General features: G+C 31.3%; 12 protein-coding genes and 1 long non-coding RNA gene across 22 annotated transcripts; 6 read left to right on the forward strand and 7 right to left on the reverse strand.

The window, feature by feature from the left end:
* Nucleotides 1-18026: 18026 nt before the first annotated feature.
* Nucleotides 18027-20551, forward strand: LOC112284896 (putative tocopherol cyclase, chloroplastic). The gene is made up of 5 exons (XM_024525245.3): nucleotides 18027-18497; nucleotides 18621-18957; nucleotides 19082-19158; nucleotides 19278-19447; nucleotides 19695-20551. The coding sequence occupies exons 1-5, from the start codon at nucleotides 18262-18264 to the stop codon at nucleotides 20330-20332; spliced, it is 1458 nt and encodes a 485-aa protein (XP_024381013.1). The 5' UTR covers nucleotides 18027-18261; the 3' UTR covers nucleotides 20333-20551.
* On the reverse strand, nucleotides 20492-23362 carry LOC112284897 (uncharacterized). 2 transcript variants are annotated; one of them, XM_024525247.3, is made up of 7 exons: nucleotides 22936-23184; nucleotides 22752-22807; nucleotides 22456-22653; nucleotides 22117-22327; nucleotides 21792-21971; nucleotides 21166-21666; nucleotides 20492-21033 (listed from the first exon to the last, which is right to left on the reverse strand). In XM_024525247.3, exons 3-7 carry the CDS (start codon nucleotides 22641-22643, stop codon nucleotides 20782-20784), a joined length of 1332 nt encoding a protein of 443 aa, XP_024381015.1. In that variant the 5' UTR covers nucleotides 22644-22653; nucleotides 22752-22807; nucleotides 22936-23184; the 3' UTR covers nucleotides 20492-20781. The 2 variants fall into 2 exon arrangements, with proteins under 2 accessions (XP_024381015.1, XP_024381014.1); XM_024525246.3 differs by lacking the exon at nucleotides 22752-22807 and having other exon boundaries at nucleotides 22936-23362.
* A 26845-nt stretch (nucleotides 23363-50207) lies between these two features.
* Nucleotides 50208-52626, reverse strand: LOC112284293 (proteasome subunit beta type-3). Its single transcript, XM_024523984.3, has 8 exons — nucleotides 52542-52626; nucleotides 52183-52277; nucleotides 51863-52044; nucleotides 51674-51781; nucleotides 51466-51555; nucleotides 51061-51145; nucleotides 50620-50714; nucleotides 50208-50495 (listed from the first exon to the last, which is right to left on the reverse strand). Exons 2-8 carry the CDS (start codon nucleotides 52186-52188, stop codon nucleotides 50447-50449), a joined length of 615 nt encoding a protein of 204 aa, XP_024379752.1. The 5' UTR covers nucleotides 52189-52277; nucleotides 52542-52626; the 3' UTR covers nucleotides 50208-50446.
* A 7692-nt stretch (nucleotides 52627-60318) lies between these two features.
* On the forward strand, nucleotides 60319-63220 carry LOC112284998 (T-complex protein 1 subunit zeta 1). 3 transcript variants are annotated; one of them, XM_024525426.2, is made up of 2 exons: nucleotides 60319-60456; nucleotides 60995-63220. In XM_024525426.2, the coding sequence occupies exon 2, from the start codon at nucleotides 61084-61086 to the stop codon at nucleotides 62686-62688; it is 1605 nt and encodes a 534-aa protein (XP_024381194.1). In that variant the 5' UTR covers nucleotides 60319-60456; nucleotides 60995-61083; the 3' UTR covers nucleotides 62689-63220. The 3 variants fall into 3 exon arrangements, with proteins under 3 accessions (XP_024381194.1, XP_024381196.1, XP_024381195.1); XM_024525428.3 differs by having other exon boundaries at nucleotides 60456-60636; XM_024525427.3 differs by lacking the exon at nucleotides 60319-60456 and adding an exon at nucleotides 60538-60759.
* LOC112284997 (uncharacterized) lies at nucleotides 63082-68250 on the reverse strand. Its single transcript, XM_024525423.2, has 14 exons — nucleotides 67624-68250; nucleotides 66952-67424; nucleotides 66780-66846; nucleotides 66546-66645; nucleotides 66184-66325; nucleotides 65872-65988; nucleotides 65676-65741; nucleotides 65386-65528; nucleotides 64969-65245; nucleotides 64396-64752; nucleotides 64131-64239; nucleotides 63899-63954; nucleotides 63603-63758; nucleotides 63082-63473 (listed from the first exon to the last, which is right to left on the reverse strand). Exons 1-14 carry the CDS (start codon nucleotides 68096-68098, stop codon nucleotides 63228-63230), a joined length of 2784 nt encoding a protein of 927 aa, XP_024381191.1. The 5' UTR covers nucleotides 68099-68250; the 3' UTR covers nucleotides 63082-63227.
* A 21729-nt stretch (nucleotides 68251-89979) lies between these two features.
* LOC112284371 (uncharacterized) lies at nucleotides 89980-92863 on the forward strand. Of its 2 annotated transcripts, none has more exons than XM_024524116.3 (4): nucleotides 89980-90224; nucleotides 90936-91382; nucleotides 91558-91841; nucleotides 92041-92863. In XM_024524116.3, the coding sequence occupies exons 2-4, from the start codon at nucleotides 91074-91076 to the stop codon at nucleotides 92666-92668; spliced, it is 1221 nt and encodes a 406-aa protein (XP_024379884.1). In that variant the 5' UTR covers nucleotides 89980-90224; nucleotides 90936-91073; the 3' UTR covers nucleotides 92669-92863. The 2 variants fall into 2 exon arrangements, with proteins under 2 accessions (XP_024379884.1, XP_024379886.1); XM_024524118.3 differs by having other exon boundaries at nucleotides 90936-91279.
* Nucleotides 92825-97289, reverse strand: LOC112284370 (uncharacterized). Of its 2 annotated transcripts, none has more exons than XM_024524114.3 (9): nucleotides 96637-97289; nucleotides 96390-96509; nucleotides 96068-96176; nucleotides 95338-95583; nucleotides 94965-95080; nucleotides 94744-94808; nucleotides 94184-94470; nucleotides 93483-93803; nucleotides 92825-93289 (listed from the first exon to the last, which is right to left on the reverse strand). In XM_024524114.3, the coding sequence occupies exons 1-9, from the start codon at nucleotides 96841-96843 to the stop codon at nucleotides 93141-93143; spliced, it is 1620 nt and encodes a 539-aa protein (XP_024379882.1). In that variant the 5' UTR covers nucleotides 96844-97289; the 3' UTR covers nucleotides 92825-93140. The 2 variants fall into 2 exon arrangements, with proteins under 2 accessions (XP_024379882.1, XP_024379883.1); XM_024524115.3 differs by having other exon boundaries at nucleotides 96068-96112; nucleotides 96637-96981.
* A 175-nt stretch (nucleotides 97290-97464) lies between these two features.
* Nucleotides 97465-100156, forward strand: LOC112284373 (uncharacterized). Of its 2 annotated transcripts, XR_016504008.1 has the most exons (7): nucleotides 97465-97676; nucleotides 97878-98080; nucleotides 98181-98275; nucleotides 98432-98588; nucleotides 98792-98928; nucleotides 99143-99232; nucleotides 99806-100156. It is a non-coding gene; the product is annotated as an uncharacterized LOC112284373 (long non-coding RNA). The 2 variants fall into 2 exon arrangements; XR_002970379.3 differs by lacking the exons at nucleotides 97465-97676; nucleotides 99806-100156 and having other exon boundaries at nucleotides 97944-98080; nucleotides 99143-99573.
* On the reverse strand, nucleotides 99845-102901 carry LOC112284372 (uncharacterized). Of its 2 annotated transcripts, none has more exons than XM_073535046.2 (2): nucleotides 102328-102901; nucleotides 99845-100839 (listed from the first exon to the last, which is right to left on the reverse strand). In XM_073535046.2, exon 2 carries the CDS (start codon nucleotides 100808-100810, stop codon nucleotides 100106-100108), a length of 705 nt encoding a protein of 234 aa, XP_073391147.1. In that variant the 5' UTR covers nucleotides 100811-100839; nucleotides 102328-102901; the 3' UTR covers nucleotides 99845-100105. The 2 variants fall into 2 exon arrangements, with proteins under 2 accessions (XP_073391147.1, XP_024379887.1); XM_024524119.3 differs by lacking the exon at nucleotides 102328-102901 and adding an exon at nucleotides 101208-101498.
* A 5164-nt stretch (nucleotides 102902-108065) lies between these two features.
* On the reverse strand, nucleotides 108066-110592 carry LOC112284920 (uncharacterized). The gene is made up of 6 exons (XM_024525302.3): nucleotides 109739-110592; nucleotides 109432-109568; nucleotides 109068-109292; nucleotides 108767-108928; nucleotides 108551-108652; nucleotides 108066-108437 (listed from the first exon to the last, which is right to left on the reverse strand). Exons 1-6 carry the CDS (start codon nucleotides 110089-110091, stop codon nucleotides 108226-108228), a joined length of 1191 nt encoding a protein of 396 aa, XP_024381070.1. The 5' UTR covers nucleotides 110092-110592; the 3' UTR covers nucleotides 108066-108225.
* On the forward strand, nucleotides 110591-112357 carry LOC112284921 (uncharacterized). Of its 2 annotated transcripts, none has more exons than XM_024525303.3 (2): nucleotides 110591-110722; nucleotides 111090-112357. In XM_024525303.3, exon 2 carries the CDS (start codon nucleotides 111099-111101, stop codon nucleotides 112095-112097), a length of 999 nt encoding a protein of 332 aa, XP_024381071.1. In that variant the 5' UTR covers nucleotides 110591-110722; nucleotides 111090-111098; the 3' UTR covers nucleotides 112098-112357. The 2 variants fall into 2 exon arrangements, with proteins under 2 accessions (XP_024381071.1, XP_024381072.1); XM_024525304.2 differs by having other exon boundaries at nucleotides 110721-110843.
* A 12873-nt stretch (nucleotides 112358-125230) lies between these two features.
* On the reverse strand, nucleotides 125231-128459 carry LOC112284728 (delta(24)-sterol reductase). Its single transcript, XM_024524858.3, has 6 exons — nucleotides 128393-128459; nucleotides 127776-128147; nucleotides 126762-127331; nucleotides 126372-126593; nucleotides 126121-126228; nucleotides 125231-125981 (listed from the first exon to the last, which is right to left on the reverse strand). The coding sequence occupies exons 2-6, from the start codon at nucleotides 128121-128123 to the stop codon at nucleotides 125529-125531; spliced, it is 1701 nt and encodes a 566-aa protein (XP_024380626.1). The 5' UTR covers nucleotides 128124-128147; nucleotides 128393-128459; the 3' UTR covers nucleotides 125231-125528.
* A 5787-nt stretch (nucleotides 128460-134246) lies between these two features.
* On the forward strand, nucleotides 134247-136439 carry LOC112284386 (uncharacterized). 2 transcript variants are annotated; one of them, XM_024524136.3, is made up of 5 exons: nucleotides 134247-134580; nucleotides 134733-134830; nucleotides 134946-135143; nucleotides 135369-135451; nucleotides 135694-136439. In XM_024524136.3, the coding sequence occupies exons 1-5, from the start codon at nucleotides 134492-134494 to the stop codon at nucleotides 135781-135783; spliced, it is 558 nt and encodes a 185-aa protein (XP_024379904.1). In that variant the 5' UTR covers nucleotides 134247-134491; the 3' UTR covers nucleotides 135784-136439. The 2 variants fall into 2 exon arrangements, with proteins under 2 accessions (XP_024379904.1, XP_024379906.1); XM_024524138.3 differs by having other exon boundaries at nucleotides 134264-134580; nucleotides 135704-136439.
* The last annotated feature ends 7740 nt before the right edge of the window (nucleotides 136440-144179 follow it).

Raw genomic sequence — 144179 nt, forward strand, 5'->3', positions numbered from 1 at the left:
ATAAAAAATTATAATAAGCTAAATATCACATAATTATATTTTATTTTTTGGAATATATAAGCATTTCTTAAAATAAAATAAATTATTCTTAAATTCAAATCTTAATAAAGACATGTTCCAACGGGCTTGGCAACAATTTAGAATACATGTTAATCTGAAATACTTGAAATTCTTGTAATTCATATACACAATGATTAGACTAAAAGTGCCTTCTTGGTAACTACATCATTCTTCAAATGAATCCATAATTACAAAAAGATCTTTTTTGTGGATCTTGTAGTTGATCTTGGCTACTAAAACTTTTCTCAAAAAAAAAGATTATTAGATGAAGTTTGTCATTTGCTTCTATTTATAATAATATTACATTTAAAAAAAGTTTGTAATGTATGTTTTTATAAAAAATATCTTGAAGAAGACAATATAATATAAAATTAGTAAAAAAAATAAAATTTATATATAAATTTTTAAATAATGCTTTAGCTTCTTTGTTCCATTCAAGTTTGTCTTTGTAGGTCAAATGTATAAGTGGATCTAAAACTTAAAAATAAATCTTAATAAAACTTAATAATGAATAGCAAATCTCAAAAATCATTAGGTATCTCTTATTATCCTTAAAATATTTTAAAGATCTATTATAAGACCACTATTTAAAATGATGTATCCTAAGAAGTAATCTTGAGTTAAGTAAAATATAGACTTTTCTATCATATCATATAGTCCTATATTTCTAAGTTTTTTTAACACATAATAAATACGAATTTCATACTCTTTTATGTTCTTAGAATAAATTAAGATGTTGTCTAAATAATAAATAATAAAATTATTTAAAAAATCTCAAAAAAAAAATAATATATTTGTAAGTTCAAAAAGTATGGTATTATATTTAAAATAACTATATTTGATTTAAAATATAATATTTTATTCATTTTTTTGGTATGTAATAATTATGTGATTTTTATAGATCTATTTTGATATAAATCTTTTTTTGATTCAATTGATCAAATAGTCTTAAAATTAAAAATAGATGATATCTATTTTTGATATGATCTTGTTGAATTTTTGATAATCCACACATATCTATAGTAATTTATCTATTTTCTTTACAAATAAGATAAGAAATCATGTTAGAGATTTAAAATGGCTTATGAAGTTCTTAGCCAAGTTCTTATCAATGTATTTTTTAAGTGCAATCAATTTTTTTTTTGTGATAAACTATAGATTTGTACAAATTATTGTTGAATTTTTTCTTGAAGATTAATTGAATAATTATATGGATAATAATCTAAAAAAACAATTACATTCTTTTTTAAAAAAATATCTTGATAATCTTAGTATTAACTTAGAATATTATTTAAAGACTTTTTATTTTTAAAAATAAATATAGAATAAATAAAAAAAGATGATTTTTTTTATATCATACATAAAAGATTTTATACCTAAAATAAGAATTTGGTTATACTAGACTTATGATTTTTTATTTTAATAACAAAATTCTAAATTATTCTTTTGAAAAAATCAAAGTTATAAGAAATCTAATCTATTTAAAGATTATACTTTTTTAGTTATAATACACCTAAAATAACTAAATTAAAAGGAGATTTAATAAAATTCAATATTATTAAGTTATTATGACTATTAATTGCTATATTTAAAGAAATAGTTTTACGAATAATATCTCTAGAAGACAATAAATAACTATCAATGATTTCTACATATATAAGCTTAGTTTTCTTAACTAATGATATTTTTTATTTTTTTTTATTAAAATATTTAACTATAAAACAAATTAAGGCTTTTAAATGTAACAAGAAAAATAATTTGTAATTTTTTGTCCTTAAAAAAATATCTATTGTAAAGTAAGGTAAAGGATTTGAAGAGAGAATAAAATCTTCATTAGATGTTACACAAGATTTCAATTGCATAGTCTCTATTATAGCTAGATAAACTTATTTCTTGACACATTCTCTTTTTTTATAACCATACCCTTTATTTTATTATTTTATTGCTTCTTTAAATAATATTGAATAGTATATTTAAACTCTCTATAATATAATCACAATTCTTTTTTTCAACATCAAGTCTATTTTTGCTTAGTGAAAGATTTGAAATTTATTATACTAATTTACATTACTTCCATTGTTGATGAATAAATTTTTAAAAACTTAGGAATTATTACCATGACTTGATTTATATTTTTTTAATAAAATATTTATTTTTGGCATTTTTTAAAAAATCAATTATTACATGTAATGGCTTAAACAATAAATTATTTCAATAAGTTTTTTTTTAAGTATTATCAATAATAAATCTTTGATATTATTTTTTAATCCATATAAAAATTAATTTATAAAGAATTTATTAATTTAACCCAAATTGTAAGTAAGGTTTGAAAATTTAGCAGTATATATGGCAGCTAAATATGATTGTTATCATAAAGATAAGAATTTGATCTTTAGTACACTTTTTGAATCACTTTTTTTTAAATATGGCTATAAACACTTTTAAGAATGAATTCATATCCTAGAAGAGTCATAAACCCTTTGCCATTAAAGTTGTAAAATAAAAGAAAGTACTTCTAAATAAAAATGCACTTATGAATGTAACTTGAATAAATCCATCAAGATACTATAGACATACATATTTATTTGAATGATTATCTATATGATTAAATAGAAGTATGTAAAAATAGATTAATTTTATAATATCTTTTAAAGAAGCTATCTTGAAGCTTTATAAACATGATTTTGATTTTATATATATTTGTAGTTGATTGATAGATAAGAAGCTTAGTCAAAAAATTAACCATGTGTCATACATGCTAATACCTTATGGAATACGTTAACTATGTGATGCACATATAAAAAACTTACCTTGCAAGCTAAGATATGTGTCTTACAAAGTCAACACGTATTAGAGATCATATAGAATATTGCTACGTAGCTCATAGTTAGACAATATACATGGAGGTAAGAATAAAATCTTTTTTATTCTTATCTATGCCTTTCTAGTCTTTAATCTTGTTTCAAGACTTTTTAGTCTTCTTGTCTTTGGCAATAGCCATTCTAATTTAATATTACATCATCTTTGAGTGATTATCTAGTCTTTTTGAGTGACTCAAGAGTGTCTTGATCTTTAAGTTCTTCAAATTTCATATCCTTGATAATTCGACAAGAGTGCTAATTTATTGTTCTTATCTTATTTTAGAAGTGAATAGATTATCCTACTTTTGTTGTTATTTTTGAAGGTTGCAGAATATCTACCTTTAAACAAATAATTTACTTTTTTAATTTTGATTTTTTTCTTAAAAAGAGTGGATTATCTTTCTTTATAGAAATTTTTATTTGATATTAGAGGTTGTAGATTATCATCTTTTAATTTAATTTTTTGAATTTTTTTTGAATTATTAATGGAAGAAAAGATTATGGATGCTACTGTTAATGAAAGTAAAAATAGATATGCAACTATTGGAGATCTTCACGAATGAGTCAATTCTCTAAAGATTAAAAATCTCACGTATTTTTAATATAAACTATGGAGATACTATTCCTATGGTTTTAGAAGAAGTCGACAATCAAGTCTAAAATCTATGCGAAGAAGTTGTACAATTAAGAGAAATAAGAAGATTAAGTTTACAATTAAATTTAAAAAGTCTTGCTATTACAAGTATAAAAGAGACAAGGATAAATATGCTCCAAAATTTTGATGGAACAAGATCAAAGTTTCAAGGATTTCTACAAAAAATAAAGTTCTCTCTAAGGTTGTATCTTTCTCAATACCTTGATAGATTTACTCAAGTTGAATTCATCAGAGCACTTTTCTCTGGAAGTGTTCTTTCTTGATTTATATCTTTGATAAAAAAAAATCACAACTACTTTGTGATTTGAATTCATTTTTAGAAGTATTTATAGCTATATTTAAAAAAAGTGATTAAAAATAGGTAGCATAAACCAAGCTTATTTTTTTACAACAAAGATCACGTTCAACTACTATATATGCTATTGAATTTTAAAATCTTACTTGCGATGTTAATTAAAATTATAAAGCCTTTATCAATCAATTTCAATATGAATTGAAAGATAATTTTAAAGATTTATTGATAACAATGCTAAGAGCAAATTAATCTAAGTAATTTATTTCTCAAGCCATTACATACCACAATTGACTCTTTAAAAGACTTTAAAAATAAAGATTTGATTGAAGAGGTACAAGTCAAGCAATGGCAACATCTTTTAAGTTTTTGAAAGCTTACTTGTTGAGGCCAAAGCCAATGCAAATTAATATGGTATATTTTAAATTTCTTATTGAGCAAAAAAAGACTTATTATTGTTAAGATGGTTTATGCCTATATTGGAGAGAACCCAAAAATACTGCTTAACATTGTCCAAAAAAATAATAAAATTACAAAATGATGTGCATGGTTGCTAAAGTGGACAATATGTCAAAAAATGAGTTTTTTCAGCTATTATAGAAACCATGCAATTAAAACCTTATGTAACATCTAATAAAGGTCTTATTCTTTCTTCAAATCCTTCATCTTATTTTATAATAGAAGTTTGTTTAAGACTAAAAAATTACAAAGTTTTAGCCTTGTTCAATTCTAGACTCTTAGCCTGTTTTATAGACAAAAAAATTCTCAAAAAACAAGAAATATCCTCAATTAAAAAACCAAATTTGTATATGTAGAAGTGATAGATGGTTGTTTGTTGTCTTTTGAAGATGTTACAGATGAAAAAATTATCCTTTTGATGTAGCATCTAATACTCATAATAGTTTAATAATATTTAATATCATTAGATCTCCTTTTAATTTAATTATTTTAAGATTAACATGGCTAAAAAAATATAATCTTCAAATAGACCAGATTTCTTATAATCTTGATTTTTTTTCATAGTTTAGCCTAAGATTTTGTTAAGCTAGTAAAAATCCATAACATCAATATATCCAAATCATTATTGATAGATGCAAGAGTTTTCATGCATACTACAAAAGAAGGGTCAATTTTTGTTATATAGGCCATATCTATTAAGAAAAAGAATTTGAAGAAGAATTCTAAGCCAATATCAAGATTATTAAGATATTTTTGAAAAAAAAAATATAAATATTCTTCTAAAGTATTATTCTTATAATTATTTTATTAATCTTTAAGAAAGAGTTCAACTACTATTTGGACTAATATATAGCCTATTATATAATGAGTTGGCTGCATTCAAAGAATACATTGATGAAAATTTGGCTAAGAATTTCATATGCTATTTTAAATCTCTAGCCGAGGCTCTTATCTTATTTGTGAAGAAAAAAGATGGATCATTGCAAATGTATATAGACTATCAAGGACTCAACAAGATCACCATCAAGAATGGATATTTCCTACTTTTGATTTCAAGACTTCTAGATCAACTCAATTAAGCAAAGATCTATTCAAAAATAGATCTACTAAGAGCATACAACCTGGTCTACATTAAAAAAGGAGATGAATAGAAAAACATTTTTTGAACTAGATATGAAATTTCAAATGTTACAAAAAATCAAGTCTATTTGAATCAAGGTTATTAAAAATCTTATGCCTTCTGGACTCACAAACTCATCAACTTTTTTTTAACATCTAATGAATGATGTCTTTTATATATTTCTTCATAATTTTATTATCTATTTTTTTTTTAAATCTATTATAAAAATATAAAAGAGAATAAACTTCATATTTTTCATGTATTATAAAAATTTAAAGATCCAAGATTATATGCTAAGATGGAAAAATTTGTATATCATATTACTCAACTTGACTTCTTAGGTTATATTATCTCAAAAGATGGTCTTATGATGGATTCTAAAAAGGTCCAAACTATCATAAATTGAAAGATCTCAAAGATAGACAAAGATGTACAATTTTTTTTGAGATTTGCCAATTATTACTAAATCTTCATCAAGATTTTTTTTCAAATTGCGATTCTTTTTACATGCTTGATATGTGAAAACAAACTTAAGTGAAGCAAAAAAATTGAAGCATCTTTTGAAGCTTTAAAGACATCATTTATTTTTCCACCAATCTTACATTACATCAATTTTTTCAAGGCATTTTTCATGTAAATAGATGCATTCAACTTTTCTATGTTTCATAATAAAATATTTTATAGTAAATTTTGTAATAATAATAATATGGTTGTTGTTCTTTTATAAATGGGAGCAGATGACAAGCTCCACCTAGTAGCTTTTCATTCTAGAAAATTTTTAGTAGCAAGAGATTAATTATGAGATCTATGATAAAAAAACTTCTTGTAATTGTGGATTCATTTTAAGAATAGCATCATTATATAGAAGGCACCTTGAGTCCAATCATTATATATACAAATCACAAGAATCTCAAGTACTTTATATCAGTACATGTTTTGAATCATTGTGAAATCCATTGGAGTATGTCCTTATCAAAATTTGATTTCAAAATCACTTATTAATCCAAAATAAAACATGGTTTGTTAGATGCTCTTTTTAGATATTCTTGTCTTCCATCAAAATAAAGAGTTGTAGCTCTTAATTAACAAAAAATGATTCTTTTGAAATCAAAGCATTTTTATTTTTGAGCAATGAAATCAATATTAACTGTTGATTCAATCTTTATCAATAAAATTCAATCAAATATGTCATCTGATTTTCTTTTTCATAATATCAAGAGTACTTCTTTTAAATCTCATGATACTTCTAAGTTCAAGTTCAAGAAAAACTTACTTTATTTTGAAGGTTCTTTATATGTTTCAAAAGAAGAAGCACATTCACGTGTTTTTCAAGCATGTCACAACTTTCTAGTGGTAGGAGAATTTGGATACAATAAGACTTTGGAATTAATATTCAAAGATTTTTGATGGCTGCAAATATAAAAAATTGTGAAAGATTTTATATAATCATATGATGTTTGTTCAAGATAAAAAATTCCTTGTCATCAATCCTATAGACTTTTTCAACCATTGCTTATATCAAAACAACTATGGTCTTTTATTTATATGGATATTATTGTGGATCTTTTAAGTTCCAATTCATATGACTCTACATTCATGATTATAGATTGCTTCATCAATATAACATATTTTGTATTATGTACAAAATCTATTTTAGGTGAAGAAATAGCTAAACTTTTCTTTGATAATATCTATCACTATTATGGATTAGCAAAGGATATTATATTAGATAGACAAATATTATTTGTATCAAAATTTTACAGAGTCATTTTTAAGATAGTAAAGGTGGATATAAAATATTCTTTGGCTTTTCAACTTTAAATTAATCGACAAACGAAATGGATAAATTAAGTTTTGGAGCAATGTTTGAGATATACCATCAACTATTATTTAGATAATGTCACGGATATACATAGGTATTCTAGTAAATACCTATATGATTATAAAAAAATAAGTAAAAGTAGATAAAAGTAGATTAATTCCATAATACTTTCTAGATAAGCTTCCGAGAAGCTTGATAGATGCTGATTTATCTTTACATCTATTTGTAGTTAATTAGTAGGTTAAAAACTTGGTCAACAAGTTAACCACGTGTTGGTCACTTGTAAAATAAGCTAAATATGTGGTATATATATAGAAAACTTACCTTGCAAGTTAAGATATCTGTCTTCTAAAGTCAATAAATTTTAGAGGTCTTATAAGATATTGCCACATAGCTCCTAGTTAAGAGTATATATGAAGATAAGAATGAAGCCTTCTTTACTCTTGTCAATATTTTTTTAGTCCTTAGACTTGTTTCAAGACTTTCAAATCTTCTTGTTTGTTTTTGGCAATAGCTATTGTAGTTCAATATTATATTATCTTTGAGTGACATTCTCGTTCTTATTAGTGATAGAAGAGTATATTAAGGATTTTTTTGTTTTTTTTGAAATTTATATCCTTGATAATTTGACAAGAGTACTAACTTATTATTTCTATATTATTTTAAAAGTGAGTGGATTACTCCACTTCTATTATTGTGTTTTGAAGGTTGCAGACTATCCACTTTTAAACAAAAAATCTTATTTTTTAATACTGATCTTTTTCTTGAAGAGAAAGGAGTATCCGTCTTAGTGGAAATTTTCATTTGGTATTAGAGGTTGTAGATTATTCTCCTCTATTTTTATTTTTTTTAAAATTTTTTTGAATTATCTATGAAAAGAAAGACTATGGATGCTATTCTCAGCGGAAGTAAGAATAAATTTGCAACTATTATAGATCTTCATGAGCTTGTCAACACTCTAAGAGTGGAAATCTCACATATTTTCAATGTAAATTATGGAGGTACTATGCCTATACCTATGAAAGAAGTTCAGAGTTTGTGGCAAGAATTTATCCAGTTGAAAGAAGTAAGTAGATCAACCTCACAACCAAATCCAAGGAGTTTTACTTTTATAAGTATGATGGGGACCAAGATTAATATGCTTCAGAAGTTTGATGGATGTGAGCTAAAAATCTTGCCTACTTTACTTTAAGAGGAAAAAATAACTACACAAGAAGTTCAAAAGGTAGTAGGGATAAATTATGTGATTATTTTAATGATTGATTATCTAATCAATTGATTTGTAACTATTTAGATAATACCTTTCAAGCAATGGTTATCAATTGATTTAATATAGAAGAAGTGATAAATAAAAAAATAAAAAAAAGAGAAGAATTAGATAGAACTAGCAAATGGAAGTAGTCGGATGAGAAAAAAATAGATAAAACAAGCAATCAGATTAAAACAAGTGCTGCTAGATAGAAATAGTGTTGTTAGATGAAAACAACATAATCAGATGAAAATAGACTCTATTGGATGGAAACAATATAATTGGATGAAGATAAGTTTAGTTGGACAAAAATGGCGTAATTAGATGAAGACAACACTATTGGATGAAAATCATATAATTAGATGAAAATATATGAAATTGGATGAAAATAATGTAGGAATAGAGCACCAGCAACAGCCACTACTAGGGCAGAGCAGCAACAACCTCAACAAAAACCTCCCAACTTCAAACCCTCATAACTTTTTTTATTTCAACTCCAAATTTGATGATTCTTTCACCTAATCTTACTAACTCTCTTTCCTCTATACAATAGATATGTCCAAATAAGAAAATAATTCTACTAACAGTGAGCTCTAAGAAGACAAGCAAGGATATGAAACAAATAACTTATAAAATAAGTTTATAACAAACAAGAATATTACAATTCTTTGGTGCTTCAATGGACCATTCTTACCTAGGGCTCAATCCAAAGATGAGAGAGAGAGAGAGAGAGAGAGAACAAGGCTTTCAAAGGACCTTGTATATCCAAGCTCTCAAGCTATTTATCGACAATTACCATTGTTGATAACTTATAAGTAAAAATTAATTTAAGAGCCTTCTTACAATCTAATCCATGCAAGTAGTACAACTTCTCATTAAGAAACCAACCTACATCCTTCATGATCTCCAACCAATACCTTTTATGGAAAGGACCAATAGTTGGCATCTATTTTTCACAAGGTGATGAAAAATCATCATGGATATCAATCAATGCATAGATTTTTAATTCCTAATAACTTAATTAGCCAAAACTTATGTAAAAAAATTTACTAACTTAGAAATATTAACTTTTGAAAGAAATACTCTAGGAAATAATTTGATTTGTTGTCATGGAAGTAATGGTTGAAGACTATAATAGCTCTCCATCTTTTTTCTTCACTATCATGTGTGGCTTCAAGAGCAAAGTAACTCTCTATCTTCTTCCTTCACCATTACTTGTGGCTTCAAAAGTAGAGTAATTCTTCATCTTCTTCCTTCACCATCACTTGTAGCTTCAAGAGTAGATTAATTCTTCATCTTCTTCCTTCACCATTACTTGTGGCTTCAAGAGCAAAGTAACTTTCTATCTTCTTCTACTATACTTCGACTACAACTAACTTCATTTTTCCTAAAAATCTCTATTTTTTCACAATTAATAAATAAATAATATTTTATCTTATTAAAACATCAAAAATCAACTAAATAAAATTTTGGTGCATAATTTATAGCTCACAATGGAACAAGATCAAAATTTCAATGATTTTTACAATAAGTATTGCTCTGTCAAAGGTTACATTCCTTCCAATATCCCAATAGATTTATTCAAGTTGAATTCATATGTATACTTCTATTAGATAGTATTATTTCTTGATTTGGATCTTAAATGGAAAAAGATTTGTAATTCTTTTATGATTTGAATTCATTCCTAAAAGTGTTTACGGCCACATTTGGATAAAGTAATTGAAAAAGAGTAGCAAAGACAAAGCTCTTATCTTTATGGTAAGAATCACAAAGTTGTATTGTGGTTTAGCTATCATGTAAAAATATTTTGTTTATATGTTTGATATAAAATTTACTAAGTAATATAGTAAGAGGTATGTTAGTAGATTTTAATTGATTATAGAATATAATTAGATTACTATTTTAAAAAAAGATTATTTAAAAGAATTACTATTAGAATTTACATAATTTTTTTTCTTTTGAAAGTGACTTTTAAGTTTAATTTTAATTGATAGTAAATTTTATCTATTTAAAGTCATCTTTGCTAGACATTGGTGATCCTTGAAATCCTATTTTTTTTTTCTTTTAGGAATGAATTCAAATCATATTAACCAAAAAACATATCCAATGGCCTTCAAGGAGGCTACATGAGGCCTTATTAGGAATTAGGATTACTCTTTTGAGGTCATTTCAACTTTGAAGGCTAGAATAAAAAATTTTAGATTTTTGGCTATGGTTTTGGTACAAATTTTATATATTTTTGGATTTATATGAAAGAGATATGAATGCTTAAAGTTAAGGTGATTATTTTGCACCTACTATCATACTTTTGAACAATATGCATACATACAAAAATTAATGAAAGATTGGAAATTAAAGTTGAAGAGAGCACTTTTTTGGCTATACTTTTTGTATATTGCTTAATAAATTCAAAGTTGAAATGAAGGAGTTATTTGAAGATGAAGTCAATTCTTGCAATCTAAGTGTAGTAAGTGACCCAGTTTATTAATGGTTGTATTTTGAATTATATCTTGAGCAATTTTACAAGATTTTGGCCAAATTTTTTTAAGAATATATATATTCATATTTTTAAACTTTTTTTTTTATAAATTTTGTGGCATTTGAATTTTGGATTTTTGAGATATAAAGAAATCAATGCTTAGGTACTTGAAAGTTAGGGTTTAGATCATCTGCTAGGGTTTCTAAGATGTTAGAAGATCGGTAGCAAATTTATAGTTCATTTTTTTTATAGTAAAGCTTAAGGATAATAGCTATGATATATAAAAATTTGAAAAAAATTGAAAGATTGGATCAAGAGATATGAATTTTTGAAGTGCAGAAAGAAAAAATCTTTTTGCTGGAAAAATATGTTTTGAGGAATTTTTCTAAAATTTGGGCATTTTATATAAAGTGAAGAGGTTTTGAGAGCCAAGACTTTGTATATAAGTTAGAGGTGGAATAAATCACTTATTGGAGCTTAGTTAGTAAGTTAAAACTAAATTTTCTACAGCTAGATATCCCATGTATTCTTAGAATACAAATCATGCCACATGACAATGATTAGCCACTATGCATGCTATTGAATTCCACAACCTTGCTTGTGACGTGGAATAAAATGACAAAGTCCTTATCAATCAATTTTGATATGGATTGAAGGATAATGTCAAGGATTTATTACTATCAATGCCAAAAGTAAATCTTTGAAAAATTTTATTGCTCAAGCCATTGTATGCAATAATCAATTATTTGAAAGACTTCAAGAACAAAGATTTCGTTGAAGACGAACAAATCAAATAATGATGATAGCTCCCAAGTTTTTTGAAACTTATTCATCAAGGCCAAAATCAATGTAAATTGATATATTATGTTTTAAATTCATCAAAGAGCAAGAAAAGACTTGACCACGTCAAGATGGCTTATGCTTATATTATGGAAAAGCTAAACATGGTTCTCAACATTGTTCAAAGAAACAATGCAATTATAAAATAAGATGCATGATTGCCAAAGAATACGAGGTATTAAAAAAACAAGTTTCTTCAATTACAGTAGAGACAATGTGGCTGGAATCTTGCATAATTCCTAGTAAAGGTCTTAATCTCTCCTTAGATCTCTCACCTTTTTTTTATAATAGAAGTCTATTTAGGACCAAAAAATTACAAAAACTTAGCTTTGTTAGATTCAAGAGCCTCAACCTATTTTATAGATAAATAATTTGTCAAAAAAAAGAAATATCATTAGTCAAAAAAACTAAACATGTACATGTAGAAGTCATAGATGGTTATTTGTTATCTTCTAGAGATGTTATCTATGAGATTTTTCTTTTAGATGTAGGAATTAAAGATCATAATAGCATAGTAATATTTAATGTAAAAAAATCTCTATCCAATCTGATTATTTTAGGATTATTTTGGTTAAAAAAGTATAATCTTTAAATACATCAAATTTCTTATAATCTTATTTTTTTTGATAATTTAATCTAAAATCTTGTTATTTAAGTAAAAATATATAAATCTAATACATCCAAATCCTTACTGGTGGATGTCACAGCTTTTATGCATGCCACAAAAGAAGGGTTATCTTTTGCTTTATATGCCATGTCCACTTCTGATGGTGAAAAGATGTCAAGTAGTATTCTTGGCCAATATCAAGAATTTCAAAATATTTTTGAAAAAAAAATAAAAATATTCTTCCAAAGCATCGCCCTTATGATTGTTCCATTGATCTTCACGAAGGAGCTCAACCACCATTTGGACCAATGTATAGCCTATCACAAAACAAGTTTGCTACACTCAAGGACTATATTGATGAGAACTTGGCTAAGAATTTCATACTTCATTCTAAATCTCTAATTGAGGCTCTTATCGTATTAGTGAAGATGAAAGATGTAACTTTGCAGATGTCTATTGACTATTGAGGTCTTAACAAGATTACTATCACGTATAGGTATCTTTTACCTTTAATTTTAGGACTTTTTCATCAATTGAATCAAGCAAAGATCTATACAATAAAAGATCTATAAAGAGCATATAATATGGTATGCATTAAAAAAACAAGATGAATAAAAAATTATGTTTCATATCAAATATAGGCATTTAGACTATGATGTCATGCCTTTTGGACTCACAAATGTATCAACTGCTTTTCAACATCTAATGAATGATATCTTTTGAGAGTTTCTTAATGATTTTACTATTTGTTATTTAGTCAAGATCTTAATCTATTCTAAAAATATATAACAATATAAAATTCATATTTGTTATGTATTACAAAAACTTAGAGATGGAGGATTATATGCCAAGTTAGAAAAATGTATATTCCATATTACTCAAGTTGACTTCTAATGATATATCATTTCTAACAAGGGCTTTATGATTGATCTGAAGAAGGTCTAGACTATCATGGATTGAAAGATTTTAGAAATAATAAGAAATATGAAATACTTTTTGGACTTTGTCAATTACTATCAGATCTTCATGAAAAAATTTTCTCAAGTTATACCTCTACTTACACGTTTGATTTGTAAAGTCAAACTTGAATTGAGTAAATAAGTCAAAGTATTTTTTGATGATTTAAAAAAAAGAGTTTACTTTTGCACCAATCTTATATTGTGTTGACTTCTTCAAGGCATTTTTTATGGAAAAAAATGCATCAAACTTTGCTTTGTATGTAGTATCATCACAAACAAGAATAGATAACAAACTCTATTTAATAGTTTTTCATTCTAAAAAAATTTCAGCAATTGAGATTGATTATGAAATCTATGACAAAGAATTCGTAGCAATTGTGGATCCATCTTAAGAATAGCATCATTATTTAAATGGCACCTTAAATCTAGTTATACTGTATATAGATTACAAGAACTTCAAGTATTTCATGTCAATACGTGTTTTGAATTGTTACCAAGCTCGTTAGAGTATGTCTTTATCAAGATCACTTATCGACCTACAATATAATAAGGTATGTCGGATGCCCTTTTTAGATATTTTTATCTTAAACCAAAAGAAGAAGATGTATCTTTTGATCAATAAAGAACAATTTTTTTGAAGCCAAAATATTTTTATCTTTGAGCAATAAAATCAACATTGACTAGTGATTCAATCTTTGTCAAACAAATTCAATCAAATATTTATTGTGATCTTCTTATCCATAATATCAAGAATAATTCATCTAAGTCTTATGATACTTCCAAGTTTGAGTTCAAAAACAACCTATTCTATTTCAAGGGATGTTTATACATTCCAGAAGATGAGGCACAATTGTGTGTTCTTCAAACTTGTCATGACTTTTCAATAACTGGATATTTTGGAAACAATAAGATTTTGGAGCTAATATCTAAAGATTTTTAGTAGTCTCAAATGTAAAAGGCAGTCAAAGACTTTGTATAATCATATAATATTTGTTCAAGATCCAAAACTCTTTGCCATCAAACTTATGGATTTTTTGAGCTGTTATCTATTTTAGAACAATCATGGTCTTCTGTTTCTATGGATTTTATCATGGATCTTCTAATCTCAAGTTCATATGATTCTATATTTGTAGTAGTGGATTATTTTATTAAAATGGCACATTTTATACAATGTACAAAATTTATCACATGTGAAGATACAGCTAAGTTTTTTTTTAAGAACATCTATTGCTATCGCAGATTGCCTAAAGATATTATATTAGATAAGGAGACTCAATTTATATCAAGATTTTGAAGAATCTTTTTCAAGATTTTAAAGGTGGATATAAAGATCTCTTTGACTTTTCATCTTCAAACTGATGGACAAATAGAACATGTAAATTAAGTTTTTGGAGTAGTAGGTGAGGTGTACTATCAATTATTATGAAGATAATTGAATAACTTTTTTACCATTGGCAGAGTTTGCATACAATAATTTGATACATTCTTTCAATGAAAAAATACCTTTCTTTATCAACTATGGTTATTATCCATGACTTGATACTTTTGACTTTTCAAAAGTTGATAATCTTGCAGTAGAAGATTTGGCAAATTATTTGTTAAAGCTACATGCAATAATGAAGGCTCAATTAAAGGAAACTCAAGAATGACAAAAAATTAATGTAAATGCCTATTATAAAGAATAATTATAATTCAATATAGATGATAAGATATGATTAATTTGTTACAATATTAAGACTATTTATCCTTGTGATAAGTTGGATTACCGTAGGCTTGAATCTTTTATTATTAATGAATAAGTCAATCTTATTGCTTATCAATTATATCTACTAAGGTCTATGAAGATCCACATTGTATTTTATGTGTTCTTTCTTAAGCCATATAAGATAGTGAATATTTCGAGAAGAAGACAAATGCGACCTCCTCTTATAGAAGTGGATAATAATCAAGAATTCAAGGTAGAAGAAGTTTTAGATTCAAGGCAGTGCCAAAATAGGTTGGAATATCTTATTCATTGGCGTGGATATGATATTAATAAATGTTTATAGGAGCCAACTAAAAATCTTACAAATGTAGTAAAGAGAATTGAAGCTTTTTATCAATGATATCTATTAAAATCAAGATGAAGAATAGCAAAACTTTGCTATAAAAGTAACAAGATTAAAGGAAGATAGTACTCTATCTTTTCACCTTTGTTTGTAGCTTTTGTGTATTTGTGACGCTAAAGAGATGAAAAACCAACAACTAGCAAATTCAATTCAAGAGATTTCATTTGTGGACTTATCAAACAAAACATTGCAATTGTCACAACCTTCAAAACGAAAAAATTAAGATGAAGATCTTAAAGAACAACAAGTTCTTTCTCTAATAGATGGCAAGATACAATGTGTTTGATATCACAACCTTCAAAGAGACTTACAATGTTTGGTGATTTTATTAGAGGTAGGAATAAGTCTTCATAGTGTTCCAAATGTTTTATTTGAAGGAAGTTATAAAGGCCACAACAATGATTAAATAATAGGATAGTCTTCTTGCCTTAGTATGAGATACTTTTGATGGGTGAGAGGACCTATTAAGCATCTTCAAAGAAAACAAAGATCAAAGTATGTGGCAAATACAATTTACAGCATCTTGGATTTTTTCAACATATGAAGATTGCTCCTTACAAAATTCTTTCTCAAAAAGAGGGATAATGTTATGGATATACATAGATATTCTCATAAATACCTATATGATTAGTTAGAAATAAATAAAAGTAGATAAAAATAGATTAATTTTATAATATCTTCTAAATAAGCTTCTTAGAAGCTTTATAGATATTGATTTGACTTTACATGTATTTATAGTTGATTGATATGTTAAAAACTTGGTCAACAAGTTAAGCACATGTTAATAGCTTGCTAAACAAGCTAACTATGTGGTATATATATAGAAAAATTATCTTATAAGTTAAAATATGTATCTTTGAAAGTCAACATGTTTTAGAGATCTTATAGGACATCGCCATACAACTTTTAATTAAAAGTATATATGAAGACAAAAGTAAAGCCTTCTTCACTCTTATCAATGTCTTTTTAGTCCTTAGTCTTGTTTCAAGACTTTCAAGTCTTCTTATTTTTGGCAATAGCCATTATAGTTCAATATTATATCAACTTTGAGTGACTTTCTAGTTCTTATTAGTTATAGAAGAGAGTATTAAGGATTTTCTTTCTTTTAGATTCATGTCCTTGAGAAATGATTAGACAATTCTTTTGCCATTGGCAATGTTTCCGTACAATAATTCAATACATTCTTCTATTCAACAAACATCTTTTTTTGCCAATTATGGTTATCATCCATGATTTGATACTTTTGACTTTTAAAAAGTTGATAATTCTTTAGAAAAAGATTTGGCAAATTATTTGTAAGTGCTACATGTAACAATGAAGGCGCAATTAAAAGAAGATAAAAAAATAGTGATTTTGTTTAATATTTTCTTTGTATTGATAAAAAAATAAAAATATATTTAGTTAATAAAGATAAAATCTATTTTATATTTATAATTGAATCATTATATGAAAATTGATATGCAAATTTATTAAAATATTTATGAAAATATTGCTAATTATATAACAAAATTAATAATATATTATAAATTATATAATTTTATCTATCAATAATATATACATCAATAAGTTGAATTTTCATATCTTGCAAAGACTAGTTTTTTGTTGATGATGAAAAAATTAAAAAAATTATCTAATTGAGTTTTTTAATATTATTTTTAGAAATAGATAGCCATATTTTTAAGAAATATATATTTCTTAAAACTAAAGGTTGAAACTTCTATGATGATGTTATAAAAAATGACATATGGTTTATGTAACAAAATGCACCTTATTATAAAATCATGTACAATATATCTTATTAGAGCTAAAATCATAATCAAAGTCCAAATTTTTAACCTTGGTAAACTTTAAGATGTGAATTATAAATCAACATGCAAAAGAAAAATTATTGGTTTAAAAAGAGATGAATATTGAAATAAATTATTTTTTCAATAGTTCCAATAAAAATTATTCTCTTAAGAAAAATAAATCATGTCTGTAACTTACAGACATGATTTATTATTTAATAAAAAATATATATGATAATTATTCTTTAAAAAATATCATAAATAAAATGTAATATACATACATGCATACATAATCACATAGTTTAGCCTTTATTCTAAAAGAATTTAAAAAAGATCTTGAGTCTATCTACCCAAGATGTCAATGTGAGTGTATTCACAAATTTACTATATAAAAGTAGCATGAAATAGCATGAGGAATGGTCGACTGGCTAGTAACTGGCCACGCACTACATTCATCCACACAGAAGCGATCATATATTTCTTCCCACGGAGTCGTAGTCAAATTTGGCACCGGGTGCTGCCCAGCCACAGATCAAGGGACGGGCAGGGTACGTCCAACAAGTCGCCGGGCAGAGGACGCGGCCAGACGCGGGAGGGCGGTAGAGGCAGCAGCAGCGCGGGAGGGGGGGGAGGGGTTGTGTGTGTTGTAGAAGAGCGCAAGATGGAAAGGAATGGGTTGGCGTATGGGTAGAGCCTCGTCGTGGGCCAACTGACCCATTTGGGCTCCTCGCCGCGCCGTGCTTTGTTTGCAATGGTTACCACCGTGAATCCTCCTCCCCACCTCGTCTCCCTGCTCTTTCTGCTGTAATCCTTCCTCGCTTCCTCCATTCTTACATCCTCTTTGAATCCGTCCCTCACCGCTTCTTCTGAGATGTATATGAGCGAGAGGGCGGCTGAGTTGCTGGGTGTCTGCATTAGAGGTTGATCTCGTATTTTAAGAGCGGAGTAGGAATTGAGGCTGAGATGGCGATGTCGATGACGATAGCGTGCACAGGCGTGTTGGGGAGGGTAGCAGTGTATGCACCGAGCCGCAGAGGGTGTGTGGTGAAAGCCGAGTCATCCGCCGAGAATAACCCTGTCACGGGAACCTCTACACCCGAGGGCAATGCTCTCAAGGACCGTGTCAAGAGCAAACAAACCGCTGCGGCAGTGTATACCCCCACGTTGGCTGACCGGGATACTCGTACTCCTCACAGTGGGTGAGTGCATTGATAACCCAATGTCCACGCCTGAATTTGTAATGAATCCCTGAAATTTGGTTTTCTGGTAGAGGCGTATTTGGATTCATGTCAATTGTAAATTTAGTTATCCTGATTGTGTAGGTATCATTTCGATGGCACGAGCCGCCGATTCTTCGAAGGCTGGTATTTTAAGGTGTCTATACCAGAGGTGAAGCAGAGCTTTGCATGGATGTACTCTGTGGAAGATCCAAGCGTAGGCTCCAACTCGAGCGCCTCGTCCCTCCCATTTGGTGAGCTCTTCCAGGGCATGTCCTTTCCAGGTGTGGGTGCTCAGATCATGGGTGCGGACGACAAGTATTTGTTGCAGTTTGACGAGAATGTGACGAAATTCTGGGGCAGCAGACACGAGCTCGCGCTCGGGTACACGTTCACGCCCAAGGGCCGAGTGTCGCCGCCCATGGGTGAGGTTAATCCTCAGGTAATTATGATGAGAATTGCAACCAAAGCTTTACAATTGTGATAAGGCTCTTCAATCTCCCCCACCCATTGCACTTTGGGATTGAATTGCTGAGAGAACATGGTTGGGGTATGATTTAGAGCAGGAGTTTGTGAATCGTGTGGAGGAAGGATTTCAAGTCACTCCAACATGGCACCAAGGCTGCCTTCGCGACAACGGCAAGTAAGGAGCATTACCGCTCTTGTCACCTTCTTGGTATTTCCATAATCCCCAGCATTTTGAAGTGTTTTGGCTGAACGGATTGATCCTTTGCAAGTTTCGTAACTTTGTATTGAATTTAGGACGGATTACGCGGAGACGGTACCAATAGCACGGTGGGAATACAGCACTCGCCCCATATATGGATGGGGAGATAGCGGGGCTGAGCAGAAGTCTACTGCGGGATGGTTAGCTGCTCTTCCTGTCTTTGAACCCCACTGGCAGGTTTGCATGGCGGGTGGTCTCTCCACGGGTACGATACCTTCTCTCTCTATTCCCCCCTCTTTCTCGCTAGGCAACACTTACTTCAAATTCACCCGGGTCTTCAAAGCCATCTGCATCTGTCGAAGTTCAATAATTTCCCTGTAATGCACGAGTAGTTGCCCGAATTAACAAGTTATGGAATCAAATGCTTAGGCTGGATAGAGCGAAGTTCAATAATTCTCCTACTATGCACGAGTAGTTGTTCGACCTAACAAGTTGTGGAATCGAATGCCCAGGCTGGATTGAGTGGGATGGGCAGCGATACGAGTTTGAAGACGCGCCCTCATACTCGGAGAAGAACTGGGGTGGCTCATTTCCTTTGAAATGGTTCTGGATTCAATGCAATGTATTTGAAGGAGTGTCTGGTGAGGTAGCCCTGACAGCTGGCGGGGGTCGGAGAGGGCTGCCCTTGGTACCAGGCGCATACGAGGAGGTTGCCATGGTGGGAATACACTACGACGGCAAGTTCTACGAGTTCGTCCCGTGGGAAGGGAGCGTTGAGTGGGACATTTCCACCTGGGGGTCCTGGAAAATGTCAGCCAAGCGAGATGATTATGAAGTGAATCTGGAAGCAACGTGCGATTCGCCTGGCTGCACATTGCGAGCCCCCACTGCGGATCTTGGATTGGCACCGATGTGCAGAGATTCCTTCTTTGGGAAGCTGAAATTGACAATCAGGAATCGGTCGTCTGGGAAAATGATCCTGGACACCACGAGTGATATGTGTGCCTTGGAGGTTGGAGGAGGTCCGTGGTACAACAGTTGGAAGACCTCAGCCCGCGTGCAGGAGCCTCTCAAGTCGCTGCTGCGTTACTCCATCGATGTGGAACGCGTCTTTAGCCCTGTGCCGCAGTTGAAGCCTCCAGGCCTCTGAATCTGTTTTCAGACCTTTCCTCCTGCTCCTGCTTCAGATTGTATACTTGTATAGTATCGATAATTCTTGCAGTTGTAGAATCGAACCTGGGCCTAGTAGTTTGGAAATTGCAAGCGTGTGCATACAAACGAGTTGCGTAAGAAATTACTTCTAAATCTCTCAACAACTCGCTATTTTCAGCGAGATGAATCAAAAGACACGAATTGAGAATTACTCGGATATTCAATTGTGACAAAATGTTGAAGTCTGACAATCAATCAACTGCATCGTCTTACTGGGAAAGTAATAATTTATATGAAGTTGATTTGGTCTACTACAGTACGTCGCGAACAGTCGATTTGCTGCGAGTGGCAGGTTCTAATGGAAGAATTGAATCAGTCAGCAATCTTGAATTTGGCAATTAAATTAGGATGAAAATGTTGTGTGGATGTCCTAAGTGCGAGCGGTTGTCACAATTTAGCTTTCTCCGACTGGAGCTTGGCTATGGTGGCGACTGTGGTTTTGCAGGAAGGAGTTCTGCCCAGTTGGTCGCAAATAAATTCACCGATTGCAATCACCTTGTCCAGGTCGACGTCGTGTTGAATGCGGAGGCCGTTCAACAAGTACACCACATCCTCCGTGGCCACGTTTCCTGTGGCTCCTTTAGCATAAGGGCAACCACCCAGACCCGCCACTGATGAATCCACCACATTGATGCCCATCTGTAGTACCAATCATTTACCACACAGTTCATCCAGCCTCATTTTTAGTATCGAAATTGGTATCCATGTCCATAACACTTGAATTCAGTTTCTATAGTGTATCTATGCGGCATTTCCGGGCACGTTTCATACCTGTAGTGCGATGAGGATGTTCACCAGTGCCTGACCATAGGTGTCGTGGAAATGCACTGCAAGGCACTCAGTTGGCACCGCAGCCATTACAGCTTCGAGCATCGGCGCAACTGTCCCTGGCGTGCCAACGCCAATGGTGTCACCGAGGGAGATCTCGTGGCATCCCATGTCGTAGAGTTCTCTCGCCACATAAGCAACTTTCGCTGCCGGCACTGGCCCTTCGATGGGGCATGCGATTGCACAGGAAACATACCCACGAACAGGAATGTTTCGCCCCTGAGCTGCCTTGCAGATCTGACGGCCACGGACCAAGCTCTCTTCAAGGCTACAGTTGATGTTGGTCCTGACGAATGACTCCGAGGCTGCAGTGAAAAATGCCACCTCTTTCGCTCCAGCTTCTATCGCTGCCTCTAAACCCTTGAGATTGGGGGTCAACACTGGAAATTGGCACCTGCTCTTGCAATTCCGGACGTCAGCCATGACATCTTTTGCATCTGCAAGCTACCCACGCAACAATGATTCAGCGAAAACTTCCAAAGAGTAGCAAATAATCTATTTCTACATGCTTCAAGAAGTGTAAGAAAATTCATTGTGTTCTTAAGAAGTGTGTGTAACTCTATAGATACCTGCGGCACCCATTTAGGAGAGACAAAGCTCGTCGCTTCTACGACCGGTAAGCCAGCCCCAGCAAGCCGGCGGATAAGCTCCACCTTAACGGAGGTGGGGATAGTCGTCTTCTCATTCTGCAAGCCATCTCGTGGCCCTACTTCTACAATCTTCACGTAGCTGGGCAACCCCTTCAGTAGCTGTAAAAATGCATATCATCGTCGTCAGCAACTAGCACCAATAAAATACAGTTTCAGCGAGCGCAGCTTCGAATGTCATGAGTTCGACGGTATCGTCATCAAAAATTACTCAGGGAAATCTCAGCACAATTTGGTGGACATTTACTTTGGGTCGGAAGCGCTTCATCCCATCCACGTTTGCGTTTTCAGAGTCGCCACCTTCTTTCAACGACATCAAAAGGCTCCGATCGCCACTGGCCACATTATGGTGGCGTTTCCCACCTTTTCGTGGAGCTCGAATGCGCGACACATCAGGCGTGGCTGACTTGCCGCCGACGTAATTGCGTAGAATCGCCAATCTTTCCGCCCTCCCGTCACTGTATAGCAAGCATCACGCAATTCCGCGAGTTCGATCTCCATTAATCATTCCTGTATAGCATTTGATTTCATAAACAGCTACGATGTCTAAAAACCACTTCAATTATAGTGAGCAAAGAGGGCGAACCTGTGATTGTCAAATGCCCGCGACTTGCATCCTCCTTCAGGTTCCCTGTCATCCATAGAGTAGGCGACATTACTCAACGAAGAAATTCCACAATTGATAGGAGTCCGGGTCCACAAAATTCCCAGTCCCGAAGATTCACTCTGTGATGGTTGAATATCCCGCTCGTACAGCTCTCCAACGCTAGCCATCCTCGACAACCTGCGCCAAGAATTGTACCACATGAGAAGAATTGCAATCAGCATCTGGCTCTTCGGTAGGTTTCCAGCTACAGTTGAAAGTTCAAGAGACTCTACAACCTTACACAGTGGCGAATCTTTGGTGAAACCCCAACAATTTGAAGCTGGTGAAATACCTGCTCCAAGCCCAAAATAAACAACCAGGAGACGATCTTAAGTCTAAAGTTGGTTTCAAAACAAATTTACAGGATTGATCCAATTCACGCTTTATTTGTTACAGGGCAACCGTAGAGGCTTCTGTTACCTAGAGAAGCTGATGGCAGGCAAAATTCAAGTTGCCAAGGAGACCTAAGTTCCTCGTACCCAATTCCTTGCAACCAACTCTCAGACAGAGAGAGAAGTTTTGAAGAGCTGTTGTTGAAAAACAGAAGGAAAAAAGAAAAAGAAAATCTGCCGTCGTCGGCTGTTATGAAGGTCACTCTTCTATCAATCAATTGCACCCACAAGTTCAAAGGCAGGGCACGATTGGTGTTCTGTGCCGCTAGGAACCTGCTAGATACATGGGCACTAAGGCAATCTGACGCCAAATTATTTCTGCAATCAGTGGCGCGTGGTTTGCACATCAATTCTTTGCATATGATTGGTGAGAAAAAGCAGAGTTCCTCATTCACTGTGAACCTACGACACGAATTGGTGGGGCGCCGTCCGACCTGCAGGTCAACAAAGGTGCTGATGGCCAGAATGGGTTAAATGCGTTAAGGGTGCGTGATAGAATGTGGTTGGTGTGGGGCCATGAAAACGAACAACGCTCTATCCTGTGACGTAATACATACTACGCTCAAACGATGATAAGCAGTTTCTGGGGAGCAATCTGAGAAGCACTGGCTAAAATTCAGTATTCCTTTTTATCATCAATCCATACCTCACAAGTTGTGTTTCTGGGTTAGTAATTCTGATTTCAATTTAATGCTCTGTGGGAACCAAACTCAGTTCATCTCTGTGTCGAGGCCAGTTTCTCTCTACCGACTGTAATTTCTGGTAGTCACAAGCAGCGGCCAGGAAGGAACGAAAGGGTGCGGCCTCGAAGACTGCAGAAAGGCTCAGATGCGATGTACGACGTCGACTGGGGAAATCCCTCGAAACAATGTTAACCCCTAGACTCGATGTGTGCCTAATTTTCTGGATCGTCAACTTGATTCCCAATGATTTTGAAGGATATCTGAGATAAGGTTTCCAGGTTTTGTAGCGGGTGAGTAGGTGAAGAACCTTCGTCGTGTCTGTGATCCTTAGATATATATTTTCTATTTTTGGGTCATCGCGAATGTCAACATGTTGAATGTAACGAGAATGCATCTCCGGCATCCCAACCTTCCGGCAAGGCCTTGTGAGCTGTACACCTAGTGCTTCGCTTCAAGACTTGTTTAAAGAAGCATGTCTTGTATGAAACTTAAACGCTCACGACCTGCTGTTTTTGAAGCTGTGCGAGCCCATGTGCACTCGCGCCGGTACACGTTGGAGTGTCCTGCAATTGCGTTTAAAACCGACTTGAGGGGGCAACTGATGTTCTGAGCTTCGAGTTCGTAATGTTGACACGAGTGTCACTACCTTTTTCCGTTGTCGTTGTTACCCATTTTTCCAGTTTAGAGCCATCTCTTTCCGATGCGCAGACAGTACTCGCGTGCGAAAATATGTGGTGGAGCAAACCTTATATAACGGCAGCTCTAGAGTATTAACTTCACAGACCTGTGCACCCAACATCTTGCAAAAGATGAAGTGGTTATTTTCACTATTTAGTTGCATTTGAGGCTCGGAAAGTCTTGTGAGGTTCTTTTCATTCATGTTATTGTGTTCTTGTTTTATTTTATTCTTTTGTTCCTTTTCTGTGGTTTTTGGATGTAGGTGCTTGGGAGTCATGACACAGAATGCCCCAGATCTAGCTTGGTGGATACACCAAAATGCTAATATGGAGGGTATGATGAGAATGTCACGGAATAAATACAATAACATTGCTAACACACAGCATCATTGAAATCTTCAGATAGTATCCACAATTGAATTCGGACTTTGCAATGGAATAAACCTAGTTAATTTCTTCATTGTGTAATAGAATATTTTGATTTTAATAAGAATGGCCAGCTGATAACATCTACAAAACATGTTTTAAGTGGAATTGTGTGTACAAGAAGTATCAATATTATATACATGTTATATATATGTATATGTATTTGTATATATATATATATATATATATACACACACATAGAACTATATATTTTTGTTATTCATGTATACATTAGAGTAGTTTTGAAACATCTAATTGCTATTATTAATATATATACACACACACACACACTGATATGTAATTCAGTTATAAGAATTAACTTGCACTTACAATTCAAAAAATTGTAAAGCAAATTTATGAATGAATCTTCATTGATATCATTAAAATGCATCAATGTTATGTAGATTGAATTTTTTCAATAAAAAAATTTGATCTTATTTGAAATTAAAAGATCTTACTAATTATTTTTGAAAATTCGAAATTGTGACATAGTAATTCTTGTTTTCTAAAAAATATAGTTAAATGTTTTAGTTACTAAATTATTTAAAAGATGAGTAAGTTTGATTTGTGTAATTTCAACTTTCTACAATATTTTCTGTTTATTTTTTAAAATTCCTATAGCTTTAATAGGCATATTTTATGTTTTGTAATACTTTATATTTGGCATTGATTTACCTTTTAGAAATTCATCAAGTATAATTTTTTTCAACATCTTGGCACTACATATAGATTTGACTGTGTGTTTTTTTTATTTTTATAATGATTATGATATATAATTAATTAAATAATTCTTTTAGACAACATATACAAAACATATATATATATATATATATATATAATTAATTTTTATAATAGATAACAACAAAGATAATTTAAAATATTTTATTAAAGATAATGAAGCTTTAATTTTTTGTTTGATTTGTGTGTGTGTAAATAGATATATGTATATATATATATATATATATATATATATATATAATTACACACGAATATTCAAGTTTTTATATATATATATATATATATATTTGAAACTATCATTTTTTTAATACAAAGAAGAACAAATAGAAAATCTTTAATTTTAGATATAATAGATTTCTATAATTTTAACCTATTCTTAGATTTAATTTTACATTCAATATGTGTATTTTGAAAAATTCAGCTAATTAAATTAAAAATAAAACTGAAAGTTAGGAATTATGTTTATAAAAATTAAATATAATTTTTTTTTATATATATATATATATATATATATATATATGATATTATTTGAAATAAATATTTGATTAACTTTGTTAATTTATCTTGTCTTTTAAAAAATTATAAAAAAACATCTCAATTAAGATGAATTACACACCTATTAAGTGATTGTGTTGTAAACATTGTTTATTGTATGTAGATGATCATTGTCTATTATAATTAAAAGTATACCAAATTGAAAATGTAGAGTGATACAAAATATTAGAATATGCTTTGTAATAAAGATAGAAGTTATAACTATGTGTGATTTATTTTTATTTGTTGTTCTTGTTATTCTTAAATTTTTTTTCTTGCAAAAATATAAATGATTATATTTTTGAAATCAGATTATTATTTATTCTATGTGTTAAAAAAATAGTCAAGAAGTATTGTTCTGAAAGCATTTTAGACAGGTAAAAAACTAGGATATGCCTCAACAGTGGCATCTATTTACTTTTTGAGCTAGCATAGAAAATATTCTAATTATATATGATCCACAAACTATTTTTGACATCTTTATATTTTAAAGTAATTTATAATTTTTCTGATAAATTTTCTATTTATCAATATTTATATTGATGTTAATATGCTATTATTAAAGAACTATTGTTTTATCAGTTTTTTAAAGTGATAATATCACAATTTAAAAAATATGAAAAGGTAAAATAATAAATATAATATAATTTTAATATGAGTTTGGAGGACTAAATGCTATTAGTTAAGGACTTATATTAGCTTAGGAGGTTGCCAATTTCTTTATTGAGTAGGATTAGACTGCCACAATGGTATTATAACAATTGTTTAGAAAAATACTTGACAAGTTTGTTAATAAGTAGCATTTATACACATTAATATTGCTCATTAAATTTAGTATTATATAAAAAATTTGTGCAAGAGTAGAACAAGATTCTTATAGTATTATAGCAACTAAACAACTTGTTAATTTTTTCGTTTGATGCTTTATTACAAATGGCTATTTTCTTGCAATAAATTTGTCATAGTATATTAGATGTAGTATTAGAAGAAATTCATATAATTAGACTCTAGAAGATTAGAAATTTAATGTCAATGGTTATGCCTTTGATTTAAAGTTAGTATTTAACTAAGCATAAGAATGACTTTACAAATTATTTAAAAAAAAAAAAAGACATTAGGTTTTTCTCAGATATTTTTTTTGATTTTGTAAATATTGAGTTGAAATTATTTAAAATTTGATTTTCAAAGGTAACTTTCTAACAAACTAAAAATCATTAAATTTGGAGTTGGAACAAACTTTTGGTAATTATTTAAGAAAAGAGTTGTCTTCTTCCTTGACACTTTGAACCACCCAGTTTCATAAAATTTGTGGACGTTGGAGCCACACTCAACATCATAGCAAGTTGGTTGCTCGATAAAATACAACAAATGGATGTGAGGGCCACCAGAATCTTGCTTAAAATACCACCAAATAACGTGAAAGCGATCGGCATGTTATTGCAAGTACCAATCACGATGAACGTTGTCACCATCAAAGCAGACTTCTACGTTTCGAGCGAGATGGAGGCAAAGGTGAACTATCCTATCTTCCCAAGGCGCTTGTGGCTTCGGGCACTAAGAGCAGTGCAACACTGGAAAAAGAAAACCTATGGATTGGTTCAATATCCAACCGAGTAAGCGTGCGAGTAACACCCAATGCAGAGCACGAGCCCAGTGCGTACAATCCCCTAGAAAGCTCTTCCGATCAGTAGCATAGTTCCTCCAAGACCTCAGAGGAATCATTATCAACAAATTAGAAGAGTTGCACCACCTCAATCTATTACCCCGAGTTCTCACAAAGTCCATTGCATGCCTGGATGACATATAGATGTAGCAGCGGCATACATTCAAGAGATACGGCTCCGATGTTAAGCAAGCAATAGAAACTATAGTACAAAGAACTTGTTCTTGGTTTTTGGAAACCCAAATATCACGGATCATTCAAAATATCACCTCTTCAAATATCACTATTCAAACTTTATTATCTACTTCAAGTTTTTGAAGTATTACTTGTTATTTTGGTGACTTAAAAAAATATGCATAAATTATTATCAAAAATAATAATACTTTGATGTTTTTATATTCAAGTAATACTTCAAATAAAATACTTGATATTTTTTATAAAAATATGCATAAATTATTATGCCCACTATCATATTACTAAAATAAATAAACAACAACTATTATATATAAATAGATTATTAGACAACATAATTGTTTATAAGATTTTATTTATTTATTTATTTATTTATTTTTGTTTTTAGATGGATATACTAGATACTAGCAAATTATGGTATATGAGGCAAATGTGCTTAAGATAATGTTTACTACACCATGGAATTCATATGTTTTGAAGGAACTATCTTAAAAACTCTGCAACATCAGAGGAACTTTTTAATAAGTCCAACTCAAGGTATTTTTACTCTATATCTACAAATGCACTTAAATATTCTTTAGCAATTTTGCAATTTGTGGAGATTACAAAACTACACCTATCTATGTATAATTAGCTATATAAGGACTATGCAAACATGAATGCTCCAAGAAATGCTCATGAAGTTTTTGGTAAGGTGAACTTTTAGATTGATTAGTATTGCAACTTGGCATTCAAATGGACCTAGAAAAATCACAATAAAAATTGAAATTAAGAAAATCTTTGAATGCGTAGGAGGTAGCCACACTCTATAATAAAATTTATACCTAAATTAGTATTAAAGGCCCAACTCATCATATTATTAATAAGATAATTTGAGGCCTTTGCATTAATCACAAAATATAGAGAAGTATTAGAATACATTTTAAAAAAGCTAAGTCAAAGTCTAATAATGAGACACTTGATTAGATATGTTCATTTGTCTTTAACTTCTCAACATTAACTCTCTTGGTTGTTGTACTAATTGAAAGGGACATGAAAAAAAGAGCCCATATAATATACTACATAAGTGGATTTTTTACTTCTAAATCTAGATACATCAAACTTAAAAAACTAACTCTTTTATGTGGTGTTTGCATACACAAAATTCAATGACTACCTACTTTCTAGCAATTTCTCAATAGCAATGCAATGTTAAGAGTCGTTAAATCAAATTCTACAATAAACAAATCCCACATGGAGAGGAGGTTCATTCCCAAGTTACAACAATCTGATTTAATAAAAAAGAATGTCAAAGATACAAATGCAATTGTATTTTTAGATGTAAGATTGGCATTAAAAATAAGCAAGATAATTCTTTGAAGTGAAGCTGAGTGCTTTTCTTTCACATAGATCCAATAAAAATAAATCCAAATTTGACTATACTTTCATTACAAACTATTCCAATGACCTTCAATTGATGTCTAAGTCAATATTTAATTGATAAAAGACAACATATGCATTAAGAATAAATCCTTTGTCTTATTTGTTAAAATGCTATATTACACAAGAATGAGTAGAATCTTAATAAGAGCAATCAATAAAACCAATCCTAAGAAATGGTCTTTCACTTATTGCTATAAGAGAGATTCTAGTGGACATTGTGCTAAAAATACTAATATAAGGAGAATAATTATGGAAAGATGTTTCTAGCCTTTTTTGTTTAAAAACTATAATCACTTTTGCAAGACATGCATTTCTCTTCAAGTCCATGGTTACCTTGTTACAACTATATTTGATAATTTTTATAGAAGTCTTTACAAAATATAAAATTAATTTTATATGATAACTTCCAATGAACATCAAACATATTAGACTTCTAAAATATTCTTACAATTGACAACTTAATATTGTCGAAAAAAATCTTCTTAGTTAAAAGATTTAAAAAAGAAATTTTTTTTAGTTTTATCTTTAGCCAAGTAGTATATTGTTATAATTTTTTCTTTGAAATTTTTATAAATTATAGACAATACTTTGTCATTACATTTTAAATCAATAAACTTTAGAAAAATTTAATTAAGTATAGAGAAGTAAGTCCCTACAATTTGATAGCTATCAAATTGATAAGACAAATGGGACTTTGATAAATACAAATAAAAAAATTTATGAAAGAAATACAAAGCTTTTGATAAACATGTTTGTTATATTTTGTGGGCCTACAGAATTGTTTAGAAGCTAAAAAAATAAATATATATATTTTTAATTTATTTATACTTATAAAGCTATCTTTTTAGATAAATATATATTTTTAACAATAATAGTTGAATATTATTAATAAAAACTTGAATTCAACTAAGTATCATGGATATATATAGATATTCTAGTAAATACCTATATGATTATATAAAAGTAGGTAAAAGTAGATAAAAGTAAGTTTATTTCATAATATCTTTTAGAATAGCTTTTTAGAAGCTCTATAGATGCTGCTTTGACTTTATATGTATTTATAGCTAATTGGTAGGTTAGAAATTTGGTCAAAAATTTAACCACATATTGGTAGGTTGTAGAACAAGTTAATTATGTGGTGTACATATAAAAAACTTGTCTTTCAAGTTAAAATACGTGTCTTACAAAATCGATACGTTTTAGAGGTTGTATAGGACATTGCCACATAGCTCTTAGTTAAGAGTATTTATAGAGGTAAGAATGAAGCCTTCTTCACTCTTATCAATTCCTTTCTAGTCTTTAGTCTTATTTTTAGACTTTCTAATCTTCTTATATTTAGCAATAGCTATTTTAATTCAATATTATATCATCTTTCAATGACTTTCTAGTTCCTTTCAATGATACAAGAGTGTATTGAGGATTTTCTTTCTTCAAGATTCATGTCCTTGAAGTACTAGCTTACTATTCTTATTTATTTTTTTAAATTGAATGAATTATTCTACTTCTATTGTTGTATTTTGAACGTTGTAAACTATCCACTTTTAAATAAAAAATATTAATTTCTAATATTGATCTTTTTTTTAAAGAGAGTAGATTATCCCGTATTGTAGAAATTTTTATTTGATATTAGAGGTTACAGATTACCTTCTTCTAATTTGACTTTTTGAATTTCTTAGAATTGTCTATAGAAAGAAAGATTATGGATGCCACTCTCACGAGAAGTAAGAATAGATTAATAACTATTGCAGATCTTTATGATCTTATAAATAGTCTAAGAGTAGAAATCTCATGTATTTCCAATGCAAATCATGGAGGCACTATGCGTATGCATATTGAAAAAATTCAAAGTCTGCGGCAAAAAATTGCGGAGTTGAAGGAACCAAATAAATTGATCTTGCAACTAAATTCAAGGAATTATGCTTCTACAAGTATGAAAAGAACAACGATTAGTATACTTGAGAAGTTTGATGGAACAAGATTAAAATTTCAAGGATTTCTGCAATAAATCAAGTTTTATATAAAGTTGCATTCTTTCTAATATTTCCATGGATTTACTCAAGTTGGATTCATAGGTGCAATTTTATAACAAAGTACTCTCTCTTGATTTGCACCTATAATGAAAAAAGATTTGCAACTTCTTTATAATTTGAATTCATTCCTAAAAATATTTACAGCCACATTTAGAAAAAGTGATCAAGAAAGAGTATCAAAGACCAAACTCTTATTTTTATGCCAAGGATCATGGACAAACATGATATATGTTGTTAAATTCTAAAACCTTCTTTGCAACATGAATTAGAATGACAAAGCCCTTATCAATCAATTTTGATATGGGTTGAAAGATAATGTCAAAGATTTGTTATTCATAATACCAAAGGTAGAATCTTTAGAAAAATTTATTATTCAAGCAATTGCATGTGACAATTAATTATTTGAAAGACATCAAGAACAAAGATTTGGTTGAAAAAGAACAAATCAAATAATGACAGTAGTTCCCAAGTTTTAAAAAACAAATAAAAATTGTTATAATATGTTTTAAATCCATCATAGAAGAGGAAAAGATTTGACAATGTCAAGAAGGCTTATACTTATATTTTGGAGAAGATAAACTTAGTGCTCAATATTGTCCAAAGAAACAATGCAACCTTAAAATAAAAAGCATGGTTACCAAAGAAGAAAAGCTATCAAAAAATAAGTTTTTCCAACTACAATAGGAATTATATGGCTAGAATCTTGTATAATTATAAATAAAGGTTTTCTTTCTTTTTAGATCCCTTATCTTGTTTTATAATAGAATTTTATTTAGGATCAAAAATCACGTCTTAGCTTTATTAGATTCAAGAGCCTTAGCTTATTTTATAGACAAATATTTTGTTAGAAAAGAAGAGATAACATTAGTTAAAAAATTAAACATCTACATGTATAGGTCATAGATGGTTGTTTGCTATCTTCTAGAGATATTACGCATGAGATTGTTCTTTTAGATGTAGAAATTAAAGATCATAATGGCATAGTAATATTTAATGTAATAAAATTTTCATCCAATCTAATTATTTTAGGATTATCTTGGTTAAAAAAGTATAATCCTTAGATAGATCGGATTTTTTATAACCTTATTTTTTTAATAATTTAATCCAAAATCCCATTAATGAAGTAAAAATACATAAGTCTAGTACATCCAAACCCTTACTGGTAGGTGTAAGAACATTTATGCATACCACAAAAAAAATATATATATATATTTTTTGCTTTATATACCATGCCCACTTCTAATGGTGAAAAGATATTAAGTGGTATTCTTAGCCAGTATCAAGATTTTTAGAATATTTTTGAAAAAAAAATATATATATAGATTTTCTTCCAAATCATCATCTTTATGATTGTTCCATTGATCTTCATGAAGGAGTTCAACTACCATTTGGACCAATATATAGCCTATTATAAAATAAGTTAGTTGCACTCAAGGAATATATTGATGAGAACTTGGCTAATAATTTCATATATTATTCTAAATTTCCAGCTAGGACTCCTATCTTATTTGTGAAGAAAAAAATGGATCTCTGTGGATGTCTACACACTATCAAGGACTCAACAAGATCACCCTCAAAAACAGATATCTTCTATCTTTGATTTTAGGATTTTTTAATCAACTGAATCAAATAAAGATCTATATAATAATAGATCTATAAGGAGCATATAATCTAGTATGCATTAAAAAAGGAGATGAACGAAAAATTATATTTTGAACCAAATATGGATATTTTGAATATAATGTTATGCCATTTGGATTCACGAATACACTAACTACTTTTCAATATCTAATGAATGATTTCTTTTGAGAGTTTTTTGATGATTTTATCATTTTTTATTTAGTCAACATCTTAATCTACTCTAAAAATATAAAACAGCATAAAATTAATATTTATTATGTGTTACAAAAATTTAGAGATGCAAAATTATATGCCAAGTTATAAAAGTGTATATTCTACACTATTCAAGTTGACTTCTTACGATATATCATTTCTAACAAAGGCCTAATGATAGATCCAAAGAAGGTCCAAACTATCATGGATTGGAAGTTTTCAACAATAAGAGATATGCAATATTTTTTGGACTTTGCCAATTACTATCAAATCTTTTTTAAGAATTTTTCTCAAGTTACAGCTTTCCTTATATGTTTGATTTATAAAGACAAACTAAAGTAGAATCAAAAAGTCAATGCATCGTTTGATGCTTTAAAAAAAAAAAAACTTTTGTACCAATCTTATATTGTGTTGACTTTTTCAAGGCATTTTTTGTAGAAACAGATGCATCAAACTTTGCTTTGTATGTAATATTATCACAAATAGAAATAGATGACAAATTCTACCCATTAGCTTTTTATTCCAAAAAATTTTTAGCAACCGAGATTAATTATGAAATCTATGACAAAGAACTCCTTGCAATCATGGATTCAGTTCAAGAATAGTATTATTATTTAGAAGGTGCTTCAAGTCTAGTCATAGTATATATAGATCACAAGAACCTCAAGTATTTCATATCAGCATGTGTTTTGAATCATAATCAAGCTCGTTGGAGCATGTCTTCATCAAAATTTTATTTCAAGATCATTTATTGATCCAATAGCAAATCTAGACATTCTTATCTTATACCAAAAGAAAGAGATGTATCTTTTGATTAATAAAGAATAATTCTCTTGAAGCTTGAGCATTTTTATCTTTGAACAACAAAATCATCATTGACTATTGATTCAATCTTTGTCAAGCAAATTCAATGAAGTGTATCCTCTAATCCTCTTATCCACGATATCAAGAATAATTCATCTAAGTTTCATCATACTTCGAAGTTTGAATTCAAGAACAATCTACTCTATTTTAAGAGACAATTATATATTCCAAAAGATAGAATATGATTACATATTCTTCAAACTTGTCATGACTTTCCAACAATCAAATATTTTGGATACAATAAGACTTTGGAACTAATATCAAGAGACTTTTGGTAGCCTCAAATGTAGAAGGCAATCAAAGACTTTGTACAATCATGTAATATTTGTTCAAGATCCAAAACTCCTCACTATTGAACTTATAAACTTCTTCAACCATTACTTATTTTAAAACAATCATGGTCTTTTGTTTCTATAGATTTTATCATAGATCTTCTAATCTCAAGTTCATATGATTTTATATTTATGGTAGTAGTTTTTTTTTGCTAAGATGGCATATTTTGTATCATATACAAAAACTATCACAAGTAAAGAAATAGCTAAGTTTTTTTTTAACAACATCTATTCCTATCATGGATTACCTAAAGGTATTATATAAGATAAAAGGACTCAATTTATATTAAGATTTTGAAAAATTCTTTTCAAGATTTTAAAAGTGAATATAAAGATCTCTTTGGATTTTTATCCTCAAACCGATGGGCAAACAAAATGGATGAATCAAGTTTTGGAGCAATACTTGAGATATATCATCAACTATCATTAAGATGATTGAACAACTCTTTTACCATTGATAGAGTTTACGTACAATAATTTGATACATTCATCTATTCAACAAATAGCTATCTTTGCCAATAATGGTATTCATTCATAATTTAATACTTTTGACTTTTTAAAAGTTGATAATTTTAGAGCGGAATATTTTGTAAATCATTTGTCATGGCTATATGCAACAATAAAGGTACAATTAAAGGGAGTTTAAGAACAATAAAAGATTAGTGCAAATGTCTATCCCAAGGAACAATTACAATTCAACGTGGGTGATAGGATATGGTTATTTTGTTACAATATTAAGACTACTCGTCTTTGTAACAAGTTAGATTATAATAAGCTTGAACCTTTGCCTACTAGTCAAAAAATCAATAATGTCACTTATTGATTATATCTACCAAAATCTATGAAGATCCACCTTATATTTCACATGTCTCTTTTTGAGCTATATAAGACAATGAATATCTTCGAAAGAAGATAAATGTCACCTTCTTTTATAGAAGTAGATAATAATCAAGAGTTTGAGATAGAAAAAGTCTTAAATTCAAGAATGCACGAAAATAGGTTGAAATATCTTATTGATTAGTATAGATAAGATATTAATGAATGTACATGAGAGCCAATAAAAAATCTTACAAATATAAGAAAGAGAGTTGAAGATTTTTATCAACAACATCTATCTAAACCAAGATGAAGAATAGCAAATCTTTGCTATAAAAGAAGAAAGATCAAAAGAAGATAACACTCTATTTTTTATCCTTTTTTGTAGCTTCTATGTATTTGTGATAATAAGTTTTATTTGAAGAAAGTTATGAAGGCCTCAACAACAATCAAATAACTGGATGGTCTTTATATCCTAGTATAAGACACTAATGATGGTTGAGAGGACCTATCAACCATCTTCAAAAAAAACAAAGATTAGAATATGTGGCAAATATAATTTGTTGCATCTTAGATTTCATCAACATATGATGATTGCTCCTTGTGGAATTTGTCTCTAGAAAGGAGAGTAATGTCATAGATATACATTGGTATTCTAATAAATACCTATATAATTATGTAGAAGTACGTAAAAATAAATAAAAATAGATTTATTTCATAATAACTTTTTAAAAAGCTTCTTAAAAGCTTTATAGACATTGCTTTGACTTTATATATGTTTGTAGTTGATTGATAGGTTAGAAACTTGGTCAACAAGTTAACCACATGTTGATAGTTTGCAGAACAAATTAACTATGTGGCACACATATAAAAAAACTTATCTTGCAATTTAAGATACATGTCTTGCATAGTTAACATGTTTTAGAGGTCTTGTAGGACATCGCCATATAGTTCTTAGTTAAGAGTATATATGGAGGCAAGAATAAAGCCTTCTTCACTCTTGTCAATGTCTTTCTAGGCTTTAGTCTTATTTCTAGCCTACCTAATCTTCTTATTTTTAGCAATAGCCATTCTAATGCAATAATATATTTTCTTTGAGTAAATTTTTAGTTCTTTTTACTGTCATGAGAGTGTATTGAGGATTTCTTTCTTTGAGATTCATGTCCTTGATATTATATTTAGATAACCAATAAAATTGATCTGATTTTGTAAAATTTTAAATAATATCTAAATAAGATGGATATTAAAAAATAAATAGATATTAATATATAAAAAAATTAATATAAGTATATTTTTGATTTACAATGTATCAGTGATTAATCAATAAAATCTAAATAAAAATTAAATAATTAAATAAGATTCTATTTAATTACTATTTATATTTTTTAATAATTTTTATTTCTTTAGATATAAATATTATTAAAGTATTTTTATAGATTATATTAATATTAAAAAGACAAAGATACTAATATTCAAGCTATACTTATATTTTTAATCTTATCAAAGGTATGTAGATAACAAAGCTCAAACTTATGCTTTGACTTTATTAATATTTATAATATAAATTTAAGCTTAGAAAAAAAATTTTAAAATTTATTTATTAAATACTTGAATTTTTTGGATACTAAATTTTGAACTAATTAAATTTTTTCTACTTAGATTTCATCATATTATAAATTTTATATTATAAAGATATTTTGAATTTAATATATTTTATGATGAATTAAAATAATATTTTAAAAAATTTCTAAAATAAAATTTTTAAGTAATAGAAGAGATGATAAAAAAATAAAAGAATTGATAAAATATACATAAGAGATTAGGAGTAATTAAGATTTTATTAAGTAATAGCAATATCTAAAAATATTAATTTAATAGTAAAAAAGAATTATATTACACTATATTAATTTACAAAAGTATTTTTTTTAATTTCATATTTTTGGCTTTGCTATCTTTTTTTTAAGATAGTATTTTTTTTAGTTCTATAATAATTTAATTATATTTAATTTAATTATATTTAATTTAATTGTATTACATTATATATATTATTAAAGTAATTTTTAATAATACTATAGTGTATTAATTTCTTCAAATCACAACATAATTTTTTTTTAATATTTTTCTATTATTTTGATCTTTTTTGTAGGATATATTATTTTCTTTTATGAAAACCTTGTATTAATCTTCAATACATGGTCTCTAACTAGTCTATTCAAAAAGAATAGTTATATTTTCTTTGTAATAAACAAACTCTTTTCTTTGATTATCACTATTTAATATTTTTTTAATCAAATTTAGATATTTATTTTAATTTCTTTTTTTCTTTTATTCTTGTAAATTATTGCAATTTTACTATCCAAATTTCAAAATTTTAAACTAATTAAATTTTGGATTAAATTTTTCTCTAAATTAACTAAATTAACTAAATTAACTAAATTAACTAAATTTTTAAGTAACTAAATTTTGTCTTTTTACTTATTTTTTTTTCTTCTATTTAAATTTTTTGGTTTTTTATTCTCTTATGCATTAATTCTTTTATTAATCTTCTAATATCTAAGCTCTTTTAATGAAAAGCCTATTTAATTTTCAATACAATATAATATTAATTAGCACAAGTAATTATATATGCTTAGTCTACTTGAGTCAACTCAATTAACTACCTCCAATTTATTGAATTTAATCTTTATTAAATTCATGAAATTAAATTTTCTTGTTAATACATTAATATTTAAAGATAAAAAAATTTTGAATAAAGATTTGAAGTCTCAAAGTTATTATCAAAAATTAAAAATATTAATTATAAAAATATAAATAATATTTAAGAATACAAAACATTATATATATTATATAGTTGAAATTAATTGAAATCAAATTGCAAAATATAAAACCAAATACATGTAGTAGTGAATCATTCTTTTATTGATTTTAAAGTGGATTTAGAAAGAAGACATGAGAAGGTTTCTTTTAGTAATATTTTTGAATGATTTTAATTTGTAATGACTTTTTAAGAACTATGCAAAGTTAAAATTAGATTTGAAAGATTTTATCTTTAGAAAATAAAGTAGAATTAGTATCTTTAAGAATTATGATTTAATTTTTTTAAATTAAGATTTAATTATAATTTACTAAAAAAGTGGTTAGAATTTACTTAATATCTAATTAGAATATGGTTGGGATTTATTTATGATATCTTTATGGTTGTTTAGGATTTATTAGGATTTAATTAGGATTTGTGTAAGAATTAATTAGGTTTATTTAAGAGATTTTTAGGATTTTCAAGAATTCTTGGTTAGTTGCCAAATACGACTTTATCTTCTTTATCTTCTACATTTAAATGCTAGATGGACTTTTCAATAAGACAATTCATAGTTAACATCATTGCAATTCTTAAATCCTAAAATCCTAAATCCTAAATCCTAAACTTGGCACTTTTTTGCCACATAATAACTTTCAATCTTAATACAAGTTTTCAACTTACTTCTATACTTCCACAAAAACTACTAATCTTAAATTAAAAAAAAAAACTAAAGAAATATGTCAAGTGTACAATGAATGATGGTGGCATTACCAGTACTTTTCAGAAATCTTTCATATCTTTTGAAAAATAATTTTATTTAATTTATAAGCCAAAAAATACTATTTATTATTGAGACTATTATAACTATATAATCATTTAAGATATAAATAAAATAAAAATCTATATTTATTATTAATTACTACTAAAAATCATGCATTTTTAATTGTATCAAATATTTTTAAATTTAAACTTAATTATTAAAAACAATAATTGACAAAAAATCTTCTAAAGATAAATACTTCTTCAATCTTAAGGCCATGAAATCTAGACTTTTCTATACTTTAAACCATAAAATCTTTATATTTTATATAACATGAAAAATTAAATGACTTTTCAAAAATATTAGTATAATATTTAACAAAACAAGTCTAAAGCAATACAAGATTGGCTAAGCGATTTTATATGCCTTTTATTTACTTAGAACTACTTTATTTTAAGTATATAAAAGATTTTAATATATTAAAAGTATTATTTTTAATCTTTATTTTAAATATTATAATCTAAAAATATTATATTGATAAAAATGACTCAAATATAAAAATTATTTGAAATTTCAAATTTAATTTGTTATAAAAAAATTACCATTGATGCCATGCTAATGAACTTCCAAATCATTATTACATGATTAGAAAAAAATAACATCCGAAGTTACTAAAAAGGAAGAAGATACATTGCATATTGTCTTGAAATTGATTCAACCGGTCAAATCTAAGTATATGTCAAAGAAATTAATATAATAAAGGTGTCACCTTTAATCTCCATCTTTCTACAATCTCTAAATAATAAACTTACAAACATGAGAGATGCTTCAATTCTATAGGCGTGTCTTTTAAATTCTCACATCCATCAAATGACAATTTCTTCAAGTTTGTCATACTATCAAATATAGCATGAATCATCATCAAATTGGTACAATTATTAAAACATCGTATCTCAAGAGATACAAGGTTAGCAGATCTATTATTTATTGTCTCCACTTTAATACAACTACTCAAATCAAAGTATGTCAAAGATATCAATGTATTACTAGCATTACCTTCAATCTTCATATTTATACAATCTTTAAGAGATAAATCTTACAAAGATTAGAGATGCTCTAATTCCATAGGCATGCCTTCTAAACTTTCATATCTATTAAACTACAAATTCTTTAAGTATCATACTATCAAAAAATAGTATGATTCCTCTTCAAATTGATACAATTATCAAAAAAAATTCTAAAAGAGATACAGGGTTGGAAAATCCATTGTATATTATCCCTACTTTAACACAACCACTTAAATTTAAAATTATCAAAGATGTCAATGCATTAAATGAATCACCTTCAATCTTTATTTTTACACAACCTCCAAGTGATAATATTTGCAAAGATGAGAGATGCTTTAATTCCATAGATATGTCTTTTATACTCTAACACTAATCAAATAACAACTTCTTTAAGTTTATCATACTATCAAATGTTGTTTGAATCTTTTTTTAATTGATACAATTTCTAAATTATAATCTCTCAAGACATACACGGTTGAAAAATCCATTATCTATTGAGTATATTTTAATAAAACCACTCAAATCAAACAATGTCAAAGATGTCAATGCATTAAAAGTATCACCTTCAATCTCCAACTTTATACAATGTCTAAGTCATAATATTTACAAAGATCAGAGATACTTTAATTCCATAGACATGTCTTCCAAACTTTCAAATCTATTAAATTACAAACTCTTTAAGTTTATCATACCATCAAATGTAGTATGAATCTTCTTCAAATTAATACAATTATTAAAAAATAGTGTCTGAAGAGATATAAGGTTGGAAAATCCATTGTCTAATATCTCTACTTTAACACAACCACTCAAATTGAAGTATGTCAAAGATATCAATGAATTGAAGATATCACCTCCAATCTTCAACTTTCTACAACCTTCAAAAATAGTATTTGCAAAAATAAGAGATGTTTCAATTTCATGGGCATGGCTTCTAAACCCTCACATCTATCAAATTCTCAGCTCTTTAAGTTTATCATACCTTAAAATATGTCGTGAATCTTCTTCAAGTTGGTACAATTTTTAAAACTCAATCTCTAAAGGAATATAAGATTAAAAAATAATTTATCTACTTTTTGTAAGTTAAAGCAATTTGTGAAGTCTATTGAAATCAAAGATGATTCAATGTGCACTTCATCACGTCTTTTGTCTATATCCTTACAATTTTTTAAATTCAAATATTACAAAGTTTTTATGATTAAAAGAATGTATGTGAATTTTTTTAATTTTGAACATCCTTTTAAATTAAGATATTCTAAAACCATTTTTTTCCTTCATAAATACTGAAATTTTTAATTTATAAATAATGTTTTAGATTCATAGTTTTTAAAAACTTTAAACTCATTCCATTAAATGAAAAAGATGTAAGACTTTTTAAGCCGTTTATTTCTAATATAATAAGATTTCTTATATGGTTTTGATGTATACGATATAAAATAATTATAATATTAGATTTTAGCATTGTTGTATTTTCTAATCTAAAAAAATAAAATTATAACGACTTCAATCAATTGACTTGTTCTACAATTGAAATTAACATGTTTTTATTTTTATATGCCATAAAACTCAATAAACAAAGATGAAGTAATTCAATCTACATACCACCATGTGATTTAAAATATCTTCAATAATTTATAAAACAAATGCCTATTACATTTCAATCATCTTACAGTATAAAATACATTCTATTCATTAAGACTTACAAAAATTAATATTTATATCAAATTTTGTTTTATAAATATAAATTTAAGATGTAAGGTTGTAAAAAATACTATGCAACTCAAAGTTAATGCCTAAATAAGTTTGATATTATACATTTGATTCAAAATTGGAAAATAATATATAACTTTAATTCCATTTTTGAACTTCTTTGAATTTTTCTCTATAAATCTTACAACCTATGTCTCATAGTAAGCCATAAATCGTCATCATTCCAAATTTATCTACCTTGATAAATGACTTATCTTTTAAATTATAAAAAGATTCATCTTTAAATACATTCTTAAAAAATATTTTCATACTTGTACTTTCAGCAAGTGGGCTCAATTCTATTTTACTTGATTTACTTATAAAAAAATTCAATGTATTTTATTTATGATTGATAATTATAAATTTTCTTCTTGTTATACCTAATATTATTATATCCATTACTTTCTTCATATCTTTATGATTAAAAACATCATCAAAGATTACAAGAAGTTTTTTTTTTGAAGTATTTCAATTAATAATTGTTTCTCTTCTTCAAAATTCATATATTTTTTTTGTTGTCTTAAACTTCTAAAGTTTTAGTTAACTCAATAAAATAGTTTTTTTTAGATTCCATAGAATTTAACTATATAAAAAAGTTGTATTTTCAAAGATATTTTCTTTGTATTATTATTTATTTATTTAATAAATACATTTATTTTTTGGATAAATTTTTATCAATATGTTCTTAAAAGCCTTTACTAATGTAGACTTGCCTATGCTAATCTATACCAGCCATATCAATTACATCTATCATGTGATTTTTAAGAAGTAACTTCTCCAATTTCAAAAAAAATAATTTAAGACTTGCATCTTTAAGCTCTATTTCCAAATACTTATTGATTTGCATATAAAAATAAAATTAAAAAATTAAAAAAAAATTAAAAATTAAACTTGTATTATAAAGTAGTATGTTTAAAATATTTTTGTAATATTTAACTCAAAAAATGTATTATATACATTTATAAAAACTTAAAATGAATAAAACCAATAATATACAATTTATAATCAAATTTCTAGTTTCTAAATTGTTGCAAAAGTTATCAATGTTTATATGTGAATTATAAATATTTGATGTATTATAAGATATATTTTTGGTATCATAGGATGTATTTAATTTTTTATTTGATATATCATTAGATGTATTATTTAATTCATTATTACTTTTATGTATATACTTGACCAACTTCTTATATGAATTTATAGTCCAAACTTGTTGTTTTTGCTTAAGGTTGTTAAAGAATTCTTTCTAAATGACATATTAAAATCAAATACTATCTTTTTATTTTTTGTAAATTGATCTCTAAAAAAAACAAAAACAAAAAAAAAAAAAAAAAATCCATCAAGCTCTTTACCATTATTAGAAATAAAGGTATTTTTGAAGGATTTTTTATATCTAAACATTTTTCAATCAAATATTGAAGACTATGATCAAATTTATGTGTACTTTTTAATTTCTATTTTACATAAATAAATATATGTTTAGAGGATCTTATATTTTTAACATGTATTCAAATATCACAATATAGAATTCCAAAACTAAAAATATTTTCTTTAAATAGATCAAATACTTTTGTAAGATATTTTATTTTAAAAGCTATATAATTAGCTATTCTTTCTTTTATTACTCTTTTATCACCATTCTTTTTAACTTTAGATATTCTAAAATCTATCAATTTTATATTTATGTAATTATTTTTTTTTCTATCTCAAAATTAACAATTACAACATTCATAGGCTTTAAATCTTGAAGAGCCACCTTCATGTCATGAAGGTAAAATATTTCATTGCCAATTTGAATCATTACATCAACTTTGTATAAGAAATGTATCTCCAAAGATTGATCATCACATAACAAATTAAACAAGCTCATATAACCTTTATCCATACCAATTATAATTTCTCTATAATGATCTGAATAAAATTTATAAGCACTATAAAAATACCTTAATAATATTTGGATTATTTAGAAGTCATAAGATATGTACTTCTCTTTCAAGTATAATTTTGGCTTTAATACTTTTAATAGATATAATCTTTGGAATACTTTCAAGATCCAACTATGTTGTTATAGATACTTTGATTTTTTTTTTTTTGTACAGTATTTTTTTTATTCTATAATCTAGTTTTAAAAAAATCTATAGAAAAAGATATAAACTCTTTTGATCTTCATTAAAACACTTAAATGCAAGATTGCTATTGAAATATATAGATGATCAATTTGAGAGCACTCAAATTATTAGATATTTTTTCAACCATATTATTTAACATTTTACATAATAATATTTGATCATCTTCAAAATCTTTTAAATTGCATGGATCAAATTTGTTGCATCTATTAATCTCCATCTTTTAAAAAAATCTTCTTTTGTAGCAACTTCTTGCATCATGTTGCAAAACCATTTTAATTCCAATAGTAACTCTTAGAATGTCTCTTGATTAAATCTTTCTATCAATATTACTTTTTTTTCAATCTCCTAAATAATTCTTTATTACTTACTTTGATTTTACAATAATTCAAGAGAAGTCTTCTAATAGTGGTTGCAATATGTACTCTCATATTCCAATTGTAGCTTTAACTTCTTGCAAGTCTTTTTTTAAAAAAATTCAATAAATTTTTGCATTGATTTGCATTGAATTATTCATCTTCCACGACCTCCATGTTATTAAGCTCCCATTCCATAGTCTATATTAGTATTAAAATCTCCATATCTTTCAAAATAATCAAGTCCAATAATCTATATAATCATCATATAATTTCTTATGAATTGAATTAGTTCTTATGAAATTCAAAATACTTCTAATGTATATTTTTTTTATATTTGATCCATACTTCGTCAACTTTAAACTCCTATCAACCTTGAAATTAAGTTTTGGAAACTACACCTCCTCTAAAGTTGGATGAACATCAAACTGCACCTTGTCCAGAGTTTGGTGATTATCTTCCAAAGCTAAGTTATCATATCCAAAATTAGTTGATCCAAATTTCTTTCCAAAGTCACATGATCCAATTTTTGACTCAATGTACTAATCATTGATTGAATAATTACCAACAATTTATCTTGTTTCTGATTTTGATGATTTAAAATCCCTGCTTAAAACAAATTCTGCCTCAAAATCCACAATTCAATAGAATAATTAAAAAAATCAAAGGTCTTCCAATAAAAATCAACTCACAACTGGTGGCATATTGTAATTGTATCAAACACTTGTACAAAATTCTACCAAATCTCTAGAGAACAACAAACAAAATTTATGTCAAAGGGCTAGGTAATAACCTCACACAATTATTCTTGATATTTAAATTATAATATTCAACATATGATATTTTGTGGCTTTGATGTTAATCCGATGAGTGCGTCCATAGTACAACTAAAATCATGTGTGTTAAGGCTTTCAAACTACACAAGAATCATTGCCACTGCTCTTGATTAGACTTCAAAAAATTCCTAATTTATTGCCTTGGTCTTGCCAACCATAAGCTTAATCTTGTGATGAACTCATTTATGCTAATCTCACGTCAACAAAAACACCAATAATACTTAAAAGGGGTGCTTTGCTATTCTCTTGTTGCTGGTTCTACTACATCTCTCTGCTTCCTCACGAAAAAACCTCCTAGCAAATGAGCCCCATCATACCACTATTGTGGACGTATATGCCTCCTTTATAAAAGAGACTCATGCGGTATTATCTATATCATATGTTGTGCCATCATTGGTGTTGTCAGAGTCATTTTCTTTTTCTTGTAAGAAATGTTGTTTGTTGGGTCCTTAAGCACCACCTAATTTCACAGCCCCAAATATTTGACATTGTGGCTACATTCCACAATATTAACATGTAGAAGTATATTCTAATCCAATTAAATGCCTTTTCAAGAAATGTAATAAAGTATATTTATATATATATATATATATATATATTTGGTATTCATATCTTGGTCTTCTGTGATAACATTGTCCTTTTTAACTTATACCAATTTATAAATTTGTGAATATATATGTACTATGTATTATATGTTATTATATGTATCTATGAACATAACCATAGAACAAATGATTCTATATACAAATCACATCATTTAAATTTATTTTTATGGATATTATGTAGTTAGTGTTAAAAAAAGCCAAACATGAATTCTATTATTCATGAGATTTGAGGTAGCTTTATCTTCTAACAAATAGATCTGTTATTATATTATACACTATAGTGTATACATTATTAAATCATAGATTTATAAAATTATCTAAGTGAAATAGAAAAATAGTATGTAAAATAAATTGGTATTTTAAAAACCATGTACCAAAGTATTATTTATAAATTGATAATTTCAAATATATATATTTTCAAATTATTTAAAGAATACTATATAAAATTCTTTAATTTTTTTCATTCTAAATGTAAATCTACATATTAAAAGAACAAAAACAAACAAAACAAAACAAAGTAATTGATACATATTTATAATATTAAGTGCTTTAAGTTGTCAAAGTTTAATTGTATCAAAAATAAGTATATATATATATATATATATATATAGATATATGGTTGTATATACAAAACATGTAATGTGTATATATATACATATAATAGATACAAAAATCCTAAATTATTTAATGTTATATTATAATATTGTAATAGTAACAAATTTCTTATTTTTTACTTATTAAATTCATATTTTGTAAGATTTAGATTTTAAAATTTGTATCTTAAAAACATAGTAATAATGATAATAATAATTTATATCATAAATAATTATATAGATATGTTATAAAACATTATTGTTGTCTCAAAGTATTTAACTATTTTTCTATTTTCATTTTATACATATGAATCATGTACTTTAAAGTTTTTCTACTAATGATTTTAATGAAGACATGAAATAAAAGCCAAATAAATAAAATTATAATTAACAGCAAAACCAAATTAATTTATGAAATTAAAAAATTAAAAAATTATATATTTAAAAATTATTACTTCAATGTTTAAATTATCAAAGTACATACTGTAAAATCGATGGACAAAAATACTATAATCTTCAAATTTTGTATGTTTTGTATTATGTTTTTTGATATTTTAGTATAGTTCTATCACAAAAATTAGAAATAAATAAAATAAATTAATTTTAGTTTTATGAAGAATATATTATATGTCATCATTACCAATAATATTACAAATGATTATTATCCCAGATTACATATAGAATTAAAAAAAATTATTATAGATAGTTTTATGAATTTAAAACAGTTATGTTTACATTTAATGCAAAAAATTAAATTTTAAATTTCTTTTATATACAAAAGTTAGATATTTAATGACATTTAAGATATATAATGCAATTTTTTAAAAATATACAAAGACAATTGTGTTCTCTTTATGTTTCAATTTTTTTTATATTCTATGTCTTATTTATAGATTGGTAACATGTGATCATTAAATTGTCTAAATTCTATATCAACCTATCTACTCTTTTTTTTAAAAAATATATTTATAAATTTATTCAACCACTTTTTCAATACATCTTATTAAATATTTTAGTGTTATTAATAATATCTTACTTAATATAAATGAGACAATATAAGTTTATTAAATAAAATATCTTAATATAGATTTTTTATTCCTAGTAAGTTTATATATATATATATATATATATATATATAATATATATATATATAATATTGTAATACATATTAATAATTTCTATTATTTTATGAAATAATATATTTGTAAAGATATTCTATAACAACAAGTATATCATTTTCTAAAAATATAGATTTAATAGATTTTCAAATTGGCCTTTTCTAGTTTTTGTAAGTTTTAATATCAAAATTTTAAAAACTAAAATTTAAAGAAATGGAATGAAAAAGTACACCCTAATTTCTGGTTTTATTTTATTGAATTCTCTATACATTATAATATTTTATTAAAAGAAACACACACACACACAGCTATATATATATATATATATATATACAATCTACGACATGTGACTACAAAGTTGCTGCCACACTGTCGAGGTGAATACCGAATCCAGGCCCGACGACCACAACCGGCCAGGAGCTCAATGGCACCATAAGTTCTTCCAGTTGCAGCTCGGTTTCTAGCACTGAATTCAGCCACAACCTCATTTGTGAGCAAATGCAACCCACGCTTTTTCTTTGACGCTATAGACAAGAATCCACAAAACAACCTTGGGGTTTCATCGAGTGGGAGTCAATAGGAGAGATGGACATGGTGTTGAAGAAACAATCCCATGTCCCAAAAACTGGGCTTTCATGTTTCTTCTTTTGTGAACTGAAGCGCAGATCATGTCTCTGAACACTAGGAAATCACCCAATTGGCAACTGGTATGACTCAAGAATCTAGAAATTGCACGATTTGATGCCTCCTTGGACATCTTATATAGAAGCACTTCAATCAAAAGCTCCCAGTCTTGAACCTGATATACAAATACAATACCTAAGTACCACAAGCGCTCAAGTGATGCACAAGTTAGCAATGTCATTGTATTCAGATTAATCAGGTTTTGAGTAAAGAAATATTCGAGCATCACACGGCTAGCATACATCTGAGAGTTCGAACAAAATACTACCAACACCTCAGGTGGTCTATAAGCAAGCTACTCAGGATGATAATCCACGATATGTTGACCTTTGACGCCCAAGCAGCTACTAGACTCAATACTTCATCAAGGTCCAGAGAATCTCCTCGTGCATTCAATTTTGAATCAGTTAAAAACTCATCAGCAGCGTGTGAGCAATGCGAGAGGAAAAAGGTAGAAAGGGAAGCAAACTAATCGTTAACTTTTGTTTGGTATTTTTAGAATGAGAAAACTAGTGGTCAAAAGATCTGACATAAATTACATCTACAATATATATTATCTATGGAGGACAAGAAACTTTGCGTATAAAAAAGCTGTACAAGGCCAGGATAATGCTTGTTCTTTCTTGTCCAAGTAAAGCAGTGTAAATAATTAGATCGTAGGAAAGTAAAAAAAACAATAATGCAAAATCAAAAATGCATTCAGCTGCATTAGGCAAAAAACAATAATAAGATTCTCTGTTTCTTAGGGATCAAACTTGGTCTCACCCTCAACAATGTTGATTGTTCCAATGCAGGGTGGCATAGCTGTAAACTTGAGATTTGAATACAAAGTTGTTTGGAGAATATTACAAGTTTCATTGCCTTGTCATAGGATTTGATGTGAGAAAGACAACATTGCATTAGTTAAAGAAAAGAATATTATTGAGAAGAACTATTAACTAAGGTTCATACAACTGGGAACAAAGGAAGGGGGATGAGGGAGGTTGGGGTGAGTGTTGGTAACAATAATGATGGTTACAATAGGGTGGGTAAATTTAGTAAATAGGTGGGTCATTTTAATATTTCTCTCTTTCTCTCTCTGCTATATAGGGAGCTGTTAAAGCCACACCTCACATCACCATCTCATAATGGATTTTGTCCACTCTTGTCTCCATCCCTTGTTCTAGGTCCCTAGTCCCTCATTCCCAACCTCTATGTATCATTCCCAATTCCCATCTTTTGTCCTTGCTCTCCCAAAATTAATCATCACACAGTTTGGAAAGTGTGGCTTTAACAAATCCCTATATTTTTTTTTATTTATTAAATTGTTTTCTATTAATAACCTCCAATTAAAATAAATTTAATTTTTTCTATTATTTGATTATATACATAATTATTTCATAATTTTATAGAATAAAATTTTAGTATATACCTATTTATTAATATATATTGATCATTTTTATACACAACAATGTATTTTATATTGCCAACGATTGCAATTAAAAATACAACACACTTGTTAAAAGTATCTCCATCAGATCAAAACAAAATTTAAAAAATTATTTTTTTGATTTTTGATTTTTTATTACTTGTATTTAATTTTTATATGATGTATACAACTTAATGTATTTGTTGAAAAAAAACTCTATTATCCATGTATAATTTAAATGAAAAATAAAATAATTTTAGTTATACAATGTTGTACATATATGGATGAATGTACATTGTAGTTATAGGTTTGTGAAGTTTTTTACTTGATCATGCAATTGCAATTCATAATAATTTTTTTCCTTTATATGTCTGTGTGTGCACTTATTCATTTGTAAAAAAAAAAAAAAAAAAAAAAAAAAACGAATGATAACAATGAAGATTGGGACCCAAATTCGTTAAACTTTAATCATCATAATTAAAACAGAATAAACAAGTACCACTATACATTTGATTTTGAAATTTGATGTAATTTATTTAGGGGAACCAATACACTAATATTTGAGAGACGAGCTTAGTGTATACAGCCTGCATGTTATCTGTGAATGCTCCTTAAAATTAGCAACATTTTGAGGTGTCAAACTAAAATCTTCAATGATTCCAGAAGACCTTTACAGGTTAAAAGCATTAAACTCTACGATAGTTGAGAATCTAGTAAAAGTACAATCTTAAGCGCAGACTCTCGTTGTTGATGTTGCAGTTGACTCGTCAGTGCAACTTGACGAACGTGAAGGCCTACTGGCGAAGATCATTACCAGTGTCCATTTGTAATATTTTTGCCCCCGACCCCGCCTATTCCCCCCGTTTGGTACCTAGACAACTCTAGACGTGCTAGTATAAAATGTGTCAACAAATACATGCAAGAGCAGAACGTATGAAGTATTTAAAACATGCAGCTGTAAAACTTTTTCAGGCCCTGGAGCACAAATAACAACTTGAGAAGGAAAGGCTTGCAATGTGAAAATCTTGGAAGGGTCAACAAAGCCAAGTTACATTGCATCGCGAGCAGTGTGTGTATCTGGGTCTACGAAGTGATAACAATCAATGCTGCATGAAAGCATTCCCTCGCAGAATCTCAGGAAGAAATAAACTGTTGATTCGTATTCCCTTCCAAGCTGACCATTGATCCACAAAACGACCAGGGGCACATTGAAATCTCAGAAGATGTTAGAACTCAATCCATGCGGCCCTTCAAGGTCTTGGTAATAACTTGGTCCGGAGTCCTGCAAGAGCAACATTTCCAGTTTGATACATTGCTACCTGAAATTGCAATGATGCTTATGTAAAACGCAAGAAATTCAACCAAACAAACACTAACTTGAGATCAAACGGAAATTGAAAGCTTACACAACATGGACAATCCCTCCCCATCCACTAATGCAGTCCCGGTCCACAGACGCCAGTAGAGCTTGTGAGATCACCTCGAACAGCTCATCTGGACCCTGCAAAAAGTTCACATTATAAACAATAGCTTAGCAAGCATGGTACAACTGGAAGGCTCTACCCACAAGGCGAACCCTAACTTAGGTGGCTGAGGACAAATGGGTTCTCAGAGCTTTTGAATTCGGGACTTCTCGCACCCACATTAGCATTTAACACTGACCGTAATTTTGATTTGCATGAACTTCAAATATTAACATGGTTGTAAATACGAATCAGAAGGTCGGTAGATACTCTCTTCCAAGAGCCAACGCTAAAGAGGCCTTATATTCAGAAGGACATGAAAATAAACCCCACATTTTAATAAGAACGTATACGATAGGCATTGGTGCAAAGAACTAAACATACCAAATCAGGTTTATACATAGACTCGCAAGCACCATACAGGGACTCTGAGGCAGTTCCAGAAACCACGAAGTCCTTCGCCAGTTGCCTGCACAACAATTTTAAACGATTTAACGAATATTGAACGGCATGGAGAAAATATAAAGAGAGAGATTCATGTCAAAAAGTGGCCATTTCGCTGTCTCTCAAGACCTAGGTCATATCAGAAAATAAACTCTCAGGTTTCCATAACTTTGAAAAATTCACAAGCTGCATTGGCTGCATATATTGGCCAAGTTTTACCAACAAACGGGTCTTTGTGACACCTTAGTAATTCGCGAAAAAATCAACAATTATGCAGCACGAAACTTAACCAAATACGCGAATTGATCAAGATATTGAAGAGAATAGCTCAGTTAAGTGCATTACTTGGCACCGATCAAATCCGTGGTGCAAATGAAAGGAGTTCCGTCATCGTTAAGTCCGGCTATAATAGGCTCGCAGAAGTAAGGTCCAAACCTGCCGGAACAATAGCGGAAGTACACGGTCAGGATAGAATTCAGACACGTTCCAATGTAAAGTGACAAGCAACAACATTACTTTCTCAGTAACAACAACCAGAAACCCTGTACAATACCTTTTCTCGTAAAGAATTGCCGAAACAAGACTGGCAAAAGTTTCCGGGCGCATGTTGCGCTCTTCTCGCAGTTGGTACAATTTATGACGAAATTGCAAACGTTGGTGCCTGCGAAGAACCAAACATTAGATAAAGTGGAAGCAATTGCCTTACAACAATAATGACGTTAAAAGCAATTCAAATTCTTACATGGTTTGCACATCCGTGGCGAGTCCAGAGAGGCCAATGTAAAGCTTGTCGTGTATCTTAAATATGCGCTGAAAATCACATGCAATCGTCTGGAAATTTACACCCAGACGGCGGTCACTGGCGATGGCGAAGCAATTCTTGCCCACCATGGCAATCAGTGCACTTCCATTGTAGCTCGTAATCTATCATACCCCAAAATAACACAAAACAATTGAGACTCCCACCAAAACCCTAATTTTTTAAATCAGCTCACGAACCCGGTAAAAATTGCGAAAGGTAAAACATGATCGAAGAAGAATAGAAAAGTGGAAAACACGTACCGACATCAGGAGAAGCCCACTCGATGACCCACAAACTTCAACAAGCAGCGAGATCCTCAGAAACCAAACTGTAAAACCTAATTCGAACCCTAAACCTGGATTTGTTTTTGAAAAACGAACCCACCACACCAACGAAGTTAATCACTAAACACCAGCAGCTTCCGATCCGGCGACATTAGAAACAGAGATCAATGAAACCCAGAATAGGAGAAAAATTCGGGGAGAATTCCAGTTCCGATAGAACCATGTGCGCGAAACGCCCACTTCAAAGCACCAATCAATCAACCTATCAATCAATCACCGCATTGATACCCAAAGATGAGTGAGGCAGGCGATCAAAATCAAATTCCAAATTAGACCTGAATGCGAAACCAGCTGCAGGGCCGATCAGATTCCTTCGAGGCCTCCGTCGTCAAAATCCGCTCAATGAATCGAACGTTTGGCTCCCGCAACAGTGAAGCCCTCGCTTGAAGCCCAACTCCCTGACTCCGAAGCGTGCTGTTGTTCATCCTTCTCATCCACTAATTTGGATGAATGTATTCCGTCGTATAGACTCTGGATGAAGTGAGCATTAGCGAATTCGGAGTGTATCCATGTGCATAATATGTTCAGATTTCTTATATCCATGAAAAATAAAAATAAAAATAAAATACACATATACAAATACAAATACAAATGATAGGCTTTGAATTCAATTTACAAGCTTCAGAACCAAATATCTGATAAGAATTGACTATTTTAATGTGATTTTTTCAACCATCTCAATTCATTTCATGTATTTGGTTCATTGTTCTTGTTTGAGGAATAAAAAATAATAATTGAACGACATTGTGATACTTAAGACCTGCTAAACGGTACATGCAAATAAACAAACAAATCACTAGTTTATTTACAATTAACATACTAAATGTTAATAAATTTCTTCCAAATAATCACAAAATCTATTAAGTTTCATTAACTCAAAATGTGCAAAAATTTAGAATATATTATCATAATCACGATTTTAAGAATAATATATATATATATATATATATATATATATTTATTTATGGTAAAATTAATTAATGTATAGAAAATATCATAAATTATAAAAGAAGAATATCAAATAGATCCATGTTTTTACTAAATAGATCCATTCTTGTTGTAGAATATAGTAATTATGATAAATGTGGTTGATTTTTATTGGTTGCAAATCCAATAGTAGAAAAATAAATCTACAAATATATATATATATATATATATATTCATTTCATGATCGTTAGGATGAGTAAGTCAATTTTGTATAAACTTGGATCCATTTAACATTCCCCATCTTAAAATGTACCAAAATTTTATTTTATTATATTATATTAACCCACATACTAGATGAACCCTTGTTGTTGTCATGAAAAGTGTGATTCAAATGAAGGATTTTTTGAGCCAAAGAATATTTTAAAATATAAATACAATACAATACAAATAAAAAGAAATAAAATGCACAATGGAGCTTTCAACTATGAAGTAAGATAGATAAACCCATGCCATTGTTATAGATAATATGCAAAAGTAAGTAGTTAATTTTGTTCAAAGAACTACTTGTGACATATATATATATATATATATATATATATATTCAATAAATTATAAATTATAAATTATAAATTACTAATATTTATCTATTTAATTTTTTTGAAAAAGTAATATTTAGCATGGAATTTAAATTGTCATTTTTAGGAAGAAGAATCATAATAAAATGGAAGGAAGTGAATCAAGAGAGTACTACATAAAGTTAACCATTGAAAAAAATAGATTGTTGTAGATCCAAACCAGCATGCTTCACTAATAGTCCTTAGAACTTATTTATTATTATTTCAAATGCAATGCAGATTGATTGATTTTTTTTTTTTTTTTTTCTTTAGAATGAAATGTAGTTCTTTTATTGTGGAAGTTAATATAATTTTTGGAATGAACATCAAGTTTCTAGCAAATTTTTCTCCAAGAATTCTTGCTTCAAGAACTCAATCCATTAGTTGTATAATTACCAATCAAATTCCATTACAAAGTCCTTTGCAAGGAGCAATATTTCTTAGCAGCATCATTGGAATTTCAATCTTAAGACAAAGCTATGATTTGGCCATTCCAAATGGATTAAGTGATTCAATGAATTCAACTGGATAAACATTATTGTTGTTGACACCATCTCTGACAATAACTTAATTAGTGCTTACATATTCTTGTTCTTCCCTAGAAAATATGGACATAATCTTTTCATTAATATCCTCTACATCATCATTTTGTATGGATAAAATGATTCTATCTATTAAAAGAGCATCATTTGTTATGCCGTCTTTTACCCGTCTTGGATAAGTAACATCAATTCAAGACATTAATTATTGATCAACAATCATATGACAAGAAGCATAACTACATTATTAAGCAATAAGTTTGTGTCATTTTCAATCTAGCAAGTGGCAAATAGAAATATTAGTCAATAATAATGCAACCATAAAGAATTCAAATGGACCACCATTAACATAAACAACATATGTGTGCATTCTATACTTAAAGAAGCCAATTAGCAAACTTGATATCTCTTTGAAGTGCTCCTAAATTCAATCTTAAGTTTTCTTTTAATGTATGGATTTTTATTTGAGGCCAAAGTATTGAACATCAAAAAGATTTTGCTATAATTTCTTCTTGAGTTCCATTCATAATCACCAGCAATATTTGGCAAAAATCTCCACCAAAAAATATTGTAGCTCTTCCAAATGGGCAATCAATATTTCAAATGTCTCAAAAAGAACGATCAATTGCCTTAAGACAATAACAATGTATTTAGTGGAAATCCATGCCATTGGCCACGTTTTTATCCCATCCATTTATTTTCCTAAGTTGTTTAATATAAGAGATTTATATAAGATAAATAATATCATATGTTGTTTTGTGGTTGGCCACAAAAAAGTTGTAAAATTTTAATAATTTAACTTATAATAAAAACTTGAATAATTTAATTATATTAATTAATATTAATAAAACTAATATATATATATATATATATCTATATATAAATATAATACCACCATGACTTATTTGCTCTAGTTCACATGTGAAAGAGAGACATGAGAATTCCTCCTAAAGTAGAACTGCATGTATTTATTACTCCATATGTCTTGATAGTTATAGATTAAATTACTCAAAAAAAAGATTTTGCAGATTTCAATTAATTCCAGATTTCAGATTTTAAAATAACCACATGGTTAATCTTTTGCACTCATCTATTCAATTCATTAGGAGTTAACATAAAGCCAATCCACTATTGATTACAAAACATTATGAGCTACAAAACTCAAAATGCAAAATGAAAAAAAAATAAAAATAAAAATAAAAATAAATCATAAGTCCAAGTTATGTTGGATGTAAATTTTTTATTCAAGTTTTGTACTTCTATAGAGAGGTTTCAAAAAAATTCAAAAATTAATAAGAATTCAATTTTTATTTATTCATATATATGGCAAGATGCAGTACATGACTTAGAAGAATAAGCACACATTTTTCAACAATCAATTCACTAGTAACTCTTCTAATGAAAAATAGAAGTTATCAAATTGAGTGATTATAGAAAAATAAGTCAAATGAAAGAGGCACTCTAGACAATGAATGAAAAAACAATCAAATCTTTATTAGTCTTTTTCATCAACATTTGGCACCAGCATAAAAAGCCCTCTTCCAACCTTAATTTTATTCATTTTCATTGTCAATAAGCTTCTATTACTTCTAACTTCATTTGTTTTATTGATGTTGCTTTAGGTTCTTTTGTCACAATCTACATTGACAAAGAGAACCCACTTTTTGCATCAATATTTAAATGCAATGAAAAAAATATGCCAATAATAATTGATAGAGGTAAAACCATACAGACAAAAAATTGACATGGTATCACAACTATTTACATCTAACTATGTTTTTGGTATAGATCAAAATTTCAAAAAAAAAAATAAAGAAAGAAATAAAATATTTTTATTAAAAAAATTGTAGAAAGGTGCAATGTGCTAATCTTGTTCTAATGGATTTCTTCTACAAGGCATATTATTTGTCTAATATTAGTGCTCTTGATATAAAACAATTTTTCAGTATAAAAGCTTATCAGTGCTTTCAGCTGTGATCCAAGTATGTCTCACATCCTAGTTAAATATTATGGCAATTGGTATGGAAGCAAGGCAGTGATCTTAATCAATGACTAAGGCAAGAAGGCCCTTTTGCAATCCAATGTTTTCTCAGGGTCAATTAGGCATTACACTTCAAAGATACATCCAAGCATAGTCATTCCTTCCCCTCTCAGGAATTGCAATCTCTTATTTGCTCAACTATTGTCTAGTCTACCATATTGAGATCCACGGTAGAAGATGTATTTGAAGGCCTTGGTTGGGTTCACAATGACAAAATGACCTAATATTTTGTAATCCAATATTTTGCAATGAATTCATATTGTTGGCTATATATGACATTTGAGTATTTTCACAAAAGAAATCATCCATATTAGGTTTTTAATTAAACACTACTATTTTAGGAACAACTTGTTAGTTTTAGAGAGGTGGCAAGTAATACTCCAGGATAGTGTGAGCACAATGCAATTAGCACAATGCAATTAGCACAATGCAATGAGCAATTTAGACCTTTTATTACAATGATTGGACATGGAATATAAAATGTATACAACATCTTGATACAATACGTTAACATCTAGAAACAACAAGTTAACATTCCAAAATTTAGCAATTATTAATATCTCAGTTTTGTTAAGGGCTTGTAAACTCCACAAAATATGAACTTTTTTGATAAAAACAAAGAAAGATGTATGCAATAAAGGACAGCCACCACTTGTCTTCTTAAGCAATCTTAATATATAGACTAGATGAATCTATATTATTGTCACATAAAGTATGATTCAAATGAAGCATTTTTTTAGCCAAAGTATATTTTTTAAATACAAATATAATATAATAAAAAAATAGAAATAAAATCATATTATATTAAATTATATTAAAAAAATCATAAAAATATATTAAGAAATTCAAAGATGTGTTAAAGTCAATAAAGAAATAAATTATTAAAATATAGAATATAAAATATAAAATATTAATATTTATCTAATTAAAACTTTTAAAAAATAATATTAAATATGGAATTTTAATTTTAATTTCTAAAAAGAAGAATCTTAATAGAATAAGAGGAAGTATGTTAAGAGAGTGCCACATAAAGTTGACCATGGAAAAAAAATAGGTTGTTGTAGATCCAAATTAATGTACTTCACCAATTCTTCTTGGGATTTGTTTATTGTTATTGCAAATACAAGACAAATTGGAAATTTCTTTTTTTTAGAATAAACAAAAGTTCTTTTTTGTAGAAGTTAACGTAATTTGCAGAATGAATATCAAGTTTTCAACAAATTTTCCTCTAATAATTTTCTTGCTAAAATTTAAGATAAACTATTAAGTTATAAGTTTTATTAGCTCTAATTCATTGCTAATGAAGTTCCACTTGTTCTTGGCAAACTTGCATCATGCAGTACCACATGCCTTAGAATGGACATTACACATAACATATTGCAGTCAAAACTAAAGAAATAAAATAAATTTAATAAAAATTGAACAACATCAAATATATCAAGATGCATGGATCTTCTTTATAAATATTTGTTTCATGGATAAGCATTTGCACTACTCTTTTATTCTATTGTCTAAAGTTTTGACAAACCAACTCCAATATGAGAGGTGGAGGATGTAAACAATGCAAAATTACCTTGCTAAGCATAGTTGCAAGAATTGATGGTTCTTAACAAGTTTTTTCTTACACCTTTTTTTGAAGCCTAAATTATATAATAAACTCTTTCTTCTATCAAAATGTACCAATAATATAATATTGATTAATCTCATGCAAACCACATTTTTTGAGGTGGACATGTCAAAAAGTTCTAACATGGCTAAAATTACTTTCAATCTTTTCATAGTATATATGTGTATATGAATAAATATGGACCAACATACTTAATCAATTCTTGAAGCAAAGAAATAATAAAATATATTAGTCTTATATATATGAATAAAAGAGAGACTGTAATAAAAAAATAAAATAAAAAAAAAAATGTAATTGATTTAGCCTGCATAGTGTATGTCGAAATACACAAAAGTTGGGTCAAAATTAGAGACTTTTGAAAAAATCAACATGAATATATTGAAGCAGAAAGTTGAGTTTGTTGACTTCTTCTTGCTTGATTTTGGTTGTTATGGCATGAACTTTGTTAGTCACAGCCATGGACCTCCACAAATAAATAAGCAAGTTCATTAAAAAAATACATAATTCTCTAAACAATAATCTTAATTTTATATAGAAACACATGCTTCATTTTCAATAACAGTTTAGGGCGTCTTTATTCAACTTATCTTTTACTATGTTATAATATAATTTAGGCATAAATATGGACTAACATGCTTTATTAATCCTTGAAGCAAGAGATAATTCAAAAAAAAACTTTGAAATCCTCAACATTAGGATGTCAATTAGTAATCATCTAATACTTATAAAAATCATCTAATCATCATTGTGACAACTTTGAACCACCTCTACTAACAACAGAAGTGAAATAAAAGATAGTGCATATGAATCTTGATCCATCATCATGTTAGTGGTTCTCAATGAATTCATCCAATTTTCCAATTAACTCCTTTCAGTTGATTCGTGTATGATATTTATTCAATACAAGATGTGGAACTTACTCAAATCTTGATATTAATATGATAGAAACTATGGTAAAGCCAAGCTTCTAATTCATGCCTGAAGGTATAGATGGATGCACACCTCCTAAGCTTTCTATAGAAGATGAACTACAATTGTAAGAAAATAAATAAATAAATATAATGTGAACATAAATCACGACATTATGGCTTTTTATTTACTATTGTGACAAATTTGGAGATTTGATTTAAGGAAATACAATTTGAGAATTGAATATATGAGAAAATTATAATAAATATTTGTCAATACAATTTGTCACTTCATATTTGTTAGACTTAAGATTTGAATTATTGTATTTGATGTTTTCAATTTTTGCAAAAACATTTGTGTGGCAAAAATTCAAAAATTCCAAATGTACAAAAGTCTTATTGATTTGTTTTGAAAAATACTTGTAAATTGGAAAAATATTTTCTTACTATTCACAAGTCATTTGCAAAAAATATCCTATAAATTCCCACACACCTAAGAAAAAAAAAATACAACACTCAATATCTAAAAAATAGCAAAAATAATCAAACTTCAAACTCTCATATACATGAAGCATCGATCTACAGATAGATTCAAAATTCGATGTTCCACTAGTACATTATGATAAAGTGACTACTAAAGCGCCACAATTCACAAGACTAATAGTCCCTTAATCTCATATCTTTTGCAAATTTCCTCAAATTGTTGCAAAACTGTATGTATCTTCCCTTCGTCTAGATTAATTCTCTTGATTTGCACATCATCCAAAATTCTTTCAATCTCGTTTAATTCCTCCAACAATATTTGCTCTTCTTTACTATGATGTAAACTCTTGCAAAGGTGGACTCTCCTCTTGTGACGGATTCCCAAATTCCCTCCTCATTTGTAAGCTTGAAGTTGAAATTTTATGTTTTGTTAAGTTTTTGTGAATTACAACAAAGAGAAATGCATGGAGCTAATGAGATCGCCGTTGTGTCCATGCAAGACTTTTCTGAACTCATTCACATTTTGTAAAACTTCCTTTTCAAACTCCAAACAATGTTAAGCTTTTTGATAAAAACCAAGAGGGGTGCATATGATGAATAAGAGCCACCACTTGTATCCCTTGAGTGATCTTAATATATAGATACTGGGAGTTTTTCTTATTTAATTTTGATATACCACACCCATTGAATTTTCCACAGTTCAAAATATATTAAAGTAGATCCATGCACTCCATAATAAAGAATATGATGTGTCTAAATAACCCATCAAATGCTACATTTGAAAAGGTATATTCTCTTCTCGTTGGACGCTATATCTCATCCGCAACCAACATCTGTTCGTCGGAAAAATATTCATCCAAACCGACTCTGTTCCGAAGCTTGAAGCCAGCGCCCTGAAGCCAAAGCCTTAGAACCTGAAAAGCTTTTTAACCTCCGCAACTGATTTCTTCGGCAAATTGCGACTACTCCAAGCAAGGGGCTCATCGATCACCACGAACCCTATCGCAGATTTGCACAGTCCGAAACCCCAACTGAACCATTTCCTCGATCGGTATGACAATCTCTGCACCCCCGATTTACCACCCACCTTTCCCCTGGGGGGTTGTCTTCAATGTTGCTTCCAATGCTGGGTGAATTCATCGGTGCCTCGCATGCTTTGCGATTCGATGCTCCGTAGCTTCCGCTTTTCATTACGTCTGCGCTTCTACAGACCCACGATCGGGCTCGCATTGTTGGTTTCATCGCTTTCTCTGGGTTGGGTGGATGGTTTTCTCCAAGAATATGTTCTTTAGAGCTTTGTGGTGCTCGTGGAGCTAAGTCTTGATAGCTTGATTTTTCGCTGATTTTGTGATCGGTGAGGTTCAGGTTTCCGTGATTCTTTTTTTTCTTTTAAAACTTATTTGAAAAATGTATCTTTTATAAAGCTTTTAAAATGTTCCATTTGTTTTATCTCATTTTTTTACGTGAATTTATTTGATTTGGGTCGTTTTTGAGACGTCATAGTGGATTAAAATCCCCATTTCCTCTACTTCGTTTCTCCTTTTGTTGGCTGTTTGGTCAACTGATCGTTGCTGGTTGTGGCATTGCAGGGAAGGTTGTCACCACATTTGTAGGCGATTCCAGGTGGAGTGTAAGAATTTTAACATTTCGGCACGGATGAGTGAAGGCGTAAGTGAATATGGCAATCAGGGTGGTGAATCCGAATGCGGAGATGCTGAGTAAATCAGCTGCTCTTCACATGAACATAAATGCAGCGAAGGGACTGCAGGATGTACTCAAAACGAATCTTGGCCCCAAGGGCACGATCAAAATGCTCGTAGGCGGGTCAGGAGACATCAAGCTTACCAAAGATGGAAACACATTGCTCAAGGAAATGCAAATCCAAAACCCAACAGCCATAATGATCGCCCGCACAGCTGTTGCGCAAGATGACATCAGTGGAGATGGAACGACGTCCACGGTGCTCGTCATTGGGGAGCTCATGAAGCAAGCAGAGCGGTTTATTTCTGAAGGGATGCACCCCCGAGTGCTGGTAGACGGTTTTGAAATTGCCACGAAAGCTACTCTCGAGTTTCTAGAGACTTTCAAGACTCCACTTGCAGTTGGAGAACAGCTTGACAAGGAACTTCTCAAAGTGGTCGCCCGGACGACGCTCAGGACGAAAGTTCACGAGGAACTCGCAGATAAGCTCACTGAGATTGTCGTCAAGGCCGTTCTGTGTGTGCAGAAACCAGAGGAGGCGATTGATTTATTCATGGTGGAGATCATGCATATGAGACACAAGTTCGACTCTGACACTCGTCTAGTGGAGGGCCTTGTGCTGGACCACGGTGCTCGTCACCCGGACATGAAGAAGCGAGTGGAGAATTGCTACATTCTCACCTGCAATGTGTCTTTGGAGTATGAGAAGAGTGAAATAAATGCCGGGTTTCTTTACCACAACGCCGAGCAGCGAGAGAAGATGGTGGCAGCAGAGCGTCGCTCTGTGGACGAGAAGGCGATGAAGATCATCAAGCTGAAGAAGGAAGTCTGTGATGGCACAGACAAGAACTTCGTTGTCATCAACCAGAAGGGAATAGATCCAGTATCACTGGATTTGTTTGCGCGAGAGGGGATCGTGGCCCTGAGGAGGGCGAAGCGCAGGAACATGGAGCGGCTTATACTGACCTGTGGCGGAGAGGCTGTCGAGTCTGTTGAGGATATGTCTCCAAATGTTCTCGGTGAGGCTGGCGTTGTCTATGAGCATGTTCTAGGCGAGGAGAAGTATACTTTCGTAGAGAACGTGAAGAACCCCCATTCCTGCACCATCCTTATTACTGGACCAAATGATTATACGATTGCACAAATCAAGGATGCAATCCGAGATGGTCTGAGGTCTGTCAAGAATACTATTGAGGATGAAGCTGTGATTCTTGGTGCGGGAGCTTTTGAAGTTGCCGCCCGGCAGCATTTGTTGAACAATGTTCGGAGGAAGGTGCAAGGAAGAGCGCAGTTGGGAGTTCAAGTTTTTGCCGATGCCCTTTTAGTTATTCCCAAGACACTAGCTGACAACTCCGGGCTCGACACGCAGGATGTTTTGATTAATCTTGAGTCAGAGCACGACGCTGGCAACGTTGTCGGTTTGGACCACACTACAGGGTATCCAATTGACCCGAATGTACAAGGAATTTTCGATAATTACTCCGTTAAGCGACAAATCATCTCTTCAGCACCTGTGATTGCTGCCCAGCTTCTTCTTGTCGACGAAGTTATTCGGGCCGGCCGTAACATGCGGAAGCAATAGACTTTCACTGTCTAGCTTATAATGTGGTGGCTAGTCGTCTTCAATTAGCATTTCATGTCCTTCCCACACGCAGCGTTTGATCGGGGCGAGATATATTGGCTCGTGAATTATCAAGCGAATATTGGTGAGAGGCGTAATTCGTGTCCTGAACAGGAATTGGATTTGGAAACAGACTTAGTTAAGGTTGAATTGTGAGCAGACACAAACATGCGTAGCTGTTAAGACACAATCATGTCCAGAAGTGAAAATTTGCAACTTTATATCTCTGATCTGTGGGTCGTGCCACTTAAATTCTTGTACATTATACAGTTAGTCGGTTTTCAGACTATCTAGAATGATGATGCTGTCACTACTGGTTTTCTTAGCAAAAGCAAGATACTTGGATAGGGAGCGTACCCGGAATCATTAGTTTACTTTACTTCAATCTGGAATATAGTACAGGGTGCGTTACATAGCTTGAAATTTACTTTGAAGTATTGCCCTCAATGGGAGGGCATAAGCTGTAATATCCAAAAATCAGTTCTCTCCTCTATATGATGCTATTTGCGCCCCAATATGTTAACTGATTTTTTACTGGCAAACATTGAGAATGCCTCAGTGTTGCTGCCCCACTTCTTGGCAATCGTCGATGCGCTCTCTTTCCCGTTTTGCTCAAGTTCTTTTGACTGTTGCTTGAGCATCTGAAAAAGCGAAGGTCCACTTGTCGTTTGAGCAGGACGTATCTTATCTTTTGTCGATGTTGAGCTAACTCCCTTCGCAAGTGCATTATTGGCATTACCAGTATTCTGATTTGTCAAGCCAACCATCCCCAATCAGACAGTCTTCTATCATTGATCTACTTTTTTAACCTATTCTTTAGAAACTTTCGGCAGCTTTTCGACATGATCAACTCATAAGCCAAATAAAATTTGTACCTTTGATTCCTGAACTTGAGGAGGGGCGAATTCAGAACCACTATTACTGTCATCGCGACCAAACACAAACGAACGTGAACTTCCGCCTGAGCCGACTTGCCTATGAGCTGGTGGAAGTAGTGAAGATGAGGACACACTTCGTCCAAGAAAAGATGGCTGCACGTCACAGAGGCACATTTACTATGGGAATTCAAAGATAAAGCACATACATGGTGCAGACAGAAGACACATGTGAAGCATCACTCAACGGTTTCGAAGGCCGCAGATGCTGATCAGTTAGGGGGATGATATGATACCTTCGAAGGAAGAGATGAATTATGCGTACCACCTAATGGCCGAAATTCAGAATGACCTACATAAAACACCAAGTATATTTACTCACTCATCAACAGTCGAAACGAAACAATTCCTACTTTCATTCACAAGCAACTACTTCTATTTGCTACGAAAAGAAAACTATGCTTACGAATGGAAACTTGCATTTTCGAAGAGGATGCCATATTCGAAAGCATTGCCAATCAGTTTTACCTGGATTAGATTTCGTCTTCAAGTTGCCCACATTTACTTTGTTAATGAGACGCAGAACTTCCCTGGAGCTCTCATCCTCAGCAGGGGTCATAAACGCGAGTTGTTCCTCCTGTACCAGAACAAGAGGCTGTTAGAACTGTGAGCCAAAATGTTAGGGCACATGACAAACTAGCCCTCGAAGCTATACAAATAAAACAGGAAAGAAAAGGAAAAAAAAGGAAAAGAAAAACAAGTCACCCTATGAGACTTTACGAGTACCACTTACCGATTCTTCTAGCATACGTTTTCTTATGATCGACTGTTCATGATCCTCGTCGTCCTCAACGGCAAGCTCCTCAGTGGGTATCTCTTCGGCATTCTCGTACTCGTCAAGACAATCCATTTCTAAGCCTTGACTTTTCATTTTCTGCCTTAAACTAGTTGAGAGTTCAGCTATAGGGTCCTCCTCAGCAAAAGGTTCAATGCCTCCTGCTTGACTGCTGTTATTGTCCAGAGATTCAGACTCTCTAGTATTTAAAAGGTCATCTTCATCTAAACAGCTAACAACTCGGTCCCGACCTTTCCATCTTGTGCTCCGGCCTGTTCGCAACCGCTCTAGTATGTCTTCAGTCTGTTCAGTGTCCTGCAAAGTTTGACTCACCTCCTGTTAATACTGATTGCAGCTTCTTAACGATCATGATACATCCTCTATCTAGAAATCTAGCGTGCATACTATGCTTACAACGTCTTTAGAGTGCCTGAAACGAGTAAACCATTGACAGGCTGCTCTTGAATCGTAAGTTATTGAAGAGATGCACTAGGAAAGTAGTTCATTTTAACAAATTTTGAGCGCTCTAACCTGCTGATCAAGCCACTTGCGGTGCAGGGCATCCCGCCGAGCTTTATCACCAGCCTTCTCCTTCTCAGTGGTTGCAATAAGGTCCTGCAAATCCTCCTCATCTCCAATAATTTCTTCTTCTTCTTCGGCATTCTCTGCTAGAATGTCTTCATCCTCATCCTCGGCTTCGTCATCAATCAAACCCCTAACATGTGTTGCTGTTGTGTAGACCTCCGATTGAGCTAATGGCTGTAGACCTGCTTGTTTGGTTTCTTTCTGGTGATTGGCATGCATTGTCCTGTAGAACAACAAGGTGCAGATCTTCAAAAGATGAGATGCATCCAGGATTTCCACATTCAAGCTGTCTCCACCAAGGACATGATTTCGTTATGTCACATCAGAATGACAGTACTGTTATGGCCTGTTTGCATCACATACCTATGCATCAAATCCTCATCCAAATCCAGTGCTTGAGTTTCAAGGCACATGAAGTCAGGATCCACAGCAACCACAGGTTCAAATGATGTAGTTTCGAGACTCGCCTCAGTTGGAGGGCTCAATTGTGAGGTACACAACAGATCCTGTCAATAGGTGAAAAGGAACACAAAAATGTCAGTATCCAAAATAGATGTTCAAATTGGAGTCATGTCAGACCTGCAGACTGATAGGTCCGTGAACTTCGAAAATGCCTCTCAGACTTTTGACAGAGTAGAAAATATAGAATAAACCTGAGTGTTCATGATGCGCTGACTCAACTCCAAGGTTAAATCTTTTTCTTCTGATCTGCTAGATGCCTGACCATGAACATTGAGGTGCAAGTTAGAGCTAATATGCAATAACTCGCAGCAGTCAGTCCATGCGCAACTTCGAGGTTTATTATCAGACTAATGTTACCATTCTACTAATGAACTGATGTATTCTTACCAGCTCAGATTGAAACAGGCTTCCTTGACTCTCAACTGCTTGTGGACTCTTCTCGTCACCAGCAGTATCATCTTGTAGATCTACGTCAACTTCTGCACTCTGGATAGCTTTATTGATCTGCATAACCCGTTAACATTTAATCAACTAGCCTTTCAGGAAATGGTGCTGAATGTCATTCAAATGAGAGCTAATGTAAGTTCATAATCCACAATAAATCGTGCAGTGAGTGACAAAAAACACTTCAGCCGTCATAAAATAAATCTCGGGATCTCCTCGCGTCGAATTGTTATGCACTTGGACAATAGAACCTACTCTCACAGTGGTTGAGCCAAAGATCTCGATCTCGATATCCGCTTCCTCGTCCACTGTCAGATCTACATAAGTATTGTTCCTATCCTCGATTGCTCGTTGTGACACCTCCTTTGTCTCATCCTTGTGCAATGAAGCTGAACCACTGCTAAAGCAAAAAAATGGCGAGATGCCTACATAATCTCAGTACTGAACATTATTTTGGACAGAAGCCAGCTAAAAATAAAAATAAAAAAATGCGTGTGTGTGTGTGTGTGTATATATATTGGTGGAAAGCTACCCATATTTGGTGGCAAAAGCTGCTGTTAAAATAATAATCCACAAGGTCGAAGAATTATTTTTTGAAACGCGATCACAGTATGTACCTGCAACCTAGTTGTTGTCGCCTTTGACGGATTTTCTCCAGTACGCTAGAAACCGATTTCTTCACTGGAGCTGGAGCCACAAATGCAACTCCTTTCGACTCTGCAAACCGACGCAAATAACTTCGATTTACAAAATTAGCCCAACCTCCGCATCAGACATGGCATTAACTATACCTTTCTGCTATGAGAAAAAGATGAGACATAGAAAAGTTAAAATAAAAGAGCCATTATCACCTCGCAGAAGCCTCTGAGATTCAGCGTAGATGTCTTCCCTCTTTAATCGCTCTTCTTCCTTCTTACTCTGCAGCATACCCAACATGTCACACCAACCATAAATGGAAAAGAGTCAGGCTAAATCTTCACAGTATATGACACATTCAAAGTAAACAAGGTGAATGGCAAGTACCTTCTTCTTCTTCCCGTGTTGGTCGTCAATGACATCAATTGATTTTTTCTTCTCAACGATAGGTTTAGCAGTTTCAGTTCCTGCAGAAGACATGTCAGCGACCATCTTCCTGGCTTTCTCCAAGATGCTGTCCATGGACATCCCCTCTCCAGACCAACCATCAGACCAACCAATACATGATCCTCCATATTCTCCTCCTTCGTTGGCTTCGCTGCCCTTCTCGGAATCTCCTTCCACTGCTCCATCCTTCATAACTTCGTCAGCAACCCCGTGGCCCTTCTCTGGAACCGAATCTTCTTCATCGCTTAATTGAACCTCAATGTCCTTTCCGGACGCATTATCAGACTTCTCCATAGAATCACCCTCATCCTCAAAAACTGAAATCCCGAAGGTCATGCCAGTCACGTGAGATGAGCACCTCTTCACAGTGCTTGATCTCTTCCTCTTGCTGAAAGGCACAGCCTCTGTCAACTCTACGTAATAGAGAACACACGATAGTCAGCTCCACGTAGCTAAATATCGCGATTCGTGATCGGATATCCGACAACATGGTCATCATGAAAGAATTCGCGACCTACACACCAGAACATTGACAGCACAGTAACCATAACTACGTTTTGAATTCAAATACACATACGTTTCGTAAGCATTACACACATGATAGATAATCACCTTCTGAACCGGCAGCACGCTCTAACTCCTGGCTTTCATGTTCCAGACCGCCATTCTCGGTTTCGCCATCCTTCAACGTGGGGTTTCCAATGTGCGCTAGGGCTGCATCATCCTTAGCACCAGAAACATCCATGTCAGTAGCCCCCCTGGGTAGGGCCATGCTCAATACAGATGTCGAAATAGTGCTCTGCACAGTTTTCCTCTTGTTGCTTCCTTCGCCAACCACATCTCCTCCCTTCCCAAACCGCTTCAGAATCTCCTCTACCGTCTCTCGACGCTCCAGTACCTCGTCAACTTCAGTAACAACCTTCTCAGGAACCACATCACATTCACCAACCCCGTCATTCTTAGCAATCTCGGCTTCCGTAACCTTCCTGAGCCTGCGCAACTTCTTCGTGGCAGCGACAGGCGAGGGTGGAGGCGACGGCTTCATCACATCCTCCATCGCGGCAGGCACCAACGCCGCAACCTCCATCACCAAAACCACTCAAAGCGATTCAACCTCCGAACCAAACCGCATTCCTGCAACCGATCCCAAGGTCTACTCGGAATTCCGAAGCAAACCCACCTCCCAATTCTGATGGCGAGAGTTGAAACCAAGAGTTGCACGACTCGCACAAGATGCAACAGCGCAGGGACGAGCTGGATTGACAGACAGAGAGCTTAGGGTCGAGCGAGGGCAGATGAGCGAGCCCGCCTTTCGAATTTCGGAGACGTATGGACCGTCCAGGCAGCAGATGGATGAGATCTGGGCCGTGCGTGAGAGCGCGGGAACATAGCTTTGAGACTGGCTTGAAGACGAAGAAATGGCGGGTAGAAGTGCCACGTGAGCATCTGCCATCTCAGAAGGGTCGACAAGCCTCCTAGAATTGTGTCGCAGAAACCTCCTTGTTCAATCGACTGGCTCCGCCATCGTGGGCCGTCAGATTGCAGCTGCGTCTCATATGCAGTCTCAACCGCCGATCGGATTTCTGGGAACGAAGGGAGGGAACACAGGGGAACCAAGGGGCGGGCAGGCAGGTTGGAGGCCGGGCAGTTTGAAGAGCGGGAGGTTGGCGGCATGGCAGGTTGGAGGTTTGGAGATTGATCTGCATTCACTTGTGTGCTGAATATGTTGGGCTGCCTCCAATCCCACTTCTCAACCTTCACTCTTGCTTCAAACTCGGGGACACCCTAGTAATTATAAAAATAATAACATAAAAGGTACAATGAATTTTTTATAGTTATCTCATTTATTTAATTTATTTTATTATTTATTTAAAAATATATATTATTATATATGTCACTTAAAAAAATCCATTAAATGCAAACTTAGAAACTTCTATGATTTATATTATATGTATATGCAAAAATAATTTTTATTTTCCTTTAAGTTTATTATTTTATTCACTTCTTTTAAGGTTATTTAGGTCATCAATATATATATACACCATTATTTTATTATATTATCTTTAATGTTATACAAATATCTTATAATGCTACAAAACAAGTATGTAACTTGGATCTTCTTCCAATTTCTAATGTTTAATACGAATTTCATCTTAAATTTTTCAGCAGTAGTTCTATTGCAACTGTTTTTTATCCTATTTTAATTAGAGCTTATATTTCTAAAACAAAATCAAAAATAGTCATTTATTTATCATGATTTATTCAAACTGCCCAGCCTCCAACCTTGCGAGCTTCAAATTGCCCTGCCTCCAACCTCCCTGCCCGTCCCCTAGTTCCCCTACGTTCTCTCCCTCCGTTCCCAAAAATCCGATCGGCGGTTGAGACTGCATCTGAGCCGCAGCTACGATCCGACGGCCCACGATGGCGGAGCCAGTCGATTGAACAAGGAGGTTTCTGCGACACGTAGTGACGAGGGGGTCGACAAGGGCCCATGTCTGTTTTCCTCGGACGATGAGACAGACCTCTCTTCGGTCACATCTAAATGAACAAATATGGATGAATGGTGTTGGATGGAATATCCACCCTGTCATCCTGTGGATGATATATTATTACATATTTAAATCCTTAACAGTATGTGTTTACCATTTCCATTGGAAGCCCTAGTATATATCATTTAATTAATTGCTACAAACTCAATAGTGTATATCAGAAATGTAGTTATTTTTTTATCAAAATTGGATTCTCAAACATGTATGTATGTATGTGTGTTCATATACGTATATATATATATATATATATATATATATATGAAATAGAATTTAAAATACAAATACAAAAAACTTATTATAAGTCTATAAGATATTTATAGGATATTTATAATATATATATATATATATATATATATACATAAAAACTATTTGTTTGTTTATGGATATTCAAGGTCGGTTTTTAGCAGTGAGTTCAAAATCCAGCAATAACATTATGTATTCATGTACGAATATATATATATATATATATGAAAAAAAAAAAAAAAAAAAAACCAAAAAGATCAAATAATTTTATTCAGGGTAAAATTTAAAAAAATCAATATTACAGAGAGTGTTAGAATAATATAATATTTAATTGAGATTGAGGAAGAGTGCAATATAGTAATTCAAAAAAACTAAAACTGCTTACTAATAATATTGACAAAAAAATATGGTAACATCATCAACATGTGCTTATTCAATGAATGGTCAAAATCTTATTATGGAAAAATTAGATTGGTTATTTGACAGCAATCATGTTGTGTATGTTGAATATGTAAATTATAGATTTTGAGTTTGTTAAACTTAATTTGAGAACAGTATGTAGAAATAGAAAAGCAAAACAAAAAGTCATGTCACACCTCATCTTCTCTTCTTGGGGCATTTGGAATTGTTTTGTTAGTAAAAAGCTAACATAATTTTAACCAATCAAAATATTTAGAAGTTAAGGTTTCTAACCTTTTTTCCTAAATATGAAGTGTTTACATATTTTAGAAGCAAGATAATTCCTGATATGTATGTAATCAAATGACAAATCACTTATTCAAAATCAAATATATTGCACAAAACCTATTGCCAAAAACAAGTTAATGAAAAAAATTATATATATATATATATATATATATATAAACACATATTGCATTCCATATATATGTTATTATTTGTATATATATTTAAGTGAATACAAAAACATTGAAAATAATAACTTAAAAAATACATGTATTAAAATAAAAATCTAAATTATACATATGAAATTGTATGTTTATGGATTAAATTATATGAGGTGGTAAAATATGTAATTGATATAAAAATAATAATAAGATAATAAATAATTGGCATAAAAAACTAAAAAGAAAAATATACATAATATTATATATTTAATATATCTCAATTATATGTGTAAATTATATTAAAATATTTATTAGATTAAATTTTATATAATAATGATAAAACATATTATATCATATTATATTATTTAATGTGATAATATATTATTAAAAAAATTATTTTGTTGAAATAAAGTTGTACTTTTAGTGCATCTAAAGGATTGTGTGCATCCAAAGAAGTGTTCACTACTAGAAAAATTCAATATAAAAGAACACATTTAAATGAATAGATGTCTCTTGAAAGAAGCTTCTATCATTATTTTTGTAATAGATGTTGGATATAATTTAAAAATGACATAGTTGCATGTACTATTCACAATAGAATATTATAATAGTAAATTTTTAATTAAAGATAAGAGTTTGATAAAAAGATTAAAGTAGTAGTGGTAATATTGTCAAACTATTGAACAACTTTTATATGCATAAATGCAATTAACTTTATGTTTTGGAAATTTCTTAAATTATTATCTTGTATAGATTGAAATTGGCATTAAAACCACTTTCATGATTCATACATCATAAATTTTTTGTTAATTACATATCTAGTGTAAATTTTTTAAAAATATATTAAACTATAATGATAAATAATTACTTAAGTAAATTTTATATTAAATTTATTATATAGTATAAAATTACATTATTATATTTAATTTAATAAAAAATTAAAAAATATATAAATAAAGCAATGTGATTCAAAATATTTTATTTCAAATTTAATTGGAGTCATAGTTGAGACTTGTAAAAATAAAAAAAATTTATTCTAAAATTTCATGAGTTTGGTTTTTACATCTATGTGAGAAGAATTAAATGTACTTAATTAAATATCTTAAAATTCTTATACAAAAATTAGTATAAAAAAATTATTTTGAATTAATTACTATACATTATAGACCAATTTTAGTTATCAATCTATTAATTATAAAAGATTCATATATCCATTCAATCAACATTCATGTAATTAATATTTATCCAATCCATGTAATAAATTTCATCTCAATTTTTTTATCTACATAAATGTATTATATCTAAATTAAAAATTAAACCATTAATTAAACTATTTATCCAAACTGACCTCTTTACCTTTCATAACCTTCCATTCAATATTTATCTGTAGTAATCAATTAATAAATTAAAAATATTATCTAAATAAGAATCAAAGGGATTTAAAATTTCTAAATCTATTAATACACCTACCTTCACAAATTAATGTACCACAATTGATTATAATTTTCAAATCAAATTTCATTAGTCTTGCTAAAAATAATATTTGACAATACATCTATTTCATGATTTAAGCCTTTAAAATTTGATTTTTTACCTTTAATATTATTCTTCAAAATTGATGCTCTAATTCAATAAGATAATAGATCTTTTTACTATTAAATTTAGTGCCATTTCTTTATTTTAAATTAATCTTATATAAATCTAAGGTAATATAATTTTTTCTTCAAATTATTATTTAAAAAAGAAAAAAATAAAATAAAATAAATAAACAAACAAACAAACAAATTTGGAAAGTGCTTCAATTTTTGTGATCAAAACAAGCCAATGCAAAGTAATCAGAAATACTCTTCTTAATTACTTCAAGTAAATACAAACACTAATTTTCTTGTTATTTGCTCTTTTTTGTAACTTCCAATTTTCTCTTCAAATCCTAACTCAAAGTTATCAAGCTTCAACTAGTTGTAATTCCTAATTCAATTGTCTAGCTCGTGCAAAATTTTGCATATTAGTAAAATAATATGTTTTCTATATGCTTAAACATTTTCAATCCAATCCAACTTATAAAGTATGAGAAAAATACAAAAGAACTGCACTAGTGTCCTTAGATTATCAACTTGAAGGTCGATAATGAAGTTTGAGTAACAATTTCTTTGTCTCTAGCCATTAACTTTAGATCCAAATTGGTGTATAGCTGAATATATTAGTCTATTAAAATCATGCTAAATTTCTCTTTATTCTACTAAATAGATCTTTAGATATTAAAAAAATCTAATCAAATTTTAAACTACCAACTTTTGATATTTCTTTAAATTAATAATTGAATATCTTTTAATTAAATTATTAAAATAATATAAAAATTTACACAAAATTAACACACTAATTCAACTACTCTTTAAAAAAAATTGAACTATAGATGTGATATACATCTTACAAATTAGCTAATAGTGCTAGCCCTAATTTTGTTGCATAAATCCAAAGTCATTAATACAAAGTCTTACTTTGCACAATGATTGCAAAGTCATGTCAAAACCTATAGAAACAAGCTTTATAGTTTTGAAATAAACTTGAAGCCAATTTTTTTTATTCAACTTAAATTGGCACTACCTAGAGTCCAAGTCTTCGTCTACCTCAAATTCTTGCTTATTATCCACTTCTATACAAGGTGATGGTACTTGTCTTCTTCCCTGTATCATGTTGTAATAAAATTATATTATGAAAATATAGTTATAAATAAAATTTTAATTGATAACTAATCAACTTGGTTCAATAATAATTGAAAACATCTAAATATGGCTTTTGTAAGAGCCTCTTAGTCTGTTTTCTTATCTTAATAGCTAACAAATTAAAAATTAGTTAGTAATTTTACCTATTAGGTTGTAGAAACTCTTTTACTATCTAAGAAAGGCCATAAATTGATCAAAATAGGATAGAAGAGATAAATAATTAATATGATTAATACTAGGATTAAGTTGAGGATAGGATTGGGTGAAAAAATTCCTAAGATAGGTTGGATTGATACCTAGAAATTGATTATTTGTAGAACAAGGTCAAAATCAAATCTATAGCCACTAAAATAGCCGCCTAGGACAAAATATGGGATGATTCAAAGATTGGCAATTAGAATTAAAGAACTAACTTTAAGTTTGTTCAAAAGGCATAAGCCTTGTTTTTATAGGATTTGAAATTACTTTAAATTTTTTATTTAAAGTCAAGATTTGTATCGATGACTTTGAATTTATGAAATATAATTAGCGCTACTTCTCTTAGCTACTTTGTACAAATGATCTTATATCTAAAGTTAAAAATTTAACAGTTATTGGTTGATTAGATGTCCTAAATATGCATAAAATTTTATATTAATATAACAATTCATTAAGAAAATATTTGGTTTTTGATACTAGAAGGTATCTGAAGTTGTCAATTTTGGATCAGATAAAGTTTCTATGATATTTGAAGTTCTAGTAGTTAGAACAAGGTGAAATTTGGCATGGTATTAGAAGACTTAAAGATCAAGATATATATTAATTTTGACTTAAATTAAATAGTGAGAGAAGGAGAAATTACTACTAGAACATTTGCATCAACTTTTAAGCTAGTAGTCGAGTGACATTAGTGCAATTATTTGGATGTTTTTTCACAATCTATAAGTTTGATTGAATTGAATATTTTTAAGTATATAGAAGACTTATAGTGATATTTGTATGTAAATTTTTATGCTAAATTGAAAATAAAATTAGAACTTATAACTTGCTAAAACTCACTAACTAAAATAAGGACTTGCAAACAAAAATCAAAATTGCCTAATAATGAAAGTAATAAGGCAATTGGAATTTGTGTATAATTGAGGTTATTAAGGAGTATATTTTTGAGTATTTTGTATCGGCTTTAAGTAATTTTGATTTAAGCTTAAATCAAAATTAATTCGAATTTTATAAAAATGAAACCTATTAACATTTCTTGTATACTTCTAAAATACAACTTCACTTGTATAGCCAAATATCCAATGCATTGTCAAAGAAGATAATTCATAATATGATACCAAGATATTCACTATCTTATATGACTTCAAAAGAAACTTGTAACATATAAGATGAATTTTCATAGACTTTGATGGATGTAATCAATAAGCGATTGGATTGACTTCTTGACATATAGGAAATGGATTAAGCTTGTGATAATCCAATTTATTACAAAGATGAATAGTTTTGATACTATAATAAAGCAACTATATATTATCACCAATATAGAAATGAAGTTATTTCTTGTAATAGGAATTTGCATTGTTCTTTTGTTATTCTTAAGTCTTTTTTAGTTGTGTCTTTTTTAGTTGTGTCTTTATTGTTGTATGTAACGCAAATAAATGATTTGTCAAATCTTTTTCCATAAGATTATCAACTTTTAAAAAGTCAAAAGTATCAAATCATAGATGATAATAATAATTAATAAATAAAGGTATTTATTACATAGAAGATTGTATCATGTTATTATAATCAAATTCTATCAATGGCAAAAGAATTGTCTAATCATCTTATTAGTAGTTGATGGTAAACATCAAATATTACTCCAAAATTTGATTCACAAACTTTATTTGTCTATTAATATGAGGATAAAAAATTAAAGATATAATATCTTTAGCCAATCCATGGTAACAATAGATGTTATCAAAAAAAAACTTGGCTATTTTTTCACTTGTGATAGATTTTATACATAGTACAAAATGTGCTATCTTGGTGAAATAATCTACTATCACAAATATAGAGTCAGAAGAACTTGAGACTAGAAAATCCATGATACAACCTATAGAAATAAAAGACCATGGTTGTTTTGGAATAGATAATGATTGAAGAAGTTTATAAGATTAATAATAAAGAGTTTTGATCTTAAGCAAATATCACAAGTTTGTATAAAAACTTTGGTCACCTTTTATATATAGAGCCACCAAAAATCCCTAAATATTAGTTTTAAAGTCTTATTATATCCAATATATTCTATTGTTAAAAATTTATGATAAGTATAAAAAATATGTTATTGTCTTTCATCTTTTGAAACATTTATGCACCTTCTAAATATAATAGATTATTTTTTAATCCAAACTTCAAAGTATCATGAGACTTTGAAAGATTTTCGTTAATATCACAAATAAGAGGATCTAAAAATATACTTAATTGAACTTATTTAATAAAATTTGAATCAACAATTAATGTTGATTTCATCGCTTAAAGATAAAGATGCTTTAGCTTTGAAAAAATTATCCATTGTTGATCAAAAGTGGCTTTTTTTTCCTTTAATTCAAGATAAGATCATCTAAAAAGTGTATTTAGCAAATCTTGTTGTTTTCTTGATCGATAAGTAATCTTGAATTTGAATCTTGACAAAGACATGCTTTAAAAAGTTTAATAATAATTTAAAACATATGCTAATATAAATTATTTAAGGTTTTTGTGATATATATATATATATATATATATGTTAATTAGAATAAGAGTGCCTTCTAGATAATACTACCACTCTTAAAATGAATCCCCAATTACAAGATTTTATTTTTTATTTTTATGGATCTTATAGTTGATCTCTATTTCTGAATTGTTTTTGGAATAAAAAAATATTGAATGAAGTTTATCATTTATTCCTATTTATGACAATATAACACTTAAAGTAAAGTCAAATGCATCTATTCTCATAAAAAATGGATTAAAAAAATTGATGCGATAGAAGATTGATGTAGAAACAAATATTATCTTTAAAGATTCAAATGTTACTTTTTCTTCTTGATTCCATTGAAGTTTGTCTTTATAAGTCAAATTTATAAGTACAGATACAACTTGAAAAAAGTTCTTAATAAAGATCTAATAGTAATTATCAAATTTCAAAAAAAATTAGACATCTCTTATCATTTTTGAAATCTTTTAATTCATAATAGTTTGAATTTTCTTAAGATCTATGATAAATCTATTATTTGAAATGATGTATCCTAAGAAGTTAATTTGAGTAGTGTAAATATAAAATTTTCTATCTTAGCACAAATTTTGACATCTTTTAGTTTTTAAAACATACAAAAAAATATGAAATTCATGTTTTTTTATAATCTTAGAATAGATTAAGATGTCTTCTAAATAATAGGCAATAAAATGATTCAAAAATTCTTAAAAGATATCATCTATTAGACATTGAAAAGCTGCTGATATATTTATAAGTCCAAAAAATATGACATTATATTCAAAATATCTCTATTTGATTTGAAATACAATCTTCTATTCATTACCTTTTTTGATACATATCAAATTATATGTCTATAGTAGATATATTTTTGTATAGATCTAAACTTGATTCAATTGATTAAAAAGTTTAGATACCAAAGATAGCAGATACCTATTCTTAATGGTGATTTTATTGAATCTTTAATAATTAATATACATCCATAGAGATCCATATTTTTTCTTCACAAATAAGATAAGAGCTTCTACTGAAAATTTGAAATGGACTATGAAGTTCTTGGCTAGATTCTCTTCAATACACTCTTTAAATTCAGTTAATTTATTTTGTAATAAACTATAAATTGGTCCAAATTGCACTTAAAATCTTTCTTGAAGGTCAATTCAGTAGTCATGAAAAAAATATTTTAGAAGAATATTTGCATTCATCTTCTCAAATACATCTTAAAAATCTCAATATTAATTAGAAATCATATTTAAAGTCTTTCTACTATTAAAAATAGATGGCATAAATAACATAAGATGATCTTTCTTTTGCAGCATATAAAATAATTCTTGTACATATAAATACATGTTTGATTGTAGTAGATTTGTGACTTTCTATTTGATTAACTATATTCTTAATTATACTTTCAAAAAAATTAAGATTAAAAAAAATCCAATATATTTAAAGATTTTATTTTTTAAAATTCTTAATAAACCTAAAATAATTGAATTAGAGAGAGATCTAATAATATTAAATACAATAAAACTACCATAACTATTAGTTATTAATTTTAGAAGAAATGTTTCATGAATAGCGTCTCTAAAAGACAATAGACAATCATCTATGACTTTTATATGAACAAAGTTTGTTTTCTTTACTAAAGGTATGATATGTCTTTTAACAAATTCATCATTTAAAAAATAAGCTGAGACTTTTGAATCTAGCAAGGCAAAGGCTTTGTAATGTTTAGATCCTAAACTAACATCTATTGTAAAATAAGAGGAGGATTTTGAAGAGAGAATAAGTCCTTCATTAGGTGTTGTCTAAGGTTCTACTTACATGATCCCTATTGTAGCTAGATAAACTTATTTTTTGACATATTGTCTATTTTTTTAATTATATTTTTTATTTTATGATTGTGTTACTTTTTGATAATATTTAATAATATGTTTTGAATTTCCATAATATAAGTACAATCTTTCTTTATGATAACAAGTCTTTTTTTTGCTTAGTAAGAGATTTAAAACGTACTACATCAACTTGCATATCCTTTACTTTCAAAGATATGTGTTAAAAAGACACTAGTGTTGCCATTAAATTATAATAATGTTAAGTTCTACTTGAGCAATTCTCAAATAAAAATTTAAAAAGTTAATTATTATACTTAAAAACAAAATCAATTGCTTAATTCAATATTAGATGATCATATAAATTAAGCATTAATTTTTTTTATCTCATATTATAACCTATAAAAAAAATTAATGAATGTAGCATCATTTTATTTAATATTAATTGTAAGTTGTTGAAATTATAAAATATATAATAAAGGTTAATTTTTTATTATTAAATATAAATCTTATTTATTATAATACAAATTATATTATATTTTCCATTCATAAATAGAAACTCTACCAAAAATGCTTTCAAATTGTCCAATATTATATCACGTCATTAAAAAAAAAAGATAAAAACCGTGATAAAGTAGAATTAAAAAGTAGAATTTTTAATAAACCTGACTTATGATTTTAGAGTTAAATAGCTTTGGAATTGAAGTTTAATTCTCAATTGTACTTGATTGATGAATTCTCAAAATTTAAATCTTGTACCATCAAACTTTTAAAGTAAGGCAATTTTTTTATTTTCTAGCACTTGAATAGTATTCTATTATAGAAGAAAGGACATGATTTGGTATAAATGTTGAAGCAGCTTTAATCATTTCTATATCTCTATTTTCTATCATTCTTATTTTTTTTTATCGTAGTAAATTGAATTAATATATCTCAAGCATTAACTCCCTCAATTATTCTTGTATTTATGCCATTATACTCTTCATTTTGACAAGCTCTATTATAATAATACTTAAAAAAAAAGTTGTCTAATATTACTCAAGTTAAATAAAAGAAATAATTTAAGAATAAAAAAAATAATATGAGTTTGGAAGAGGATAATTCATAACTTTTAATATATTTTTATCTTATTAAGAAAAAGAAATAATCCACTCTTAATCAAGAATAGAAAAAGCTTTGATATTATAAGTATATTTTTGTTAATTTGTTAAAAACAAAAAATTGATGAAAGTAAATAAATAAATGAGATTTTTTCAAAGAGGTATAAAAAAATAGAAAAAAAAGATTATATATATATATATATATATATATATATATTAAAAAAAACTAGAATGGCTATTGCAAAAAGATAAGAAATTAGAGATTTTTGAAACTAGATTAGAAATAAAAGAAGAGTTGACAAGATAAAGAAGGATTTATTGTTGCTTCTATATATACTATCTATCTAAGAGTGACTTAACAATGTTCTATAGGACCTCCAAAATATGTTGACTTTGTACAACATGTTTTTATATGGACACCACATAGTTAAGTTATTTTACAAGTTATCAACATATATGGCATGTAGTTAATTTATTGACCAAGTTTCTAATCTACCAATCTACTAGAAACAATTTTAAAGTCAAAAGAACATATATAAAGCTTTTAGGATGCTTTATTAGAAGATATTATAAAATTAATCTACTTTTATCTACTTCTATTTATTCATATTATTTAAGTAATAATTATAATAAATATATGTATATGATACATAGCTCTAAGTAAGATAGTATATATGAAAGCAAGAGTGAAGTCTTCTTCACTCTTATCAATATTGTTTTAGTCCTTAGTCTTGTTTTTAGAATTTTTAGTCTTCTTGTCTTTGATAATCATTATTCTTGTTTAATATCATATTATCTTTACGTAATTATTTAGTCTTTTCAAGTGGCATAAGAATATCTTGATCTTTTAGTTCTTTAAAATTCATGTCCTTGATATTTTGATAAAAATACTAATTCATTATTTTTATCTTGTTTTAGATGCAAGAGGATTATTCTACTTCTATTATTTTATTTTGAAGGTTGTGGACTACTCACCTTTATATAAATAATTTAATTATCAAATATTGATTTTTCCTTCAAGAGATCAAAACACCCTTTTTGAAAAAACTTTCATTTAATATTAAATGGTATGGATTAATCTCTTCTAATTTGACTTGTGGATTTATTAATTTATTTGAAATAGAAGAAAAAATTATAGATGCTACACTTGATCAAAGTAAGGATAGATTTGTAACTATTGCAAATCTTCACAAGCTTATCAACACTTTTAGGATGGAAATTTCATGTATTATTAACATCAAACATAGAAGCATTATTCTTATATCTATAGAAAAAATCCGGAGCCTATGTCAAAAAGTTGTGCAATTGAGTAAAGCAAGTAGATCAGCTTTATAATCAAATTTAGAAAATCTTACTTCTATAAACATAAAGGAGGTAAGAATTTTTAAGCCAAAGAAGTTTGATGGAATAAGATCAAAATTTCAAGGCATTTTACAACAAGTTAAGCTCTATTTAAGTTTGCATCCTTTCCAACACTCCAATGGATTTATTTAAGTTAGATTCATAAGCGCATTTCTTTTCAAAAGTGCTCTCTCTTAGTTTGCATCTTTGATAGAAAAAGATTTATCATTCTTTTATGATTTAAATTTATTCTTAGAAGTATTTATAGTAATATTTGAAAAAAATAATTGAGAAAGAGTAGCAAAGACTAAGCTCTTATCTTTGCAATAAAGATCACAATCTACCACCATATATGTAACTGAATTCTAAAACCTCACTTGCAATCAAGATAAGAATAATAAAGGCTTTATCAATCAATTTTGACATAAGTTGAAAGATAACATCAAATATTTATTATTAGCAATACCAAAAGCAAATTCTTTACAATAATTTATTGCTTAAGCCATTACATATAATAATTGATTATTTGAAAGGTATCAAGAATAAAGATTTGATTAAAGATAAACAAGTCAAGTTATGACAGCATCTCTTAAGCTTTTAGAAATTTATTCATTAAAATTGAAACCAATGCAAATTAATACAATATATTTTAAATCTCTCACTAAGCAAGAAAAATATTGACATTATCAAGAAAGTTCATACTTATATTGTAGAGAGGTTAAAGACACTTCTCAACATTATTCAAAGTTGTAATACAATTACAAAATAAACATCACAATTTCCATAGAAGATAATATGTTAAAAAATAAGTTTCTCTAGTTATAATAGAGACCATGTAGCTGGAATCATAAACAATATATAGTAAAGATCTTATCCTCTCATCAAATCTTTCACCATATTTTATAATAGATGTATATTTAGGATCTAAAAATAATAAAGACTTTGCCTTATTAGATTCAAGAGCCTTAATTTCTTTTATAGATAAGGGCTTTGTCAAAAATCAAAAGATACTATTAGTTAAAAAATCTAAATCCATATAAGTAGAATTCATAGATGGTCATTTTTTATCTTTTAAAGATGTTATTTATAAATTTATTCCTTTTGATATAGCAATTAAAGATCATAATAGAATAGTAATATTTAATGTGATAATATTTCTTTCTAACTCAATTATTTTAAGATTATCAAAGTTAAAAAATTATAATCCTAAGATAGATGGATTTCATATAGCTTTAACTTTTCTTATAGTTCAATCCAAAATTCTATTAGTCAAATAAAAATACATAAGTTTAGTATATTCAAATATTTATTGATAGATGTAAGAGCTTTCATATATATAGCTAAAAAAGAATCATCTTTTTTTATATATGCCACATCAATTTTTGATAGTGAAAAGATGTCTAGTCATATCTTTAATCAATATCAAGATTTTAAAGATATTTTTTAAAAGAATAATACAAATATTTTTTCAAAACATGAATCTTATAGTTATTTAATTAATTTGTGAAAAGAGCTCAACCACCATTCAAATAAATTTACAACTTATTGCAAAATAAGTTGGTTGCATAAAAAGAGTGTATTAACAAGAACTTTGCTAAAAAATTTATATGCCATTTAAAATCTCTAGTAAGAGCTCTTATCTTATTTATGAAGAAAAAAAAATGGATCTCTATAGACGAAAATAGACTATCAAGGACTTAACAAGCTCACCATCAAGAATAGGTATCTTCTATCTGTCATTTTAGGACTTCTTGAACAATTCAATCAAGCAAAGATCTACACAAAAATAAACATATGAAGAGCATATAACCTAGTTTGCATCAAAGAATGAGATGAATCAAAGAATGATTTTCAAATTAGGTATAGTTATTTTGAATGTAGTGTCATACCTTTTAAAATCATAAATACACCATTGAATTTTCAACATTTTATAAATGATGTTTCTTATGAATTTTTTAATTATTTTTTTAATTATTATTTAAATAATATTCTAATCTATTCAAAGAACATAGAAAAATATGAACTTTATATTTGTTGTATGTTACAAAAACTTAGAAATGCAAGATTATATGCTAAAGAAGAAAAATATATATTCCACACTACTTAAGTTAATTTCTTAAGATACATTATTTTCAACAAAAGATTAATGATAGATCCAAAGAAGGTCCAAACTATTATTAAAAGAGGACTAAACTATCTCAAAAATCCAAGAGCTTTCTAATCCATAATAATATAAAGCCTCTTCATAGAATAGGACAAAACCGACCAAAATAAAACTGAACAGAGCTAAACATAACAGAACATGAAAGGCAAAACTGAGCAAATAGAAACATAACAAAATAGATCTGAACAAAAAGATGTAAAACCAAACATTACTAAGAAAAAGAGTCCAAAGCCATACCTGACCTAATGCCCTAAAACATCCTAGCCAATCCTATTTATACCTTGTCCCATATGTATGGAAACAAATGCATAAAACTTTGCCTTAGATGCACTATTATTTCAAATAGAAGCATACAAAAAATTCAATCAAAGAATTTTTCATTTAAGAAATTTTTATTAGTAAAAATTAACTACAAAATCCATAATAAAGAACTTCTTATAATTATGGATTCTTTTTAAGAATGGCATCATTATCTAGAAGGCATTTCTAATCTAATCATTGTGTAAATAGATTACAAAAATCTCAAGTAATTCATGTCAATACATATATTTAATCATTACAAGGCTTGTTAGACTATGTAATTATCAAGATTTAATTTAAATATCACATATCAATTTATAGAACAACATAGTTTTTTAGATGCACTTTCTAGACGTTCTTATCTTGCATCAAGAAAAATAAATGGAGCTTTTATTCAAGAAAGAATGATTGTCTCAAAGCATAAGTAATTTTATCTTTAAGTAATAAAATCAACATTGACTGTTGATTCAAATGTTTTCAAGAAAATTCAATCATGTATATCTTCTAATCCTCTTGTTTGTAATATCAAGCATATTTCTTTTAAGTCTCATGATACTTCTAAGTTTGAGTTAAAGAACAATCTACTCTATTTCAAAAGTTAGATATATGTTCCAGAAAGAGAAGTGTATTTACATGTTTTTCAAGCACATCATGACTTTCTAGCAATAAGACATTTTAGATACAACAAGACTTTAGAACTTATATCTAAATATTTTTGGTGGCCTCAAATATGAAAGGTAATTAAAAACTTTATATAATCATGTGATATTTATTCAAAATCAAAAATATAATGTCATCATCTTATGAACTTCTCCAACCATTGTTTGTATTGAAATAAATATGGTCTTCTATTTCTATAGATTTTATTATGAATCTTCTAAGTTCAAGTTCATATAACTTTATATTTAAGATTGTAGATTACTTCACCAAAATAAGACATTTTGTAGCATTTATAAAATCTATTTCAAGTTAAGAAATAATTAAGTTTTTTTAACAACATCTATCACTATCATGGATTGCCAAAAGATATTATATTAGATAGAGTGACACAATTTATATCAAGATTTTAGAAAACCCTTTTTAAGATATTGAAGGTAGATATAAACGTGTCTTTAGTCTTTTATCCTCATACTAATGGACAAATGGAATGGATGAATCAGGTTTTAGAGTAGTATTTGAGGTGTATTATTAATTATCATCAAGATGATTAGACAACGATTTTGCCATTGGCAAAGTTTGTAGAGAATAATTTGGTACATTCTTCCACTCAAAAAATACTTTTCTTTGCAAATTATGGTTATCATCTATGACTTAATATTTTGATTTTTTAAAAGTTGATAATCTTGTGACAAAAGTTTTAATAAATTATTTATCAAAACTACATGCAACAATGATGGCATAGTTAAAAGAAGCTTAAGAACAAAAAAAAATATCAATGTGGATGCCTATTACAAGGAATAACTATAATTCAATATAAGTGATAAGATATAGTTAGTTCATCATGATATCAAGACTATTCATCCTTGTGACAAGTTAGACTATTGTAAGCTTTGACCTTTTTATATTTGTAAACAAATTAATCTTTTCCTTATTGATTATATCTATTGGAGTCCATAAAGATTCACTTCATATTTTACATGTCTCTTTTTCAGCCATATATAATATTGAATATTTTGGAAAGAAGACAAATACCACCTTCTCTTATAGAAATGGATAATAATCAAAAAATTGACATAGAAGAAGTCTTAGATTCAAGGCAATAGTGAAAAAGGTTGAAATATCTTGTTCATAGGTATGAATATAATATTAATGAATGTACATAGAAACCAACAACAAATCTTGCAAATATAGGAAAGAAGATTGAGACTTTTGATTGATAATATCAATCAAAAGCAAGATGAATAGTAGCAAATTTTTGCTATAAAAGAAACAAAATCCAAAAAAGATAGCATTCTATATGCTACCATTATTTGTAGCTCTTATACATTTATAGCACTAAGAAGATAGAGAATTAATAACCAGCATATTCAACTCAAGAGCTATTATTTGATAACTTATTGAAAAAAATATTGTAATTGTTACAACCTTTAAGATAATATAGCAAAGATGAAGATCTTTAAGAATGACATGTCTTTCTTTGAATAGATGGCAAGATACAATGTGTTTGTTATCACGACCTTCAAAAAGACTCATAATGTTTAATAATTTTATTAGAGGTAGAAACGACTCTTGACAATATTCTAAATATTTGTGTGAAAGGAGTTATAAAAGCCTTAACAATGATCAAATAACAGGGTGGACTTTCTACCATACTATAAAACACTATGAATGGCTGAGATGACCTATCAATCATCTTTGAAGAAAACAAAGATCAAAATATGTGACAAACATAATTTTCCGCATCTTAGATTTTTTCAACATATGATTATTATTTTTTGTAGAAGTCATTCTTCGAAGGAAAAATAATGTCACAATCATACATATTTATTCTAATAATTATCTATATGATTAAATAGGAATAGATAGAAGTATGCTAATTTTATAATATCTTCTAAGAAAGCTTTCTAAAAGCTTGATAGATGTGGTTTTCACTTTATACATGTTTGTAGTTGATTGGTAGATTAGAAAGTTGGTCAACGACTTAATTATATGTCACACGTATTGATAGCTTATGGAATAAGTTAACTATGTGGTGCATATATAATAAATTGGACTTGTAAGTTAAGATATGTATCTCACAAAGTCAACATATGTTGGAGGTCATATAAAACATTGTCATATAATTTTTAGTTAGATAGTATATATAGAGGTAAGAGTGAAGCCTTCTTTACTCTTGTTAATACTTTTTTTTATCTATAGTCATATTTCAAGACTTTCTAGACTTTTTGTCTTTGGCAATAGCCATTCTAGTTTAATATCTTACCATCTTTGATTGATTATCTAGTATTTTTGAGTGATACAAGAGTGTCTTGATTTTTCAATTCTTTAAGATTTATGTCTTTGACATCTAGTAAAAAATTAGTATGGCTTTGTCTATTAACAAATAAGAAGAGGTTCCTACCAAATGAATCCATGAGACCTCTTATATTCTTGTCTTAAGATCTGAGGATGACAATCACATCTTTAGCTTTAAATCTTATAAAGACTAAATTAAGATTAATAGTTATTATTGATTAAAGGATCAAAATTTAAAATTAAGATGATGCTTGTCTTATAAACCCTCTAAATTCTTTTTTAATCCAATCAACTTTATTATTGTATTAAAACATATACTATTAGTAAGAATTGACTCTTTACATGTTATAATGAATAGGCATTGGTAATAATTATGAAGAATAAAAGTATGAAAATATAGATAGAATTTAATTTACTCATAATTTACATCTAACTTACTTTTAGCTTACTTATAGAAAATTTATTTGTACAATTAGATTAAAAAATATTATAACTAAAAAAGATAATAAAAATATAATATTCAATATTAAATCAATAATTAATGATTTATTTATTATGCTCATATTTTATTAAGATATAATTATTTGCAGTATATATTTTTATAGAAAAATTTGTACATATTTCTTTAACATAATTCTTATATATATATATATATATATATATATATAGAAACTTTATATATTCTAAAAAAAATTGATATATGTTATTTATTTTATTATAAAATTTGTTACTAGTGATCTTAATAAATATAAATTATATGTTTTTTGAATACTTTTGAATCTATAATATCAAATTAATTTTTTCTTACATTAAAATGTGATAAAAAAATTACATAAAATTAGGTGTTTATGATGGAGATGTTGCACATAAAGCTATAATAATATAAATTACAATATATTTTTATCAAAAAATATAAAAACTTTAATAAAATTTACATAAACATTAATTATTTTATATATTTTGTTGCCAAGTGCATGAGATACTAAGAGAAGGAATATTAAAGTCAAACATAAAAATAATAATAATAATAATAATAATAATAATTTGTAAATGTATATGTTTACATTTGTATATTTTACAGTAGGTAGTAACAAACAACATACTGAGCTTTTAATATTATATAAAATTGTGGTTGTTTTACATAGTGAAAAAAAAAATAAAAGAATATGTAACCTAGTTATAAGATAATGCAAATGATTATTAAAAAAAAATTATGAAAGATAGCAAACTCACTTTCAACTCCATTGTGATTTTTTATTTTAGATAAAAATTATGATTAAAAAATTAATTTAAATTACAATCACATGATGGAAATATAGGCCCTTATGGAATAAATAAGAGGTTTATGTGTAATATTTTTATCAAGACTAATTTTGCATATATATATAATATATATATATATATATATATATATATGAAGGATTTACAAAAGTAGCTAGAAGTAGGAAAGAAGTTAAGTTGGAAAATTTAGAAAAAGTAATTATTTTTACTACATTACAAATTAGAATTGAATAGAATGTATTTAAGATAATTTAATTTGAATAACTCTCATGCAGATATCCTACCTTTTATATGTTTTTGAAATAATAGTATTAAATAATTAACAAAAAAAAAAATACAAAAAATTATTTTGAAGATTATAAATACGATATTATTTAGATGTATTTGCAAAGATGTTTGCATTGAAGCAACCTACATTGATTGATCAAATATTTAATTACAACGTTATTAAAAATAATTTTCAAATATTTTAAAGTATTAACATAAAAAATTAAAAATTAAAAACTAAAAACTTCTACATAGAAAACATTTATTGTATATTTATAAAAACAATATGAGAGAGATAATAGATGTTTATTAATACTATATGTATCAGATTTTGATATTCAAATAGATAAACCTATCATTTTTATATTAAAATATATTATATAGTCTATAATCAATGTAGAAATAAGAATAAAAAGAACTGTGTATTAAATTTCAATTAAAATAAAATAGAAAAAAACAGATTATAGGCCATTCTGGATTTTTATTCAAAAACAAAATTTCATTTATTCCAATACAAGTAAAATATTCTATCTTATGCTTTTGCTAGTAGTTTCTGACACCTTTACTTAATTGAAGATTTACAAAGAATAAATATAATATTTTACTTAACATTGAAGAGCAGTTCTTTGGATATGGGATTAATAGAATATAACAAAGAATAAATGCAAAGTCCTCAAGAATAGTTAAGAATAAAATTGTTATTGATTATATCTTAAGCGTTATGCAACAGATTCAGGAGAATTTTGGGTGAAGATTTGTTTTACTAATTTTTTTATTTATTTATAAATAATTTTCTAAAATACAGGAAATGTATTTTTCTAATACCCACAACTAACGGGGGTCCTCAATGCAGTTTAAAAAAGGATAAAGTATATTAAGAGAATCAAAAGCCATCCACAAATAGATAAAGGATTTTATGGGAACCAATCCACAGTTTGCAAGAAAAATCAAAACCAACGCAATAGTGGGACACTAACTCATATTATTGGATCCATGTTGAGGGAGCTGATGTGGCAGACTCTGCACCTTCCAAGTGGCATGCAATATTCTAACAGGACCTTTCATCATCCACGTGGGATTCTGCACTCTACGCCACCTCCACGTGGGATCCAGCAAAGCAAATGGTGGTGCCACATGGACAAGGTAATGAAATGAGGGGATAAAGAGCCTTTTCATAGGAAGGTACTGTCCCATCTATCCATCCAAATGAGTATTATCTAAGTAATACATAAAATCTATGTAACAATGGAGAGAGGACTTTTTTCATATGAAGGACTTACATCAAAGAGATTAACAAAGGAGAATTTTTCTGCAGATGATGAAAGAAAAACAAACAAATCAAATCATGGAAACAAGTCCTCTTGTTGGTTGAATTTGTGCTTTTGTTTTTTTATTTTTTTTCACCAACAAGTATTAATTAGGGTTCAGAAGAAATGTTTTCAAACCAAGAGATTAATAGTTATAGTTTATAAAGAATGAGTCTGAATTTTTAATATAAAGAGACGTATCTCAGACTAGGGATTGGAAAGTACTTTTGTGTAAATTAAAACAATTATAGACTTAGAGGTGTCAATTTTTATATATATATGCATTGCATACATACAAAATAGATACATCACTCAAAAACGTATGAATACAACTTATAATGACACAGACTTACTTATTAATACACTCCAAACAATGTGTTACATATTGATCCAAGGTGGCATTTTGATTAAACAGTTTTATTTAAACATTCATTCATTTGTATACACAAAGCAAGCCTTTTTTTACTTCGCACTTTATGATCTTAATAATAACATTACATATACACATACTTCTTTGTGCTAAGGTTCATAACACTGAACCAAATTTTAACTTGTATGCAAAAAATAATTGTGGTTGTAATCTTATTATTGATTTTTTTAAGTGAATCACTTAAATGTTGATCTTGCACAAAATAGAAAAAGACTACATCATGTAAAATTATTTTTATCATGTTTTTCTGCTTGTGCGGATAAAATCTAAATAATAACTGACTAATTGTAAAGAATATAAGATATTAGGAATACGAACTTAGTTCATTTATCATGCAAACAAAACTACAGGACTAATGTACGACGTATTCTCACGTAGAAGCACAAACTCAGAAACCTTAAAAAAATTGATTACATGATAACATCTGATGTTGAAGTTTCTCATGCTTGAGTTTTCAAAAGAGCATCACAGCATTCAATACCCATTTTCTTTTTCTTTTTCTGGGGTATTCATCAAACAAGTCACATGTTTTAAACGTTCACGTAGTAGAAAAATTCAACACCCTTGAACTTATCATTTTTTATATTAAATTATTATTATTATTATTATTATTATTATAATGTTAGTTGTGTTTTTACTTTAGAGTGAATTGGGCACACCTTGGAATTATTATTCATCCATCCAAAGCCTCATCCTCCTCCGACGCATCCACGCACCCCTCATTCATCCACATGATGGATGAAGAGGACTAATCCTAAGCGCTTGAGCCAAAGCCCCATGCTGTCCTTGTCCTGGAGCTCGCCCCATCTCCATTTCCATCCCCGTAACGCTGTTGAGATCGGTCTAAATTTAGAGGCGGCGATGGTGGTGGGAGTTCCTTGAAGGGATTCTGAGGATGTTGTTGTTGGGTTGTTTCGCAATACACAAGAGGAAGCTCGTTCCGCTTCCTCGGATATAGGTTGTTGTTGTGGCCTTGGGGAGTGGGAGAGTGCGAGCCCTGGGGTTTTGAGTGTGAGAGAGAGAACCTTATTGTTGAGGTTTTAATCACGATGGCGGATGCAGAGTCTGGTGCGGCTTCAACGGCGAGAACGATAACAACGAGTTCGACGATGAGCTGCAATGAGTCCTCCTCTTTATCCCCTCTCGAGTCGTGGTGCTTAATTCCTGTGAGAACACTACTCCTTATCTCCTCTCTGATGTTGAAAATCCCCTTTCCCGCTCCCTTCGCGACTTTCCTCAGCTACGGTTCTCTAGCTTTCATGTGCCTTTTATGGCGGTACTTGTGTTGGTAGTACAAGGCTTGAGATGATTTTATAGACTTCACTTACCTGCGTGCTTTTTTGAGCGTCACATGGTCATTTGTCACTAGAAACAGTAGGAAAAGTAGGGAGAGGTTTTTCTATAACAGTTCTGGTGTCGTCTTCCGAGGCTTTGTGACGAGCTTCTGGAACCAAGTAGCTAGCCTGTCCCTTGTGATGTTTTAGCTAAATTTTTGTGGCACGTCCCTGGAAGACCTTACCCTTTTCCAGGTAGTTGAATTGATACAAGTACTCGTGTACGCCCCCTCGGCGCAGTCAGGCATGTATTATTATCGCTCAGGAGTCAGAGTCTGCTATTTTTGCCTTTCTTACGTAGTAGAAATAGAGAGGAAAACCTGAAACAATCGCAGGGATTGACAACTAGCCCTGACAATCGATCTCGACCATCAACTGCTTGTACATAATTGGAACGATATCTGTGACGGGAGAGTGATTTGGAAGAATTTGATTGCAGCCTGGCCAGTAGTTAGGGTTACCCGTGACGTTTTTGTAAGGGTCGAGGTTTTGATGTCGAGAAACGAGGTAATCAGGTTACTGATTCTTCGAGTACAAGTGCAGGTAGTATAATATCCCAAATATCACTGCCATGAAGCTGTAGCTTCAGCATATTGATCACCCAGACAGCAAATATGTTGCCGGGAGTCGAAGTGGCGCGGAGACGCCGAATGCGAGCTCCTGCACAGCGACGAGAACAGGATGTCCCCAGCGCCCATCAGCTTGGTTCAAATTCGTCGAGTGAAGGGCGTCGCTCTAGAGGAACGAGCAGTTCCGGTCCGTCCAATTTGGCTCACCATCACCACCACCACCACCACCACCATCATCACCACCACCACTATCATCATCATGCGTCTCGCTCAGCTTCTCGAAATCCCGCTGCTCTGTCGACTCAAGTTCGTCGATTGGTATTTTTGTTTAACCTTGCCAAAACTTCCCAGACGGCTCGATCTCACAATATCACGCTGGATTAATTTAACTAACAGGGACTCTCAATCGCTTTTTCAAGAGGTAGAATTGGCTTATCATGCTGATTGACATAGTTTATTTGCGCGACTTGAAATGCAGTAAAGTGCCACGTGTTTGTGGCGTCAGCTTATCCATATCTTTGTATTTCTTATTGTTTTTTTGTTTTTGTCCCCCCCCCCCCCAGTATCTCATGGGTTTATTTCTACGAAATGTACAGCATGACCTTCTACAGGAGCACCGCGCAGCTGCCTCTCTGCAACAAAATAGTAACTTGAGCTTGTTAACTTCGTCAGGCACTCGGGAAGGTCGTTCAGGATCAAGCTATCGGGGTCCTCGAGGTTACCGGGGAGAGGAATCTCGGCTATCGACATTGGCAATGCTGTTAAGAGGCCAAGCCCATGAACGAAGGTTGCAAGGGGCAGCCATGGAGGCTCGTGACCGATTAGACGAGCGCTTACGCTCCGCAGCCCTCCCCCCGAGATTCTCTGCCAATCCTCCCAGGTTTGTGATCCCGCATGGTTCTCTGTGAACCATGTCTCTTACCTTCCACATCGTTTCAGCCATCGGTCTCCATCTAGTTGTAACTTCACTTCAAAGGACTGATTTAATTAATCGCACAATCGCAATCAAATCATTCGAACAGAAGAAAGTTTACTTCCTTCATACGAGACCGATTTTGTGCACTCCTGACATATTTCAGACAAGCAGTAAACTCAGCAATGACGGCGGGAACCACTCAGTACGAGATGAGCGTGTTCTCCGACACCGATGACGATGAGAATCTATGGAGTGACGATGAAGACTGGGAGCGCACAGTGCGGGAGTGGCTTGCGACATGGGCTCCCAGCCTTGAAGACCGGTGGCAGCCGGACCTCTTTGGTAGAAACCATCATCATCACCACCGCCCAACAGCAGGAGAGGGCTCTCATCCTCCCCACAAACCCCGAGAGGGTATGAGCAAAGCTGCAATCGACGCAATCAAGCGGGAAACTCACGGTGCCAAGAGAGAATCTGACAGCAGTTGTGACCAGGAAGATTGCCCGGTTTGCTTAGAAAAATTTCTGGCAGGACAGGGACTTCTAGCTCTTCCATGTAACCATAGGTTTCATCCCAACTGCCTCATTCCATGGCTGGAGGGCCATGAGCAATGCCCCTATTGCCGAGCTCGAATCACGGAGGGGTCTTCCACGCCTGTCCAGCAATGTCCGCAACAACAGCAGCGTGCGAGTGCCAGCGAAACTGAGAATTCTTCCCATTCCAATTACTTGGTGTCGTGGATGTCCGCAGTAGAACAAGGAATGTCACGGTTGAGTCATGGGTCATCCTGATCATCTACTGTCTGGTTTTGAATATGTTAAAGAAAGAAATTCGTGGTCATAAAAGAGGTGCGTACTAAATTGGGTAGTGTTCGTGCATACATATAGGATCAGATAAACTATAATATCACTCTGGGTGAGGTATCTTACTACGAATGTTGCGCTGGATTTTCCACTGGAATTCTGAGTTTTTATTTACATGCGAAACTCCGCAGGCATGACGGTAGACTGCTTCATCACTGTCAGAAACAAATTGATGTTGCCAAATGGACATTTGATTTCGAGCTGTACTGTGATGTTCCGTAAGTGTCTAATGCTAAATATCTGATCTCCGGTTCAACAGGATGTGCGCTGAGTCTATTTTCTGCATGCGTTACAACTGGGTGTGACAAGCTTGATCAGTTTTGAGGTACTGCGCGTATTTTGTACGCGTCATGCGTACCTACCATAACAGTACGCTCACAAGTAGACACTGGAAACCCAATTAATATGAACCCCTCCTTTCAGGTGGAGTGGTGGGAACGCAAAATTCATCATCAGGATCTTCCGTGTCGTCCTCGCAATCAGCATCACTCGAATTCTCTTCCCATAATGGTTGTCTCGGCCGTGGAGTCTCATCGTCCAAATTCCTCCCTGCTAAATATAGGCACTAATTAACTTCCACTTCAATTTAGCATCAAGCACAAAGAGTTCACTGCACATCCCCCTATTTGAGCACTAATTGCCCTGAAATCATCCCGATGATTCTGCATTGAAACATATTCCTGGCAGGATTACTGGACTTAGAATAGCTCACTTCCTGGAACAGTCTGTCGGAAAGTCTGACCTGAAGGTTCCTGCTGGCTGGTACTCTCGGGGCGTAATCCATACGCATCCTTGAGAGGCCGCAGAGCTGTTTCAGGAAAGGTTTGAACTGATGATACTTTGACAGATGGGTCAATATCTGAAGGCTTTAGGAGTCTTTTCCTTCTAGCACTTTCAGGTTCGTGTCTGTTCAAAGTGGGTATCTCTTCACTTGCATCCTCGGAGTCGGGTAGATTCCGTCGTGAGTCCTCGCTGTCATCCAGATTCTGATGTGTATGCAGAACTGGCGTGGGCTGATTGATGCTTGTCCTTCGCTGAGTGCCATTTGTTCTTCTTGCACTTCCTGAAAAAATCCAATGCCACTACAACTTATTAGAAATCCAGGTGCAGCTTCCTTGTTGCAATCGGTACTGGAAATATAGTAAAGGACATCGTCTGCCTAATTTTGTGTGGATGGTATTTGCGCTAGTATCTTATTTGATATCGCATTTGAAGTACTTTGATCTGGGCAAGATCTGCAAATTACATAGTGAGCGATTCAAAGACATTAGTACGATTCTCTGCCTCAAACATATCTTATTCACTCTAATAACCTAAAGTGAACAAGTTTGGTCGTACTTATCAAATCTTCACATACCGATACTCGTAAAAGCTTGACATCATGTCCTAATGAAGCCATTCGGGGACTTTGTTACACTAGAGCTTCAGGGTTTTATGATTAACCTGATAAATCAGACCAGATGGCTGTCTCATCTGATCTGTGAGCAGATCCTGGTGTCATGTCAGGTCTGTTGCCTCTTCGAACAGAATCGTTTGACGGAGTACGATCTTGAGAGCCTTCCCTGCTGCTGGGACCTGCACCATTTGAATTGGCTGTATGAATAGCTTGACCAGAACTATCATCTGCCCCGCGTAATTGTGAACTCATCATTGTTGCCAAGACTAAAGTGGAATCGAAGTTGCTATGTGCTGAATCGTCCAAGCCAAATCGTGGTGCAATGAGCACAGGTCTGTTCACGGATACCACATACAGCTTAGACACAACTTAACGAAGAAGAGGAACTACGTTACATAAATTTGGAAGAAAGGATACCAAACTACAAAGTATGCGAGATCAGTGGCTCAACAGACCAAGTTTTCAACTCTCGTGACAAAAATATTCAAATTCAAAGAATAAAAATATCATCTGAAGTGGAATCATGCATACCAGAATACGAAGAAGTTATTTTGTCGCTAACACAGTTAAACCTCAAGGAACAAAGCATGAGGAATAGAAAACCTACTTGCCAGCTTTGTCAAAGTACATATGCATATCTGCATCCGCTCCTTCACAAAACGCCATAAATGCCTGTGGATACTTTGTGTTGAGTAATGTAGTTGTCCAACGCATGCGATATTTTGTGAAAGTAGAGCATGTAAAATGGAAGCTAGCTAATACATCTGAACATCGAAACTAGAACCTGGAAACGACCCAACTCAACTAAGTCATGGATAATGACTATACCTTCAATTCTTTGACACTGAAAGTCACATCTACTGGCGGACCCTTGTGCGTGTATGCTGCCAATTCTTCAGAAGGGTCAATCCAAAGCTGCGTATGAAGAGACCCATCTGTCGTTACTGCACTTTCACAGAAAGATTGTGAGCAACCAAATTGAGAACCGTATGCATAAGACACTGCACAGAAGTAGAGTTAAATAGGCTTACAGCAAGAGTAACACATTGACAATGAGTACTTATGTGAACAAACCGATACCACAATAAGACCACATACTTGCTGGAGTGGGTAGATCAAAGTCCTATATCATGCGTAAGTTGATATATGATCCAGCCTCACATGTGAACGGGAAGGACTGAAAGAATGCATGAACGTTTACCTCTTGCAGGGTCAATGTAACTCTTCAATTCGATCGCTTTTGCTTCACTTTCAGAGCCCATGTCAATAGTTACTGGTTCCGTTGCTATCAATGTCATCTCTTGGAGAGAAGACTGAAAATGTCCCAAAAGTCTGCTAAGATCTTTAGGCTTTATAACCAAATGACTAGGAAAGGAATTCCGCTCCAACAGCACATTCTGCATTTCAGTGTCATTGTTACAGGTGATTCCGTATGTTTTCCTGATTCCTGCACATGAATACTAAGCGGTAAACCAGACGTCCTGTGAATTTTATTTCTGTAAATGAACGCCCTGCAGTGCTCTTGTACCAAAAATTCACTGTCATTTATCTGAATAGTTAATATCTGATACGCAACCATCTAGAAATGCAATGAGCCTATGCAAATTGATTTTTGTGTGAATACTTCAAATCAATCATGACTGCGAATTACCAATTCGATAACCCAGAGGACATCTTTCCCGAGCGCTGATTACGTGCTACATTCAAGTGGAACATTCATGAGTGGATGTTCTAATACTAATTCATATTCTTAGTCTCAGCTCATTTCATACCAAAAACATGAATGACTAGAGATTGAATAGAACTGATACAAGGCCGTTAAATCTTAAGTGAAAATTTGAGTCTATATACTGGCAATGCTGAAAAACATAATTGAAAGACTTCCAAAGCAGAGTAAAAATTACAAGTAAGGTTTGAAGTAGACAACTTACCATTTAAACATTGGATAGTCCACTGGAGCTTGCTTGCATCTTTGTCTGCCAAGGTAATGGTCAATTTCTCCATACTGCTAGTCGGCGTCCGGAACACGGTGCATACAGACTGCAGAAATACAAACCTATGGTATCATGTCGTTCCACATGATCGTCCAACGACAACGCGAGGCCTTCATTATCGAACAAACTAATCTGATGACTGATGGAGGCTCTCACTGTAAGTGGAATGAAATTGCAAAACCAAGTCAAACAGGTGTTAAGTAAATTAAATCCTAGCATAATTGTTGGAAAAGTGATCGAACTTGGCAGAGAATGTCACCTTCAGCAGAACACTGCAAGCAGCATTCGGCGTATGAACACGATAAGCGTCGAAGAAATGGCCTTTGAAAGTGACCGACAGAAAGGCCGACCATGCTGAATTGAGAGTGCGAAGCGATAACTGTGATCCATGTCTCACTGTCAGCTCTCAATACTCGTCACGTAATCGAGCAGGCTTGTTGCAACAACAATCCGTGCTGAATAACATTCGAAACTTGAAACGGAAAAAACAGCAATCGCATGCTCACCTTGTCAGGAAGTACTTCGATGAGTAGCTCACTGCCGATACGATACAGACAATTCACTGCTCTGTTCAGACTCTTGATTTGGTTTCCGGACAGTTCACACTCCATCTTGCCCTCTTTCGCTCGCACTGTCTCTCTCAACAACTGCGCGTGTGCGCCCACTCTGCAACCCTGTCTTTCCCAAACCACTCTACAATCGCGGCTCACCATCACCTCATAGAAATCCTGCTTCCAACCTCCCTAAACATCTTTCCTACCAATCACTAACCATCTCGCAGCTCAAGCTACTCAAACGAATCGTCTCCAAACGATTCTGGGGCCGGTATCCATCACAATCCGAATCAATGCCCTCAGAAGACAACTACATCTCAGAGCACACTCCAGCAACGCTCTAGCAAACACACTCACGCAAACTCGCAATCGGTTAAAATAGAACGCTTTGGCACAAGCTTCGCCAATACTCTTCACACTGCAAAAGTTACTTGACTCTGCAAAACCACATACAACTAAAAATATTCGATCAAATGATGATTTCACGCACTCTCGTCCCTTCTGCCATTGAATCACCACACACTGTAACTGAACTGTAAGTCAGCAAAAGCAAAAGGCCGGAAAAATGAGATGCGTCACACACATCCTCCAGTTCGAGATTCAAAGTGAAAAAGGGGGGGAAGACGGCTCTCGACCGGAAATTTATTACAGGCTCCCAACGAGCATCGATTACGTAGATTCTACCACGAAATCTACAATCTCTAGGGTCAGATTCAAGTTGCTGCGCGCAATTTCCTATGAAAAAAATGTAGCCCGCGCAAAAGCGTTCATAGTAATTTTGTCAGCCTAATCAGTTGTGAAGGAGACAAACCTTGACAGCCCTGCAGGACTCATTTCAGAATGGCCGCCCAGAGAAATGCTCGTGATTTTGCATCGAATTCAACAACTATCAATGACTCGGGCGTCTTGTGCGAGCTCCAATTCGGAGGTCCATGTGTTCAAGTGTTTCATCTGGTGGTGTGATCCTGTGCAGTTTTGCTCTTTTCATCAAGGTTAGCAGCTTTTGATTGATTGAATGGCTGTAGCAGGCTGGTCTTCGCATAGTTGAGCTGCAAGTTTCGTTCAGATTTTTGTTGGCGAATTTGCGCTCTGCAGCTTAAGCTTCTACCCGTGGTGGCATTCTTCCTGGCAGAGGGATACTTCGAGGATTTGTTTGCTCGAACTCAACCATGTGGTGTTGGATTTGTGAGTAGAGAATTAGGGTTATTTATTTTTGGATTGGTTGAGAGGCGATGGAGCGGCTGGAGAGCATGAATGGGAAGAATTTGAAGAGTAGTGCAGCGGGCGTTAATGGGGGAGGCGGCGAAGTACAGTAGCGATGAATACGAGGCCGATTTTCTCTGCACAATGAGGATGAAGATTCTTCAGTGATCTGCGTGGACAACATAATGTGATTGTAAGATTTATTTTATTTTATTTTATTTTATTTTTTTCTCATCGGCTGGTTTTTTGTCCTTGTATGAATTTGAGACAAAGTCGTTGGTGATGACTTGCAGGTGGGACTTGTTAGACATTCCACAAGTGCTCAGTGAAGGAGGGACCATAATCGGCTACGCTTGCAAACAGTCACAATTTCTTAATCTATCTTAGCGTAAGCGTCGAATTTCTTTTTACGTTCTATCCTAAGTGCAGTACAGGAATCGTTTAATTGATGTTTCAAGACTAATGCTCCAGAGCCATGGCATTGGAAGATCATCTTGTGTCCCCTTTCGATGTGACTCCAATTTCTAATTCTATTTCCCATCAGATCCTATTCTCCGATCCATCACGGCAAACAGTTATCTTCTCACAGAGTCGCCATCCATGAGCAGTTCCATGCCGAACGAAGCCGCTTTCTTCGACAAATTTTCAAAAACCAAGACAAAGAAGAGTTTTTGTTACTTGTCAATGGATCTGCAAATCCTGTGAGTTCTTTTTACTTTCATTCGACCAAGCTTGTGAACTTCACCAAGTGATTGGTTGGTGTTAACACTGTGATTCTTCTGGCACAACAATTCAACGGTTGAAAGATGGTGGGGATGTCAATGTCTCAAAGATGGTTACATTTACTACATTTTCTTCGATCCGTCTGATGAACACAAACCTATTTTGGGTTCTTTATCCTTAGATTTTCGTGTTTCTGTGGCTGAGCTCAAGACATCACTCACAATGCATCTGGTGCGGTTGATGATGTCTTGAGCAATGGTGTAATATACGGTTGATGAGTATCAAACTCGATGACACGGCCGTTAAATTCTCTGAAAGGTATTTGTTGCTGGCTAGCTATCTATCCATGTGGTTTTCTGCATAAATATTCAAAAAGCATTGTAGTTACAAGAGTAGAGGCTGTTTCAATATGAGGATCAAATGTTTTAGTACGGACCATAACATGACTGAAGATTTTTATCGGATGCAGTTTTTGGTTAGATGAGGAAACATGTTATTTTGTCCTCCTGTCTAACTCCTTGGTAATTGGCAGGGTGCGGAACTCGATATGCTTGAGGGCAGGAATTTAATAAGACGGTTATCTCAAGTATCACAGACCAAACCCTAAATTAACTGAGAAGAAGTAAGCACTGCCATTTTCACAGCTATGCAATCTTTCCTCACAATGCTTGAGTTGATGACTTACAAATGGGGCCGCTTTGTGGGCATCTCATTACACTGCTTGCGAGAGGAGGTTTTTACTTCGAACCATTTCGTGATACATCCTAACTAGGTTGACTGAATCTATAGGTCGACGGTTGGAAGCAAAGCTTTAATTTAGTGAAACTTAATGAATGTGTCATATGTATACATGTAAAATAATAGATTCTCGTAGAGATTCTTGCATTAGTGAACCTTCTCTCTGTAATTATCTTTCTTATTGAGCGATTCAAGGCCAAGCTAAGCGCGTAATGGGATTTGGGAGATTGAGTGTTCCTGTGTCTCTGTATGTGTATGATTAAGCAACTCGGTGTACCTGCTCTCAACTTTGATTTCAGGTTCAGGCTACTAAGTGTAGCATAAGTCCAGCGTCCAAGTAGTGTGTTGTAATGGTGTGAACCGAAATTTGTTTCTACACTGAACACTGTCCGCAGTGTCTATGCGGGATAAAGAAATATTTGCTTTCGGTGACAAGATTGTGCAATTCTGCTTGTAGAATATGCCACTGAAGTACAACTGCTGCAGACAATGGCAGTGCTACATAAGATGCCAGAACTTCAGGAAGAAAGTTCCATATATAAATATATATAAAAGGGTACTCTCAGTTCTTCAGTTCCATTGTGTTGCACCTACGCCTACAAACAGAGCTAGAGAATTTGTAACCTCTCTACAGCTCTTAGTCCTGTATCTAATGAATTCCACAGGTGTAGATAGTTGCGAAAGATGACAGCGGGTTTATCGTTGAAGCTCCTTGGAAGTTCCACTCAAAGCAAGGTATTGAGGCACTAAGAATCACTTAACTTTCATGCTTCCGTCCTTGCAGACAACAAAACGCGAAGCTTTCTATTGGTAATGGAGCTACGGAAGTACTCGTCCAAGGCTTCTGTACATGGCTGCTTGTTGCGATCGTGACCCCTGGTATTGTTTTTGCAGTGACAAGAGGATGACTACCAAATGGCAAAGATAGTGGCAAGGATTGGGGTGGAGGCAAGGGTAACTTTAAGGGGTGAGAGGAGGATGAAGAGGTGTTGAGAGATGTGTTTGGAGGTACAGTGTTGAGAGGTAGAGTGTTGAGAGGCTTGGGAAACAAGGTCCTGCCGCGCTCCTTCGCGCAAGCGGACACCCAGTCGATCTTCTCTTGGCGAGAGAGCTGTGGAGAAATCTCCGGGAGGAAGCTAGAATAATCATTCTTGAAATTGAAAGCTCCTTTTTTGCCGTAATAATATGCTGCCACATCACGAACTAGCGCTGCTTCTTCACATGAGCGGTACTCGCCGAGAGGGAGATCGTACCGAGTCTTGGGCACTCGCACACGAGGAATGAATCTGATGCCGTAAGGGTACTGCCGCCATCGAACTCCTATGTACCCCTTGTTCGGCGCGTCCTCTGCAGGAATAGAAACTCTGGACGAAGTTGGTTGCCGAGCAGAGATGGATTTTCTCTTCTGGCCACGTTTGATAGCGGTAACTGAGTGACCAGAAAGCCGCGGCTGTGGTTCCATCAGTGCTTATCAAAGTGGGACAGGAAAATCTGCAGATTTGGTCGAACGTGTCTCAAGCTCAGTGAAAACGATGCTACCAAGCAGATTTCCACTAAACTCTAGCTTCCGATCAACTAGATACAACATACGGAGTCCACGACAATGATGGCAACTTCGACAAATGCTCAACGACTTCTATCTTTCGTTCTACGTGCGCAATTCGGAATGATGTTGAAGACTCTATGTTTCGAAGCGGCGCGGCTTCTCGATGACTTGACGATGGCATACAATTGCTCTATTGATCGATTTCTAGTTGACCCATCAAACCCTCGCACCCCACGAAACAAAGCTCCAGAAAACAGTAGAATCCATCGAAACCTAGAGTCGGAGAAACAGCGTCTAGGACTAAGTAACTTACGAGGTTTTGTAGCTCCAAGCCACAATGCATTATCCCCTGCCTTGCGTCCACCTGCCGTGCCCTATCAAATGCATACTTACTTCAATCGGAATAGAGCATCGATAACAAATCACTGAGAAGAGTCCCAGGTTCAGCAAACCCCCATTAGTGCAGAGAATGCTCGCTCGAGCAACCACCAGGGTTAGTGGGCGGCAACCTAAAAGGAGTTTGCATTGCGGCGGACAAACGTCACTAACGAGCTCATGAGTATACTTTCCGGCAGAGGACCTGCAGGAATGGTCTCTCCGGTATTTCTCAGCTTCACAAAAAATGGAGGTACTCGTGCAATTTTTATTTACTAAATTTATAATTTTGGGGCCCACAACGACCTCACGGCAATTCAATTCGAAACAGTTCCTGTCCACCTTTTTTCATCTTCTGATTGCGTGGCTACACTAATTGCTATAATTACTTTAGTTGAGGCAGTGATTGGGAACTGTAAAACAATTGTTAAAAATATTAAAAATTCTCGAACGTGTTCTGAAAAGTATGCAATCAATCAATTCAGACTTAATGATTTTTCGAAAGAATATAAACCATGGGTGCTGTTAGTAGGGTATCGAGGATGTGGCCAAGGTCTTGTATTATACATGTCTGAAATACGTGTCGAGTAATTGTCGACGACTCTGAAGTTAAAGAGGTTGTTATGATTGAGAATCGTTTCTATTGCAAGATATGAGAATTGCTGTGTAAGCGCGTACAGCAATTCTCATATCTTGCAATAGCCCTTACTATGTTTATAGTATTGGTGCTTTAAACCGCTAAAAATGTTCGCTGGATACTAACAAGCGACATGGAGAGCGAAGATCCTGCTTTATATGGAGTCACAACACTGTACAGTCTAAGGAAAATATTTGCTGTAGAGTGGTCTCTTAGTTTTGTGAATTCCACTACCTAATTTAACATCTACTGGGCGCAAGGGATATGCTCACTGTCATTAAAATTTTGGTTACCACTAAAGTTCTCAGAAAAAAACAAAACCAAACAATACAAATCACCCTCTTAATCCAGAAACATCGTCGTCTCGTAAGGGTCTAGAAATGAGATCTCGATTCTTTCTTGTACAGCATAGGGCTCTTACACTGATGGGTCCTCCACCAATTTGCTGGACGTCTTCATCACTCTCAACTCTGCAGCCAGAAATTCCTCCGCAGAAGACTCCTCCATCAGCTTACTTGACTTCCTATTCATTGATTTTTTCATTCTTTTCTTATTTTGCATATTTCAGATCTGGTGCCAAAGCTAAGGGGGTTCTTTGGTTTACTCACGGTATCAAGCTCCGAGGAGGAGTCCCCTTCTAATCAAATCAACACAAAAGATTAACCACCAGATTTACTACACGACTCACAAAACCACACTGATTCATGTTCAGTAATGTCAAAAATGTGGACAGCGTGGCCATCACAAGATGGTCAAGAGCCTTCCTGCGAAGGTCTCCGAACCCCACTTCCGATCATCCTTCGATAACTCCAGATCACCAAACAACAACACGGCACTCGACACTGTCCACGAATCCGAGCAAATCACTGGGTCGACCCTATGCACATCACCCAGGCAATTCACAATCATACTTCCAGATTGACAAGGAGGGTTTTGCAGTGCTTGGTCAACAAGCTCCGCTATAGAAACGGCAGAGCAGTCGTCGCTGCTCAGGTACAGACAAGGGCATCCGTAGCAATCGAGCAAACAGTTACAAATGGAAGAAAAGAGTGGCCAGAAGGGTTTAGGGTTTTGTGCAGACTGAGTAAAAGTCTTTTTTCATCCGCATTGGAATCTCGATACGATGCCGAGAATGCGTCAAAATCCTCCTCCTCCTCCTCCAAGTCTTCCACTTCTTCCTCCCCCTCCGTCACCTGTCACACCATATCCGATACGCATCCCTGTCAGAAACGTGAGCAGAGCAGGGCAGAGCAGAGTGAGTAAGCGAGTTCCGCACCAACAAGGGCTCTGCCATTAACTCCACCATGATCCCGCTTTGGCGCCAAGTTCCGGTTTTGGCGCCAATCTCAGCTTCGCGCAATTTTGGAACTCTTTGGATGGATGAGTGATTCGTCGGGTGGATGTATTGTGGTTTTGTGGATGGATGTGGATGATAATGGATGAATGGAGAATGTATGAACGAGAACATGAGGAGCTGTGATGGGAGAGAATTCTCAAATTGCGTTCCTCGTGTGGTTTCTGAAACGTAGTGCAATCTTGCTCTAATTTTTCATTTATAGTGTAAAATATGTGATCTCATTTTTTAAATTAAAAAAAAAATCATTAAAAGTAGTTTTTTTAAACGGTTTTAATTTCCAAGTAAATTTCTTAAGATATTGGAGCAGATAATGAGTTTTGGAAATAAAAGATGTGGTGGGTCTATCTTAAAACTTTACTTTCTAATTCGCTTTTATCAATTTCCAAATTATATATATATATATATATATATGTGTGTGTGTGTGTGTGTGTTGTTATTACTTATTAAGAAGATATGCCATAACATATCAGATATGTTATGCTAACAACTACATTTTAAAAGAAATTGTATTTTGCGGCTATTCTTTACCAAATGTTCTTACTAAAACTATATTAAATGAAAGACAATGATGACAATGTTGACTATATAACTAATTACGAAATTTTTAACATTTCGGGAACTTTGAATTTTTTTCTGCTTAATGGACATTGATACCACATACTGTTTTTATTCAGAAAATCAGTTACTTACTATATTATCAAGTGTTGAACATTGTATTTACTACTTTATTTATCCAAAACGTTATCTATGCATTTTTTGTCTATTTTTATTGAAAACATTTAAACGAAAAAATTATTGGTATTAAATTTAGGAGATATGAAATTTCATTTCAGTTATTTTTTCAATGTATTCAAATTCAAACCCTCTATATTATTATATATTATTATAATAATAATACAAGGGGCAGCACCACCACTGCTGCATCATTGATGGGTTTAAGAGTTAAATATGTGATTGACATGTGATTTGACCAAAATTTGAAACTGATTAGTACAAACTCTAAGTTTTGTCTATTCACTATCCTCACCTCAAGGGGAGCTATGGAGTTTACATGGGTCTTAATTCAAAAAAAATCTTTAGAATTTATTATTATTATTATTATTTGTCTTGCAATGTGATTGATTGAGCTAAATTATGATGTACTAGTTGATCAACATCCACTACATTTATTTGGATCTCAAGAGATAAAACAAATGAAAGAAACTAAAATTGTAATTTGTTTAAAGAGAGAATACTTGGATGTTATGTTGTGCTAAATGTTATTTATTTTATTTTATTCGAATCCTTATTTTAGAAGGTTCATATGTTTTGATGGACACATGTCCAAAGGATCATGTCGAAACAATTTCTTTTTCTTTTTTCTTGACAGCAGGGTATTTCTATAAATGCATTTATAGATTTATTAATAAATTACAAAAATTAGAAGGTATATTCTAAAATCATCATATTAAATGGTGTGGATGATGTCTTTGTATTTACCTAAACAATTTGATGTAATCGAAAAAAACAATAATGTAGCACCACAAGAAACTATATTATTCAATTACCTTCAATTTTTTTGGATAGGTTTATTATTCACTTTTATCTAATTAGAATGAGTATCTAAGACTATATCTATATATATATATATATAGATATTTATATCACAGTCAGCCATATAAAAATGCAAATCATGTCTTGGATAGTCCAAGGTCAATTTTGTTTTAGATTTAATATGATTTGGGTAATTCAAAATTGGATATTAATTTCTTGTGTCATGGTAAACTTTAAAATGTAAATGTGTCATACATATTGTGTAATAAACAAACTTTATGGGAGAAGAATATATTTGGACTTTTAATCAATTCACATTTATTGATGACAAAACATTATATTTTTGTATTTAAGTCTTTCACTTCTTATAGAAAAAATTTACTATAAATAAAATAAAGATTATGATACATTTTTTTTAATTCAAAAACATTCAATAGCAGCAATTTTTTTGTGAATAAGTAAAAAATAAATTGGGGTTTTATATTTTATTGTGTTTTATCAGAAAATTTTATACGTGATCATTATGGATAATGTATATTCATTTATTTTTATAATTCAATAGAAACATTTTGTACTTAATTCTTATTTCTATGTTTGTTACTACAAATTTTTGATAGTATGGAATTTTCATGCATAGGTATGCTATTGTCAATGCTTATAGAAAGTCCAATGCAACAGAGAATTGTTTCAATGCTTGAATTTTAAAAAGATGTGATGAGTGTGTGTACGTGTATGAATATGCAAACTATGCAACTTTGTTTTATTGAGTAATAGAAACTTTTAATTTTTTTTGCACTCAAGTTGGACAATGTTCTTCTGGATTGAATAGTGAAAATTCTCAATTACTATTCTATTTTATTATTTTATTATTTTTTAACATTTAAACATACTTCCAAGGATTTTTTTTGGTTGACATGGTTTGTTCATGACATTTAGAATAGTTAAGGATAAAATATGTGTATTAGAAAAGATGTGGTCCATCAAATCACATTTGAATGGTTTAAGAGAGAAAAGATGTGTTTTTATTTTTAATTATTTTTAATTTTTATCACGTATTAATTTTTGTGTAATATTTTATATCTCTAAATTTGTTGTATATAATTGTTGGTTTATTAAAATACGATAGAATATTCCACAGGTACACATTTTTAACATAAGTATAACATCATATATCTTATTAATTAGTCTTTCTAGTATATTTTTCATACTAGGATTTTTAGAATGGTGGTATTGAAATTAAGTTGTTGTTTAACTTCCATTGTATAAGAAAAATTATGTTTAAAAACCCAAAAATAGTCATTAACTTAGACGTAAATAAGTTTTTACATCTTCAGACCATACTTGCCTAAAGAAAATATTATTATTTGCTTTGAAATTGTTATTAAGAAGATAGTTGGTGTAATTATATATTTAATGCTTTGGATAGTAAGATTCTTGAATGAGTTTATTGTTTACATAATAAATATATTGATTATATTTGAGCCGTCCAAACCAAAGACAAGAACTAAAAATTGGAAACCATCTATTGTCTTATAGTATCTTTGTAAGATATTGTTCACATACTAATAGCTATTTCTTGTATCAAATTATTATACTCTTAGATTGTGAGATTTCATGATTAATTTGAAATGCTAATATCACTAAATAAGAAAAATCTAAATTGCACATATTTTTTTTACAAATACATATTGCATGTCTTCTTAATATGTGACTTTCCAAATATTTACTTAGAGTTTTGTAAGAGACATGTAAATAAATAAATTGGTGGTAAATATTGTCAGTAAATTGATATTGTTGTTTAATAGGAATATTTTAGAAGATTATTATTATTATTTTTGGATAATTACTTTGAATTTTATTAGTTATTATACAAAAATGTAAAATAATTAGTTATTATATGCAACAATATCTTTTTATTTGTCTAATTAAAAGAAAAAGTGAAAAATCCATTAGAAGTAAATCTTATTATGCATGATAAGACCACTAACCATTTAAGAAATAAATAAATAATTTTTTTTGTTCATTGTTTGTTTGTTTGTTTAATTTATTGTTTGATAAACAAACTCAATTCAACTATTTCAAATCATCTAAGATGTTTAATAAATAAAAATATTAAAGAATAAAAATTTATCACATGCTTTAAAAATTTGCATAATGTATACATATATAAATATATATACACACAATATTCCCACCATTAATTAATATCATCTATTGCCACAAAAAAATATTGATTTTTATAGGTTACTTATCATAAGTGGTGGCACACTTAAAGCAATCATTCTTGCCATGGCCCTACAATCTAGATTGATTGCTTTTGCCATGCCAATCACATAGCCTTGTCTTGCAAAATCACATGGCTACAAAATCTTCTATTATTCACTTTTGTTAATTAATAAAAATCAATTAATTATTAGAAATTAAATACTATTAATTATGCACCATAGAATAGAATTAGTTTCTAGAAGAATGATTAATTATTGCAGGTTATTAGTAATAAAGAGGTTAATCTTTACATCAATTTTGTATATATATATACACAATTGATGTAAAAATGCATCTCAAAAGTTAAAAATTATTATTTTAAAGTAGCAATTATCAAAGTATTTACTATAATAATTTAAAAAACAAAACAAAAATTATAACTTGAAGAAAAGCCATGTAGAATGATAATAAAATAGTGAATTAAAGAAACTTTGATGCCTTCCTCAACTCTTTTGTTGATTTGTTGATGTAGAGACAATTCTTTCTATTTGCTATATAATAACTATTATAACCTTCTATCTCGTATGCATATAATTTAGGTCCACCATTAGTGCCATCATACTTATATTCTTGAAATGTTACACCCCCTCTATACCCTTCCAAAATTATATTTTTATAATTGATTTTGATGTTGATTGATCTCATAATTGATCTCAATTCTTTGGTGAACTTTCACTCGCCCATTCTCCTCTTAATAATTCTCATTTTCCTTCGGCTTAACAAAGGAATTACCCAAATTATTGTAGCAGGATTTGCCAATTAAGAAGGTTTGGATCTCCTCTTGGAAAGAAGTGACGATACTAAGTTTGGCGACCAGGAATGGAATCACGGTGCAAGCAAACTGGAAAGTGAGGGATGCTGACGATGAGCTTCCAGAGCCAACAATTCAGTTTTCAGCTTTACTTGCACACTAGACATCTTGCAATGAACAACAACAGCACAGGTATGAAGTTGCAAAACACAGCAGGAAAATAAAAAAGATGAGACCCACGTTATGTGCACAATTTCCTGGAGAAGTTCAGTTCCTCTTATTTGCAACTTATTCTGCTGAGATTGCACTGTCCAACAAAAGTATATATCCAAGGGCTTAGCTCATGGCTGCTGCTGCATAATTTACATTTTCTGGAGGTGTAGATTGTAGACACAAAAAAAGCTGCTCTGCAATTAGTCATCGCCCCAGGCCTCGTCACGCAATTGCTGCCGTTGGAGCAACCGTTGCTTCCTCTCAGCCTCCAGGTGCAATGCCTGCTGTGCATTGGCTTTTGTCTTCGCCCGCAGGTTTTGGCTGCTGATCCCTTGTCTGCTCAGAGCTCCTGCTATCATGCGCTGTGCTACTCTTGCAGTAGTGGCCGGCCTCGGAGCTGGTGGCTCCAAATCTGCAACAAAGCCAACGAACAGCATTAGATTCACCAAAGTGACAAGTCTGCAAAATCCACAATCAACGTCTCGGAAGCAAGCACTTGAGTTGATAAACGGGAATCACACGCACCTGATATCGATAAGGAGATCGGCTGGCTGAGGCCTGCACCTGCCTCGGTGTACTTGTGCACCTTGAACCGCGGATCACGAATTCCTGCCAACGCTTGTCGCGCTGCAGACAAGGATAGACACAAAATACAAAGACGCTCAGCTAAACAGAAAGATAACAAGACCAGTGCAACGAATAGGTTATGAGAATATTAGCGTTTGGGAGCTACTGACTTACCGAGGGCAGGTGTGCGGAACACAGCTGCCACACTTGTGTCGTCAATCCAACGAATACTAACTCCTTGCCCAGAATAAGGTCTCAGTAGGTCCTCCAAGTCCTTTGTCTTTATCAGTGGCGAGAATCCGTCTATCAGAAGCACATGCTCAGCACCGCCATCCCCTGCAATTCGCAACAATCTACACATCAATTGTGCATTCGTTGTTGTAGGATTGAAATGCTAAACGGGTGACTAAGCTGATCTCGAGGCATGCATGATCTCTAGTTTTCTTAGGGCTTGCCTTGTGTACGAGAAACGTACAATGGTCGTTGGCTCGGTCGGAGGTGGTTAGGTTGAGCCGTTCGTGGGTGGCACCGTCCTCATCGAATTGATCGCTGTAGAGGTTGCCGCCACCACCATATGTGAATGCTCCCCGTCCACGTTGCTTCGGGGTCTCTTTCTCCTTCACCTTCACCGGCGTTTTCTTCACAGCTGGTGACAGTAAATTTGGTGATGCCAGCAAGGTCGGGACAGCAGCTTCCCAATCTGAGATTTGCCGGATGTCAAATTCTCCCACCGAGAGGAAAAAAATTCAAAAGAATAGAACACAGAAAGAAAGAAAGAAAGAAAGAAAGAAAGAGACAATTGAACTGCAGTTTGCAGAACAAGGACGCAGGATCGTCACCTTCTTCATCAGACATGGCAGTAGTGCTTGGGAACCCTGCTCCAGGCACTCTGTCGGAATTCTCCTGCATATTTCCAGATTTCGCCGGTTGCTCGACAGTAACCTTCCTGCTTGGATTCTCGTCAGCTGCATCTTCCCTGTAAAGCAACCAATTCCGTGAACGCGTCAATCTAGACCTAATCACATGGACTGCAAACTTCCCCAATTAAGTCACCGATTCTTCGACTCCTAGGTCGTGTTTCCAACACTTGGAGGGACTCAACGGAACCTAATTCCAAGCAATTCATGAGAGCGCGAAGATATGCACCATGAGAGATTATCGACAGAAGAAGCTTCTTCGGCCTTCTTCTTGATGAGCAGGGACTCGCTGAGAAGCTCGTCGGCCTTTAGTGACATGCCCCGAGATCCGTATAGCCTCGCCAGGTCGCTCATCGCGACGGCAAGGCCTAAGTTGGAGGCGGCATTCTTCGAAACCGAGAGCTTGGCAATAACACCCTCCAGCACCTTCACGGCCCCTGCCTCGTCGCCCTCGTCCAGCAAATCCTCTACTCTCGTCGACCATCCTTCCAAAACGACATCCGGCTCCGCGGAGGAACTCACCGCAGCCTCACCGACAACAAGTTTCGAGGCCATCTCCTTGGAAATTTGCTCGTCGGCCATAGCGACACACGGAAATGGTCTCCCAGCTCCAGCAGCCAAAAACCTCGCAGAGCAATCAATCAACCACCGATCCTACTAAAACTCCAAACAAAGTCTACCAAACCGCCTCTACACCACACCTAGTCGCTCCAAATCCTTCGAACTCGTCCCTTTCCTATGCCCCACACATCATTCTTCCAACCTACCGACTCCCGAAGCAGAATCTAACAGAATCCTGTAAAAGGAATTACCCTGAGAAAACAGATGAACCCACAAACCAAATGACGTCTCCAACCTCGAAAAACTTCTTGCGAGGGCTGCTGATGCTTTCTCACGGCAATCCCCTCAATCAATCAACCCCAATTGAAGGTGGCCTAAACTGCCGACCATAGCTTTGCCGCGAAGAGTGAAGTCCCCGCGCTCTTCTCGTGTTCCCCATGTTCTTCTGCTCTGTTCCCAATAAGTATCCCTGTGACGATATCCGTCGCGAGATAGCACATTTCTTATTCCAGGTTGGATTTTTGCTTCAGGCTAGGGTTTTAGCGGATTGGGTTTTAATGGATTGCTCGGAGGAAGCCATGCAAGCAGCTTCGTGAACGGGGATTCTGTTGTCGTGCTCTGGATATCGTCGTCATTGTTTTTCTTTGTGTCGGTAAGCATCTATCGAGTTGTGTCTATCTGCTTATCGTCTGTGTGGTTTACTGGTATGTATTACTTCGCTAGCGGCTTATGCGAATTTTGTAGCTGGCTAGAGGTGAGCTTGGGCGTGTGAGGTGAGCTTAGGATGTACGAAACTGTGGCCAAGTTGCTGCACTTCTTCTTTTTTCGTGGTTGTGTTTAGTTTGGTTAGAAATTTGAGTCTGGGTCATTGAAATTTGCTGATAATTTGGGTCATGGAAAGTTCAACGTGGTGCCTTGTCTAGCGTGAGCAGCCATTTCTAGTGTGAGGCGTGGACTGATAGCCAGACGTGTCATGTAATTCGTGGCTCCCACCATGTCTTTTGGTTCCGTATGCGCAGAGCTGCGCAATGTCGTCGGTATTGCTGTCGTCAGTACCATGTGGTCGATTCAATTCGGCGTTGCCGCCTCCCAGCTACGTCAAGCAGGAAAGTCTTTGCTGTTCTGTTTCGTGCTCTCGTCGCTTTCCCGTCCAGTGCGCCGCCTCCCGCCGCAATTCGCCAGGTTCTGAGAAGAGCTCAAGCAGGAGAAGAAAAAAGCCGACAGTGGTGGATGAGGAGGTGTTCAACATCGATGATGGCTGGAAAATCGATCTGGACACCACAGAGAAAATGCTAGAAGTAGCAGATGTGCAGGTTCCAGTGCGTTTGAGGCAACAACTGGAGCAGGAGAGACAAGGTATTGAGGTGAAGCCACAACCAATTAAAGTGGAAGATGCCCCCAGGCTCACCCACAAACTATTAAGGGTAATGGCAGGCAAAGTAGGCGGTAGAAAATTAGCATCTCCGGCAGACTTGAATGTGCGGCCGATGATGGAAATTGTACGTGGTGCGGTTTTCAACATATTGCAGGCACTGGGGGGAGGCGCTGCGCAGTTACCACCCGGGAGGTGGTTAGACCTTTACAGCGGCACGGGATCTGTTGGGATTGAGGCGCTTAGCAGGGGCTGTGAAATGGCATATTTTGTAGAGATGGATCCCTGGGTTATTGATGAAGTGCTAAACCCTAATTTAGCAGTGACTGGCTTTCAAGACCAAGCTGTTGTGCACACTTCCCCCGTGGAAACCTTACTGGATCAGGTAGCTGAACATGGCGCTGGCTTGCTTGGCGGCCAATTTGACTACATAAGTGTGACACCACCCTACGAAGCAGTTGTGTTTTCAAAACTCATGCAGCAGATTTCTGACTCTCCACTTGTCAAGGAGGATACCTGCATCGTGGTTGAGTATCCAATCAAGTCCAAGCGAGAGATGCCGGAGACTTGTGGTCCTCTTGTGAAGATTAGGGATAGGCGATATGGGCGAACGCATGTGGCTATCTATGGGCCTGCTTGGGCTAAAGATGACTGAACCAGTTTCTCGGCGTCGAATTTGGGTGCCGAATGCATCATTAACTTCAGTATTATACTTAAATAGAACCACCTCTCACAACATAGAGGGCAAGAATTCTTCACTTACCCTTGGATTTGTAATTTAGGTGATCTTTGTTACAATCAATTGATACTTAAAATGTACCTCCAGAGAAATCCCTACACAAATCATTGATATCTCGCAGGTTTGAAACTGTGCAAAGCTCTCGTCAATCTCAGTAAACCTAGACCTTTCATTCAGATATGGGTTGAAACCTCTGCTATTGTGGATTGTCCGAAGAACTGAAATTCTCATGTAAAACCTTTTTCCATGCTTGGAGTCTATTTGAACCAAACGTAAACTTTTTACTCTTTGTGTCATGTTTCATTCTTGTGTGGATAATGAAAACTTCTGAGTTAATTGTAGTATCTTTTAGTGTTTTATTTTGAAGTGTACAGCAATACAACATGAAATGCTATTTATATACCCTATTTCATGTGTGCCATTGGACAAGGTGCAGTTGCGTTGATATTGGCTCCTGTTTTAAAGAATTAATAAAAATTTGTTAAAAGTAAGTAGAAAAAGTGATATTACATCTATATATATATATATATATATGTATGTCTACGTAAACACACACGTCTCTACACACAAGGTAGGACAGTAGGAATATGAAATCAATCATATGTGAATCATTGTTCAATGAAATTTCTATTCTATTCGAGAACTACTAGCATATTTTTTTATTTATTTGGCAGAACACCTCTTGCTATGAATTCTTCTTTAAGACATTTTGTATCATTAATATTCAAATTAATAAAGTTTCAAAAACTTACTTACGAAAAATGCAAATAGAAATGAATGAAGTTTTTTAGTTGTTTGTTTAGCATTGCTACTATCTAAGGATAGTACTTAAAATTTCAATATTTATTCTACAACTTGTAATAATATGGTGCCTAACTTGAAGTTACAAATTGCTTCATTATTTATGCTTAATTTTTTAAGTCTTTTATTTAGCACATTTGTGTTATGTTTGATTAACTCTTATTTTTAATATTTAATTTTTCCAAAATAGAAAAATTAATATTTTTAACCTTTGGTTTATCAAATCATTTCTTTCTTTCACCTTGATTCTCACATAATGAAATTGCTATTTTTTTTGCTTCAGAAGTGTTTTTCTTATATATTGGTATTATCTTTATTTTTATATATTTATGTATTGTATTTCTTCCATAAATAAATAAAAACATTAAATTATTTCTTATTTATTTTTTCATTTTTTAAAGAAATTACAGCTTCAAACTTCAAAAATCACTTTAAGCTAAAAGTTCTTATTTAAGCAAAATAAATCTTTTAATACAAAACACTTTAAATTCTTATCTATATTAAAATAATTATAATTAGGAACCTAAAGCTAACTAAAAAAATGAATTTAATAAAAAATCTTATTTTATTACCTAATGCCATGAAAAGGGTTTCAAAACTTCTTGTAGTTGGATTGAAACTTACAAAACAACGTGCTTATACTTGAGATTGTGCTATTCTATAAAGATCACTTAAATTGAAATCCTAATTTGTTAAAGATAAATTTATTTGCAAAAATTAAGAACTATTAATGCTATTCAATAAATCTTTTTTTACATTATTATGCACAGCTTGATAGATAGCTTCTTCTCTAAGAAATTTCATTAAGATCAATATTATTAACATCAACACTATGACATAATCTTTGGTCACTTATTGATTTTTTATTTTAATTTAGACATATATTATTAGTAACTAAAAATTTGTATACTTATTCACATATCATGTAAATTAAATAATAGATCATTTTTTTTTGTTGATACTATATTCTTTTTAATATATATATATATATATATATATATATATATATAGGTATACATACAAATATTTTTATAATAAAATAAGTATGTATTTGTATATAATCACTCAGTAAAAACAATATAATTTGTAGCTACTACAAAACTATATGCATTAGCCTTATATAGAATTAAATGTTATGGTTGTAGCTGGAAAATTTTGATTAATGCCTTGAGTTCCTTTAGGACACCCTTTTATACTATTTATGAGCATTAGTAGAGCTTATAATTTATTTAACTTACTTTCAAGGTAATTACCATTCTTTATTTTATTTTTTTATATTATACTTCAATATATTACAAAAAAATTACAAATATTTTATTTAAATTATATTAATAAGTTTGGTATATAATCATTTTTAATTTTATATAAATTAAAATAATATTAATTTATTTTTAAAAATAAATTAATGAACTATAATAATTTTAATCTAATTTTTTGATTGTTTAAAATAAACATCTAATTGAGTCCATTTATTTAATTTAGAATAAAAAGTAGATATCATCTTAGAATAAGTAGAATAAGATTAGTAATATTGATACTTAGAAAACTTAATATAATCACTATGGTTTGGTTTGGTTTGGTTTGTTTTTTGCTTTTTTTTTTTTTAGTAAAAAATGATTTACACAAATCATGTTGTGATGCCTTTGAATTTTGGTTCTTGTCCAAATGTATTAAGATTGGTAAAATTTCTTCACGAAGGTATAAACTCTTAGCTATCTGTAATTTTTAGATATTAAATTTATAGTTTTATAGAAACAAAATTTTTTCACAAATATACATCTATATTTATACATATATATTATAAAAACACTTGTATTTTAGAAGTGCACTCCAAAATACTTTGAAGTATAGTTATTGAACTTGAAATAATTAATTATTATCTCAATGATTGCAAGGATTTATTTTGTATTTTTTGACAAATTCACTATTTTATATTCTTTGCTTATGTTTCATTTTTATTTTGGTTTAATTTATATATGTATTTAAACTAAATGATATCAAGATAACACTCTTTTGTTTGTTCTAAACAAAATTCTCTTTTTTTAGATAGGCAGTAAGTCATACAAAAAAGTACATGCAGACTTTTTTGATTAATGTTAATACAACATGAAGTTACAAAATAAATACAAAAATTGATACATTCTATGTAATTTGGCATCATTTTAAAATTTGTGCATTCATAAAATACCAACAGTTCTTATAGTAAATTCATTAAAGCATTATAGTTTAATTTTCTTTCTAATTCATAGAAAAACTCTTCAAAATAATCAAGTGTTGCTAAAAATTTCTTTGTTGTAAATTTTAAATTTTAAATATACTTTGTCAAATGCTTAATTTAGCTTATTCATTTTTTAAAATAATTTATATAAATTCATAAAAAGTATTTTTATACCAAAATAAATTCATCTTTTAATATTTTAATAGTTACTTAGTTTTGTCAATTTGTATTAATTAAATCATCTTATAAAACTTTATTAAAAGAATCTTAGATTTTATGTGGTCTATTTTAAAATATTTATAGACTCTAAAAAAAATTTAAATATATTATTTATAGAGGTTTCAAAATATCCATATTATGTAAATAAGTATTATTACATAAAAAATAGATGCAATATTCTGCAAAAAAAATCGATAAAATATAATAAAATAAAATAAAAAGACGCACAAATTAAATCTATGGGTGCTCCATACATACACTACTACTTCTCAAAAAAATTATTATTTTAAAAAACTCACTATACAATTATTTCAAACATAATTTTGTAAATGTTCTAGTTTCAAAACAATTAACATAGTCTTCTGTTAGTTAATATGTATGGAAGTGAGACCAAGGTATTTACCAATCTTTTCAATACATTTTTTATATTCTAATTTTAATCTGAAACTCTTTAATTTATTATATTTAAAAATATTCATTTTAAAATGTTTCTACTACATAAACTTATGTTTTCTTTGCCACCTTTCCTCCTTCATAGTTGTACATAAAAATTATTATCATTTCACAAGAATGTATACATATTAGTGTATTGTTGTTTTACAAGTTTACTTTATTACATATGTTCCTTCCAATATATGAGATTTGTATTGCCTTGTGGTTTATAAAAATTTCTTAGTATAATATGAAAGATCCAAAAATATGAATAATCTTTTATAAGAAAAGATATGTTGTTTAATTTCATATTTTATCTTTTTATATAATTTTTTTAAAAGCAAATTATGTATAGAACATGTATTCTTCTTGAATCTTAAAATTTCTCATTATGTCATCTAAATAGATGATTAGAAGGTTACCAATGTATTCTTTTTAAAACATCAAGATTTTATAAGAATTTAAAATCTAAAGGTTATATATGTATATATATATATATATATATATATATATATATGATATCTTTATTTTATTTAAAATACTATTTGTGATTGAACTTTGTCTTTAAATTTACCAAGATTGCATTGTTTCTTAGATTTTTGTCAAAATCTTAGTTTAATTGAGTTGTAATTATTTTTAAATCAAATATTATATCATTAGTAATTGTTAATTAATATACTTTGACAACAATCTTTCTTTCTTCTCAAACAATCAGAACAAGAATTCTGATTATGCATTATAAAAATAAAATAAAACAAATTTCAATCATACAATAAATAATTCTGTTTTTTAAAATTAGATAAAAATAGAATCAATAAGTTAATCTATCAAAAAAGAATCAATAAATTTTAAAGATGATCTATTTAGAAATATAAATTATCATATTCATTAGATTATAAGTTCATCGTTGATTGCATTTGTATTAAAATAGTTGATTCTAATGATTTTTAATTTCTCATATATAAAATTTTAAAATTTATATTTTGTGAACCATTCAATAATTTAGAGTAGGAATTCCTTTATGTGTTGTATTACATGTACATGTTCTAAATTTTTGTGATGGAATATAAGAGTTTGAGAATGTAGTAAGTGAGATTTTTTTAAAGCATTGAAGTTTTTAGATATAAGTTTTTTTAAATATGATTTTGTGCATAATATGTGGTTGGAAGCCATATTTGATAAATCCCAACTAACTTCATTAGTGTCCAACTTGTTAAAAAAACTTGTAGTAGTTTTGTGTATTGTTGGTGTGGCGTGAGAAAAGGAGGAGATGTCCACAGAATATAAGGGATTTTTTTATATAGTAAAAGAAAGTGTTCACCTAGTGGTTCCCAAAAAAAGAAAAAACATTCATATAATAGTTTCTATTAATGATTTTTGTAAATACATCTATATTTGATTTGTATTCATATTTTCAAACATTGTACACTCAAATTCTTGTTCATTAAAAAATAACATTACTTATTTCACCAGTGTGACTTAGTTATACACTAATTTTATCATAGTTTAAATTATAAATAACATGCAGTGGGTGTTTTTTGCAAACTGATATTTTTATATCTTTGTTACTGCTCAAGAATCAAATAGTTTTGTATTTTGATGAAAGTTTTGATTGAATGATTCAAATTTTACAAATAAGATTTGAAATATATCAAGCAAATATTATAGTATTCAAGTATGTAACAATCTACTTACATTTAAACTTAACATCTTTTAAAATTATTATGTTTTATTCATTGTGACAATACTCGAGCATAAAATATTTTTGCATTGAATTTTCTTAATTCTATATATTTTAGTAAAAAAAATATGATAAATTTTAACATTTCATCCACAAGAGTATTTTTCTTTTATAAATTTAATTCATTTATTTATTTTATTGATTTTGGATAAAGATATTGAGCTTTTAAAAATGTGTATTAAAATAGTTTTGAAGATATAAAAAAATTAAGCAAACATAAAACTAAAAATAATAACATACTTTGTCAAAGCTAATCCTATTTATAGATCATTTGCATTCAAATTTTGAACATTTTTTTATTTTTTTTATACAAATGTATGCTTTCTAGCAAAAAACTCTCTGGTTTGGAATTAAGAAACACAAAACAAAAGTATTCACATGGATTTCTTTTCATCAAAAGCTTTCATGAATAATAAATAGTTTCACGTCCTTGACATAAATACATACTAATGAAACCATGTTTCCTATATTTATGATAATCATTAGATTTCAAAAGCAAAAAAACATGTTGTACAGCTACTCAAAGAACCTGGAATTTAGCCATGTCTTTATTGTACAGATTTGTAAGACAAATATTGTAGTCTAAAATTTAGTTAAATTTTCAATTGAAAAATCAATGTGCATGAAAAGAATTATTTATGTATGATTTATGTGATTTTTATTATAACTTATCCGGACTAATCTGGATTCAGCATTATCACAAAAAACCTAACAATGAAGACAAAAATGAATGCAAAATGCATGAAACACAATGGAAAACCATGTTAAAATGCATATGATCATAGTAAAATGACTATTGAATAATGTGAATAATCAATAATGTTTTTACACAATATGATAAAATCATAGTAAAAGACATATATTTCAAAAAAAATCAAGCTACAAGACATAGAAGTAAATGATGAGGCAAAATCATCAACATTAAATGTAATTTAAATGTTCAATCTCTTATACACAATTAAGCACAATCACCTACAGAACCATAACTCAGCATATTACAGAGAGCAAACTTGATGCAGGTTTTTTAAATTTGGCAACTGAGGAGTTAAATTATACTCGACTAATAAAAAAATGAGAAGAGATCAATACTCTCCAAACAATAAATCTATGCCTCAAAGATGGTGGAAAAACCCACTTTACAAAGAGCAAAGGCCACATCACCTCATTTGACATTCAATACATTTTTAAAAAATAATACTTTCAAAGTTTCAAAACATACATCTTGTACACAAACAACATTTATAAATTCTTTTTGAAGTCCACCATGGTTTAAATGTTCTTTAATAAAAAGAAATAATGTATTTTGTTTAATTCTAAATTTTTTAATTAATTTATTACCCATACAAGCATTACTTTGAATATTTATGTACAACATTTCTGATGCAACCAAGAATAATTTTCCGCTGCAAATTCCAATTCCCTTGTTTTGGCGCTATTATGATATTCCTTGTGAATATTTAAAAGGAAAAATAAAATATTTTTTATTTATTTTCATTGAGTAAGTCTATTAAACTTGTGTGTTTTGTTCAAAAATTAATATGACATAGTACAAAGTTAACAAAAAAACAAAAAGAAGAACAAAAGTGGTGAGGGATTTTGTGTGGACAAGTAAATACATTGCCAAAAAATGAAAAACTATTATCTTAAAACTCCAATTTGACAAACCAAAGGAACATTTTTTCAATCATTCCTTTGTTTTTTATTATAATTTTTTCATTCTAGTTTTAAAATAAGTTGAAAAAAAAGCATCCAATTGCGATACCCACTCTATATCAATTTATATGTTTTATCCCTTCTACATCATTATGCACATGGCATTGAAATGTCATATTTGTGAAGAGAGAGAGAGAGAGAGAGCAATAGAGTGCAATCTCTCAAAGTCCTCTTAAAGATTGAAAAATTTTAAGAAGACAAAATTGGTTCCCAACAACTGCCTTAATATTCTTTGTAAATAAATAAATAAATAAAAACTAAAAAGAGAAAGAGATGGAACAAGAGGATTGATGGATGTATACTTGGGTAGATGTGAATGGTTAATGATGTAAATATATATATATATATATATATATTAGCTACGATTCTGAATAGAATGAATAATAAAAAATGACAGCCATATGATATATATATATATATATATATGTATACCACAGAAACGTCTAATTTTATCCAGTATACATCATTGTACAGAAGTAAACCACTGATTGGGTTAAACATCAAAGAAAACATATGTGATCTTTTTTTGCAAGTCCACAAGATTTTAAAAAGAATAAGATTTTTTTTTGTTTTTTTTGTTTTTTTTTTTTTTTGCAAAACATTTAAATATATGGATATGTATGTATGTATGTATGTATGTATAGATTCAACTTCTAAATTATGATCAAAGTTAAATCAACATTTTAAAAAATTATAAAAAAATAAAAAATAGACCTAAGTTCAAGATTAAAATTAGTTAAATTAAAAAATTATTGAAGAAAATTCAAATAAGAATAAGAAAAATAAATTTCAAATTAAGTCAAGAATAAAGTTTATCTAGAATAATGAATATAAGAATTAGGATTTGAATAAAAATTCCTTGGCTTTAAAATGTAATTCAAATTTAAACTAATTAAGTCCTAAGATTATAATTAGGATTATAAATCAGTTAAATAATTTATTTAGTTATACATTTTAAATTTGAAGAATATTTAGAGCTTGACTTAATTTTTAAATAAAAAGTCTATTTTTAAATAAAAAGAATTAGAAAGTGTTGAACCAAGATGAGAATACTAAAAAGTTATTGAAAGGATTAAAGATGGTCTCATTTATAATTTTTAGCTATGCAGAAGCTCCCTATGAGCCTTAATATTTATAGGCTAAGTATGTAAATTAGAGGATGCCTTTATAGTTGCTTCTTAAGATATATATATTTTTTTTAAATACTTCAAAAAACCACATGGAAAATGTAAAAGAATTCATAGACTAGAAAAATATCTAAAAACCACTTCTTAATTTGTTTTTAAAAGATATATTATTTAATATAATTTTACTTGTTTTTACTTTTTTCTTATTAAAATATAATAATTTAAGTAGTATACATATCAATTATAATAAATCATATTTTAAAAATTCATAGTAGTAAAATCTTATTAAGGTTTCTTATGAGGAAAAAAAATTCTAGATAAAGAGCTCTGGTTTTTTGAGACAATAAAGAAGATGTTATGAATTTTAAAAACTTATTCATTATTAGAAATTTAAATATATCAAATCATAGTGTGACTCTAAAATTATAAAATAATATTTTTAAAAAATAATCTAGAAATATTTTAAAGTTTTTTTATAAAATATTTTACTTAATAACTTACATTTTTGTAGAATATATTTTTTTAAGGCATGCCTATTGGAAAATTATTTTTATATATATATACATATATTCCATCTAAACTTTTAAATTAGAAAATTTGATTAATTATTTAAAATATAAAAATACATGGCTCTTCAATATTAAGTAATCAAAGATTTAAAACTAGTGGCATCTTGCCTACTTTATTAAGTATAAAGAATCTCTATTTTAGAGCTCTATGTATAAAAAAATATATGTATATCAGTATATGCATTGCATTTATTACAAATAGTCAAATTATTAAGCATTAAACTACTCCAACTAGAAAATAATTAGAACTTTTGCAACAATACTATATGGCAATAAGATTTTTAGGAACTATTAAATTGATTGGAGCATAAACTAAATCAATGCACCCATCATCATAAATTTGCATACAAATTCTTAAGCTCTTCTTTTCATTGGTTGTGGATCCAAAAATAGAGAACATTTTGATGATGGTTAAGATAGGTGGGTCCATTTAATGAATGCTTGGACTAATTTAAAAATTCCCATATTTTTTTCTAAATAATCATTTTTAATCAAAATAGGAAGTATAAGGCTTAAAAATTACCAATGTATTATTTCAAATAGTACTATTTATTTTCTAATTCTACACCTTAAATAATGATTTTTAGACTCATTAAATTAGATATTTAGATATTTATATAAAAGTATTATAAGGATAATATAGATATATTTATATATAATAAAAGAGATAGAAAAAGAGACTTTTTAAAATTAAAAATATTGACATTTTTAAGAATAAGATAAAATTTATATCTATTAAAAATATAAGATTAAGTTTCTCCTATCATTTCTTTTTTTTTAAATAATTAAAGTTCATATAATTTTATAATATAATATCTTTAATCTTATCTGATATCATTACGATATTAAACATAGGTTTTTATGGTACTGTATAGGGCCATAAAAAAGACAAAACAAAGTAGAACAACAAAACCTATGTTTTATATCATAACTATATAAAGTAAGTAAAACCCCATTTAAGAAAAAAGGAGCATTATCACTTATTCATTTTTCTACATCCTTGACTATTATCTATATTTCTAAGATAATTTTCTATTAGGTTTTAAAATAAGATCTTTTTCTTTTCTCTTTAACCTATTAGCCATGTTACAACAAACCAATGGTTTGCTTAAAGTTTGGATATATTTTTTCTAAATTGATTAAAATTTGATTAGAATTTCTCTAGCATTGATTAGAATTTAATTTTTTTATATAATTAGTAAGGATTTAATAAGAATTTATTTTAGATTCAAATTGGATTTTTCAAGGATTTAATAAGTTAATTTTATAATTTGTAAGGATTGATAAGTTAATAGAGTGTACATCCAAGAGTATAAAATAAATTCAATTTTCCTAGAAATAAGTAAAGGGCATAAAAATGACCTTGAAAAACAGGTAAGTAATGCCATCTAGGAATATGATTAATAATTTATATATATATATATATATATATATATATTATTTTTTAATATTTTTATTTCTCCTCAAGTCATAGAAAGAATCAGCTTTATGGCTGGTAGTGACACATATGTGATTTCAAATTGATAGAAGTAAAAATGTATTAAGTGAAGGATTCTAAAAAAACCACAATTGCTAAGACAAGTATTGTTGAAGACCCTATGTAATTCTTTTTTTGCTACTAAAAAAATCTTCAAATATGTTAAAGCTCTTTTATAGACAAATGCTTAATGCATTCTTATGATAAATTTCAAATAATACAATAATGTGTATTAGAAGTATATTAACAAGTTAAACAAAAAAAAATATTATTCTTTTAATATGTAATTGTAATATTTATCTTTTCAGGTATTAATATCTTCTATTGTAATATATATATATATATATATAATCAAATATTATCAATTACTAATATTAAATTGATTTATTTTGACTTATGATTTAAGTAATAAATTACTTTGTAATTAGGGAATATATGCAAATCAAATTTTAAGATTAAAGCATAAAAACCAACCTAACTCTATGTAAAAAAACATTAACTCAACAATTTAATCTTCTGCTCATCCAATCCTCTCTTTCTTTCTCTCTAACTTTTCTTCTCTATTCCTCTCATCACATCTACATATTTAATCAAATTTTATAATTAATTACTCATATTCATAAATAAAATTAAATGAAAATCAATTACTTATAATAATTAATCTATATATGTATAGATATATAAGAGTTTAGTCAATAAAAAATTATATATATAATAAAAAGCAAACAAAAATTTAAAACATGATTACTAGAACTTAATTGTTACAAAAACAAGAATTTTTAATTTGCTTTAATGAATAGAATATCATTAAAATTTTATTTATAAATTCAATATTTTCTTAAATACTTAAGAATCAAATTTAATGATCCAACTCTGATGTTATATATATATATATATATATATATATTAAAGGCACTAATGATACAAGTAACATAATATACGTCTATATTCTTTATGTGTAAGCAAAGACATGTTTATTTGTTTATAATTAATAAATATGTTAAGATATTATCGTCTGAGTAATTTATTTAAATCAATCTCATATGTATATATATATATATATATATATATATGTATGTGTGTGTGTGTGTGTATTTACATATTCAAGTTTATTAAAAATAGATCATGTTTAACTTGGTTACATTACAATTTTGGGATTAAATTTTTTTTAATTAGAAGAGAATAATGCAAAAGAAATTTAAAATTTTAATAAAAAATAAAATTAAAAAATGAACATGTTATTATCTAAATAAATCATGTAGCTCAAAACTATTTACTTCGTGTTATTGAAATTTATATATTAAAATATTCGTAATAATCTTCTACTACAGTTGCTGTATGAAACATATATAATTGTTTGATATAATTTAAGTTTTGGATTTTTTTTCTTTTTTTTCGTTTCACTCCAACTGTTGTCACCTAATTTTAATCCATCACAAACCGATTTATTTATATTTTTGTGACTGTTAACTGGAATATTCGTCAAAAGGTCATCCATCGAATCCGTTTTCATTCGTAGATGTGTTCACACAGCCAGATGGGATTCTGGTCATCTGGAAGGGGAACTTGTGGAGATCGCGTTCTCATGAAGTTCACCACGAGTTCCCATCATCCAGCCAGTAAGCCAGGTGGTTGTGGTTGGGTGCAGTTCGGCGCTTTTTCGAGGAGGAGAGGGGGACGGAGGCAAGTGAAGAAGCTTAATTGTCATCCTTCGCAAACGAGGCCTCTCTCGGCTGCGGAGGAGGAGGAGACGAAGAAGACGAAGAAGACGAAGAAGAAGAGAAATCGTAGTAAAAACATACGGATTTTTGAAGAACTCAAACCTTTAGGAAGGAACGGATGGGATGCAGAACATGAACAGATAAATAAATAAATAGATAAGTAAATAAGCCGGTATACAAATTCTTCACGCAGCCGCACTAATGGGTGCTTTCCTACACGCTTTGTACTAGAGATTACAATTTATTATGCTATCATTCTTGATGCATATCGATCGTTTTTTGACATTTTGAGATACGCTCATGGCTTCGACAACAACCATGCATGTGAAAGACTTTTGGACCTGCTCGAATTGTTGAAAAAGATGAATGTGTAACACATTCATTCATACTAAGGAACAAAGCCTCTCTGAGGGTACAAGTCCAGGAGTTTTTTTTTTCATGGCCGGGTATCTTCTGATGTGAATACAGCGACTACACTGACACCAACTATTCCAGCAAGTGTCAATTAAGGGTCCTCTTTCAAGGTTATCAAGGTTTCGGTTCTGTACATTGTCCAGTACAGTGTATAATTTTAAATTAACGTGTGAGGCAGAACTGCTAAATGTTCAAGGTACAGAAGTCTGTCAGAGTGGGTGAGAAATCTCCGAATCCACCGACAGGACAGATATTTTCCAGACTGTTGCGGCATTTTCGTGATAGTGAAAGAGGACAGAATTTGCGTGAGATATTTAAAGAGCAGCTTGCAGGCGTATCTTCAGTGTTCTTCGGTTGCAGGGATCTGCAACATTCCACAGGTGTTTTTAGTTAACGAGAAAAGTGAATTATTATGAGTTTTTCACTGTTGAATAGGGGCACGAGATTGGCGTTATGCTAATGGCATTCTTGATTGTGAAGGATTTTAATGATTTACTGCTTATGGGGATGACGGCGTTGATTCAGGAGATGGACGATGGTGGGGTCCAAATCTAAACGCTTACTCCTCATAGTAGGCACTGAAATTGGCGACATTCACAAAGCAATGAGACTGACAGTGAGTTTGGACAGTCTCTCTTTACACACCAATCCGACAACAGCAGCACAGCTGGTGCTGAGATGATTGAATCAGCACAGACAGGTCCCGCAGGAACTGCCATTTAGTGCCGAAGTTCTCTGGAAGCACTGACAGAACTGACAGGGACCTAACGAGCCAACAAGTCTCTGAATCGAGAGGATTCGCTTTCACAAAGACTCAACAATTTGCCCAGTATAAATGGCTCAACTCGATATTCAGCAACCTTAAGGAAATCCACAAATCTTACATACAAGTTCCTGACTAAAGAAGGGGTCACTCTACTCGGGCTTCTCGACGTCAGCATATGCAGACTCCGTGACTTTAGCCTCTTCCTCAGCCACTTCCTTCTCCGTCTTCCTCCCCTTCTTGCACTTATAGTAGACGCTCATGAAGGTGCCGACAGCTTTGTACTTGTCCCGGCATCTCTGGTAAAGGGTAGGATCAAACATGCGCCAGAAGTCGCGCTCGTTGAGCTCAGAGACCGCGTACTGAGGTTGGAAACAATGGTTCTCAATCATCCAGGCTTCCATCTTCTTGACGGCAGCCACCCCATCGAATTCCTCCCCCTTGAACACGCATCTAGGTGTATAATATACACCAACATCAGTGTACATCTGAGCATATGGAGTGTCTCCTGGGCGTCCAGCGTACTCAAATCCAGGCTCAGGATTGATCTGGGTTCTCATCGGGTGCTTGAATAAACGGTGAGGGCACAGCCAAATAGGATACACCTACAAGAGTGGGAAAACACTAGATTAGGGGAAGGATAACAGGACAACCTCTCTTGCTGCATTGGGAAAGAAATCGAGACCCCGGCAATCGGCATACAATGCCTCTAAGCATCGGTTGCAAGGCGATTAAGAGGGTTACCTCGAATTCGCGGTCACTGAATTCAAGAGCCATGCCGACCTTGTATGAAGGCACAAGCATGTCCTGAATGACATGTCGCTCATGGTAATAGTTCCGGATGGCATCTCCCTGAAAAAAGAAAGAGCTAGATATCAATGCCAAACAATTTTGAAGTCCTTGGGGAGAGAGTAGCCACGCGATACAAACCGTTTCTGCTTAACATAAACTGCCCCCAAAATGCGTCAATGCTCTTAAGAGCATCAGAAGCTAACCTGTGTGGCCTTCAAGAATGAAACCTTCGGTGGCATCATCCAACCGAACAGGTACCGGAACCAGAACTGATCGGCGAAGGGCAGGATTAACTTGCCCTCCCAGTAGAGGCAGCGGGTATGACGATGGTAGTAGTCTCTTGTGGGGATATACTCAACAAATTCTCCTCTCGTCAGGGCTTCTTGTGCATGCTGGTAGAACCATTTCTTGTACCACCAACCTTGCTGCACAAGCACGTAGACATGTAAGATTCACCTCGTAACAATACCACAGCAGAGGCAAGTATAACATGCCACAGGTAAAAAGGCCAAAGTATCGCTACGGTATGGAGTTTTGCAATGGAATCGAACGAAGGCACATCCATCAGAGCACCGGGGCTCAGGTGAGCATACACAATTGATCTTGTTCCCTTTCCGTTTGGCTTCGTCCTTGCTGGCGTATCGGCCAGTCATAGTCACTCCTTCAGTCTCGCTGTAGATCATAGTCTCAACGAAATCCGGGACCTTCTCGGGATTATCTTGGTCACCATCACGGGGTATGTAAGAGTCATTGTAGGCCTGGGCGAGCTCCTGCAGGTCACCTCTAGCGGGCTTGTACGTCACTTTCATGTACGGACCGACTTCAATCAATTTGATTTCGGCAGCCACCAGCAACCCTAGAGTACCCTGAGACCAGGGAATGGCGTAGAACAAATCAGAGAACTCGTTGTCTGCTGTTGCGCGCACAAGGCGTCCATCAGCAAGGATGATCTCGTACGCCACACAAGTGTCGGCGAAAAGGCCATAGATGTGAGAACTTCCCTCAATTCCATATCCATTGATGAGACCACCAACTGTCAGGTCGTCCAGCTCTGCGACGACAGCAAGGGAAAGTCCCATGGGAACAGTCATTCGCGTAATCTGCCCCATGTTGACCAATGGCTCGCACCGGGCGATCATGTTCTCCCTGTCGATCTCCAAGACCTGGAAAATAACAAACGAATCTACCATCCGTTAGATGCAAAAAACTACCAATGAATTTGTTCCCCAAACCCCTTCGACAAACCAGGGGCGCAGATGACAGCGCAGTTCCAGGCAACGGACAGCGATGTTAGAAGCTGGTACAGTAATGTAGATTCACGTGATTTAACTGAGAAATGCCACAACTGACAAGACCGTCGCACTCCAGGCACTTGTGCCCGTGAGTCAGTACTGAAAGTACGTAAAGTCCCCTGTCCAAAGGTACCGGAGACTTCAAGGTAGAGGCAGGACCGGTAAGCAATAGATAGTACGATGTCATTCTCGACTAACACACCGGTACCGAGGGAACCTCGGCAGTCCGGTGACATGCACGGACGGGTGCATTCCCGCGCACAGTCAAGGCGTCGCGAATGGAAACATTCGGTGGGCTACTAGCAGGAACCGAACCTGATTGAAATCATTAAGGTCGACTTCGAAGTGGCGAGCCCGCTTGTAGTCCACATTGCGCATACCAACGGCAATCCAGGGCCTCCGAGCGGTACAGACAAGGCCATCCTTGGAGGGATCTCGCGACTTCAAGCGTTTGATCACCTTCTCGACATTCTCGTCATGCTCCTTCTGACGCCTCTTCTCGGACTTAAAAGCGGACCACTGCTCCCGGAACCAGGCAACAGTGTCAAAGCTCTTCGAAACAGGGAGCACAACAAGGATAACCAGGATCCACCGGAACTGAACCGCCCAATCCACCCAGGTCGTGCGCTTCTTCGGCCGCAGGGGCTTCTGAAGATCCCCCATTGCGCAACCCAACAGCCAGCACCACTGCAACTCACAACCGACCCACCTGTCAAAACTTAGTAATCAAAAAAGACAAACGAAAACAGACGAACCTCAAGCCATTCTAAGCAACGACGACTTCAGACACGTCAAGAGGTACCAAGAAAAAAGTCCATGAAAAAAAGTAATAAGCAAAACGACAGCAACTATTTTTTGAAAAAACAAACCCCCACATCAAACGGTGGGCAGAGAGAGCAATACAATGGAAGCAAGAGCAAGGGGGAGGGTACCAAGCGAAGCTGGGTGAGAGCGTGCGGGAGGCGCGTCACGATCACGGTCCTCTCTCGCAAGGCAAGTGCCTCGAGAAATGATCTACAGCAGCCCCCGCGCTGTGCTTGTGTAAGCCCCGCCACGACGGATGCCCCGCGCTCTCGCCCTCCCTTTCCTCAGAGCATGCTCGTCGCTAATCCCCCATCCCGCTCTAGCTTTGCCCCGGCCGGGGCAGGGAGCGCCGGGCACCTCCTACCCGGCCCGACCCCCACCCATTAGTATTCCGCCAACGGAGCTTGCTAATATGGGTGCATGACAGGTTAAGTACCTGCCCGACTGCGTTGTATGATTCTATGAATGCCGTACCACTGACTTGCCCTGAGTTGGGCTGGGCTGGGTTGGGCTGGCCTAACCCGCGCGTGCTCTTTGTCATTGGCGTTTTCTTTTGTGCAGCCCTTGGATGAGATGTTCCTGGTTTTAGGCAGCTCCTGAGGTGGGATCCCACATACACTCCCACACACCCACCTTCTTTTTGTTGGTATTTTCCCCCATGTTGCCTCTCATACCTCTGCCTCAATTTGATGGTGTATCTAAGCAAAGCACCTCAGAACACACACATGCATAAAGTCTGTTGCTATAAAGTGTCTGCTGCATTTTAGGGCTGTGGGTAGGTCTTTGTATGAGTCCAGTCATATCCAGGGGGGGGAGTGTGTGGGGGTAGTCAAAGTGGAGTCATGAGAGGTGGATAGGGTTCAGAGATTTGGGGAATTTTGGGGGTTTGGGTTTTAGGGTTTGAAACTATTTTGGTGTGGGAGATAAATTTGTGATTTGTACTAGATTATAACTTTTTGTTTATTGTTATTTTTATCTTGTAGTTTGGCAATGTTGCCTTCATTCTGGATTTTTGTTTTTTCTAATATATATATATATATATATATATATATATATAAGATATGCAATAATATAGAATTATTCTATGTATACTTAAATAGAGTTGGGAAATAGAGATATTGTAGCTTGTGTCAATCACTTTGGTCTTGAGATACATGCATGTGCATATATTATTTATTTTATTGTTTTATTATACACTTGTAAAAACAGTGTTGTTTCAAAATATTGTTTAAATTTATGAACTATATACAAAAGATAAAATCTGCTCATTGGTATTGTAAACTCATCTAAGCAACAAGAACATGTGCATATGTAATGCAATAATTTTCACTTTGTTGACAATTGGGTGGTGCTATCCAAACACTTAAACAATTAGCCATTGCTGCTACAAACCAAATCCAATGAGAACATGTGCAAAGTAAAAACAGCATAATGTAATCAAACAAGGTCAAAGTATTTTTGGAACACATGGAGATTTTATAATGTTACAACATAGAATATTCACGTAGGTTAACAAATATGTTATATGAAAATGTTAGAAAGTTTTTAAATTTACTAACAGAGACAAGAAGTCAAAAGTTTTTAGATTGGTTCCTAAAACCTTTCTTTAAATATAATAAAAAAAAACAAATAAAATCAAAACGTTGAAAAAATGCTAAGTTTGTAAATAAATTAAATATTGGATTTCGTCCTACAAAAACTACATAATCAAGACAAAGTACGGAAAACTGAAATAACAAAACAAATAAAAGAATATACTTTTTATTCCACTTCACTTTTATTGAATTTTAAATTTTATACACTTTCATAAGTTCACTCACAACCTTCAAATGAAATGTTGTAGTACTTATTTATTTTCAGGAATAGAGGAAGCATATTGCACACAATACTTATAACAGTTCATAACATTTATAACAACACAACAGTAATATTTGTGATACTAAACATAGTTTCTATGTCTCTAACCTTTCAAGGGTTTCTGATTATATATGTATATATATATATATATATATGAAAAATTTCAAAACATATTGCTTTGATGAAAAAATCAACTCTAGTCCGAATTTTTTTCATGGGTAAGAAGAAAAAAAGAATCCATTATCTGTTTGTAAACATATTAATAATAATCTAATCATACATTGAAAAAAATAAAGATCCCACAAGTCTAAATTAGCTACGAAATTAGATATTATTACCAAAAAAATGAAAATGTTATATCATTGTAATGAAAGATGCAATCAAAATAATCTTCAATTCAATTTTTAAAAAATTGAGACAATTCACCATTTGTTTTTCTTTATATATATATATATATATATATATATATACATTTGCAATGAATCAAATACTTAGTACACACTTATAACTAATAAATAAATATGTAATATTTTAGTACTTAATTTTCAGCTATAATGTTTTTTTCTAAACCTTTGAAGACAATGTTATACCTTATATACGTATGTAGAGAATTATTATTGTTTTTTTTTCCTCCTTATTTTCTTTGTGTCTTTCATTTGTTTATTTATTTATTATTTTACTCCATTCATTCCATTATGCTTTTTCAAACTTATTTAAATGTTTGAGTGAAACATATAAAAATACATATACATTCTAAAATACCAACAACAAAACTTCTGGAACTAGTAACCAACAGTTGACATTAATAATGTTGCATGTAATTAATACAACAATACATCAATAGTTATACAAGCTTTACAGTTTGGACCCAAGAGTACTAATACATGCATTCACGTAAGTATGTATAAAGATGCAACAACAATAAAATCTAACGTACAAATGGATGAGATACCAACAAATTTGAACTATTCCCTTACGACCCAAATGTGCATTACGAATAAAATTTGTCATACACGTGGTTGTATGGGCATCATCCTTTTAATGCGAGTCAGGCATGAATTCAATAGAAATCATCAACAAATTCTTACAACCTTCCAAATTAAATAACAATATACTACTTTATTTACTCACCCAGTAAAGAAAAAAAAATGAGGGTTCTCTTGCAAAAAGTATAAACATTTACGTATTTAACCAAAAGCTTGTTTTTGAATGTGTTTGGTGGCAGGAGAGTTAGTTCGCGGTAGGGTCAGGGGAACGAATGCGAACTCATAAAGCCAAGGCGTTCAATTCATGTTCCCCGTCCTTTCTGGTTATCCGAACGTGCAACCCGTCATGAGAACGCTCAATTCCAGAAGCCTCCACGAGGGAACAGGACGAAGCTTCGTCGTTGGTCAAAATCATGTGCAAAGGTGACTCCACTTTCCAGGGCCGGTTCTTGGGCACGGGGCGTGGATGTTCGATTCGTTCCCAGTTCCTCGAACCGTTCCCGATGCGCTTTTTCTGATTGGGAACACATTGACGGAACGAATGTGTTGGCCTGCTGCTGTTGGGTGGACCCAATGGGACCGGTAGAACTCCGCTGGTGACGTCAGCAACAAGAGTGACGTTGCGCGCCAGGTGGCATAATACCATAGGGATTTGCATAAATGGTCCCAGGGTGAGAATCCCACAAGCCTAAATTTGAATGGTTCATTACCTTAGATTTCTTATAAAGTTTTAAAAAGGTTTCTAATTCAAGCATTGTATTAAATGTTTATTCTGAGTCTTCTCAGTAAACTACATGTATTCTGTGTATGTGTAGGTGTCTTTTTTCTTCTTCTTCTTTTTTAAAGGAAAATTTAAGCATGAAAGTTGTATTACTAGAGACTTCTATGAGTTTCTTTTAGCTGTTTCCTTTTGGGTGTAGAAACATAAACATGAAAGCACACACACACTTATATATATATATATATATATATGTATATGGATGTATAATCAGTCTTGAGGTGTGTTTGTGTTTTTTATTTATTTTATTTTATTTTTTAAAATCAATGAAAACACATGTGTATCAGTGACGGAATATATTTGTTTTAAGTGAGAACAAGTTCTGAAAAACGATTATTTGTCCTCAAAGAGATGGTACAATCATAATCCTTTGTTGTGTTTATCAAAAATTGAATTTACTTACTTTTCTTTTTACCAAATCATGATGTATGAAATCAAACAAAATTTAAATCATTCATAATTATTTAATACTATATATATATATATATATATACATTTGATTTTATACTATGTAGTGGACCATTTTTATAAGATTTTTAAAAGAAAATTGTCTTAATACTAGTTACTTAAACCTTGTGTTTGGCCCTATTTCAATGTAAACTAAATACACAAGTTTTGTGGAGTGTCAGAAGAAAAATACATATATATATATATATATATATGTGTGTGTGTGTGTGTGTATGTGAGTTTGTGTTTTCTCATATAATTATACATAATTTGAAAACACTACATAATATGCTTTATGTTATTCTTATATCTTAATTTTTTTTGTTTCTATTGCAATTTGTAAACTGATAAAAAGATTTTTTCATAGTAATATATATATATATATATATATATATATTTCTACATATAAATAAATATTGTTCATATAATTGAAGAGGAAAATGTGTCACTTTGAAGTTTCAGTTTCAGTTTTTTTTTTTTTTTTTTTTTTTTTTTTTCCTTTTCTTACATCTTATTTTTGCACTCCATGATCTCTCAAAAATGACATTTATGATTTATAAATTAGAATTCACTTAACTTTATATTATTTAAAAGCAAAACTTTCTAAAATATTGCCATTATATTAGATATTAGTCCAATTATTTATAAATAAAGGCATTTTTTAAAGACAAAATGTTAAAACACCTAGTTTTATTTTTTCAAAAAAATGTGATTAACAAACTTTTTTTTTCTTCTAGTTTTTGTATATAATTCATCAAATACAATCAAATAAATAAATTTATGTACTCACACTTAAAAAATATGGTGTTCTACCAATTAAATGTTTCTTTATATATTTGAGAGCTAAGATAATTATAACATAAACTTCATAGGATATGTACATGACTATTTAATGTAATTACTTTGAATGTTTATAAAAATAGGAAAATGCTAAAGTGATGTATCCAATTACTAAATCAATTTATTCTATTACATCTATCATTAGAAAAATGGATCATCTTTGGAAACCATCATTACAATCATGGCACTCAACCTTTTCCCTCTCATATCCATCTTTGCTTCTTTTGTTGTGAGCCTTCTTCATCCCAACCTCCCTTGTTCTCTTTTGTTTCGCTTAATAGGATGGATCAATTTATTAATTGGGTGGATCATTTTAACATTTTTCTATAATTATTATTCTTTTAAATCACAAAAAAATTAGAATTAACTTGGTTATGTTTGTATAACAATATTTTGTGGTTTGTGTCTTATACATTCATTAAAAAAGTCATAGTCTAAAAGTTTTAGAAATATCTCTAGTTTTTAGAAGAAAAATTATGATTTGTAATCTTTGGCATTTGAAAATAATTTGAAGTGAGAAGAAGTCATGACTAATAATAAATTAATATGTATTATAGTTTTGACCATAATAGCTTAAATCTTAATTATTGTAGTTGTTGCAGATTTTTTAAAAATTAATTAGTTTTTTTGAGATGTACCTTAAAAAATATATTTGATTTGTCTTCTTAAATTTTTGTGCAAACCACATTTTGAGATGTATCTAACAAAAATTCTAAAGAATAATATTATTCATTTCATAAAAGATATAAATGCATTGTTCTTTCATCTTTTGTTTTCATAGTTGATATTTAAAGTGGAATGCCAATTTGAAAGGACTTCACAAATTTTGCCAATTACCAATTTTAGAATTTGCTTTCTCTTGATCCCTCTTCTAACTATAAAAACTCTTTTTTTAAACAATAAATAATATTAAAAAATATTATAGATTTTTGTATTTAATAATAAATAACATTAAAAGCACCTTGTAAATCCAAGAAGTCATCAATCAAGGGCGCTTAACAATAGAATAATGTCACCACCACAAACATTCATTTTTATTTTTGTGACATTTGATAACACCATCTTCTAACTTTGAATATCTCTAAAACCACACATAACCTTAATTATGCTAAACACAAGAAAAAAATTCTATGAAATTAAGATATCCATAAGAAACTAACCAGAAATATACGTGACAAATGAACAATAGTTGACAACATTTAACAGTTGCTTAACAAAGAAGCATTCTCAAGGAAAACGTGTTCATAATTTTAGGGTTTTGCCTCCATTTTGTGTGTGTGTGAATGTGTTTTGTAAGAATAGTCGTCGTTTGAAGGGCGATGGCGATGGGGTGGGATTTTGTTGGAGCTCTCGTGCAGATGGAGCGACACCATAACGCCGCAACAATTTCACCGACGTCAAATTTAGGGTTCAAATCCACTGCCATTTTCAGGGTTTTTGCTTGTTTCCGTTGCATTTCCGTCATGGTTTTGCAGCAGCTAACAATCAGACACTGCAGACTTCAAGGAATCAATCCCGCAACCCCTTGTACGCTTACGGGTTGGGTTGCATTCCCCCCAGAGAATGCGTGGATTCGCATTCGACAGCGAAGAACTGCGATACTAACTGGGGTCACCGAATTGCGAAGCAACGACGTTCATGGCAAAAATTGGGTTCATGTACAGTAAGCTGAAGCATTCGGTAATAGAGTAAAGTTTTGGTCATGTTTTTATCGGCTTCATGTACGTTGATGGTGCGCTCCGAATGAAGCACAATTTTCCGCTGATTTTACAGCCAGGAAGCCTTTCCTTGGAGCTCCCCGCAATGTGCCCCTTCCGAATGTTGCATCTGTGGAAATTTATAGAAAGAGAAAATTAAAAGCAGCCCAGCTTGGCGTAACGGGTAGTTTGGGTGGAGTGCGAGGTCGAGCTGGTGGCCAATCCCTTTGCTTCTGTAATCTGCAGAACTGCATGTCCTCTTCCAGTTGCGCAGGTGGGAAGTAAAGGCCTGGGTGTTTTGATGATTCGGTCCATGGAATTGTTTTTGTCGTCAGATGTTGATGTAACTTTCTCGTGACTTGTTACCCATCCTTGTCAGTTTTCTCAATTCAGTATACTGCGGCCTTTACTCAGTGATCGTGGGCACGGCTGTATTATCTGCCAGCTAGCTAGCATTTGCTGAAAGGATCATTGGATTTCATTGGCCTGTATCTTTCAGGTTTATATCCAGCGGCACCGTTACTGGGATTGCACTCACCAGCTACCAATGGCAGGGCCAGGGGAATTCGTCCTCAGTTGCTGGTGAACATTCGTGTCTCTTTGCTCTTGTCCGTGCAGAAGCAATTCTTCATCCTTCCCCGAGTTTTAAATTCCTCTCTTACTCCATAACCATGATGCTTCGCTACAGCGACATTTTGCAATCAGATACCAATTTTAAAATCGCGTGTACACTTTCCGCTTCATGAGTAGCCCTAAATCGTTGAACTTTATTTTCTTCCTCTCGTCGTTGCACGTTTGCTTGCATCTAACTCCCCTTATGTTAGAGATTCGCAGGTCTGTCAGAGTGGTTGTACATCGCTGCCTGGGGGCATTGTGAAGAGACCTTGGTGGACCTAAGGATTTGCAGGTTCTGAAGAGTTCTGAAGTTTTTGAAGTGTGATTTGTGAGTGAAGATATGGATATCTTAGTTGCTGATACAAAGCTAACAGTATTTGTCTACTTTACACTGCAAGCCTATCACGGATTTCTCGTACGACTTGAACCACATCGCTCTGTCTGAAAATCACTTGTGCGCTGATCTTGAGTCCATGGAGTAAGGCCAACCTTCATCTTGCTCTTGCTCCTTTTTTTTTTTTTTTTTTTTTTTTTTGTTTTTTTTTTCTTGTTTTTCCCAGCACAATGTGAATCACTCTGTTACAAAGAATATGAGTAAGACTGACTTATACAAATTAAGAGTGGGACTTCACGTTGCACAAGCGGGTCGAACGTCTGCAGCTACTTCGCATGGTCACTGGTAGGTAACGTCGTTTGAGCGGTGGGCTACATTCGACGCTTTGGATTGGCGTGCTTGGAATACAATAGTTATCAACGAAAAACGGAAGAAACCAGCGAAGTCGTTTTCTCGGTTTCCTGTTTGTGATATATGGAGTCACGTTTTCAGAGACTCATGACTTCTCGGAGGAATTTTGGCTCAAGGTTGCTTTACACGACGATATTTTAGATGTCCAAGAAGGACGAAGGTGTGCAATGCAATGTAATATTTGCTCCATAAATCTTTCCTTTGGATGCACATTCTGCAGCCTGTCGAATGACTGATCTTCACGAGTAAGCCCCCAGAGTCTTGGAAGAAGATGGTGTGCCTCAATTTTAACTTCGAACCTTGGGAGGAATTTGCTATCAATCACTTAGGATATTTTCGTTCCTCCCTTATTATGTGACTGCCTCTCTAGGTTTTTGATGAACCTGGTCGACATGCTCTGCATGCGTTTGTGTCATTCAATTCGTGACATTGATATATACTCCGGCTGAGAATTCAATACTCACGATCTCTCCTTTCACACATATCCACCTGTCTGGTTTTTTTGATGTGGTTTCTGACGACGGCCATATAACATAGAAGCCGAAACTATCTTTCTAGTGGGCGGCTCCACTGGATATTGACGATCAGGCCGGCGAACATCCGAGACAAGTTATCTTGTAATCTTCTTCTTCGAAAGCCAGGAACAGTGCGTGCAGGCCCTCAATTTGATCCTTGGCTAGGTACGCATCAACACTGTAGACACACAAACGTGAATTACTCCAATATTCTCTCAGTCGGCCCGGGATCACCAACTTGACTAGTCTTGGTCGATATTATTGGTAGTTCGTTGAGCAGGCATAATCTCCTCAGCTCACACTCGCATTCCCACGCATACACAATCAAAGGCTGTCGTGCGAGGTCAGTACAGTTGTATCCATGTGCCTAGAAACCAAGCGATTCTCCCATCAAGCCATAATCTTGTACTGCCTCTTCCCATATTTACGGCTTGGAGAGGGAGTTTGCAGGGAGAGAGCACACGTGTAGATAAGGAGGGAGGAGCATGACAATGACGATCAGTGAGGAGGCGGAAATCTCGAGGTGGCGTTGTGTGCAGAGGCTTTGGCGCTTGGATGTCGAGCCGCGCCAGACACGCCCCTGTCATCTCCGGCGGAGCCGCAACCTCGCTTTTAACCCGCAGGGTGTGGCACTCGTCACAGACGAAACAAAGGTGCTACCCATGCTGTGTGCCTACCGCCGATGACCTCTCCCTCCTTCTCCTCCTCCTCATGATGCAACAAGCTTGTTCCACTGGAATCCTGTGGAGGACCCAACAATCTACAGCACAGACCCAATAACGTGCATGCACAGTGCCAGCGTCTTCCTGCCAAGGGCCCCTCCTGACATGCTGCAGCAGAGCATCCAGATCAACAAGCCTTCACTTCACCAGTCAGTAAGAGGCTGGAATCACCACATCTCTTGGATATTTGACCTCACAGATTTTGTTTTGTTTATTTATTTTTGTTTTTTTAAATAGTTGGTTATTATTTTGTTACTGTTTTTCGTCTTAGGGCTCTCGGAGCTCGGTCAGAACGACTCTGTGCGCCATGACTTAAAGCACCAATTGCGTCAAAAGGGGGACATGACAAACAACGCCAGGCCTCTCGAGGAATGTTGCAATAGACCCTTTCTCCAATCTCCCTCTCAATGGATCTTATTGAATAGCAAGAGGCTATCGCCTTCTACAAATTCGACCGTGAAAAAGCGCCCACATCCAATTCATCATACTATATACTATACAACAGTAAGGGTGAGTCTCTACCATCCAGATTTTCCAGAAGTTATGCTAGATTGTTTTAATGTATAGAATTGAAAGTTGACATAAATCGGAAGGTACAGGAATGGGAAGGTACACAAACTATACAAAGAAATGGTAATGGCATGATTTGTGCTTGCAAAGTTGGTTGTTAATGGCTTTTCTAAGTGGAAGGAAGGCCTTGAAGCACTAATTGTAGTCCTTGGCCAAAAACCTTGATTGTAGTTGTTTGTATCTTAAGATGTAGAAGATTTTACTTCAATCATCCTACATGTCTTGTATTGGATTTTGTATATTCCAAGATGGGGACTTGAAATGCTATCCAAGAGCTATTTGGAATTTTGAAAGAAATTTATATTCCAATTCTTTTTAAGTATTGACTTTCATATTTTTAAAACACATTTTAAAAGGTTTTATAACAAATTGCACTTAAGACAATTGCCAACTTAAGATAGGTTCTTAAATTTAGATCAAATAACAATGTTTTTACAGAACCAAGGTTTTAGAATAGCTATAGAGTTAGATGTAAGATAGAAGCTTGAATTAAAAGCCAAAAATTTGTTAATTAATAAGAAAAAATTAAAATTCATTAATTATTTGAATCTTTTGATTTTTTTTTTTTGTCAATTTTGCCTAAATACCGATTATTACATTAAAGATCAAAATCAAAGTATAAATTATTATATTATGTAAAATTTAGTCTAAAATTGCATTAAATATATAATTATAAAATAAATTTAACTTATTTTAAAGTTCTTTTTGAAATAAAAAAATAAATATGTATTGTGTTTAAAAAATCTTATTTTAGTAATTTTAATTGTCTTAAAATTCTCAAATTAATTAATTTTATTTTTTATCAATTTTAAATAATATACTTATTAATATCTATCTTATCTAAATATGGCTTTACTTAGATAATTTTAAGATTATTTACATGCCCTTTATTCATTTCTAAGGCAATTGACTATGTTTTGTCAAGGATAAAGACTCAATGAAGGAAAATATACACCAAAAGGCTATCTCGATATAATAAGTCAAAATATAAACAAGTAGGTATATTAAAAGGAAACTGGAATGGCTATTGCCACAAGACAAGAAACTAAAGACTCTTGAACCTGGACTAGAAGCAAGAAAGGAGTTGACAAGAGTGAAGAAGCCTTCACTCTTGTCTCTATATATACTATCTAACTAGGGGCTACGTAGCGACGTTCTATAGGACCTCCAATATGTGTTGACTTTGTAGGACACATGCCTTGACTTACAAGGCAAGTTTTTCTACATGTGGGCCACATAGTTAGCTTGATCTTCAAGCTAACAACATGTGTGGCACATGGCCAACTTGTTGACCACGTTTCTAATCCAAAAAGTCAATTAAAGACACCTATGAAGTCAAAGCAACGTCTAGGAAGTTTCTAAGAAGCTTCTATATTAAATATTATAGAATTAACTTACTTTTATCTACTTTTACTTACTTCTACCTATTTCTATATGTAATTATTAGCTTACATGATTATGGCCGTGACATGTTTTGATTTTATAAATATGGGCTTTACTAACACCTCTTTAGTCATTAAATGGTTTTTACTTAATATTTTTAATACCATTCTATTTTTTTTTATCTTTAATTTCTTTCAAATTCATAAATTTTGATCCTTACTTGATAAATTTTAAGATTAAATATAATATTCTTTTATTGATTCAAAACAATCCTATAAACAATTCTAATCAAACATCAAAAAATCTTAAATCAAATCCTAAGTAATCCAAAACAATCTTTATAAAATCTTAAAATGAATCTATCAATCTTTATCAAAATTCTAATCAAAATTTAAAAAATTCTTTTCGAATCCCAACAAAATTCTAATAAAATCCTTAAAATAACTTAAAAATATTCAAATTAATTTAAAAAAATCGTACACAAATCCTAAACAAATGTCTAGAATATACATATTTATTTAGATAAGAAGTGCTAACTAGAAGATAAATATAAGTAGATTTGATATTTTTTTTATGAAATAGCTTTTTAAAAGCTTCATGGACATATATTTGATTTTATACATATTTATAATTAATTGATAGATTAGAAACTTAGCAATAAGTTAGCCATATGTTACACATGTGGGTAGCTTGTGATACAAGCTAATAATGTGGCACATATAGAGAAAACTTACCTTGCAAGTTAAAATATGTGTTTTGTAAATTGAATACGTATTGAAAGTTCTATAGAACATTGCCACATTGCCATATTGTGGTTTGGCTACCATATAAAAATAATACACATATTTATTTAATATACAATTTATTATATAATATAATGAGAGCCATATTATTAGATTTTAATTAGTTATAAAATATGATTAGATTGCTACTTTGAAGTAATTAGTCTAAAAGAGCTACTATTGAGGTTGATTTTTTATATTGATAATAATTTTTATACATTTTGAGCCACCTTTATTAGACATTGGTGACTCTTGAAATCTTGTTCTATTTCTTTTAATTGATGTTTAAGGCACATATTATCTAAAACTTATTAGAAAAAAGATTAGAGAAGGATTTTTGCATAAAAAAGGATAATTAAGCTATCCATATAGATAAATAGAAATGAATGATGAAAAGCTCTATTCCTATTAGCCAAAAGTCATATCCAATGGACTTCAAGGAAGCTACACAAGGCCTTATTACAAATTAGGCTTATTCTTTTGAGAACATTTAAACATCGGAGGTTAGGGTTGTCAAATTTAGGATTTTAGATACGTTTTTGGTAAATTTCTTGTGTGATTTTGAGTTTTTGTGAAGGAAATTATAACACATGTATATAAAGGGCTTTTGAAGTTCGGATTGTACAATTGAAAATTTGGTTAAAAAGGCTATATTTTCATTAAAAAAATAAAATATTTGAGGTCTAGTAAGAAAAACAACAACTGCTTGAAGATAGTGCTTCTAAATTAAGGTTTGTTAATGAACCAATTTCATGAGGGATTTGGTTCCATCAATATCTTAGACATTTAGACGAATCTTTAGCTAAAATTTATAATAAATTTTTATTATTATGTTATAAAGCTATATAATAAATTTTGTAAAATTTAAATTTTGGATTTTTAAGATATGAAGATAATAATATTTAAGTGCTTATAAATTGAAATTTAGAGTACCTACTAGGATTTCTAAGATACCAAATAATATGTAGTAAATTTATGGTTGATTTTTTTTGTGGTAAAGCTTAATAATAAATTTTAAATTACTTAGAAATTTGAAAAAAATTGAATAATTGAATTAAGAGATATGAAATTTTAAAATTTGAGGAGAAAAATTCTATTATAGAAAAAAAATATTTTGAAAGGATTTTGCTACAATTTGAGCATTTTATCCAAATTTATGGAGTTTTTGAGAGCTAAGACTTTGTATCTATGATAAACATGGAGATATGGAATTATGATACAATTATGATATAAAAATAAGTTTTTAAAAAGAAATTATGGTTTTTCTTTAAAATTATTAAGTATCTAAGTTATTGGCAAATGATTAGTTATGATTTGGTATAACAAACGATGTTAAAGAATTTTAAGATGCTCTAAAAAGCCTTATGTACAAACCTTTTTAAATATAAAAGGTTTTTATTAGTAGAATTTATTTTGATATTGTTGCATTTATTTGTCTTTTATATTAATAATAAATCACATATTGGAGCTTGACTAATAAATTAAAGCTAAATTTGGTAATCCAAAAAAACAATAAAAGTAAAAAATAAGGAGTATGATGGTCAATAAAGATAATGTAGAGAGAAACAATTTTTTCAATTACAACAAAAATTATTTGGTTAGAATTTTTTGCAATATCTAATTATGATCTTATTCTTTCTTTAAAACTTTCATATTATTTCATAATAGATGTTTTTTTAGGACATAACAATTACAAAGCCTCTATTATGTTAGATGCAAGAGCCTTAACTTGTTTTTTAAATAAAGATTTTTTTTAAAAAAAATATATCTTTAATAAAAAAAAACTAAATTCATGCATATCAAAATCATAGATGGTCATTTTTTTTTATTTATTATTTTTTTAATCTTTTAGAGATGTTATCCTGAAATTATATATATATATATAGAAAAAAATCATTATTATAGCTTGGTAGTATTTAATATTATTAAATATTATTTTAATCTAATCTTTTTATATTGATCATGGCTAAAAAAATATAATCTTTGAATAGATTAATTTCTTATAATCTTGTTTTTTTTATAGCATAATCAAGACTTATGCTAACTAAGTAGAAAGTCATAACTTTAATAGAAACAAATTTTTATTTGTAGGTACAATAGCTTTTATGTACGTTATAAAAAAATATTATCTTTTATTATTTATACTTTATCAATGATGCAAAAATATTAAACTAAACTAATATAAAGATTATCAAGATGTTTTTGAAAAATAAAATAAAATATATTTTTAGAATACTATCTTCATAATTACTTGATTTATCTTTAAGGAACTCAATTGCTATTTGGACCAATCTATAACTCATCACAAAATGAATTATCTTCATTCAAGTAATATATTAATAAAAATTTGGTCAAAAATTTTATGTATTATTTAAAATCTTAAGCACAAGTACCTATTTTGTTTGTAAAAATAAAATATAGATTATTTTGTATTTTATAGATTATTTAGAATTTAATAAGATTACCATTAAGAATACATACCTTCTACCTTTAATACTAAGATTTCTTGATCAATTAATCACACAAAGATCTATATAAAAACATATCTATAAAAAATATATAATTTAATATATATTAAAAAAGAAAGATGAATGAAAGATTGCATTTTGAACTAGATGTAGACATTTTAAATATAAATTTATACCTTTTGGACTTACAATTGTACCAATTGCTTTTCATCATCTAATGAATGATGTTTTTTAAAATATTTTTATTTATTATCTTAATAATATTTTAATCTATTCTACAAAGATAGTAGAGTATGAATTTTATATTTATCATGTGTTACAAAAACTTAAAAATACAAGACTACATATATATATATATATATATATATATATATATATATATATATATATATATATATTTCATACAATTAAAATTATTTTTTTAAGATAAATAATTTTAAATAATGGCTTTATAATTGATCTTTGTTAAAGTAATGTTACAAACATCAATGTTGTGGACATGAATGTTATAGATGTTTGTGTCACAAATATGAGTATCATAGACATTTTTTATTTTGATAATATTGTCATCAAAATAAAAATAGAATAAATTACTTTATAGATGATATTACCTTAGATAATTATTAGTAGTCAAAAGATTAGTTCTTAGAATGTAAAAGGGCCAATAAATGGATAAGCCACAAGATCAAGGACCAAGAGATAATATTAATAGGATAAAGTATCTATTAGGAAATATTTATAGATTAGATAAGAAAATGAAGTATATACTATAGAATATTCTAATTGTAGGTAAGATGTTAAAAAATATATTAGATATATCATTTGATGAATGTATAGGTTAAAAGATGTAAGTTGTCTATTAAGGCACAAATACCACCTATAAGTAAAGAATATTAGAAAGTGAGAGTTATCTTACTTTGTGACACTTTTCTTTGTGTGCAACCTTATTGATGCTAAATGTTGAGACTTCTAACATGTATATCTTTGATAATCTTAAGAAAGTTTAAACTATCTTAGATTGGAAGATTACAAGAATATTAAAAAACATGCAATATTTTTAAGTAGTTATCAATTACTATCAATTTTTTATAAAGATCTTTTTTCAAATTGCAGCTCTATTGATATATTTGACTTGTAAAGACAAACTTAAGTAGAAAAAAGGAGCCAAAATAACATTTGAAGCTTTAGAAACAACTTTTATTACAATCTTAAAATGTGTTGATTTTTTGATGTATTTTTTTTTTATAGAAACAAATATATCAATTTTTTTTTAATGCAATATTATCACAAATAGGAGCATATGTCAAATTTAACATAGTATCTTTTTATTCAAAAAAAATTTTAACAATCAAAATCAATAATGTAATCCACAATAAAGAAATTCTTGAAATAGTAGATTTTTTTTAAAAAAAACGACATTATTTGAAAGATGCTTCTAGTTCAATGAATATTTATAAAAATCATAAAAAAATTAAATACTTTTTATCAACACGTGTTTTGAATTGCTACT

The sequence above is a fragment of the Physcomitrium patens genome, chromosome 7 (genome assembly GCF_059467195.1).
Source record: "Physcomitrium patens ecotype Gransden chromosome 7, ASM5946719v1, whole genome shotgun sequence".
Classification (NCBI taxonomy): Eukaryota; Viridiplantae; Streptophyta; class Bryopsida; order Funariales; family Funariaceae; genus Physcomitrium; species Physcomitrium patens.

What these genes read in the sequence shown, in the direction of transcription:
- LOC112284371 (XM_024524116.3), top strand. Translation starts at nt 91,074, where the DNA reads ATGTCCCCAGCGCCCATCAGCTTGGTTCAAATTCGTCGAGTGAAGGGC. An exon ending in CTCAATCGCTTTTTCAAGAG is followed by an intron (nt 91,383 to 91,557) that starts GTAGAATTGGCT and finishes CGAAATGTACAG; the next exon opens with CATGACCTTCTACAGGAGCA. An exon ending in TTCTCTGCCAATCCTCCCAG is followed by an intron (nt 91,842 to 92,040) that starts GTTTGTGATCCC and finishes GACATATTTCAG; the next exon opens with ACAAGCAGTAAACTCAGCAA.
- LOC112284920 (XM_024525302.3), bottom strand. Translation starts at nt 110,091, where the DNA reads ATGGCCGACGAGCAAATTTCCAAGGAGATGGCCTCGAAACTTGTTGTC. An exon ending in TGCCATGTCTGATGAAGAAG is followed by an intron (nt 109,293 to 109,431) that starts GTGACGATCCTG and finishes GGCAAATCTCAG; the next exon opens with ATTGGGAAGCTGCTGTCCCG. An exon ending in CGACCGAGCCAACGACCATT is followed by an intron (nt 108,929 to 109,067) that starts GTACGTTTCTCG and finishes TGCGAATTGCAG; the next exon opens with GGGATGGCGGTGCTGAGCAT.
- LOC112284997 (XM_024525423.2), bottom strand. Translation starts at nt 68,098, where the DNA reads ATGGAGGTTGCGGCGTTGGTGCCTGCCGCGATGGAGGATGTGATGAAG. An exon ending in GCGTGCTGCCGGTTCAGAAG is followed by an intron (nt 67,425 to 67,623) that starts GTGATTATCTAT and finishes TCTATTACGTAG; the next exon opens with AGTTGACAGAGGCTGTGCCT. An exon ending in ATCTCAGAGGCTTCTGCGAG is followed by an intron (nt 66,646 to 66,779) that starts GTGATAATGGCT and finishes GTCGGTTTGCAG; the next exon opens with AGTCGAAAGGAGTTGCATTT.
- LOC112284921 (XM_024525303.3), top strand. Translation starts at nt 111,099, where the DNA reads ATGTCGTCGGTATTGCTGTCGTCAGTACCATGTGGTCGATTCAATTCG.
- LOC112284728 (XM_024524858.3), bottom strand. Translation starts at nt 128,123, where the DNA reads ATGGGGGATCTTCAGAAGCCCCTGCGGCCGAAGAAGCGCACGACCTGG. An exon ending in ACCTTAATGATTTCAATCAG is followed by an intron (nt 127,332 to 127,775) that starts GTTCGGTTCCTG and finishes GTTATTTTCCAG; the next exon opens with GTCTTGGAGATCGACAGGGA. An exon ending in TCAGTGACCGCGAATTCGAG is followed by an intron (nt 125,982 to 126,120) that starts GTAACCCTCTTA and finishes CCACTCTTGTAG; the next exon opens with GTGTATCCTATTTGGCTGTG.
- LOC112284370 (XM_024524114.3), bottom strand. Translation starts at nt 96,843, where the DNA reads ATGGTGAGCCGCGATTGTAGAGTGGTTTGGGAAAGACAGGGTTGCAGA. An exon ending in GACTATCCAATGTTTAAATG is followed by an intron (nt 95,584 to 96,067) that starts GTAAGTTGTCTA and finishes ATTCATGTGCAG; the next exon opens with GAATCAGGAAAACATACGGA. An exon ending in CATCTGGTCTGATTTATCAG is followed by an intron (nt 93,804 to 94,183) that starts GTTAATCATAAA and finishes GGATTTTTTCAG; the next exon opens with GAAGTGCAAGAAGAACAAAT.
- LOC112284897 (XM_024525246.3), bottom strand. Translation starts at nt 22,643, where the DNA reads ATGGCTAGCGTTGGAGAGCTGTACGAGCGGGATATTCAACCATCACAG. An exon ending in CTCCTAAATGGGTGCCGCAG is followed by an intron (nt 21,667 to 21,791) that starts GTATCTATAGAG and finishes TTGCGTGGGTAG; the next exon opens with CTTGCAGATGCAAAAGATGT. An exon ending in ACATCCTCATCGCACTACAG is followed by an intron (nt 21,034 to 21,165) that starts GTATGAAACGTG and finishes TTGGTACTACAG; the next exon opens with ATGGGCATCAATGTGGTGGA.
- LOC112284293 (XM_024523984.3), bottom strand. An exon ending in CTATGTATAAACCTGATTTG is followed by an intron (nt 50,715 to 51,060) that starts GTATGTTTAGTT and finishes AACTTTTTGCAG; the next exon opens with GGTCCAGATGAGCTGTTCGA. An exon ending in GGAGGGATTGTCCATGTTGT is followed by an intron (nt 50,496 to 50,619) that starts GTAAGCTTTCAA and finishes TTGCTCTTGCAG; the next exon opens with GACTCCGGACCAAGTTATTA.
- LOC112284998 (XM_024525426.2), top strand. Translation starts at nt 61,084, where the DNA reads ATGGCAATCAGGGTGGTGAATCCGAATGCGGAGATGCTGAGTAAATCA.
- LOC112284896 (XM_024525245.3), top strand. Translation starts at nt 18,262, where the DNA reads ATGGCGATGTCGATGACGATAGCGTGCACAGGCGTGTTGGGGAGGGTA. An exon ending in ACTCGTACTCCTCACAGTGG is followed by an intron (nt 18,498 to 18,620) that starts GTGAGTGCATTG and finishes CTGATTGTGTAG; the next exon opens with GTATCATTTCGATGGCACGA. An exon ending in TGGGTGAGGTTAATCCTCAG is followed by an intron (nt 18,958 to 19,081) that starts GTAATTATGATG and finishes GATTTAGAGCAG; the next exon opens with GAGTTTGTGAATCGTGTGGA.
- LOC112284386 (XM_024524136.3), top strand. Translation starts at nt 134,492, where the DNA reads ATGGCGATGGGGTGGGATTTTGTTGGAGCTCTCGTGCAGATGGAGCGA. An exon ending in GTCCTCTTCCAGTTGCGCAG is followed by an intron (nt 135,144 to 135,368) that starts GTGGGAAGTAAA and finishes TGTATCTTTCAG; the next exon opens with GTTTATATCCAGCGGCACCG. An exon ending in GAATTCGTCCTCAGTTGCTG is followed by an intron (nt 135,452 to 135,693) that starts GTGAACATTCGT and finishes CCCTTATGTTAG; the next exon opens with AGATTCGCAGGTCTGTCAGA.
- LOC112284372 (XM_073535046.2), bottom strand. Translation starts at nt 100,810, where the DNA reads ATGGAACCACAGCCGCGGCTTTCTGGTCACTCAGTTACCGCTATCAAA.